The sequence below is a fragment of the Miniopterus natalensis genome, chromosome 19 (assembly GCF_054644295.1).
Source record: "Miniopterus natalensis isolate mMinNat1 chromosome 19, mMinNat1.hap1, whole genome shotgun sequence".
Classification (NCBI taxonomy): domain Eukaryota; kingdom Metazoa; phylum Chordata; class Mammalia; order Chiroptera; family Miniopteridae; genus Miniopterus; species Miniopterus natalensis.
In genome coordinates this window covers 5,295,195-5,435,731 of record NC_142099.1, presented here as the reverse complement: position 1 = coordinate 5,435,731, position 140,537 = coordinate 5,295,195, and the positions used below count along the sequence as shown (strand labels likewise).

At 51.9% G+C, this 140,537-nt stretch overlaps 4 protein-coding genes across 7 annotated transcripts in view; 1 reads left to right on the top strand and 3 right to left on the bottom strand.

The window, feature by feature from the left end:
* Positions 1-26,490: 26,490 nt before the first annotated feature.
* Positions 26,491-36,428, top strand: ALX3 (ALX homeobox 3). 2 transcript variants are annotated; one of them, XM_016223278.2, is made up of 4 exons: positions 26,491-26,779; positions 31,720-32,036; positions 34,820-34,948; positions 35,343-36,428. In XM_016223278.2, the coding sequence occupies exons 1-4, from the start codon at positions 26,503-26,505 to the stop codon at positions 35,649-35,651; spliced, it is 1,032 nt and encodes a 343-aa protein (XP_016078764.2). In that variant the 5' UTR covers positions 26,491-26,502; the 3' UTR covers positions 35,652-36,428. The 2 variants fall into 2 exon arrangements, with proteins under 2 accessions (XP_016078764.2, XP_087683874.1); XM_087827748.1 differs by lacking the exon at positions 26,491-26,779 and having other exon boundaries at positions 30,646-32,036.
* A 5,079-nt stretch (positions 36,429-41,507) lies between these two features.
* On the bottom strand, positions 41,508-57,865 carry STRIP1 (striatin interacting protein 1). The gene is made up of 21 exons (XM_087828260.1): positions 57,652-57,865; positions 55,348-55,417; positions 54,581-54,655; positions 53,987-54,121; positions 53,775-53,895; positions 53,479-53,547; positions 52,478-52,584; positions 52,258-52,385; positions 51,110-51,292; positions 50,536-50,753; positions 49,560-49,625; positions 49,372-49,435; positions 48,315-48,386; positions 47,772-47,846; positions 47,472-47,569; positions 46,135-46,261; positions 45,808-45,908; positions 44,994-45,060; positions 44,361-44,465; positions 43,565-43,769; positions 41,508-42,495 (listed from the first exon to the last, which is right to left on the bottom strand). The coding sequence occupies exons 1-21, from the start codon at positions 57,829-57,831 to the stop codon at positions 42,248-42,250; spliced, it is 2,514 nt and encodes an 837-aa protein (XP_087684386.1). The 5' UTR covers positions 57,832-57,865; the 3' UTR covers positions 41,508-42,247.
* Positions 57,866-62,121: 4,256 nt separating this feature from the next.
* Positions 62,122-95,425, bottom strand: AHCYL1 (adenosylhomocysteinase like 1). Of its 2 annotated transcripts, none has more exons than XM_016223391.2 (17): positions 95,272-95,425; positions 74,999-75,110; positions 72,591-72,734; positions 71,482-71,582; positions 70,989-71,091; positions 69,952-70,046; positions 69,286-69,392; positions 68,400-68,516; positions 68,106-68,169; positions 67,239-67,327; positions 66,820-66,890; positions 66,361-66,455; positions 66,176-66,274; positions 65,707-65,775; positions 65,488-65,566; positions 64,671-64,791; positions 62,122-64,162 (listed from the first exon to the last, which is right to left on the bottom strand). In XM_016223391.2, exons 1-17 carry the CDS (start codon positions 95,389-95,391, stop codon positions 64,156-64,158), a joined length of 1,593 nt encoding a protein of 530 aa, XP_016078877.1. In that variant the 5' UTR covers positions 95,392-95,425; the 3' UTR covers positions 62,122-64,155. The 2 variants fall into 2 exon arrangements, with proteins under 2 accessions (XP_016078877.1, XP_087684173.1); XM_087828047.1 differs by having other exon boundaries at positions 74,999-75,107.
* Positions 95,426-123,723: 28,298 nt separating this feature from the next.
* CSF1 (colony stimulating factor 1) overlaps positions 123,724-140,537 on the bottom strand; it is a 17,528-nt gene continuing 714 nt past the window's right edge. Inside the window, exons 2-9 of one of the 2 annotated variants that reach the window (XM_087828048.1) lie at positions 137,673-137,795; positions 136,411-136,473; positions 134,839-135,009; positions 131,717-131,864; positions 129,527-130,554; positions 128,914-128,966; positions 128,527-128,585; positions 123,724-125,207 (exon numbers count right to left, since the gene is read on the bottom strand). In XM_087828048.1, coding sequence (XP_087684174.1) covers positions 128,540-128,585; positions 128,914-128,966; positions 129,527-130,554; positions 131,717-131,864; positions 134,839-135,009; positions 136,411-136,473; positions 137,673-137,795 — 1,632 coding nt within the window. In that variant the 3' untranslated portion in view covers positions 123,724-125,207; positions 128,527-128,539. The remainder of the gene's footprint in view (positions 125,208-128,526; positions 128,586-128,913; positions 128,967-129,526; positions 130,555-131,716; positions 131,865-134,838; positions 135,010-136,410; positions 136,474-137,672; positions 137,796-140,537) is intronic. The other variant, XM_087828049.1, reaches the window with a different exon arrangement.

Below are 140,537 nucleotides of genomic sequence, written 5' to 3'. Positions count from 1 at the left end.
TGGAGCAGCTCAGAAGCTGGACCAAGAGACCACATGGAATTCAGACTCACCTGGAAAACCTCGTGGGGCTGTGTCCTGCTGTGACCACTAGATGTCACTGGTGACCTCCCAGGCCAGCTCTAGCATATAAGGCCAACCAAGCAGCCTGGGGCTCCTTCCCCCTTGGGGCCTGGGACCCAGGACTGGAATAGGCCCAGAGCCTCATTCAGACATGAGCCCCCCTCCAGCAGACTGCCAGTCACCCCCTGCCTGCCCTCATGGCTCATGCTCCTGGCACAGACACCAGTGCCCACCCTGAGCTGGGCGCTGTGCCAGGTGCTGAGGTAGCAAGAGAGAATAGTAAGATGCATCCCTGTTGGGGGTGGGGGACACATACACACAAACCCGGCATCTTAGCCTATGCATAAACTTTACCAAGGAGGGGAAGGGGCTCCTGATCCAGGAGCAGGTGGGGCCAGGTCAGAGAGCCTCCACCACAGAGGGACCGTGAGTGGGTCAAGGAGAAGCTGTCCCACTGAAGGCAAAAGAGCATCGGCTGAGAGCCCAGCATGAGCATGGGAAAGCCTGTGGGGGTTGGGATGGGCGGGGGGCGAGAAACCGGGTGAAACAGGCAGGGGCCAGTCACCTTCAGACAATAGATTTATTCTCATCTAGGCCAGATTAAGTGGGGAAGCAAAGGGGCTCCTGGGTCACCCGGGATGCTTGCAGCTACAGGGGCCCAGCTGAGGGCCAGGGGGACCCTGGAGGGCATGACATTGATGGGTACCCCCGGGGGAACAGCTTTGATGAATGCTCTTCTCCCTCCAGGGGTGACTGTTCCTTTGAAGATCCAAGTCATCAATCAGAGTGGCAAGAACCTTCCACCACACAGCAAAGATCAAACATGATGCATGGAAATGAGGACAGAGGGGGTGCCTCCAGAGCCCCGCCCTGAGCGCCTCCTGCTCTTGCTGGTCCTGCAGGTCCACAGCCAGGTCTGGATGGAGAAGCCCGTGGCCACTCAAAAGATGCTGCCACACGGATTCTGAAGGGGCTCCTGTTGCTCCTGGAGAGATGCCAAGGCTGGTCCTTCAACAGGGCAGCGGTACCATCTTTCCTACCTGGCTGTTGGCCTCAGGGTGCTACGGCCAGTCCTTGGATGAGACCAGGCTGGGTTTTTTGCCAGACAGGAACCAATGGCCCCAAAATGGGGTCTGGCAGGAATTCTGTAGGTTGGCAGATCAGCTCTTCTCTCCAAGCTGCATCCGGAGGCACAAAGTGGTTGGTGCAAGAATCCCCTGAGCTATCCAAAACCACGGTGCACCCTCTCAAGTTCCTTATACCTGACCCCTCCCTGCTCCTTGCAAGGAGGAGGCTGAGGAAACGGGTGAAAGGCGAAACAAGTGCCGAAGGATTTAGGATAATATTTAGGGAGACGTTTCCGATAGGAGGCGGGGATGCTGATTCCTGTAAACTTTTAGCAATAAAGAAAACAAGCCCTGTTTAACTGAACCCATTATCCAGAAACAGGGAGATGGGCAAGATGACCTTGACCAATAGATGACCCTGACAAGCCTTCATGGTGAACTCAGACGGGTTCCCAGATAGAAAGACACCTGTTCTCTTGTCCACCAGGCCTCACACTAACACAAGGGGAAAAAGCCAACTGAGATATAACCACCAAGTTCTGCCCAACAGAAGAGGTGACCAAATGGTCCTGCTGTAGCCTAGCCTGGGGCCCCTGGGGTGTAGAAACATAGCTCAAGAGAGGGGAAAGGGGGGAAAGAGCAAGCCCTGATACCCCATCAAGAAACTAGGGCCCAGAGAAGTAATGTGCTCACCTCAGCCCTCTTTTGGAGGGGTCTCCATGCCCATGGACCCCTGGCGAGAATGCCTGCCAGGAGAGGAGCTGGCACCAAGCCCAAGGAAAGAAGCAAGACAGCCGTGGGAGCTGGGTGTGGGGAGTGGTCCCCAAGGCCCCAGCCAAGTTTCTGGGCCCCAGATGAAGAGTGAATCACTGGTTCCCCCTGGAGGGGACCAGTCAGTCACTCCGTAAAAGTTTATTTTTATTCATGTCTGATCTATTTCACATCCGCTCAGATATTTTGACACACATACAGGAAATGTAACTCTCCCCCATATGGCGGTGTTTGGTTGACCAGACCTGGGGAAACTCAATAGGGTCACAGAGGAGCAGAGGGGAGTTGTGGAGTCAGGAAAGAATGCCAGAGGCCCGAGGCCACGGTGGGCACCTGGGGCCAGCAGGCTGGGGACAGGGATCACGGTGAGGTCAGTGCAGAAATACCCCTGCCTGGGTACAGGTCCCAGGGCCATGCACCTAGGAGCCTGAGGTGGTTCTGTCTGCTGCTCCCCAGGAGGGATGGGCTGAGGGTGAGGCAGGGAGAGGACACTAGAGCAAGGGGCCCAGGGGCCAGACTGTTAGAAAGACAAAGACAAAGGCTGAGCAGCACCAGGTGAGCAGGGGAGCAGGGCCTCCCCGCAGGATACCGGCATCTGGGCACAAAGACGTCGGAGACCTCCAGCTCAGACGAAACAAAAGGACTGGGAAAGATCTCTGCCCCGGCGTGGGCACTGCCCACCCGCACCTTCCCCAGGTCACCGAATCTGTGGGCCTCAATTTTGTCATATACACATTGGGGCTGATGTTCCCTGGCTGGGGGGCTGGGGGGCTGAGGGGCTGGGGGCATTAAAGGAGCGAATGCTCACACTGCTTCTCCAAAGGATCTGACAAAGGCCATGAGCTCGGCAGCTGCAAGTTCTCTCACCCCGGAACTGTAAACTGGGGGCGATGCTGGCATCTCCCTCGCAGCCAGCAGGAGGCTGTGTGTGGATCGCTGGTGGACCGCCTGGCTCCGGGGGTGGCCGGTGCCCTCGGTTCTTTCCTTCAGTTCTGGTCAACAGGCACCGCACCCACAGTCTAGAGAGAGAGAGACCCCAGCGGGTCTTTAAATGATGTGGGCAGACCCTGTGGGGGGTACGCTCAGAATACAGTGAAAGACCAGGGAGGGCCACCTTCCCCCCTACAGGGGTCAGGGAGGGTCCTCCTCAGCTCTCCCAGGGAGAAAAGTAAACTCAGTAACACACTAATGTGGGGGGAGGGGCTTTGGGGCATTTAAATTCACAGGCATCACGTTCTTACAGGTGCCCCGGGGATGGGCCTTCCTAATTCAAGGAGTCGAGATGCCGCAGGTGCCCGGCTCTCTCTCCATCAGCCCCTGGTGTTGGAATCAGACCTGGGGTGTGGGCAAGACTGGCTGAGGAACATTCTCTCCAGATGAAGCCTTTGGGATTGTCCTGGTCCCTACACGTTTAAAAACCACACAGTAGCCCACCCTGGCCAGTGTGGCTCAGTTGTTTGGAGCATCGTCCTATACACCAAAAGGTCACGGGTTCGATTCCCAGTCGGGGCACGTAACCAGGTTGCAGGTTCAATCCCCAGTCAGGGAGCGTACCAGAGGCAACTGATCAATGTTTCCCTCTCACATCAATGTTCTTCTCCCTCTCCCTCTCCCTTCGTCTCTCTCTAAAATCAATTTTAAAAAATAATTAAAAAAAAACACATGGTAGCCCGAGCCCTGCCTCTGTTTCCAGGGGCTCCTCCCTGCTGACTGTGGCACTGTTGGCCTAGAATGTGTCAATGCCTTGGTGGAATGAGAGCAAACTGTCCCTTGGTCACCACTGTCCCAGGGAGCTGGTTCAGCATCTCAACCGACCACGGCAGAGCCTGGCTGTCCCTGCTTAGAAAGTGGACTGCGACAGCCAAGAGGTTGCCAAGCGCCCCCTTCCTCCGCTGGGGGAGTGTCAGTAGGTGGAGGCTGACTTGGCCTCACCTCACCCCGTCCCCCCACCCACCTCCCTGTAAATCCTGGCGACACAACAGGAAGGCCCTTTAACTAGCACATAAAAGTGCTCTGGCCTTTCAAAGGCCCACTCTGCATTTACGGGAGCCTGAGACTTTTATGGGCCATTTCCAGTCCCCTTCCCCATGACCCACGGACGGACACGACTCAGTTTCTAGCTGGGGTGTCGGGAATTGTCACAGCCAAAGCCCAGTGACCATGTGGCCGGGAAAAAGAATGAGAGGCTCCTGGACCTGGGATGCAAGGCTGCCTTGGTGAGGCCAGGCAAGCTGCTGGGTCCCCTGACTGGCCCTCTGTCCCTCAGAGAGGGCACACAGTAAGGTCTCACACAGTTGTTGTTTATCAATGGGCCGATTTGCAGCCACAGTAACTGCAGATCAGTCCTGGAAGGGGCCCGGCAACCCCCTCTGAAAGGCAGTAAGGGTCTGGCCCTAAGAGGGACTCAGCACACTCTGGAGGTGGCCAGGCAGACGAGCTGTCCAGACTGGGATTCAAACGATGGATCTTTACGACCCAGTTTAGCCCGGAAGACTCCTAAGGATTTGGTGGAAAGAACTATTAAGCATCTCCCCAAAGCAGAGCTGGAACTTGCCCAGGCCAGAAGCACCTCTGATCCTAGCTGGTCCAGAGACCCCTCTGGCCCCAAGTGGGCAGGGGGTGGGTGGCCTCCTGGCCTGGGAGCTGCCGGAAGCCAGCTGGAGGGGAGGGCTGGCCAGGACCCGGGCCTGCCACCGCCTTCTCCAGCCCGGGGACCTCAGCCAACGACACATCCTGGCCCCACGGGCTCCCAAGGTAGACACCCAGGCCACTCCTGGGCCCCCTCCCACCCTTCTCCACAGCCCCTGCCTTCCTGACTCTCCGTCTAGCTCTTTTTCTCTGCTTTTTTTTTGTAGTTTTTTCTCTCCCTCCTCTGCCTCCCTCTTCAGATTCTTTCGCCTCGCTCCTGTAACCGTCCTCAGAGTCGCTCCATCTGTCTCCACCCTTCCTCTCTCCTCGTCCCCTTTCTGTCTCATTTGATTGAACTACTTTCTGCCCTCCTCTCCTGACCAAGGCTGTCACTCAAGGTCCCACTTAACAATGAAGTCACCTAATATTTCAGATTCAATAAATGCATGCCCTGCACAGTGTTAGGCCCTTTAGTGTTCATTGTGACAGTTAAACCTCGGCACCATCCTCTGAGCTTGAGTTTGCTCCCATTCCACAGGCACTAAACTGAGGCTCAGGGAGCAGACGTGACTCACTTAGAACCACACAGCTATTAGATGGCAGAGCTAGGATCCCCTCACCTGCCCTCAGTAATAAGAATAAATGACTCCTACAGTGGCGGGATGTAGCATGGGGCCAGTGTATACCAAATAAAATACTCAGCACAGCACACAGCACAGTGCCTGGTACTGCTCTCAGTGTGTGTCCTGAGCGCACACATCCTCACAGCAACGCTATGAAGTAGGAACCCTACTACCCCCATTTCACAGAAGATGAAACTGAGGCACAAAGAGATTAAATAACTTGCCCACACAGCCACAACGTGCGAGTAGCAGAGCAGGACTCAAAGCCAGGCGCTCGGCCTTCAGACCGTGTGCGCTCATTGCTGGGCTCTGCCTCTCGTCCACGCTCGTGACGGGTGGTCCCGCAGTCAGGAAAGTCAGCCTCTGGTTCAGACAGTAACAGAGTTGTCCGGGGCCCAGGAGCCCTGCCTGCAAGTGGAGAAGGCATCACAGTGCGTCTGTGTCCTGAGGAACTCCAAGGCCAAGTGCTGAGGGGAGATGTCACAGGAAGGGGTCTCAGGGAGTCGGCTGAGACAAGAGGATCCTGTCTTGTTTCCAGGCTGGGGAAGAAAGGCCTTTATTGGGAGGCCCTGGCCCGGCTCGGGAGGCCCTGGAGAACGGCCCTGCCTCCTGCCCTGGGAGCAGCAGCTGAGACTTGCTCAGGGAGGGCCCAGCCCCATGGTCAGGCAGCACCCCACTGGCACCTATGGGCTCCCCAGCCCCAGGGAGCTGCTTGGCCTGTACCTGGGCAGGCTCCCCCCCACCCCCCCAGCCAGGAATGTGCCTCTGTCATCCTATCCTCCCTCCCCGACCCCAGCCCAGTGCAGAATTGGATTAAGAACAAAAATATGAGCTATGTTTGTTTTAATCAGCTTCAAGACACGGGGGCTTTCAAGGGAAGGAGAAGGGGCTGGAGCTGGCCCCGGGGCAGGCCAGGCGGCCAGGCGGCATTGCCATCCCGGGGTCAGGAGCACGCTGAGCGGGGAGTGCATCTGCGGGTCAGATCCTGGGACAGATAAGGGCTGAAGGGGGACCTGGGGGGCCTGGGGCTGGGGCAGAGGGGGGACAGGAAGGATGGGAAGGAGGGAGGCAAAGGCACAGGTTTTCCCTGAGAGCGGCCACCATCCCCGCCCTGGAGGGGAAGGGAGCGGAGGGGGGAGCCTGAGGGAGCCCCCCCCCCCAGCCTAGAAAAGCCAGCAGGGAGTCATTTTTCCAGAGGAGGGGCTTCCTCCCGCCTTTCCATTGAGGGACTGACAACCGGAAGGGAGGGTCAGCGGTGGTCTCCACCACCCAACCCCAGGAAGAGCGCGAGCCAAGGTGTCTGGACTTGAGCCGTGTGCCCAAATGTGCCAGCACCAGAGGGGACAGGTGCTAACATTAAGTCAAACATGCGAACCCAGTGGAAAATGAGAGGCGTGAGGGTCTGGTGGAAGGAACAAAGGCCCAATGGAGCAAGAGGCTAGAAGAAAAAAGGACACCCTTGTGCCGGTTTCAAGTTCAGTGGAGACCTGGAGGCTGTGGGATGAGGCAGAGCTCTGAGGTGGGAGCAGGAACCTGGGTGCTCCGGGGTCCTGAAACATTTAGCAGCTTCTAAAAAGAAGCCCCCATGGCCACACAACTGTACATTTGCTATCCGTGGCTATACTCACATTAGCCCCATGAGTCAACAAAAGAGGCCCAGAGAGGTTCAAGGACTGGTCCAAGGTCACACAGCCAATAAGAGAAGAGGCTGGTGCAATTATCTAAGGCTTAGGATATCTGACCCTGTGGGTTGAACACTCGGCTAGTTCTCAGATCAAAGCATCCAGATAGAAACAATGATGTCAGGAGGGCAGAGGTCCCAGTGGCCCTTCCCACAACCCTCCTGTCCCCCAGCCACCAGGCACCAGAAGGGCCTGGATTGGCTCTGGCCACACAGCAATTGCCCTCCAACCCTTTGGGCCACTCTTGGCTGGAGGGGGCTGTGAGGTGATGGTTGGAGGTCAGGGCCAATCTCTGCTTTCCCTTAAGACCCAGGCACAGCTCCTTGGGATGCACCTGGGTCTCCTAATTCAGGTCCACAGAAGGATCTGGGTCCTGGATGATGCTTTTCCAGTCTGAGGTGAGGGGGAAAATCAGCAGTGAATCCTTTATATGGTTACACTGAGTCAGCTTTTAAAATAGAAATATCATCCCTTTTCTAATTTAAAATGCTCTGTCCTTCTTAGCACAAAAGATGCTGAAAGTAGGACTTCTAGAAAGACTATTCTTGGCAAAATTAAAATGATCGAACCTGCCCTGGCCAGTGTGGGTCAGTGGTTAGAGCATCAACCCGAGCACTGAAGGGTCTCAGGTTGGATTCCCAGTCAAGGGCACCTACCTGGGTTGCAGGTTTGATCCCCAGCCCTGGTCAGGGTGGGTGCGGGAGACAACCAACCAATGTGTCTCTCATATGAATGTTTCTCTCTCTTTCTCTCTCTTTTTCTCTCTCTTTTTCTCTCTCTCCCTCCCTTCCACTCTCTCTAAAAAAATCAATGGAAAAAATATCCCCAATGAGGATTAACAACAACAAAAAGGTCAAACCTATGTACATCCCTTCCATGAAAAGCAATTTTTAATGGGTCCGTAAAACCCCAAGGTTGGGCTCAACAGCACTGTTTTATTTGGAGCCATTCAGACCTGCCCGGGGCGCGGCGCAGGGCTCTGATGCTGCAGTCGGGTGACAGAGGCTGGGACGGGAGGCCCGGGCCTGGAACCGAGCACATTGCTGCCTTGTTAGCCCCGGTTCCTCTTCTGCAACGAGGAGGAAACAGGACTATGAGGCAGCCTCCAAGGGGAATCCCAGGGGCAACATTCCACAGCTCGAGGGAGGGGGCTGAGCGCCTGGAGAGCAGAGCCAGCAGCCGTGCCCCAGGAGGGAGACTCAGAGGGGACACAGGGGATGCACGGGCTCAGCGGCCCGTGAGAGAAGTTCTGGAAACAGCAACAAGTCTGCTGGCCAAGAGGCAAGAGCTTCACTGGACATCAGCCAGGACTTAAGCCCACACCAAACAGATGGCCACTTGCCCACTGTGCCCAGCGTCTGGACGCATCTCCCAGCCCTGCAGGCTGGGACCAGCCTCAGAGCCTCCCTTCTACCGTGAGTCATGCCACCTGCCCCGTTGTAGGTCAAGATGACCCTGACCCAATGCAGCAAAACTCGACTTAGCCCCTGCTCTATGCCAAGGGTGGGGACACACCGTCATCCAGGAAGCCGATTGTCTGGTAGTGCCGAGTCCCTTAACTTTAGGATTTATGTATTCATATGTACCCACTGTATCCAAGCCTGTTCGGAGGCAATTAGGCTAAATAAAATAGGACCAGTCTCTGCCCTCAAGGACCAATCCTTGGAAAATAGCTCTACTTATGTGAGGGGAATACAGAGGAGAGGGGGGACCCAGTCTTCCCCGGGGAGCATTCTGGCCAACAGAGAAAGTGCGCGTCGGGCACAGACCCAGGTAAAACCGGGGACAGAGGCGTGGACTACGGGCCAGTGATGGGGCCCAGGATGGAGACACCTCTCTGAATGCTAGAGCTCGGTTAGACTGGGGAGGGAGGGGACCATAGCCATCTGCTCCTCCCCGAGGCAGGGCCCTCACACCACAGGAGGATGGAAGGCTTGTGCCTGTCCAGCAGGGCACTGTGACCCCAGGTGCTGCCTCCAGATGTGGGTGACTTTTTCCAGCCTTTCCTGGAAACCAGAAAAAGGTCTCTTTGCCAGGGCCCTTGGATGCCAGGGGAGTGGGCACAAATGCCTCCATTCAGTGTGGGGGTGGGGCAGTGACAGCCCCCCCGCCCCAGGGTGGCCCAGCTCTGTACAGTCTCAGCCCCAATCCCCAGACACCAAGGGACACCCGCTGCTGACACCACGGCGTTGGGTTTCCCCTGGGCTGGCTCAGGCTACTGTCACCAGGGCTGCCAGGAAATTGCTGCTGACACTCGGGCAAGGGCCCCGGCAGTGGGGAGGCTGGGATTGTGGAGTCGGTGAGTTCTGAGCAGGCGGGAGCAGGCGAGACAGCTGGAAGTCGGAGGGGGATCCTGGCCATGCAGGGTGGAGTCCTGAGTCTCTATCCTGGTCCTGCCCCTCTGGCTTCCCCAGGAGGCCAGGGAATCTTTGAGCTCGTCGCCAGCCTGGCTTCGTCGGGTGAGATGGAGGGGAAGGGACAGCAGTGTCCAGGGGTCACAGGAACCCCCTCTAATCCCCAGCCCCAAGGTTGTACAAATATGCCCCTTAGCATCCATCCAGAAGGAAACTACACCTCCCCCCCCGCCCCCCCCCGGATAAAAGCCCTCAGTCCTGGACTCTGACATCGTCCACAGCTTTGATCCTGGACTGTCCCGCACCCCCCAACCTCAGGCAGGAGGAAGAAGAAGGAAGGCCAGAGGTGAGAGCAGCCCCAGTGTTGGTGTGGGAAGAGGCTGGGCCTGCTGGGAGAAAGCTTTGGGACAGCGGGCCTGGCCACAGGGTGCAGGTGGTGATGGGGGTGGGGCTGTGGAGGTGGTGGGCACCTGTGTGGGAGTCATGAGAGTCCCACCCCGTGGTGATGGTACCAGGCTGGCAGCCTGGGCATTTGAGCTCACCAACCAGCACCTTGGAGCCCCCACCCCGGACAAAGGGAGGTCTCTCTCTTCAAGGGCAGGAATGGATCATCTACACGGAAGACCAATCCACCCACCCACCCACCCATCAGCACGTGTTTTAAATACCTGCCACAGGCCCGACACTGTACCAAACACTCAGAATCTACACATAGGGATACTATTTTCAAACTGCAGAAAATCAAGACAAACAGCAAATCTTGAAAGGCACAGGGCCCGGGTCATGGAAGGAGACTGCATTTGTTCTGGGAGCCATGAGAAGCCACTAGAGGAATCTGAGCTGTGGGGTGATCCAATCAGATTCATGTCTTCAAAACACTTTCGGCTCTGGTGTGTTGAACAGGGGGGAGCGGGGGGAGACACTGTCCCGGCAAGAGATGGCGGGGCATGAACCAGGACGGTAGCAGGAGGGTCAGGGAGGTCACTGGACTCCGCTTTGGGAAGGTGGAGCCAACAGGACGATGGGTGGGTTGGATCTGGGTGTAAAGACAAGAAAGTGGCCAAGTGGGTTATGACTTGAGCAATGGGAGAGTGGCAGTGCCTTTGGCTGAGATGGGGGAGCAGGGAGAGAAGCAGGTTGGGGGGGATCGAGAATTCTGCTCTGTTTGGATATGCTAAGTTTGCAATACCTGCCCGGCCTGCACATGGAGAGGACAGATGGACAGCTGGACGGACATGTCTAGAACTCAGGGATGTGGGCAGAGCTGAAAATATCCTTTGAGGCTCAGCAGCAGGAAGCATCACTCAGACTCCCTGCCTGCGCCCATGCTTGGCCTTTTCCTGTAACCCTAATGGAAAATTCCCTGTAGCTCTGCTAAGGGAAGTGGAAACAGTTTCTCTAGGGTTGTCTCATTAAGGTTGGAATATTCTGGGCAAGATCAGAGGAGGGGGAGACCGCCCTGCCCCCACCCAGCACCTCCATCAGGTCAGTCCTCTGCTCTGGGAGGGTGTGGTCGGGATCAGCTGACAGGGATGCTTCAGGCCAGTGGCCAGGGAGTGGTTCCTCCAGGACCTGGACAGGTTCAGGTGGCACCCTGAAGAGAGAGTGAGAAAGTTGTTCCTCTCCAACTCTCTTTCATATGTGATTACGACGGGCCCTTTCAGTAACAGCTGCGCCTGGTCACTAAAAACACGGCCGCTGGGGCTTTGACACCCTCAAACACTTGCTGACATTCCTGTCGAAGGAAAGTCAGCAAACCTCAGCCTCTGAGCCTTCCATGGGCCACTCCAGCCACAATATAATCATGCGGCTATGATTTTATGTTCTTTATTTTTATGGCTACTCTGTTTAGGACAAGTGCTTCTAGTCTTCCATTTATGGAAAGGATGTATAATTTCCTCTTAAAAGATATCCCTGCGTGTGTGTCTGTATGCTCACGCACGTGCGCTTAGTTAAGTTAAAGAAAAATGTTAATAGTACAAGTGGCACTCAGATGTGGCCAAAATCGTGAAGGTGCTATTCATGTGACTCAAATCTGAAATAAAACATGGCTATAAAAAGATGCAGGGATGGAAATAAGAGCCCTGAGCCTCATATTCATATGCAAAGCTCATAATCACCCCAACCACCCCAAGATCAAGGGCAGGAACACTTCTGTTTCCCTCCCCGGCCCCTGCGGCTGCAGGTGGATAGCCCTTGCCTCTTTTGGTATTTGCAGTAGCTGGATTTCACTAACCGGGAACAGTCTCCGAACGTATAATTCTCAGCACCTCGTGGTCACGAAATTGATGTTGTTGCCAAGGATGTCCCCCCCAAATGCTGCAAATTCATGAAATACCTTCTGAGTCAGCACAGATTACAACGTGCCCTTCAAATGACAGTTGCATCCGATCACACTTCTAACTGGCGGAGAAGGAAGTTCTGGACAATAATGTCCCCAAATGGTGGATCTGGGCATGACTCAGGACCTTGAGCACCACTTGGTCTAGACCAGACCTCAGGTGGTCCATGCACAGCAGATGACTGGCTGTGTGGGGTCCGCAGACCCAGGCAGCTTGGGAGAGAAGACGACAGATGTATTCAGATGCCAGTCCCACTGACCTCTTGGGACCCCCATAGAGGCCACCACACCCTTCCCTGGAGACCTTTTGGCCCAACGATATTATCCCAAGCAGGAAGCATGGGTCCGGTTCTCAGCATGTCCAGCTGCACGGGGCTGAGGGGGGCGCAGCTGTCTCGCCCAGGGCTGTGTCTCTTGCGAAGGAGAAACATCCGGCCAATTCCATCAAGAATGTCAGTCAAAATGCAGGGGAGCACACGGTCAGCTCAGCCATCCTGTCCAGCCGCTCCTGTGTCCTGAGAGCAGGCACTCGGACCATCCTTGGCCAAGACAGGGAGAGGCCAGGGCTGTGGCCTCTCCCAAGGGCTGTGGCCTTTGCAGCTCCCGCATCCCCACAGTCCTCGGGCTGGTGGCCGGCAGCCTGGGGAAGGCACAGGGACTGGCAGGACGTGACCCAGGATGTGGGGACCCGCAGGCTCCATGGAGAGATATGCGGAGGTGAAAGGGCAAACCTGGTTCTAGTCTCCTTATCAGGAATGGCCAAGTGAAAGGGAAGTGGGCAGCCCTGAAGGTCAGGCTGGGGGGTCACGGCGGGGGCAGGGCTAGGCCCAGGAGACCTGAGAGGAGACCCTGCTGGGCAGAAGACAGAGAAAGGGGGTAGGAGGGAGGGGGGCCAGGATGCACCGGCTGCAGGGCCCCTTCCCAAGGGGAGCAGCAGAGAGGGTGGCCAACAGGTTTGCCTGGGACTGAAGGGCATCCTCGGAGACAGGACTTCAGGTTGAAATCCAGGGTGGCAGGTCACCCTAGAAGCACCCCCCGTCCCAGGCTCGGCCCACCATCTTGCGTGCAAACCTCCTTACTTCTCCCATCTACCTCTATTCATTCCACACACAGTAATGCAATGCCTACCAGGTGCCAGGCACTGGGGGCTCAGCAGTGAAATGACAGACATGCCCCCCCAGCCAGAGCTCAAAGCCCCCACTGGAATCCTCGCTGCCTCTGCGCCTGCCAGCCAGCCCATTGCTTGGTGCCTCTGGACGTGTTTCTGGAAAGCTCTTTTTTGTCCGTCCCTCCAATCCCCTCAGGTGGAGTCTGAGCTGGACAGGTGCTTCATACTCCTCTTTGATGGAAGGGCTAAGGAACTGAGGGCAGGCAGGGTGCAGGTGGGGCCATCTCGGCCATCTGTGAATGCCCGAAGCCCCTCACCCACCCCACCCCACAACATACACACTCCTCGAGATAAGAGAGGACAGGAGCAGGCCTGGCTTCCGCTAGCTGAGAGGTCTTAGCCTTGGGCTCCAGGATCCTGTCCTCTTTGGGCATCACCTGCAGGGAGCTCACAATAATGTGTCCCCCTGAGTGTCTGGGGTCACCATAGGAAGGGAGAGCCGAGGCCTAGGCTTCCTTGGCCTTGGCCTTGCAGCTGGAGAATCCGGTGGGGACCCAGAACAGAGGCCAGGCAGCTAGGGCGCAGCAGGGACTGCTGGGAGGGGAGGGGCATTGCTGGAAGAGGCTGGGGTTCCAGTACAGCCCCAGCAGACTCCCCTGCCTACTTAAGGACTAAGGAACTGTACCACTGAAGTCACCGTGAGACTGCAAGCTTCTTGCAGGCAGGGGCCCGTGCACACACCCTTACAGTGGGCTCCCTACACTTCCCATGGGCAACACCAAAATCAAGCCTGGCCCTCAGAGAGCGGAGCCTCGCGACTCCGTCCTGCCCCCTGGTGGTAGTTGGTCATATTGCAACTCACGGGATATTCAAAAATGGGGTGGAATTTCAAAAACCTTTGGAACCTGGTCTTGGGGTATCCTTAGGATAGAGCCCCTGAGTGTTCTGGGAACAGCTGGAACCCAGTCACTCCTAACCAGATGGGGAGGGGGAGAAAAGAGCAGGATGTGGGAAGACAACACCAAAGAACACACCAGCCCGGGACCTGGTGCTCTATCCACAGGCTGCAAACAGGGAAAGCGCAGAGGGACCTCAGGATCTTTTAACATTGAAAGCCCAGGCTCAGAGTTGGATTATTGCCTAATCATAGTCTTTGGTTCCCAACACATTCTCATGCTTACAATTAGTTTTCATTTAGCTGTTTTTCATAGTGCACAAGCCCCTACAAACAGGGGTGGGGTGTCTTTCTTTCTTTTTAAGCAGCAGGGCCCCACCCCTCCCTTTCTTCCAGAGGAAATTTCACAGGGAAGCCAGTACATAAAGAGTGCAACTGCTCCAGCTGCGGGGGGTGGGGGTGGGGGGCTGCTGCCTGCCTGGCGGTCCCGTCCACTGCCCCAGCAGCCCCGAGTAAGCCACACCTTAGAATTCTGTAGAAGATGATCTATACCGGCCATGCCCAGGAGGGCAGGAATCTGTCTCCTCCATTCCCATCGCCTGGCACCTAGCGCATGCCCAGTTCGGTGCCCCTATTCAACAAATGTCAGGGGAAATGAATTGAATGAGAGATGCTTGTTCCATCAACTGCCCAGGTCAAATTTGGGGAGGGGACACCTCTGCCTCCAAAGTCTCCCCCATCAGCCTGCCACAGTGCCTGCCATTCCCCTATGGCCACACAGTCTCACCCTGCGTGTCCTCCAGGACCTCCAGAACAGACGCTACCTCCTCCATGAAGCTTTCCCAGATGTCCCCAACCAGAGTCATCTTGCCGCCTCGGAATGCTGGAGCCACTTTATTACACCTCTCTCTTTCATTTTCACACTCACTCAGCCTTCAGGCCAAGCTATCTGCATACACGATTCATTTCCGCACGGACGCCGAGGCTGCATTCCTCAAGGGTGGGGCGCATGTGATTGACTTTTGCATCCATCTCTGTGCCTTCACCCAGTAACATTCAATAAATTTGTTTGAGAAAGGAGAGTCTCCCGATGCTCCTAAGGACCCCGTGTCTCCAAAAAGGCCTGTTAAAATTCTCCAGGAGAGGCACCTGGAATTAATTTGACCTACTAAGACATTAGTGTGGTTTATCGACTCCACAAACTGTCACCAAGCAGAGAGCACAGAAGAGATTCAGGACAGGGATGTTTTTTGGGGGGGAGGAGAGACATCCAGGGCCCCACTCATGACAGAGCTGCGTGCAGAGGATGCGTCCCTGGCCCTGAGAAGGAACCAGAAAACATGGCCCAGGAAGAGCTGGAGGTAGGAGGAAGGTCCTGGGTCCCGGGTCCCACAGCACTGGAGTTTGCCTCCCCGTGCCTGTCTCCAGTGCCGGGCAGCCCGCGACGACCAAGGGCACTAGTCCCCTTTTCTCCCCAGGACATCTGGGGCTGCATCAGACCTAACAATCTGGTAGAGAAAATTGTTATGGAAATCTGTAACCCTGAGACGTTATCAAAGGCAGCTTTAAAGTCCCTTCTCAACCCCCAGCCGGGCGGAGGGGGAATTGGAAATTGGAAAACTGGGAGACGATTACAGGACCATCAAAGTGGCCGAAATTCAATCCAATCTGCAGGTTTTAGGATGGCTAGCAGACCCCTGCCCCAGCCCAGAAGGCTGCAAACCCACTGTTTAAAAACCAAATCAACGGCATCAGCAGATCCGGGTCTGGAGCAAACAAACGGAGCCCACAAAGGCTTCCCTGGATTTCCCGTGCGTTGGGGGAAATCTGAGAAGCCGGGCCCTGGGGAGGCGCCGAGCCCTGGGAAGGCTCCCGGCTTCCACGGCTCCTCTCTTCCTCTCCCCGGCCCACCCCGCGGCCCGCGGCGGGGCTCGGGCTCTGCCTCTCCATCCCCGGTGACCTCTTTCCGCCACATCTTTTTGTGCTTTCTCCTGCCATCTCTCTTCCTCTCCTTCCACCTCTCTTTACATATTTCTTTTCCTAACAGTGTTCTCTCTTTCCTTTTTCTGTTGCTCTCATGATCTGTCTTTTTTGTGACATTTCCAACCCTTTCTTTCGGCACCGTCTCTCTCTTCACACGTGTCGTCTTCTCTCCCTCTCACAGCTCCCCTCTTCCTTGACCTCTTTAATTTTCCTGCCCTTTTTCTGCTCGTGAATGGCCTGTAATTTCACACTACATATGAGGTGAAATCCTCCTTGGCTGGTTTATTTACCGAGGTGAGTCCTAGGTATTTCCCCCCCAGGTGTCCAAACACAAATGACCCTCCGTGCCCGCCCGTCCAGGGACCCTCTCTCAAGGTCTCACCACGCGCGACCCATCCTGGCGATGTAACGGTGCCAGCAGCACACACAGGCGCTCAAAACAGACATGTGGTTCCACCTAGGCGCCGACTCGCAGGCATGGAAATTTATGTCCTGGGGGGTGGAATGCTACAGCACATAAAACTGATACACGCAGCCAACGTCCGAAATTTACGGTTCCTTTTTATGTGGGGTGAGAGAAAGAGACTATAATTTTGCTACTAATAAAGTTCTCCATATTTATGCTCCAGTTGTGAGGGTTTATGTTCATTCCCGTTCCTCCTGGTTGGGGCTGTGGAGGCTGTTAGGTGGCACTTTGCACGTCTCACTGCAAACCCCGGGGAGGGGTGGGGGGGACTTTCATTCGAACCTGCAAAATCTGTCGAGGAGAGCGAAGGGCAAAAAGACCCAAATCGAGTGGTTCACCTTAGAGGAACCGGGAACGGAAAAGGAAGCCCTCACGCCTGGGGAAGGAAGAATGGGACTGCGAAAACGAAAGCGGATGCCCGCCCGCGCCGCAGGAGCCGGGGAGCGCGCGGGACCCGCCGCCGCCCCGCGCCGCGCGCACAACCGACGGGAGCGGCGACCCGCCGCCGGCCGCTCCCCAGGCCCGTGGCCGGACGAGAGCGGGGCCCAGGCGGCCGCTCCCCGCCGCCTGTCCACCGCCGGCCCCGCGCGACGCCCTCCCCGCTCCCGCGTCTCCTCGGTCGCCGCCTCCCTGCCCGCGCCCCGCGCCCCGCGCCCCGCGCCCCGCCGCGCTCAGCTCCCAGGCCCCCCGCCCGCCGGCCCGGCGCCCGCTCCGCTCCGCTCGCGCGCTCGGGCCCCTGCTGGAGAGAAGACCGCGCCGGCGGCCGCAGCGCACCTCGCGGGGCTCCGCGGTCCCCAGGCACCCGGAGGACCCGGAGACGCGCAGCGCCTGCTCCCTTTGATCTGGTTTTATGGAGACTTGATGTTGACGTTGAACTTCGAATGCGTTTCTCCCCTTCGGTCGCTTCCCCACTTTGGGAGGGGCTCCTGCGCCAGCGCGGCGGCGACCGTCTCGGCGGCCGGGGCGCGGGCTCCAGGCACCCGGGTCGGCCGGCCGGGCGCGCGGCACGAGGGTGCCGGGGCGACGCCGCGCGCAGACCCCCACGCACGCCCACCCGCGACTCCGGCTCGCGGTGCTGGGCCGCGACGCTGCGGGAAGACGCGGGGCGCGGGGCAGAGAGGCCCTGGAAGCCGGCCCCGCAGTCCTCCCGCCGCAGCCCGCGTGCCCACGCGGAGGGACTCAACGCCTGACAATAAATAAACCTCCCGGACAGCGGGCAGGTTCCCAGGGGCCAGACTCGAATCAGCGGACGTGGCGTCCGCAGAGAGAGGGGCTGCCCTGAAATCCCACCCAGCTCGGGCAAGGAGGGCCCGGGAACGGGGCGTCTCTTCCAGGGACGATACTGTCCCCGGCTGGCGCGGTGACCCCCAGAGGCGCGCGGTCTCTGCTGCTGTTTCCCGCACACCGGGTCGGAATCAACCATCAGCCCGCAGGAATCCTGGAGCCCGAGCGGACGGCCCAGTGCAAACAGAAAGCTGTCTCCCCCACCCCCTTCCCTCCTTTGTCTCCATCAACCGTTGCCCAACGTTCTCTTGATCTGAGATTTCCAAACCCGGTTTTGCAACACTCCGGGGGAAACTCCAAGGATCTCGAGGGCTTTGTGAAATGCTCAAAATGAAATAAACGTTAATTAACTTTAATTATTTAACTGCAGGTTAGGACCCCTGGTGGGGCAGGAGGTGTTCACAAATCAAACACACCCTCCCAGGGTGTCACAGCTCCCTGACGGGGAGAATTTTGGAGCTCAGGAAAGGAACGCCCAGTTCCCAGGAGGGCCCAGGCTCACTTTATGACAGTTTGGGGCCAGGGAGGACTCTGACAAGATGGGCCAGGGGCTCTGTCCTGCCCGGTTCCTCCCCCGACCCTCTTGCCAACCATGTCCATCTAAGCCCACCTCCTGCCTCCTCTCTCTACTCCCCTGGGTAAGGTCCTGTCCACAGTGGACAAAGCAAACTGGGTCCTTCCCTGTTTGCTAGGAAATTCAGGCCACAACAGAACTTGTATGTGAATTGTTCCCGCGTTTGGGCTGATGTAAACACACTATCTATCATGGTTCTGCCCTTTTAGAAGAGTTACTCACCCCAAAGTGTCAGAGGGCCCCTCACTCCTTACACCACCAGGTCCAGGAAGATGGGAGCCCCAAGAGGACCAGACGGCCCGTGGTGGAGGGCAACTCGCTGTCACGGCGGTGTCTGACAAGGGCCCACATGTTTCCCTTACAGAGAACAAATCTGCCCCATTAAAGCGTAACTCCGTTGGGGAAAACACTGATGCAATATTGGAAACATGCTGGGCGCACTGAGAGCCGGAAGGAGAGGCAGGTCTTCTCAGAAGGCAGCGCAGGCCAGTGGGCGAAGCTAATCCCACCGTGTCCACTCTCGCTTGGCCCCGAAAATGGAGGGAGGAATTACAGATAAAAACGTCCGCACTAAGTGAGCCTGTGGGGCTGGGAGTGCACTTTTAGAGACAGCATCTGGGGACAGACAGGGGAAGAAGGTGCTGGTAACCTGGGGGCGTCTGGAGGATGGTGACTGGCTGGGCTCAGACCAAACCAGAGAATTCCCTTTCCAGAGCCTGAACTTTATTTATAGCAAATATTTCCATGGTTTGGGCCCCAGCAATACTGCAGATCTAAATAGCTTATTAACAAATGGAAAATATATAAACACATAGTAATTGCCTCTCAGAAAAAAAATTCATTAAAAATCCCCCTATGCTATTTGCAAAAGAAATAGCTGAGACCATATGGGTAAGGAGGAAAGTGGCCGAGTCCTAATTAGCTGTATGCTCTTGGCCAAAGTCCCCCCTCTGGACCTCCATTCCCTCACTCCGAAATGAAGATGACAGCCTAGATTGGTGGTTCTCAAACTGCATCAGTATCACCCGGAAAAATGCTATAAAAACAAAGATTGCTGGGCCCCACCCCCAGAGTTTCTGACTTAACAGGTCTCGGGTAGGGCCAATAACTGGCCTTCCTAACAAGTTTCTTGGTGCTGCTGATGCTGGCCTGTGGACCCTGCTTTGAGAACCTCTGGATAGATTTGGTTTAAACTGCCACCTGGAGCTAAAGTTCTTACGTTAGCTGTGTCCCTGTGTTTCCCCCACACCAAATCTGAGAGGGCTGGGGGTTTCGGAACCAAATAGAAGAAGGCTGATGTTTTTACACTCAAGCTTGTACCCCCTGTCATCAGTCCGGAATAAATCTTCCAGGGGCAGGTCACCCTGCCCACTGAGGGATTCCTGACCCCTCGGTGTGATCATTCCACTTGGAATTAACCCCAGCTGGCTGACTGCAGGCCCAAATCTTCCACAGTGGAGAAGGCTGGTTTTCCTTTGTACCAAGCAGGGCTGGGCCTAATCCGAGCTAAATCCCAAGCAGGCCTGTTGTGGAGAGAGAGGGCTGCCTTCAGAGAAGCTGGCAAGGGCCCAGGGTACATCTCCGGGCCCCTCGATGTGGCCTAGTGTCTGCCAAACACTCGTCCCAATGCACACACATGGACACGCACGCACTTCACCACACACGGAACCCCTGGTCGTCAGGAAAACGTGTTGACTTTGATGTACCCCTCTCTGCACATTTGTCTCAGCCCCTCTCTCGGAGCCATGGCCTTATTTATCTTCTTGGCATGGGTTCTTAGAAAGCTTCCATTCAGGCAGCAGCAAAATCACTCAGCTCCACCGTTTTACGAAGTTTATCAAACAGCAAAATATCCGGTCTCTTTGTCCAATGGATCTGGCGTGAATGTGCCTACAGACGGCTTTTCCCCAGACGCAGTCACGAGTACCCTCCCTGTGCGGACCCCGCAGAATCCAGGGCTGGCCTACCGAGGCCACGAAGGCCCCCAAAGCAGATGCAGGGCTTTGAGGCTTCCGAGTAGGGAGACACAGCCACACATAGTCCACACGTGCGCACACTGTGTTCACACGCCACCAGCAGGGCCTCAGGCTTCCACGGCGGACTAGCCAGCCTCCACCCCCTCTCCAGTACCCGGGCTGCCATAGTGCCCTTGCCCTCAAAGCAGGCGCTGCTTCACTGCCATCTCAACCCCAAAGTTGGGGACCTTTGTGAAGAGAGCCACCTCCCTTGCAGCTGAGGACTTGGGCCCTCCCCACCCACCCATTTAAAGGGACCAAGTAGACTCGAGACAGACACAGGCCTGCTCTTCTCCACTGCTCGCCCCTCCCTCCAAGCATCCTGCTTGCTTCCCAGGAATCATGCCAATCCCAGAGCTGGGCTGTCCACTTCCAACCCCTCCTGAGGCTGTTCAGCCAGCGCTGGGGGTTGGCCAAGACTCTCAAGGGACCAGAGCCAGCAGCCCGGCCACTCTCACTCAGCACCTGGTGCGCTCAGTGCTGTCACCAGGATGGCACCAATTGCAGGGTTCCCAGAGCCTGGCAAGTCCACTTGGAGCCCTCCTTCCTCTGTCCCCAAGTCCAGAGAGGAGCCGGGACTTTGCAGATGCCCTGACTTTGCAGGTGACAATGTATACTGAGCGAAGGACCCCTTTCTGGAAGGAAATCTGTGTCAGAGATTCAAATGTCCCCTGAAGACATATCCCTGTGCCCTGTCTCTGCAGCACCCTTCCTTGGGTTGATGACCATCCATCACCCCCACCTAACCCATATGCCAATAAGTCTGGTCACTTCCTCCTATGAAATGCCTTTTCCCTCCAGCCATCCCTCTTCAGTCCCTCGGCCACACACCCCTTCAGGCCTTCATCCCCTCATGCCACCTGGACCTCTCTCTCACACACGGACCGCGTCCCCTTCTCCTATGTCCCCTGGCTGCCTTGGGCAAGCTACTTATTCTCTCTGTGCCCTGGTTTTCTCATCGGTAAAATGGAGATAATAGTACCTCCCTCCTAAGGAAGTTAGAATTAAATAAGATAATGTACCTAAAGGTGGCCTGTAGTAAGTGCTCAATAAATGTTAGGTATTATCATCGCTGTTACTCTGCTCAAGCTACCAAAAGTATCTTCCCAAAGCAGAGCTCTTATTTTCCTGCTAGACAACAACAGTAATAATACTAATGCCTATGGAACACTTCTGACAGACCAAGCCCTGCTCCAGTGCTTCTCAACACTCTCCATCTCCTAAAGAAAGTGGGCTCCTGATTCCCTGGCCCACAGCCACTGACTTAGTCTGAGGCCACTAAGTTTCTGGGTGCACAGCATTAGATAACTAATACCCAGACTGATCTCAGCTACTTCTTTTGTGAAAGGGAACATTACTACGGACTTGATAACACTGGAAAGATAGAGCAAGACGGTACTGGCCTGGCATGCCATAAGGGTTCTGTTGCGGGTGGGTATTATCATTATTATCCGCCATCCCACCTCCTCGCCTTCAACGGAGACTCCAGAGGAGGCTGAGCAGAGGCCTCCCACCCTCTTCACTTGCTTTCTTCCATTTGGCCCAGTCTTGACTGTCTCTCTTCCTCCGAGGGAGGGGACACTGGACTGGAGTGGACGTGTCTGTGACTTGGTGGGGAGCCCCTCCAGAACTCTGGGGTGGGTCCCACTCCCATTCTCAGGGTGTTCAGTGGTGTGTGCTTGTGTTTCCTTAGAAGGGCCCCAAATGTGATAATTACATACTTGTTAGCCCTGTAAAATAACAAATCTGGAATCTGCACTCTGGAACCAATGGATTTCCTGCTGGAATGAGTTCACCGGGTGCCGGGGCCAGCTTTCCCGCCAGAGCCAAAGCTGGGCTCCGGAAGGCCTCCCATAGTCCCCACCGGCCTGCGTCACAGGCTCCTAGGCCCCTCACTCCACTCTCCCCTTCACAGCGCCATCGCACAGATGCGCTGCTGTTGTTGTTGATGTTATTTTCATGCCTTCTTAATATCTGCTTGCTCGGCGTGGTCCTGGGTTCCCCCTTAGAGTAGGGGGACTTCTAGGGCCTGGGGCTTCCTCCTTCCTGTCTCCCACTAGTGAATCCAAAGCTGGGCTGGGCAAACGCTGACGGATGCCCATGGAGCCACCTGCCCTCCCCCTGGAGTTTATCTTGATTCCTGTGGACACCGTTGTCTCTCTTCCTCCCAGCCCAACCCCAACTCTCTTCCTGCCCAGACTCCAGGAATGCTCAACGAGTCCAGGTTCCCCAAACCTGGCTGCTTCTCTCGCACCTCTGGGCTGTTCTCTCTGGAATGCCCTCTCTCCCAGCCCTTACGGACACCTTCCCCTGATTAACTCCACCCCCAACTTGGAAGCTTTGCGTGGATTCAATCGGAAGCATTCCATGGCCAACGCTGGGACAGGTGCCCGTCTCCCAGCCCCCACGATGCCCATGCTCTCTGGCTAGTCTGTGTCCATGGGGCAGATATCAGGGAAAAGCCACCCTCTCAGGACACTGCCAATCCCAGGCACAGCTCCACCGCTCAGCCCTAGGGAGGTGGGCAGAGAAACAGGGGTTCAGGGTGGAGTCAGACTCAAGAAATGTCTGAATAAACACTGTCTGGTTCGTTCCAATAAAGCTGAACTACAAAGTCAGGGTAAGTGCCTCTCCCTGTGAAACAGATCAAATCAGCAGAAGAGAAGAAATAGCTTCCTAACTCCCCAGAAATCTTCCTCCAAAGCACAGACTTCGGTATCCACAGATTCTGGGTATCCACAGCCCGAGCCTTCCCACCCCCCTTCCTTCTTTCTTTTAAATATCACGGGCGAGAAGGAAGCACCGGATTTGAACGTTTATTTACCATTCCTGGGCCTGACCTTCCAGGAAGAGTGTCACTAATGAGAAACAATCTACTTGGGCTCCCAAACCCAGGATTTTCATAGGGATCCATTTAGGATTTCAGAGTCTAAGCAGGGCCAGGGTAATGCCGACTGCCCTCCCTTAGAAGGGAAAAAAAAAAAGGCAACCGAGTTTTTCCTGTCTGGAAGGAAGTTTTGTTTATGTCAAACAAATGTCAGACACGAGGTTACATCTCTCCGCGGTCCCCACCCCTCCTGGAGGGAAGGAGGGTGTTCACCTTCCCGCGGTGCGGGCTGAGGGACAGTGAAAATAAGGCCAAGCGCTGGTAGGGACTGAAGTTCCCGATTCAGGGACTGACCTTGCAGCGGAGCCTAGAAGCCGGGAGCTCCGCTCTCGAGGCCGGATTCCATTCTCGCTCACATCCGAGCTGTGATTGTTTTCATATGGGGGAGACCCTGCCACCACAGCAGAATGCACGCTCCATGAAGACAGGGGTCCGTCTGTACGCGCTCCCTGCCGTATCCCAGCGCCAGCAAATGCCCTCACAGAGCAGGTCCTCCTATTAAACGGATGAATTAAACAATTAGCCGGCGTGAAACAGTTGCATAGAAACAGCCAGTGGGTCTCATTTCCATTTTAAAAGTAATTTTTCTCAGCGGGTGCAGAGATTTTTATTTTTTTTATTTTTACGACAGGACTTAGAATTTTCTGGATCATCTGGTCCGTTAATCTTGTTTGGTCCATGGACAATACATCAGTGACAAGCGCTATTGTAATCCAACTGGTTATTAAACAGTGTGAACGTTGAACTTACAAATTCTCTTTAAACTCTGCCTCACATCTGGCTGTGTCGGTGGGTCGTAAAAGCTCTCAGGTGTTAGACGCTCGGTTTCATTTAGTCTTGGCTTAGCAGCAACTGCTCTCCACCTACTGCGGGGCGGCCACAGCTGGGCGCCGCTAGAGTCTCAATGAACTGCCACTTGGTGATCAGGAAGGCAGCCGGGTAACTCCATCCAGGACCAGCTCTGTCCCCCACCACCCTGGCCTCGGCTTCTTCCCTCTCAGAAAGAAGCCCTGACCGTCCCTCCTCTGGGAAATGGGGGGTGTGCCTTGGATGACGTCAGATAAAAAAGCCTGGGAGACACTCAGTGTCCTGTGGGAGACCGTGGATTTGAACACAAATTCTGGTGCAGCCACTAAGTGGCTGTGTCTACCCTGGACAGCTGGCCCCCTTCTGTGGCCTCAGTCTCTTTCTTTGTAAAATGGGAATAATTGTGCCTACTTCGTGAGGATGTTATGAGATTTACATAAATCAGTGTATACAGACTACATGAGACAGTGCCTGGCACATTGGAAGGGCTGTGTGTTAGCGAGTGGTTTTGTCTGTACAGTGAGGGCCCCTGTGGTTCTCCAGGACCTCTCCACCCTCCTAAGAAGGAAAACTCAGTAAATGAGGTGCCATTTTTTTTTTTGCATTTTCTATGCACCTGCTCCATCTAACTCTTCCCAGACTATCTATGGATCAAGACAAGAGTTTACACTAGTGATTTAAAAGGGGAAGAACAAAGGCTCCTCTAGGTACCCTGTCCTGCATGGTTCTAGGATGAAACCCTCCCAGAGGGGCCACTCCAGCTCCCCATTCAACCTGAATGTAAATCTGAGGCTCCCTGCCACCTCAGTTCAATTGGCAAAACCATCTCAATATGGGATTGGTCTGTTCAGAGTGGGAGGATGGCAGGAGGAACTTTGGGGCTTGGGAAGGGGTGCAGGTCCCTAGGTCTCTCTGCTCAGCCCTAGCCTCTGGCCTGTTCAGTCTGGGGTCAGGAGCCTTCCATCAATTCGGTGATATAACCCAGAAATCCAGACTGCTGCTTCTGAATATTGTCATGATAATAATCATCTCTTAAATTAACACAGTTCATCACATCCATTGAAACATACGTGCTTTTCAAATATCTCTCATCCATGTGCATGGCCCATCTTTATGACAAAAAAAACTAAGGCTTAGTTTATCACTGGAGGCAAAACACTTGGCATTTAAGCCAGGCTGCCTCGTTTAAACTGTTGGTGGGGACACTCTTCCTATGTCATACTTGCACCTTCCACAGTAAGCTACTTGATTCCTTTGTTGAATAGATGAGGGTGTCCTGAATGGACACCAACAACCTCCTGAAAGGAAAACAGTATCCACAGCGCAACCTAGTAACTGTTGAAAAACATTATGAATGGCCAAAAATGATCATACAAAGTTGTTTGCCCAGAGCTGGCATCTACTAGGTCACAAAGAACAGATTCCCATGGTGAGGCCAGAGAGGAGCTTAATTCTGAGCTGAGCCTTCCTCCTGGCTGGAAATCCCAGCCCCAGGTGCTCTCCTCTCACTGCCCGTCTGCAGTCTGTGATTAGGGGCCCTAATGGCCATAATGCCTCCAATGTGGTGTTTAAACCAATAAGGCTTCAGAGAAGTTACGGTATGTTTAATAATGGCTTAATGACTACTTTCGAGATGCAGGGCTTCTGGTTCCTGTTTGGCCTTGATTTATAGCCCGACTCCGGCTGAGGACAGCCAAGAAACCCCTTCTAAGCCCCCAGCGGAAGAGGGAGGTGTTCACACCAGGCTTCTTGGATTCCTTTAAAAATTGAGAATTCAAATGAAATACAAATGACGTTTGACTCCCCACCCTTCTCACTGGTCTCTTGAGGCACCGGAATAAAGAAACTGTATGACCCACACTTAGGGACTCCTCAGTCCACAGAAGTGAGCAAGGGCCCTCTGGTGTTTCATACCCGATCTTAGCTGGGGCGGGGGTGGATTCTCTTTTCAGAAATTCTAAGCTACTGTGCTAGTCCTATGCTCCCTTTTGGCTGGAGAGTCCCAACTCTTAGATGTGATTCTCCCCTCCCCTCCCTGCAAAATGGCAGGCCAGGGGCCCTGGGGTCTGAGCTGCAGGCAGCCTCTCTATAGCGGGGTCCCGGGCACATCCAGATCATTTGCCCACTGAAAGGCACTCAACGCCATGCCTGCTGTTCAAACTCAAAACCCACCAAGTGCTCCACCACCTGCTCCAAAGGCAGCCTCTCTTCAGCCCTGAGTTGCCCTGCAAGTCCCCCTGTCTGCCCCAGCCCTGCCACTGCTCCAGACCGGCCAGGAATAAATAAGGACTCTGAAGATGGACTCGTCTAACCTCCAGTTAGACGACGACACCAGCCACTGGTACAAGGTCACGAGCGCCCAGCCCCCAGCGCCCCACCCCTACTCCCACATCAGAGCTGTTTTCCAAACTCCCAAAGACTCCTAGCCAGGGAAGATGCAAGAGATCTCTAAGGGAGGCGTTTTCTGCTGGAGGCAACGTTTTCCAGCTCCCAGCCAAGTCCCAGCCCTTACCTGCCTCGGTCTTATCCCAGGCTGTCAGGAGACCAGGCCTACAAGTTCGTTTTGGGGGGATGGGGGGAGGACTCGGTCCCGAACTGCCTCACCCCTCCTGCGACAAGAGCCGCTGGACGGGACGTAAGGACCAAGGGTACCGCTCTGAGCTAGGGACTCACCAAGATGCGCAGACAAAAGGGTCCAAATGCCTCCGATACGCGCGCTGGGGTGAATCAGGGGGCTCCCGGGCTCGGAGGGGTTAACCCGCGCGGGGCCGCACGTGACGTGGATGGTTCCAGGGAAGGCGCTGCCCCCTCCCCTGCCCCCCGCCCCCCCGCGGCGCACGCCTCTCCCGCGGGCTCCGCGCCCCCGCGCCCAGGTCCCTCCCCCTTGGCGGGCGCTCACAGGCCGCGCGGGCAGCGCGAGCCCCGGAGCCCCGGCGGCCTGTGCGCCCCGAGCCGGCATGGACCCCGAGCGCTGCGCGTCCTTCGGCGTGGGGCCGCGGCCCGACCCCTATGCGGCCGCGGGGGACGAGCCTCCAGGCACCCAGGGGACCCCCGCTGCAGGGTCTCACCTGCAACGCGCGCCGCCCCGCGGCCCGCGACTGACCCGCTTTCCGGCCTGCGGGCCCCTGGAGCCCTACCTCCCAGAGCCGGCCAAGCCGCCCGCCAAGTACCTGCAGGACCTCGGGCCCGGCCCTGCGCTCAACGGCGGCCACTTCTATGAGGGCCCGGCGGAAGGTAACGCGCGGCGCGGGTGTAGCGCGCAGCCCGCCCCGCTCCCCTTCCCTCCCCGGCCCGCCCGGCCTCCCTGCTCCCTCCCCGGCTCGCCTGTTGCACAGCTTTGGGACCCTCTCGCACCGCGCCGCGGCTCCCTCGGAAGCGGGGCCCGCGCTGGTCCAAGCAGGGCAAAAGCCGGCGCCTTGCGGGAGGCAGAGCCACGCGTGCCCTCGGCGGGAATGGGAGGCGGGAGGTCGAGACTATGCGGATCGGCTAAGGCTCTGGGCCCAGTCGGGCCCCAGGGCGGTCAGAGCCGGGAAGGAGAAGCGCATGCTTGGCCGGAGTGGGGCTGGAACTGTCACCTACCCAGAAGCCCGGCCCGGGCCGAGGGCCCGGGTGCCACACTGAGCCCTGGGCCCTGATGCGGGGAGAGAAGCGCGGCTTTTCCTATCTCCTGTTGCAGCCCCGAGGCTGGGCCCCGACCCCGAATGGCCAAGCCGGCCCCGCCGAGGGCTGCGGCCTGGCTTCGGCCGGCCTCTCCTCCCCAGGGCCAGCCTCCGCGGGGAAGGCGCTCGCAGGGTGGCGGCGGCTGGTCCCGCAGTGCCGGGGCCCTGCTCGCTACGGAACAACCGCTTTTATTTCTCAGACTAACCTGGCCTCCCCGTCGTTATGCGCGGCGATGGCCACCCTTCTCGCAGTCTTGACTTCCTCGCGCTTGATCGTCGCGGCTGGGCCGTCGGGAGCAGCCCGGGCCGGCCTGACCCCCGGGCGCCTCGGGGTCCTGTGCGCTAAGGTCACTTGGACCGCATCACTTCCCGAGATCGCGCCCGAACGCCGGGGCCTGGCAGGCCGGCCCGCAGCCCGCCAGCGCCCACCGCACGCGTGGACCTGTAGGAAACGTGGGGCCCGCGCCCGCCGCATCTGCGCTGCCACATCCCGCAGCTTAGGCCCGGAGCTGGCTCCTCGGAGGTCGGCCCCACCCGCCTCCGCCCTCCTGGCGCCTCGCGGGCCTCCGCGGAGTGGACAGGCAGCTCCGGCCCTCGCCCAGCCGGCGGTGGGAATGTGCAGAGGAGGGCGGGAGGCGTGTGGGGGTCAGCGGAGGAAATGAGCGAGGCCGCGGAGCTTCGTGTCTGTGCCCTTTGAAAGAGGCTCTCCTGATAAAAACCACAGTTGGGCCTTAATGAGAAGCAGTTGGCCTGGCTCCTCTGATCCCAGCCAGAGGCGGCGGTCGCGCAGCGCCGACCGCACCGCCGGGGACAGGTACCCAGCCTGGCCGGGCGCGCGGCGTCGGGCAGGACCCACCCCGCGGGCCGCGTCCCCGCTGGGCGCGCCGGCTCGGGCGCGGGCGCCGCGCAGACCGCGGAGAGCGCAGGAGCCGGAGGAGCGGCCCGAGGCCCCGGCGACGGCGGGAAGGTCAGCAACGAAATGCGCGGGCAGAAGACCGAAGGGCGTAAACAACCAAAACGAGGGAAAAGGAAATGGAACAAAGTATCGGAGGAGAGGGGCGATGGCGGAAGGGAGAGGCGGTTGGCGAGCTGCGCCGAAGGGAAAGTAACAAATGAACGAACAGGAAAGGAAGAAGCGAGCGGAGATCGAACGAAGCGGGTAAACGGGGGAGGGAAACACGAAGGGAGTAGGAGACAAAACGGAAGAAAAGGGGACACCTGAAAGAGCAGGAAACGGCAAAACGAGCGCAAGGGCGAGAAAAGGAGCGATTCAAGCTGAGCGCAGGACGCGCCGAACGAAAGGAGGCGCGGCGGGTGCGAGCGGGGCCTGGGAAGAGCCCTCGGCTGCCGGGCGCTGCGGCTGGAACTCGGGGGGCGGGCGGGCGCGCGGCCTGCGGCCCTGCGGCGGAGCCGGGCCGCTGGGGAGAGGCGGCCCCCGAGTTCGGGCGCGCAGTCTTCGTGTGTGTGTGTGACGTGGCGGGCAAAGGGGGGAACCCGCCTTATTTCCCGGCTTTTAAAATAACGGGCACGGATGTTTCCAGTTCAGACCAGTGAGCGCGCAGCTGCTCCCCATCTGCGGCGCGATCTTGGCCGTGGCTGGGCAGTTGCGCGCCCCAGAGCCTGGCGCAGGCGGAGAGCGCCCAGCCCTGCTCTGGACTCCGCCGTGTCCAGGCGGTGCCGGTCACTCTCGTGCCCTCTGCGTGTGGCTGCCCAGAGCGCCGGGGAGGTGCCCGGCGGGTCCTTCCTGCTCTGCCCGGGGCCTCGCAGTCTGTCCCCTCGCTTGGCGCCCTGACCTCGGAACTCGCCCGCTGGGCGGAGGTCCTGAGCTGGGTAACCGCAGGGGCCGCGCGCTCCGGGAGGACCGTGCCTCGAGGAGAGTTTCAGGTCATCAGCCCCCGCAGAGGCCTCTAGGCCCGAAGACTGGGAAACTCTATGGAGAGCACCAGGCCCCACTGGGGTCCACATGCGGCGTTTGTGAATGTCTACGTGGGCCTTGGGTCTTCCGCCAGAGCTGCGGGAGCCCGGGCCCCCGCTGGCTCTGAGGGTCGCTTGGGAAACGGCGCGGGCGCGGAGCAAGCTGCCTGGAAAGTTGAAAGCCTGGTGGTTGTTCCTGCGGCCTCAAAAGACGCCATCCTGAGGGCAGTAGGGCTCCGGGTTGGCGGCGGCTCGGAGGCTGGCGCTAGTAGGGTCCTTGTCCTGGCTCCTGCCTTTCGGCTTGACCGAGGGCTGCTGTGGGGCTGCGGTTAGGCAGGCCCCAGACACCCAGGCTTCGAGCCCCAGCCTCCCAGCCTCCAAAATGGGCACTCCCCCTTTACCGTCCAATGTCCCCACGAGGTGCAAGGGACTGCTACTCCTAGCCTGTGCGCCCTGGGCCTTAGAGCACACCCTCCCCCTTAGGAGCTTAAATTCACACTGCTGGCCCGCTGGACTGCTCTGCCTCCCACCTCCACCTCTTTTCTGGGCACCCATCCTCAGGAGGCTGCTGAGTGTTCTTTGAGATGAGTCTCTATTCCCCGAAGAAGGGGGTGCTGCCCTCCCCTGGAGTCCTCCAGGCAGATGGGGAAGGTCTCTGGGGCAATTCGAGGAGGGAGGGAGTTCTCTGGTCCCCCAAGAGGGCTGTAGAATGGGCAGGCATGAGAGGCCACCCAAGGTCAGCAGGCTGGACCCGTTTTGGGGTGGCCATCTAGAGAAGTCCTGGTGTACATTCACCCCTGGCCCTGGGTGGCTGGCAGTCAGTAAGGCAAGTCCCGCAGCCCCAGATCCGGTTGCTTCCTCTGGGCAGATCCCTTTGGAACAGATACTGAGGTCCGAAGAGGCAGAAAAGCAAGCCCCAGAGCTTTGGGGTGATGTCACTGCCCTCTGCGGTGATGCCAGCAGCCCCCTGGCTCCCATCCCTGAGCCACACTCATCCTTTACTCCCAGAGTCCAGCAGGACCTCCCTCTGAGCCCCAGACACCAAGACCCCTCTGTCTCTGGCCTGCTCTGTGTGGGGTGTCCCCTTGTCTTCCTGACCATTTCAGCTATTTAGTTCAACTGGCGTAAATCTTTCTTCCTAAGCTCCTACCACACGTTGTTGCCCCTAGGACAACACCAAAAAACTGTGGCCCAGAATGGAAGCCAAGAGCTGGAGCATTTTCTCTGCTGTCTGCTCCACCTGAGCTGTGAAGCAAACCTGGTGCCTGGCCTGTCATTTGTGCACAGCCCAAGGGCAGGCCCTACCTGACTCCCAGTCCTCCAGGACACACAACAGGGAGCTTATTTCACCTCCTGGGTGGTGCTGGGTGGTCCCTGACCACCTTGCAGTTGAGGGGCATCTTGTACAACTTATCTTCCACCATGCAGACAGGGAGTCTTCAGACCCAGCACCTCAGAAGCCCATCTCCCTGTCCCAAGTCCCACCTCCCCGATGCCAGCTATGATCCTGACACCAAGTCCTGGGGAAGAAGCTGCCTCCTGGTGCGAGCTTGCTGGGCCTCCTGGGGGCCAGGCCCTGCTGGGTGGGCCCAGGGCTAGGAGAGGGGCCCTGTGAATCAGTGGGGCGTCTTTGTGGTGCCGCTCCTGACATCCCAGCAGCTCCTGAGCGGAGATTTCATGGTGATGCTGCTGGGGGCCCTCGCCAGCGGAGGAGAGCAGGGCTGTCGGGGTGACCTAATTCTCATTATGCCCTGGTGGTGTCAGGACTCCGTCAAGCTTCTGGGGTGAAGGTTAGCGCACTGGAGTGGGGCTGCTGGGGACTGTTCCCAGTCTGCAGTCAGGTCCCCCCTGCTTGTCAGAAGCTCTTGAGGAGGGAGGGGACAGGCTATGATGAGAATGATGGGGTTGGGAGCTGTGCCCTGTTTTGACACTGGTCACCCAACTCCCTTTCTCTGAACACGGCCTATCTCCTGCTGGACCTTATGTCCTTACCAAACATCACAATTTTGGGAGGAATGAGACAATCCCTCTGGAAGCTTCTTTGCCCCATCTTGCTCTTCTTACCCCAGGGCTGGGGCACTTGACAGCCTTGGGACTTGGGGTCCAGAGAATGAGGCACAGCCAGACTAGCTAAAGGTTATCTGAGCATCCCTGTCAGCGTGGGGACATGGGAACCACGGCCTGCGGAGTCATGGACAAGGAGGCCCTTTCTGGCAGGGGCACCGAGATAGATGTCAACCGCCATCCTCACCCCCTCCTCCCGCCCCTGTGCCAGGCCCTGCCATGGCGCCAATCCTGGCACTTCCACAGCATGTGGGATGTGCCACCACAGAGCACTTCCCCGAAATGAACCCCCCTCCGGCCCCAGCAGATCCGCCCAGACCACAGACGGCATGGTTCCCCTGGGCCCCCTCCCCAGCTGGAGGCTCAGCAGGAAGGCCTCCCAATGCCAGGCTCCCATGGAGGGTGGCTGCTGGAGGAAGGGAAGGAAAAGGAAGGGGGAGGCGGGGACTGAGGCGTCAACGGCCTTCCCCTCCCTCCATCCCACCCACAAAACCCCCTGGTTCGGTTTCCAGCCTCCTTTTCGTGTTTCCATTGCAGCTGAGGAGAAGGCCTCCAAAGCTGCCAACTTCCCCCAGCTGCCCTTGGACTGCCGAGGGGCCCCCAGAGACCGGCCCTCTGCCCTGCAAGGCTCCCCAGGCCCTTGCCTGACCGGCCTGCGCGTCCCTCTGTCCCCGGGCCTCCCTGACTCCATGGAGTTGGCCAAGAACAAGAGCAAGAAGCGCCGGAACCGTACGACCTTCAGCACGTTCCAGCTGGAGGAGCTGGAGAAGGTCTTCCAGAAAACCCACTACCCCGACGTGTACGCTCGGGAGCAGCTGGCTCTGCGCACGGACCTCACCGAGGCCCGGGTACAGGTGAGGGCGCCCGGGGCTCTCTGGCTGCCTCGGCCACCCAGAAAGTAAGGGCCCAGCCATGGAAGGGCTGGGAGAGGTGGGCCCTAGCGCCACACAGCCGCCTTCCCCAGGTGCCTGCGCCCAGCCTGCCCTCCTGGGCTTGCCCTTCATGCTCAACTCCGCTGGGGCCACTGGCTGGCAGCCCAAGTTAAGGCTTATGCCTGGGTGTGGGAGTGATGGCCTCTGGGAGTCAAAGACCTGTGTGGCAGTCCCATCGCCACCATGTACTGGCTGACCAGGTGATTTGGGGCAGGCACTTGAATGTCCCGGTTTGGTTTCCCGGTTCAGGAAGAGAGAAGATAGCACCACCCACTCAGGGAGTAGCCTGGAGGAGCACAGAGGGGGCAGTGTTATGGAAGTAGTCAAATGCTGAACACTTATCAGGGCTGCTCCAGAGGTGTCTGCCGGGAGTGGGAGGGTCTCCTCTGGGGGGTCTCGGGCTCAGTGATACCCAGAGCCATCCTGAGCCAGTGACCATCAGTCCCACCAACACTCAGACCCTGGCCAGGAGCCCCGCTCCACCCAGCAAACTCCCAACAGGGATTGGGCCCCAGACTTCTGGATGGGGCTGTGACTGGCTTCACAAAGGGTGGAGCTCAGTCTGTGGGAACGCGGGTGGGGATCGAGGGGTCCTGGGAACAGGGGTGAAGGAAAAAAATCCATGTCTAAGGCATTTTGGAAGTGAAGAACTGGAAGGTGGCAAGCAGGGGGTGGGGACAGGATGGGAGGCTCAGTAAGTCTTGTCTGATGGGAAGGTGGTTGCTGTAGCCTTGTTGTGACCTGGCCTGACACACAGCAGTTCCCTGACCTGCTGAGTAGGGGGGCCTAAGAGGGGGTGGTGTGGGCTTCTGGGGAAAGGCAAGGAGGCCACATCTAGACAGGAGACTTCGTAGGGGCAGAGTTCATGCTGTCGCCCCCTGCATGGGGCCTCTCTAGAGTCTATGAAGTCACTGGGGCAGGGCAGCTCTGGCAAAATACGGGGACTATCAGGCCAGCTGCCGTCTAGCAGAGAAGTCCCTACAGCTGGATTCCACAGCAGGCCAGAGGGGCTTGGCTGTCTCCCCTTCTCTGCTGGGTCCTCCTGCTTTCATATTCCTCCCAAAACAGATTTCTGGAACTGTCCACCACACTCCCCAGGGCCTGGGGCCATCAGAAGAAGATGGCCAGCAGTCACGACAACCCCAGATTACATAAGCCTCAGAAGTCAGAACATCAGGTCCCCCTCCAGGGGTCTCCCCAAGCCCTTGGGTGGGGTCTGACTAGCACCCCTATGGAAGTGCTTTGGAACATGGATCTCTCTTCTCCTTGGCCTTCTCAACCCTGGAAGGGTGAAGGCGTAGCCATAAGGCCCCAGACCTAGTGCTAGAGTAGGTCCCTGATGACTAAGGTGCTAGAGTAGGGACATCTTCTCTGACAGGATGTGACAGCTACCCACAGGCCCCACGGTGGAGAGGAGTAATAAGATCACACATAGGACAATACGGAGGCCGAGTCCAGCGTGCTGATGGTGGCCTGCAGTGGGGACTAGGGGAGCGGGTGGTGACAGGGAAAAATTCCCAGGAAAGTGATCAGCTTCACTGGCTCCAGGCATCATCTGCCTTCACGGGAGGGAGAGTAGAGAAAGGAAGGCTGGGAGCTGCTGGGCAGCTGGGCCGAGAGCTGGGCAGGCGGGTGGCCCTTCCCTGAGCTTGCCTATCAGGTGGGGAGTCTGCAACTCAAGGTTAGGGGAAGGGGTGTACCGTTTCTCAGCTCAGGGAAGACCATGGAGGAGTATGAGGGACTGGGGTGGGGTTACTTTGACAAGTGTGCACACACATATACACACAGCTTCTCTGTTGCAGCCCTAGCTTGATCCCTAGAAAGCAGGAGAATGGTTTTGGTTTGGCTCAGTTTTGATATTGCCAACATCTAGGCCAGAGGCCGGCACAGAAATGTTCATGAAATGTTCATGAAAGGTCAATGCTGACATTCCTGGGGCACACTCCCAGTGACAAATCCATCACAGAGACGCACACAGATGTGCATAGCACATGACATGCCCCCCCCCAGCTGCCAGGAGCTCACAAATGAATGGGGGAGACCGACTCCCAAACGGACAGTGGTAAGGGGATGTGGTCCGAGAGAGATGCCGGGGTACCCAGAGTCCAGCGCACAGTGCCAGCTCAGACGCATGGGGGGCGGGTAGTGCAGACAGGGAAACCTGGGCAAAGGCAGGGGGAGCAAGGGGCGGGGCGTCTCAGTGGCCAGCTGGGTGCAGGCAGCTAGGAAGGACCGCGTGCTGCCAGGCAGGAGGCGAGGCTGGGGAGGGGCAGGGCCTGGTTGAAAAGCTGGGCTCTGGGCTGAGATTTCCAGGAAGCCACTGAGGGTTAAAGTAGGACCAGGACCTGAACAGAAATACCTTTAAGATTCCTCAGATGCCGTGAGGTAGGAAGACTGGGAACGAGATGAGGCAGGGGGCTAGAAACCCAACACATCTGCACTGGTACACCTGGGAACCCCTGAGGCCACAGAGCCCCATGGCACCCTTACCCGACACAGCCACGCTGGAGAACCAGAGAGTGGTTCAGCCCGGGAAGTCAGTGTGTGGGGGGTCTCTCTCGGGCCCCATCCCAGGCTCTGAGGTCCTCCGGCCCAGAGCCAGGCCCCCACCCTGCGGGGCACAACCATTGGCTCTCCCCCCAGCCTGCCCCACTCCTTGGGGCCGCTTTCTCACTGCCCCCCACACCTCCCCTGTCTGTCCCCAGGTCTGGTTCCAGAACCGCAGAGCCAAGTGGCGGAAGCGGGAGCGTTATGGGAAGATCCAGGAGGGGCGGAACCCCTTCACGTCTGCTTATGATATCTCTGTTCTTCCCCGAACAGACAGCCACCCCCAGGTGAGACCCTCCCCCTCGTGCCCCGAGTCTCAGCTTGACCGTCTCCCACGGGGTAGCCAGCAAGAGGTGAGCTCTGGCCCTGGGGAGACCTGGAGTGGCATCGGGTACTGTGTGACTGTGGGCAAGTCATGCCTTCCTCTGCCCAGCGGGGCCTTAGCCCCCTCAGTGACGCATACAGAGCAGCGGGCACAGAAACCACTGAGGAAAACCCATTTTGAGAAGCAGTGGCAGGGGCCTCCTGAGATGCCTCCGTGAGTGTTGGGGGGTAAGAGGGCAGCAGATTCTAGACCTGGGCCAGGTGGGGGCTTCTCGGAAAGTGTCTGGAGCCCTAAGTGTCTGGTTAGGGAGGCAGCCCCTGGGGCTCCTGAGTCATGGGCTTGCTTTCTCTTTGCAGCTGCAGAACTCCCTGTGGCCCAGTCCAGGGTCTGGGAGCCCGGCCGGCCCCTGCCTCATGTCTCCGGAGGGCATTCCCTCCCCATGCATGTCTCCGTACTCCCACTCGCACGGGAATGTGGCTGGCTTCATGGGGGTGCCAGCCTCCCCTGGAGCCCACCCTGGCATCTACTCCCTCCACAGCTTCTCCCCTGCCCTGGGGGACCACAGCTTCGAGCCCTCCCCGGATGCCGACTATAAGTCTCCAAGCTTGGCCTCGCTCAGGGTGAAGCCCAAGGAGCCACCCAGCCTGCTGAACTGGACCACGTGATCAGATGTGGGGACACGCAGACTGAGCTGCCACCCCCTTCCTGTTCCCGGCGGCTCCCACCCCACCCTGGCCTGGCTGCCAGAGAGGACTCACCTTTGCCTCCAAGCCCAGACAGAGCGGCTGGGACCCTCAGCCTCCCGCTGAGTCTTTTCTCTTAGAATAAGGCGGGGCTGCCTGGGAGAAAGGGGCTTCGAAGCCGGTAGGACTCTTCCTACCACACACTGGGTCCCCTCACCCAAACGCTGGGCTGGAGAGAGACACTCTCCGGCTTCCCCCAGACGTCGTCCCTCCAGCTGAAATGGCGTCACTGGCTCCTCATTGGGGAAATGCAGAAAATGGGAGGAGGGCACAGGCTGAACCAGAAGTTCTTGTGTCTTCAGGGAAACCAGGACCTTGTATGACCACCTAGGGCGGCCTCACTCCCCCTCCCCACCACCAGGGGGCGCACACCCGCACCTGGTGTTGACAGGGCCGGGACTCTGGAGATGCAGGGTCCCCCTGCTCCAGCCATTCCTTCCTTCTCCCTACACCCCCTCCCCAGCGTGCCGTGAGCCCTCCCCCTCTTCCAAGGGGGCAGAAATTCGACCAGAAACCGCCAAATGTTTGGATTCTCCTCCATGGATTCGGGCTAGAGTAGACTGCCTTGGTTTACTCATTGGGCATTGATAAGACTCTGAGCCTGAGATCCCAACCTACACTTTTGTAAAGATGCTTTTGTAAAAAAAAAAATTCAAAAATGTGCTGCCCAGCATAATAAAGGTGGCAGTATTTTTTGGACCTGGTGATTGCCTATTTCAGGGTTTGGCACTGGATTCCTCCAGCACTGGTCTGTGCTCAGGGCCCAGGCTGGGCCAGGCCCTCCGGAGGAGCCAGCAGGGACCCCCGAGTCTGGGGAGGGTGAGCCTGCAGCAGAGCCCCCAAGGCTGAGGCATGCCATGCCTGGCCCTGTCACCTGTAGCTTTGGCTGGTGTGGGAGGCAGGGAGAAGAGCCCAGCTCTCAGCTGCTGGGCTCATTAGGAAGGGAAGATTGGGGGTGGGAAGGCGAGTGAGAAAGCAGAATAAGCTTGTGGCTAAGCTGACAATGGAAGGGGAGTGGAATGGAAGAGCAGGGAGCCCACTGAGAGCTCTGAGCTCCCCCGGGCCAGAACCCCAGAGCCATGGGGGTGGGGCAGCTGCCTTCTCCCAGACGCCCCAGGAGCATGTCTGAGCTGTGGGGCAGAGACGAAAGCCAGGACTCTTTCTTGTGGTTTCAGAGTATTACCCATTCTATCCTTCATCCCCACTTTCTGCCTTATCTCTGCAGCCCGGAAGGCAGGAAAAAAGCAGTGCTGGCCCTCCCACCCTCCCAGTAAATACCAGCACATTGCTCAGAGCTCAGCCTCCGCTAGCAGCCCCGCCACCCCCAGGCGCCTCCCTCCCGGGCACAGAGAAAGCCAACCACACAGACACCGGTACCAGTCTTATTCCCAAAGGGGAGCAAGTCCCCCATCAGATGGATCTTCCGGCCAAGACAGGCACTGGGACTAGGCGCGAGTGTCCCTCAGAGGAAACCAGTGTCTTCCTCCCCTTTCCTTCCCTTCCCTTCATTCAGGGCCTGGCTTCTGGCGATTTCTTAGCGCTGACACCAGCTCTGAGCTCCAGGTGAGCCCTGTGTCCATCAGGAAGGGAAGAGTCTGAGCGGAAGGGAGAGGCACCCAGCCACCTCCACCTGGCTGGTCAGTGACAGCCTGGGGCACAAACCCACCTCTCTAAGTCCAAGGCTAAGCCCACCGCACCTGAAGTTTCCTCACATGAGGAGAGGCCCGCAAAGTGATGGGCTTTTGTCCCACCAGGTCAGAGAGATACAGAGAGTAGTTTGTTCTAATGTTGACTGAGGGCCCACTCTGTGCCAGGCACTGTGCTGGGTGCCAGAGGTAGAGCAGTGGTCAAGCACAGCTTAGAAAAAGATGGAAGAGGAAGGACCTGGGAAAGCAGAGGAAGCAGAAGTGGGAACGAGACAGACAAGAGAAGAAAGTAAGGCTGAGCCAGAGATCACTGCCGCTGGAGTGGGAGGCGGGCAGAGGCCAGGAGGGGCCGGCAGGGGAGGGCACAGGGAGGCCGGAGACCAGCTACTGGCTCCCATCCAGGGGCATCTGCCCACAGCTCATATTTTTCTGTCCAGTGACAGCTAAATGAAGGGAAAGCTAACTTTACAACCGCCAGCTTCACACATAATGAATATGAATGGGTATCCCGGAGCCTGCTCCCCTGGATTATCTGTGTGCTGACGGGTTCTCCCACTGACTGGGCCATCTCAGCCAGCCTGTCCCCTAGCTAGGACACAGGCAGCCCTTCCACCTGCTTCCCATTAGCCATCCTCCCATCCCCCTCCTCTACACTCTAGGCATCTCACCACGAAGGCACAGCCCCCAGATCTCCAGATGCCCATGACCCAGCCTCGCTCCGGAGGTGAACTCGGCCCTCGGCTTAAGCCCCATGCTTCCCCGAGGCCAGGCTGGGACTCTGGTCGCCCTTCTGGTAAAGGAAAGGGGAAGTGGCCCCCTCCTGGAATCCCAACTTTAAGAGAGCTGCTAGCCTTTGCTAAGGCTCCTCTCTGTTCAGTGAGGCCCACCCAGAGAAGCCCTAAGTCTTGGTCCTGGTGGGGGCACAGACACCAGGCCCTCGGGCCAGGCTTCTCATCTCAGTCCTGCATCGGGAAACGCTTCTCATTAGAGGCATTCCACCTTCCTTCCCACCTCCCAGTCATTTACACATCAACCTGAATTACAACCCTAAGTACAGACCCTCTGCAGCCCAGACAGGAACAGAGCCCGGCATCTCCAGGAACCGGGCATTTCCCGGGTCGGGCACAGGGAGTACGCACCTCACCCCCCACCCCCGCATCAGCTACAGGCTCATCCTGGCCATTTGCACGGGGCAGGGGTAGGGGGATGAGCACAAAGCCTCTGCTCTAGGGCCCTTGTTCCTGAGGCTGGGGTCCCTCCCTTCCCACTCACCAACTGCAGGCTCCCCTGCCAGTCTCTTCTCCAGCTGGGGGGCCCTGGCTGGGGCCCGCAGGACCTGTGTGGCCCTGCAGATGTGTCTCCACCACACTATTGCTCTCACTTGCTTTTATGGCCTTCTATCAACCGTGAGCCTATCAAGGAAAGGGAGTGTGGTGTTCTATCCCCCTGGACACGCAGGGATCTAGAGCAGGGCCTGGCCCAGGGCAGGCCCTCAAGGCACAATGGCAGGGTGGCTAGAACAGGGGCTGACTCTTTTGGGAGTCTGTATTCAGAGCAGGGAGCTAAGGGTTAGGGATGTAAGAAGGCCTGAGACATGGTCCTTGAAGGGGGTTCCTGTTTTCCAGGGGACACAGGAAATGAATGCAAATTCACAGAAGGTTAGAGTTGGAAGGGCCATTAGCAATACTAAGAATAGCGGCCATTCATTCACTCTGTGTTTCTTCTTGCCAGCCGGGTGTGCAGATCTGTTGTCCATGACTTACTTAGGCCTCACCACCTTGCTGTTTTTAAACCAACTTTTACAAAGGCATCAACTGAGGCTGAGCTTGATGAGCTCAAGGTCGCTCAGTGACTTAAACATCAGAGCCTGGATTGAACGTCAGGGCTGTCCGACTCCTGAAGGGTGCCGTTTCACAGCAGGCAGCCTGAGGCCAGCTGCGCCAAGTGCCAAAGGAACCGCACAGCTACTGCTGCTCTCCGAAGCCAGTTCATCAGAGGGCAGACAGGGAGCCAGCCTCCTGGAGATAAACCTGACAGGTATGGCACAGGCGGTCTCTGGCACCTGGGAGAGAAAGACAGGCTCTGACAGAGGCAGCAGCGGTAACGCCCAAGTTACCTTGATGGGGCACATTTGGGGCATACCAAAGGCCAGGCCAAGCCTGGGTGGCTAGTTAGGGCCTAGATCAACTGCCATTTGCCAAGAATCTTTCCAGGGCCCACGCTTGAGCAAGTACTAAGTACTGACTAAGGTGAATGAATGAGCAAAGGAATGCTCTGTTGGTAAGTGCCGGGAGTACAATGATTAATAGGGAAACGGTGTGGGGAGTGGAGCGCACATTGCACAGAGGCCTGGGTGTGCGTCCAGGCTCTGGCTCTCGTTATTCTGTGACCTTGGGCAAGTTCTCCACCCTTTCTGTGCCAGTTTCTCATCTGTAGAATAGGCATTGTAATAATGCTACCATTCAGGGCCACTGTAAACAATAATTTACATACATAAAGTGCTCAGAGCAGTGGCTGGCACATAGCAAGCTCTCAACAGCTGCTGATTGCTGGCTCCTGTGTGGAAACGGGCTTTCAGGAAGTGTCAGTATTGGCCCTGGTGCCTGTCTGGCACCCAGGAAGCAGTAACTCTTGATTGACAAGTCAAGTTGCCATCCTCAAAGCGATACTGCCACGGGGTGATCCATCCCTCAGTGGACTGAAGGAGTGCTGGGCCCTGAGCATGGTTAGCAATAACCAACCTTTTATGTATCTCGGCCATTTACAAAGGACCTTCACGGACCCTGCCCATCTCGTGACCCAGCCGAGGTATAAAGCCACAGAGATCAGGTGGTCACTGACTCCAAAGATATTTCTGTACAAAGACTGGGTTCATATGGCCAATCTGCCATGAGCACACCTGGCTCTGACAAGGCTTGTCCCCTCCCGGGTGGCCCTTGCAGCTTTGACAGTCTGTGTCTTGTTAACACAGCTTTATACAGATATATTTAGACCACTGCAGACCAAGAGGGAAAATAGCACCTCTGCTTAGGGGAAGCTTCAGAGGAGGGATTGGGAAAATGAAAGAAGAAAGCCTCAGGCAGGCAGACTGAAAAGGCCAGGCTGCCTGGGGGAGAAAGAATGGGCCAATCCATCTTCCCCAAACTGAAACCTCACAGTACGCACTTCCTACAGGTCCTGGCGAGAAACAGCAGGAAATCCATCAAGCACACACGAGCTGTGTCACATTCCCTTGTCCTGTGCAACTCACTTTGGGCCAAAATGCCAATCAGTCCCAGGGGCATCCCGTCTCAGAGGCTGTGTGACTTAAGTGCACTGCTGGCCACCACCCTTGCTGTTCCTTGCCACGCTGGCACATCAAGGCCTGTTCCGGAACTCAGCTTGGGGCTTGGACAGGGGCTGAGCAGGACCCAGGCAGGACTGGCACTGAAAGGAAACCCAACACGGGAGGTTCCCCCAGAACATGTTTCCTTTATAAGTCAAGACCTCCTGGAGACTGAAGCTCATGGCCTAAAGTAAGCTAAGGGAACTTCAAGTAGTTCTGAGAAGGGGGTACTCTTTTTACCAGCATCAGAGTGCGAAGCTCCCCAGAAGCAGAGTCTCAAGCTGAGTGAAGAGGAGGCAGCCACATGCAGAGCTCTGAAGGCCAGGAGCAGGCTCCAGGCCTCAAACTCACAAAAGATTTTCCTTGCTTCTCCCTCGGCCTGGCTCCTCTGACACTCTCTTCCACTGAGAGGCTGACTCCTGATGGTCTGCTCCCCAGGCTCAGGGCACATACGTTTCCTCTCTGTCCCAACCATCTGCCCCAGTAAGGGCCCCAAGCACCGACCCCTCTCTGACCAGCCCCTCCCTCCCTAGTACTGAAATGGGTTTGGCTGAGGCCAGCTCAAGAGTGTGATCCAGAGAAACCTGGGGCTCCTACTGCAATGACATTCAACCCAGGGATGCAGGGCGTGTTGCTCAGCAACCCAGAGCCCTGGAGCTGGGCTGTGCAACTCCAGACTGATGTGGGGAGAAAGAACACCTTGGAGAAGTGCCACCGTCCACCCCCACCCCAGATGGGAAAGGCAGGCAGCCTGGCAGAAGACAACTGGGTGACCTATCAATGCTAGCAAGAAAACCCACTCTCTAGACCTGCAGGAGATATTTAGGGGCCATATTTTCTGCAGTCAAGGCCACTGGGATTATTTTTGCTTCCTTTTAATGTAAACAGAATACACAAACACATTAGAACCCCCAACATGACACAAGAGAATACACACAGATTTATATATAGATATTTACAGACCCCTGCAAACCAAGAGGAAAAACGGTGCCTCTGGTTAAGGGAAGCTTCTCTTCTCGCCCTAACCCTATCCAAAACCCGAGTGCTGAGGGAGCGGCAAGAGCCTCTGCAATGCTTCTGGAAGAAACTTAGCAGGAGGCTGGAATGACATCAGAAACCCCCAAAGCAAAGCCAGGACTCTGACTTTCTGGCCTGGCCCCAATCCTAAGCCTTGCTCCTTGGCAAGCTGGCCTGCCAGGGATTTACATGTCTCAAGAAGAGTCAGCGTGAGCCCCGAAATTCAGATGTGGTGGGTTCCCAGCCTGTCCCAGCTTTTCCCAGCCTTGGGCTGAATGAGAAATGAGCTGCAACGAACCATGTCCAAGAGAGAAGGCTGGGAGGAGTGAAGAGAGAGGATGGTAAGCAGAGATGACTGTTCCCAGGCAGGACACTGGGATCAACCAGAGGCCAAACCCAATGCTATCTGGGGAGGGCACAGTGGGGCTGTGCTGCCACCTGGAGGGCACTGGGCACACTGCAGCAAACCAGGACAGGCCCTGGGGCCCCTCGACATCACCTTCTTTCCCCTTCCAGCCCCTCCAGGAGCCTCACTGCAGCAGCTCTTCCCAGGAAATGGGCTTGGAGAAGACCTCTCTTTCTAACCAGAGGTCATAGTTCATCTGGAAGTCCTCGGGGAGGTCCACCCGCTGGCCCAGGACACTCTGCAGGCAGTTGTCCACAGGCAGGAAGTCGGGGTTGCTGTGGGCCCGGTCGTAGCGTCGGGCATTGAAGCGTTCAATGTTGGCACGGAGGGCACATTCCTCTGCCTGGAAGTCCCAAGGCCGGGCATCCAGATCTTGGACAAAACAGGAGGTATGGTCAGGAGCCAAGCCCTCGGTGCAGCTCCCCCTGACTTCATGCAGGTAAGGGCCTGGCCACCCCACGGGACATGCTGATGTCAACCTCCAAGTCCCACCCTCAGGAACACTGACAGGACTCCTTCCTAGATACAGAGGAAAGTCCAGTGAAAGGAGAACAGCCAGATCTACAGAGGAGGAGGCCACACTGCAGTCTGCGTGGACCCAGCAAGGAGAGCCACCTTCTCCCCGGCTCTCTGGAGACAGAGGAGGGACCTGCAGATCCCCCTATTAGCTCATCCTCTCAATTCCCTGCCCAGATACAAATTCACAGGATGCTGGGAACGCAGTCACTTGGCCATGGCGCGCTGGGCCAGGAACTGTAATGATGTGGCAGTGTGGTCAGGGGGCACGGGAAGAACCCACTCTGCCCGGCAGGCCGAGGTGGCTGCACAGAAGGGAAGAAACAGACAAACAGAGGACAGTTAGGGGGCGTGGGGGGAGGTACCCTGCTGGGAGAACGAACAGAAGTGGGGACAACAGGGTTGTGTGCATGGATGGAGCACTCCATGTGCCCAGAGCCCCCGGTGTGACAGGCTGGGCTGCAGAGAAGCTGTATCCGATTATAGAGGGGAAGAGGGAGGGAGGAGTGTGGGCCTCATATGCCTCACTTGAGTTTGGCTCTAATTCTAAGGGCAATCAGAGGCCAGTGAAGGACATTGCTCAGGGAGGTGCCAGCAGATCCATATTTTGGAAAGATCCCTGGAGCAGAGTTTGAGGTACTGATGGAGGGGAAGCCATCAGGAGATGGAAGAATTTGTAGTCAGAATCAAGGAAGTTGCAGGAGGAAAGAAAAGATGGAAGAGAATCTTGTGATAATTTCTGGAAAAGGAAGGATTTCGAGGGAGGGATAGAGGAACGGGGGATGACCAGACACCAGGTATGGACAGCTTCTCAAGGTCCTTCCTAGTGCCCCCATCCTGATTCCTCAGAAGGCAGCCTAGGGAAGCGAGGGAAAGAAGTCACCACTCCCCGACACCACACTGCACCCCTTGCATGGGGCCTCACCATTGCCGTAGGCCCAGTCATCGTTCAGTCGATGCCGCACCTTCTGGTAAATGGCAGACATGGTCTTCATGTTGCTTTTGCGCCACTGCCGCCCCAGGTACTTGGTCTGCACCTTGAGCAGCTTCAGCACGTAGAGCTGCATCATGGCCTGCTTCACCTTCAGCGCCCGCTTCAGGATGGGGGCGGACTTGAACACCACCAGCATCTGCAAGGGCACAGGGCGGGCCCAGTGGAGGGCACAACTAATACCTGTACCACCACCCTGCTGCTCACCCCTTTTGGGGTCACGGGCAGGGCGATCAACTGTCCCAGTTTTCCCCAGACTGAGGGGTTTGCTGGGACATGGGACTTCCACTGTTAAAACCAGGACTGCTGGCCACCCTAATTATAAGTCAATTTGGAATCTGAGGAAAACTATGAATTCCTTCAGAAATACTGCTGTGTGCACGTTCCTACAATTTCAGAGGATTCAGGGCGCTTTCCACCCCAAAGGCACCCACAGATTCAGAGTTAAGGGAGACTCCCAGGCCCTGGTTAGAGAGAAAGCCCCTCTGTGAGTGTTGATTTGTTCCAGTGCATGACTGAGCTTCTTCCAGACTCCAGTTCAACTGGTTAGGAACCAGGAATCAGCCCTTAAAGGGCAAAGATGTGGCTGCAGAAAAGTTAGGAGGGAAGGATATAGCTGCAGCAACAAGCCCACCCTGGGGACCCCTGCTCCTACGCTCAGGGGAAGGGATGGGGTGTGGCACTCTGCTCTGAGCTCCAAGGTCCACCCCTGCCGACTCCACTGACTCACCATAGTCCTTGAATGCTTCCACTTGGTCAGCTTGTTCAAGATCCGAAGGAGGTTGATGCAAGAAAAGAGGTTCCTCCAGCAAAACTGGTTATTGTCACCGGCTTCCTGCAGGGAAAGCCCAGGAACAACCATGACCCTCAGGACACGGTGCTCAGCAGCTTCCAGGGCCCTCATACATAGGACCTCAGAACTGCAGCTCTCTCTATCCCTGTACTGGGCACCCACTCCTTTCCTCAGCCCCAGGGAAATTCCATCCCAAAAGCTGGCGGGGGGGGGCTCCCTAGAATTTTCCTGCAGGAAACATAAACTGATATTTGGGGCTGTGGCATCAGCCCTCACAACCTGGCTCCCTCAGAGCTGTGGCCCCTCAGAGTTCCAGTGTGGAAAGGGAGAAGCAACTCGACCCCATGAGCTCTGAGTCATCAGCCTCTGATGACCATGCTCCCAACAAACTAATCCCTACATCCAAATCTTTCTGCCCAGCAAGGTCCCTCCCCCACCCATGTATGAAATTACAGTGCTTTAAAAGCCAGGCTCTCATCTATGAAGACACCTAACCCAGTGTGGGGGGAGCCAGGCTCTGCACTGCTGACCCTCATTCCAAAGGGGGCTGGGTAGAGCCTCACCACTCACCAGACTCTCGGCAGTCAGCTCCGGCAGCTCGTGCACCACGCAGTGAGGGTAATCCAGGACAGAGATGCTGCAGAGGGCAAGAGCAGGCAGGCGCCCACCATGAGCAAAGGCTCTTGGCTCTCTTCCCTCACTTGTTGGGATGGAAACAGAAATCTACCTTGTCTGCACTACCCTGGTTTCCCAGCTCTAAGATGAGGAAACACCTGCTCCAAGAAAACTTGTAAGGTTCCTCTGGCCAGAGACCAGCTTGTAATCTTATAAGGGGTGGAGACCCTGCTTTCCCCACAGCAATGAATTTGGGGCTGCAGGGAGACTTCTAAGGCCATGAATTTATGCCAAGCTCCTTCTGGAGACAGCGTCTGGCTGACGGCTCCCCCGGTGATGTACCACACTGATGAGCAGGCACTGTCAAGTACAGCTGGTACCAGGTGAGAGGGGTGGGGCTAAGAGTCAGCAGACAGGGCATGACAGTGCACATGGCTGAGCTCCTTCAGAGAGCAGGCAGCCTGGCTGGCTGTTCTCCTCAAAAAAAAAAAAAAAAAAAAAAGGCGCATGACAGTGAGGGCAGGACTGGAGCCCAGGATAAGACCCTCCCACCCAGGCACAGACCGAGTCACCAGTCACTAGACCAGCTAGACTCAGATTGGACACACTGGCATTCTCACAGGCAGGGACCATGTCTCATTCATCTGTGTCCTGAAGCCTGGCAGAGTGCTGGCTTGTAGGTGCTGAGTGGGCTCAGTGGGATCAGCCAGCTGGGAGCCTTGCCATCTGGCCCCGTACCCACCCCCTCCTGATCCCTGGTCCTTAGCACCTGTTCTTGGCAGTGATGTAGGACATGATGTTTTGATTGAAGAACTTTAGAATCAAAGGGATGCAGTTGGCAAACACCAGGTGCTGGGCCATGTATTCAAACTGAAACCAACAGAAAAAATAAGCATGCCCCTTGGGACATCACCACCTTTCCTCCCGTGATAAAAGGCCTCGGCTGGAAGCCTGGGTCTTAGAATATTCATGCAGAGCTCAGGGGGTATGAAGGCCAAGGACTCTGTTCTTCAGGGCAGGAGGAGCAGCCATGCCCAGGCCCTGGCCCTGGCCCAGTGGACAGGAAGGAAGGAAGGAAGGAAGGCCTTGCAGGTACCTGGTAAACATGGTTCAACTTAAAGTGCTTGAGTAGCAGCAGCAGGACAGCGGAAATGGCCTTGACAATGACCTCTTTGTGGCGGTTCACATCCACCCCCAGCTTCATACTCTGCAACACTGTGGTGCTGGAAACACAATTCCTGGGGTGAGCTAGCAGCTTGTGTAGCATCCTCTTAGGTGCTCATAGAAGAGAGGGGATTCCTGGGCCTTCTCTGGGCAAAGCTCCCACTTCACCCCCCAACCGTGGACATCTCAAGAGGTCAGGCCCAGGGCTCCTCCCACCTGCTTCCCAAGCTCAGCACAAATTTTCTTCCTTGTGATGCCCCAAACACATTCTTAGCCTATTTCCCTGCCTCTCCTCCAATAACGAACTTCTTTTCATGATCTCCCCTAAGCTTCTACCACCATATGAACTGTGTCCTCAAGTGTGCTCCGTGGAATGCCACTACACGGACATATCTCCTGTTATGGGGAAGATGCATTTCAGAGTGAGATAAACTTGGGAAGCCTTGAGTTAAATCAGTTTTTTTTTAAATTTATTTTTCAATTACACTTGACACACAATGTTGTATTTGTTTCAGGTATACAACATAGTCATTAAACATTTAAATAGGTTTCTTAATTCAGGACTTCTCACTGTGGTTCTTTAAAAGAGGTACAATATTCGACTCTGGAACCCCCTTTCCAAGGATCATGACAAGGGCCCAGTGTTCTGTGACACCCCCTTTGGTATTAGCCAAGTCCTGCCTCCTCCCTCAGCCGGCTTTCACCCCAGACTCAAGGAGCCCAGCCACCAGGGAGCTGGGTGGTATTAGTGGGCAGGCAGGAGACCAGGTCAAGGCCAGGTCCCTCTCAAAGTAGGTCTTGGTTTGTACTCTCACATCAAAGAGAGGCGGTCAGTACCTCAGGGAGGAGGAACCCCTGAGGATTTCACTGTCACCCTGAGACATTCACTAACAGCCAGCAGGCCGGTTCACTGGTGAACAGGAAAGAACCCACACCCAGCTGAGCTTCAGCTGCTGGCTGGCAAACTGTCCAGAAGCTGAATCTCCACGTCCTGGGTGTCCCAGCCACACACCTTTGGGGAGAGGGTTTTGGGAAATGTCAAACCTAGCCTGCCTCACTTTGCAGGGGGGGAACTGACTTTCCCAGATCACCTAGGGGCAGAGTCTACACTAAAATCCAGGCCAGCTGGATGGAGCCTTCTCCTTAACCAGCAAATCTAAATATTTAATCCAGTACTTATTTTTCCTTCTGAGACAGGAATACCCTCAACTTAACCTGCAGAGGAATCAAAAAAAGAAAGCAACCATCCACAGAAGTGACGATACTCACGGCATCTCCTCAGGCAGGACATCTGCCAGGATGTTGATCGAGTCAGTTTTGGCCTTGGAGGTGGGAGCTGCAGCCAGCAGGATCTTCAGCAGCGCGATCTGGGGAGGATGGGAGTGCCCAGGCGCAGAACTCAGCCCTGACAGTGGTCCTTCTGGCAGGACTCAGGTGGCAGGAGGGACTGAAGGACACTGGCAGGGCCTCCTCCCAAGGTGGGTGTAGCAGGGAGCATGCACCCATGCAGGTCCCTACCCATGGCCACTGGAGAAGCCGCGGGGCCGGAGCCCGAGGAAGGGCACTCACCATGTACTGAGGCAGGCTGGGCAGCAGGCCCTGGTAGAGGGTTTCTGCGGGCACTTGCTCGACTTCCTCTTCTCCCTTTCACACACGTGAGAAATACAACCCATGCCGACCAGTCTCCTGAGCCAGCTGACTCGCCGGCTAAAGGAGGATCTGTAACTTTGGATGTAAATAATGATGTGATAACCACAGCAGACCCTGAAGGATACAATGTGCCAGGCACTTCACTCGTAGTAGCTCAGTTAACCCTCACCACCCTGTGAAGAAGGTATGGGTACTGCCCCACCTTACAGGTGAGGGACCTGTAGCACAGAGAGATCCAGTCTCCACTAGGTCGTCACCCGCTAAGTGGTGGAGACGATTCAGAGACGGGTGACTGGCTCAGAGTCTGCGCTCTGAACCCTGCCCTAGACATAGGCCATCCCTGCAGGGGGGGCGAGACTGAAAGCTTTGAGGGCAGGAACTGGTGCAGTTTCACAGTCTAGGCCCAGCACTGTGCCCAGGAAGAACTGGGGATCCTGTTGGCTACGGAAGACATCCACTCACCCCCGAGAGAGGAGAGCGAAGGTACTCCTCCTCCATCTGCGCCTGGACCTCTGCAATCGACGTGTACTTGTGCTGGAGAGAAGGGAAGAGGCGCTGGGGAACATCTCCCATCCTCTGGCTAAATGCCCCACGCCCTGGCAAAGACCCTGTGCAACTTTCTTCAAACACAACCTTCTCAAAGAGGGCTGCATCTCCACAAAGATCCCTCACATCCCAATTCCAAAGTATTTTCCTAAGTGAGCACCTGCCCCTTAAAAACAGTGTAGAAAGCAAATTAAGGGAGAGAAAGGGGCTTTCGAAGAGCTACAGTGACAGAAAACTAGTGTGAGCAGAATCAAGTACTCAAGTACTCAGGATCAAGTACTCAAAAAGCCTCGCTGTTAAAAATTTCAGAAATATGTTCTCAAACCAAACATTTACACTCGAGATATGTTGTCAGGGGAGACACCTCTTCCCCACTCTTGATGTACCTTCCCATGTGGAGAGACATGAGTGTGCAAAACACCCCGGTCTCTCCCTGCCCCTCCAACACACCCCTGCCTCACTGGTTGGCGACTACGGGAGGAGGGACAGGACATTTCTAAGAAAAACGAAAGCCTGTGCCCTCTTCTGCTCCTCAAGCAGGCCTAGCGGGGTTCCAGCACTGCCTGGCTCTGGGTGGAAGTCGGGGTTAGGACACCTTTTGTGGCTGTGTCCTTCACCTCATCCTCCGATCTGTCAGCCACAGAGCTGGTGTTTCCATCTCCATCTGCCTACTCCTCTATCTCAGTCGCCTTAGAATGTGAGCAAGGAAAGGAGGTGCTACTTAATGGGCCCCTTAAAACTCCAACAACTATCATATAATATAATCTTTAATGAGCTGCCAGTAAGTCCCCAACAATTGCTCAGCTAGAATAAGTAACATGAAGAACTGCTGAAAGGTACCGCACAGTCCACCCACCCCTCCAGCCCAGGCTACTTCAGGCTGACAACCGTCTAAATGGCTTCTCCACATAGGCCGGTCTCACCTTACTCACTTGGGACCAAACTAGGCCAAAAGCTCACCATAGCCGCCTACCTGTTTCAGAGTCTTGATGCTTTCGTGGATTGGCCTGGGCAGCCCCACCACTGTGTTCGTGTCGCTGGAGAATAAAGAAGGCCCTGTGTTAAGCCCAGACATCGATCCACCTGGGTCCCCAAACACCAAAGGCCAAGAGAGTGAATTTCTCGTTACCTTTCTTCAAAGGGGACTCAGATCACACTCACCTGCCCAGAGTGTAACCTATGAATTTGCTGCGGCTGGACTCGAGGAACATCTCAATGTCTTTCTCTCTGCCAAAAAGAGGGAACAAGGTTTTTACTGTTATCTGAAGGTGTCATAGTTAATAAAATACAGAACATCCAGAAATTGTGAAGCCAGAAGAAAAAGTCTCCAACAATTGTTTTTCTTTATGGAAAAAACAAAGAAAAAAACCTGAAACCTTCAGACTATTTTAATGTCCTTCATAATGTTGTTGAATCAATAACCTGAAATTATATTATATATAACTAGTTTACTTGTAAAACTAAAGTGGTACATCAAATTAAAAGCATACTTTATTCAGATATTAACAACTTTGTCAATAGAACTCAAATATTTAAAGTTTTTACAATGAGAGCTTTAAGCTACTAGTTTTGTCACGAGTCACATTTTCATCAAACAATTAGCATATCTCACGTTTTCTGATGACCCATGTGTATTCCCATCAGATTACTGAAAATTGGGGCTTTGCCTGGACCAAGAAAATGACTTCTATATCCTCTTGCATGCCACCTAGTTCTTTAGCTGGTGTCTTTTCAAACAGACACCATTTCTATATATCCAGGTGCCTTCCCACCCACTGATTCTTGCACATACATCTGAAGTACCTTAATCATGGTTCTAAAGGAGCTCCTCCTTAATCCACAGTTTTTCTGTTAACCATCTACAACCCCAGGGTGTGTGGACATGGGGTCACTTGAATGCCCCTGTTTTCACTTTCCCATCCACCCTCACCAGTTACTATGTCTGAGAGCTAGCCCCTATTACCCACACAAGAGCCATACAAGGGCCTCTTTGTGCAAGGCCAGCATGCCCAGGCCCCAAGACCCCTGGGCCAGCCTGTCCCAGCAGAGACCCCCTGTGACTCAGGCCATGCCAAGCCTGTGGGTGTGAGGGCTCTCGTTTCAGGAGCCAAGAGCGTTCCGAAGGGCTGAGACTCACCTGACCTTGGGCGCCCATGGGAGTCCCTTGGGGCAGGTAAGCCTGTCGGCCTGGGGGTGCTGCAGCGGAGGAGGCATGACTTCGTCCCGTTCCAGGGGGAACGCCTCCCCCTCCAGGCTGCTGTCTTCGTCGTTCTCTTCTTCCTCTTCTCGAGGGTCATCAGCCTTGTAGGGATCCCGCTCGTTGAAGGCATCCAGGTTGTCCTGCTTTATCAGAGCCTGGGGACAGGTGTGGGGACAGCAGACAAGAGCCAACTGAGGAACCAGAAATGGGCAAGGTTGCTACAGAGGCTGCAACACAGAAAGGTGGTAGGTGGAGAGCCAAGGGCAGTGGAGATCCAGACAGGGAGTCCAGGTCGGGCCCAGATGGTGAGCCATTCCTTGCCCTAGTCCCTCAAAAATGCCATGTCCTGAGTACCCACTGTAAGCTGGGACCCTGGACTGGGCACACAGTATCCCCACCTAGAGGCCTTCATCTAACAGCCATTCAGAGACAATTCCCACCTGTGCTCTGCATGCCACTGCATGCGTGCACCCTGAGCATCTAGGGAATGGCAGGCGCCTGTCACCCTTACCTTGTGCTCCCGCCGGCCCCGTTTCTGCTGTTGCTCTATCAGGTCAGAGGCAGATGCTGGTGGCGAGGCGGCCCTCATGTTGCGGATCACCTTGATGCTGTCTTCAGGCAGCGGGGGGAGGCCCAGGATGGTGCGCTTCTCGGCCTTCATACTCTGTAGCTCCTCAAAGCCACCCAGCGTGCACTGTGTCAGATGGGCAGCAGGCCAGGGTCAATGGCCACAGGCTGTGCCAGGCTCGATAGCACCCGTGACCCACATCTTTACAGAGACCCTCATATCTACCCTCAGGAGAGTTCAGTGCTATTGGGAAGGGAGAGGAGAAACGGGGCCTGATTGAGCCTAGTGCACAGATACACTTAGCTCTCTATATGTATTACGTGCTTGTCACATAAAAAACAAACATAGACTACAGAACCTAACCCTTCAAACTCCTAGAAAAGCAGGTGAGGCTCATTTGCTTCAGAAGATGTACCTGCCAGACTTCCAAAGTCAAACTGGAAATACAGCTGACCCTTATGCAGGGGCTGGGGCGCTGACCCCACGCACCTCAGAACCCATGTGTAACTCAAGGTGGCTGTCTACCTACAGAGATTTGAAACTGCGAATTGAAAATACAGTTGGCTCTTAAACAGCATGGTTTCAACTGCGAGATTTAAAAAATCCCGCATATAAGTGGACCCACACAGTTTAAATGCATGCTGTTCAACAGTCAACTCTATACTGTAGGATGTTCAAATTAAAAAAAAAAAAAAAAGGCTGCCCTGGCCGGGGAGCTCAGTTGGTTAGAGCATCATCCAGATATGCCAAGGTTGCAGGTTCAATTCTCAATCAGGGCACATACAAGAATCGATGAATGCATAAATAAGTGAAACAACGAATCGATGTTTCTTTTTCTCTCCTTTTCCCCCTTCCCTAAAAATTAACTATAAAAGAAAAACCTTCATCTATACATTGCCCTAGAAGCGAGTAATGTGTGGCCAAGGTCAAATGTGTAGACCACTCTAAAGAGGCCACAGCGTCCCTGGGCTCTGGCTCCACAGGGTTAGCCCATTCTGAAAGGGAGGGTGAGCCCCAAGGGAAACAGGAGTCCAAGTCCCTCTCCTGCCCTGTCCCCTAGCACCTGGGATCCCCTTCAAGGAGGTGCTCACCAGGACTGTCTTCCAAAGCAGCAAGAGAACCTTCTTCATGGGGAAGTGAGGGGCATGGCCACTGCAAAATTTGGTCACCATCCCAAACAGCATGATGGCGAATGGCTCGTTGTTGTACAGCGGGGAACCTGGAGGTGAAACCCGGCATCAGGAGCACAGGCAGACACAGGACCCTCCCAGAGCCCACCAACCTCAGCAACCAGGGACCGCAGGGTCCTACCCAGCTCAGCCCTGAAGGTCTGTCGCATCGTCCTCCACTCGGCCTTATCACCCTCACACTCCTGGTGAACGGTCTCCACAATCAGGTACATGATGTTGAGCAGGACCCTGGGGATGAGATAACAGGGCAGAATGGGGATCAAGGGGGTGCCCTGGCTTCCTCACCCCACTGACATGAGAAAAGCCTGGCACAAAGGCTAGCAGGTGGGGCAGGGCTGTAACCTATAGAAAACTGAGTCTCACAGAGCACTTGGGACTTCCTTCTCTGTCCCATGATGCTAAGGTGGGACCAGATCTGTTCTGTAGCTCCGGTGTCTAGCTAAGTGCTTACTCAAAGCAGGTGCTTGGTAAATGGATGCTGAATGGATTGATAGAAACAAGAATGGCCAAACGACACAGCGGTGGGAGTGAGCTGTGAAAGTGGGGGTTGGATCCACCAAAGAAGAGCAGGGTGGAAGTGAGAAAGGGACGTGTTTCCCACAGTGAGTGCAAATCAGGAGCAAGCAGGGTGATGCCCAGGGACCCTAACTACAGTGAGGACACGACCAACAGGCAGTCTGAAAACTTCCAAATGCAGAGATAGATTCTATCCTCACAGATGGGGGAAGGTGATCTGGCTCTTGAGCAGTTGCGATTACTTTCTGGGCAGCCACGAAACATCATGAACTGTCAGGACTAACCCTACATATATGGGGATCAAGCTGTGCACCAGAAGATAGGAGCCCAAGGAGTCGCATCACGTGTGCCGTCTGACACAAAATGCTATACCGAGTTCTCAGCAGCACTGTGGTTCAATTACAGGTGACTTCACCCTGGATGTCCTCTGGGAGACTCAACTCAGAGGCCCCCCTAGGGAGAGCCCTCAGCAGGGCTGACTAATCCCACACTGAACCCATCATACCTGCAGGTTAGTGTGTGAGAAGGAACACGCACATAGCACACAGAGAAAAAACCCAAGGACGCACCCCCCGCCCTGCTCTGACCTTGCTCTAACAGCCTCACCTCAGATCTGTGCTGTCAGCCAGGGAGATGGCCGGCTTCCTCACCGCGCTGCTGCAGGCGGCACTGTTGCTGTGGGAGAGACTAGACTCAGTGCCGCCCCAGAGGGAAGAGAAGGGGTTCCCCTGACAAGGGCTGCTCAAATGGGGAATAAAACACGACACGTGCTTAGATGGCACAAGACACCACAGGCCCCGGTAAGAACTCAGACCCCAGATGAGGTGCTTGAGATTAGCCGTGCTGTAAACTCCGTCCCCCACCCCAACGTCTCCCTACTCAAGCCCCTCAGGAGAACTCACTCTATCTCCATGTTCAGAAGCTCCACCAAAGCATGGAACGTGCCCGCCTCCAGAAGTAGGAAGATGTTGTAGCGCATCCAGGATTGCACTTCCACCTCCGAGCTGCACTCCCCGAAGGTGCCTGCGGACACAGGGCACAGCTCACTGAACCCCTCCCTGACTAGCCCACATCACTGAAGAGGGGCCTGGGGCCCTGGGGGTCCATTCAGTACCTTGGGCAACGTAGAGGATCGCACGAGCCACCTTGAGTCTCTTCTCCCTGGCAGTGACTTCCAGGCCATCCAGGAGCCTCATGGCATGGGTGCGGTGCTGGTTGGTATCCAGCTCGGTCCACTTCTTATCTGTCACTGAAGGGCAAGAGACCAGTCCCACCTGAGCCCAGAAAAACCTCACAAAGGACTGGGTATGTTAACCCACCAAATCCAGGACTGCCACGGGACCAGATTGCTCAGAAAGACCAGTTATTCTCTCCATAAGGTCTAAAGCCTGCCCTGCTGCTCTATGAATCTGAAATTTCAGACTGAAATAATGCTACTTTTGGTGCAATTTTAAACACATAAAATTTCTTTTTTTCCTAATACGCACATTCTGAAAATGGAAAACGCAGCTGCCTCTAGAGGACACCACTGTCTCCAGAGGACTTGCAAGCCCACCCTGACTGTCACATCTGACCTGGGACAACCATGGGTCGGTGGGCTTTGTAGGCCATGCCAGGATGACTGAGGTCATTCAGATGACTAAGAGAAGCCCTGCAGATCTCATGATATGGGGTGAAAGAGACCAAGAAGTGGAGAGAAGCATCTCACCATGGATCCGGAAGTCCTCTTCAAAGCATTTTCGATTCATCAGGAATTCTGGCCCTTCTGTGTAGCTGTAAAGCTCTGTCAAGAACAAGTCTCATCAGCTCCGTGTCCACATCCCACACCAGGCCTCACATGTAGCAGAGAAGGTAAGGCATTTGCTTCCAGGCGCAACTGAGTCGAAGTCACTCCTGGACTATGTTGTGTAATTATTAAGGGAGTCTTAGTGTTCTGATGAACAGGACAGAGAGAATGCTGACTTCCCTTATCTGGGCTACATCCATCCCAGCATGCCCTGCTAGCGGCTGACTGCCATCACAAATGCGTGTCTCTCAAGTGGCCACTACCTCCTGAAGTGGACTGTGCCATTGAGGATCCAGGAGCATGCTAGGCTAACCTTACATTACACAGGAGCAGCAATGGCAGTGACAGATGTGTGCAGATGTAGGCACACCTGCTTGTATTCTATATGATCCTCTGCTCTAGGAGAGTCCACTGTCAGGGATAGCATATGGCCAAGGAGCATCTCTGTCCACCCTGGGATTGGGCCACAGCCAACTGAGCTGGCCACATAGAGATGCTTCATAAAAGTAAAGGACAAGCCAAAGTTATGAGATACACAGGCTTGAACCCAATAATTAACATGTTTTATATACACCATTACTAAGACTAACTGGGGGGGGAGGTGAACTCCAAAAGAGCATTCACTCTGAATTTGATTAAAGACCAAAAAGGAAAAACACCCCCAAATAACATGAAGGTCCATGCTTTACCCGAGAGCTCTGCAGCCCACTTGTCTGTGTCAGCATACTCGAACTCCAGGTCTGGAGACTCGGAATAGCCCTGTGATAACAGGAGAGAGATGATATAACAGATCGCTGTGTTTTCCAAGCAAAGAAACATACACGCTCCCCGAGACACAGTTAAGGATACCGATGCCTCCACTTTTCTGATGTTTATCACAATGTTGTGTCTCCTGGGTTAGCCCAAGTATCTCAGACAACCCCACAGTTTCCCCTCAGGGCACTTACCATGCCTATAATGATACACTCGCGTGTGTATTTGTTAAGTGTGGGCCTCTCCGTGAGACTGCAGTTCTTTGAGAGGAGGAACTCTATTTTGCTCACCAGTGATTTCACAACACCCAGCCCACAACTTTCCACGAGTGAATGAATGAATGGTTTATACTCAAATAAATATCTGAATGAATGAACACAAAGCTTCTGTGCATTCTATGCAGTGAATGACCATTCAGTCCATATGGTACTAAGGTTCCGGAAGCCCCAATTCTTTCTGGCTAGCAGGCTATCAACAGCTCAGGACAGAGTGAATACTGACACCCTCTGTCTTCCCACCCTTCTCTCAAACTTCAGTGAGAACTGACACACAGAGAAGGCAGCAGCTGAACAGAATGGCTTCCCTCCCACACACAGAGAAAATGTGTCCCCCTTTATTGCTGGGGACAGGTGATGACTGAGAACACATCATCTTAGAAGCCTTATTATGGGACGAGAGAAGTGAAAAAATAGGCAAAGTCCTCAGGCTTAATTACGAGCTACTTGGAAAGACAAAAATCTACCTGGAAGTTTTTTAAGCACTAATCAAAATCAGGTTGCACACAGTGGGCTTTCACCGCGTCAGCCCTGTCCTCCAGGCGCTGCTCAGGTTCCCAGCCTACTGATGGCAGCTCTGACTTGCCAATGAGCCAAGACAGCATCAGTATCTCTAAGAAGACGAATTTAGACAGGTCTCTCAGCTTAGATGTGCTCACTGACTGCCCTTTTTTGTGTTGAGCCCAAATGGAAATTAAAGGGTAGACAGAGAAATTTAAATGTATCCAAGGGTATTTATTTGACCATTTACGGCTACTTAAGAAAATGTAAAACTCTTTCCAAACTACAACTCCCCTCAGGATGAAGGCAGGTTCACCCCCGCCAATTTCACAATCCTCACACTTGAAAAATCATTAGGCAACCAATGATGTCCCCTCGCCCCACCAAGCAAGGGCTCCTAAGAGGTCGGTTTCTTTGCTTTTTCAAAAAAAATTAACTTAGCGCTCAGGGAATGTCTGCTTTGGACTTGACAAGTTTTGACACGTTTGACCAGAGGTCTGCACTTGCCAACGGAAACCGAAGCTTGACTCCACATGCCTAAAGATAGCACCGCCACTCCGACAGGACCTGTGCATTCGGCCTGGACAGCGAGGGATTGATTCCCTCTCATGCCTAAGTGCCTGACTGGTGAGCCTCGCAACTGTCTCGGTGAAGGAGACCTCAGCGTGAGTGCTCTGGGAACATGCCGATTAAGCAGCCCTGACACGCTGCGACGGGAGCGTCTTCATTCATGAATTCTACGATGGAGGCAGTGGGAGGAATTCTTTAACGCGCGGGGCGAGGTGACTAGTCAGCTCCAGACTGTACGGTGTCTCCGGAAGGGGAGGGACAGCCCACTAGCAAGAGACGAGGGAACGCTGAGCCCCCACTCGGGTTTAAAATGTGCATTTCTGATCTCTTACAGTTCCGCATCGGGCGCACCGGGCGCACCGACCACCGGGCACTGTGGCACCGGGGCCTGAACCCGCCCCGGCTCGGGCCAGGCGGCACGGGCCCCCTCCCGGTCTGGCAGCCTCCGGCGCCGTAGTACTATTAGTAGTAACGAGCTCCGCCGGGCTCCGGGGCCCCGTCCCTGCCCGCGCACGCCGGCCACCGCGCGCCGCCACACCCGCGGGGCCAGGGGCAGAGGCCGTCAGGGTCGGGGGTCCGCCGCCCGGCCCCCGGAGCGCACGCGGGCCACCAGCTCTGCACCCCCGAGCCGGAGCGGGGCGGGGGGGGCTTCCCAGAGGCTGGGCTCCGAGGGCGCGTCCACAGCTCCGGCCGCCGAGGAGCGAACGAGGGTTCCCCTGGGCGGCGGAGCTCGGGGCGCGGACCCCGGCTTCACGCCCCCGGCCCCGGGGTGCCCGCCTCACGTCCCGCTCCTTTCCCTGTACAATGACAACCCCCCAGCCAGGCCCGGCCGAGCCCCCCGGGGACCCCGCTTGGACCCCACAGCCACAGCCGCCGCCCCCCGGCGCTCCTGACCTCCGAGTCTTTGCGCTGGTTGCGGTTGAACTCTCGGGCTTTGCCCCCGGGCAGGAGAGCCCCGCCGGCCCGCGGTGCCCCGGGGGGCGGCTGCGCGGCTGCGGGCGGCGGAGGTGGCGGCGGCTGAGGCTGCTTGTTGTTCATGATCAGCGGGCCCGGGCCGCCGGCTGCCGGCTCCATCTTGGCTGTTCCACACCCCCAGCTCAACTCCCGGGCGGAGTCTGGCCGCCACTCTCGCGAGATTTCTTCCAGGAACGCTCTGCGGCCGCCATATTAGGTGTGGCGGCTAGTGCGGAAGCCATCTTGGCCGCCCAACGCTTCGCGAGATGCCCTCGGCTGGAAATCTTTACCTTTTTTGGGCCTTCTAGCTTCCACTTCATTTCTGTCCCAGCTTAGATGTCCTTTTATCAGTGAGGCCTCCCGTAGTTCCCTCAGTCATTTTAGTTTTCCCTCGACTTCCTTTAACAGGGTTTGCATTTGTCATTTTTATAGTCCTGTTCAACGCTTGGGGGGGCGCCGTGAACAATATGGACACGTTCGCGTGGGGGAGGTATGCTAAGCAAATGGGTAAGTCGATAAAACAGTTACAGTTGTGACAAGCATTCACTCATCATTCACTTAACGAACACTTAGAATGTCTGCCCTGCCTGTGGGGGAGAAAAGGAGCACGCAGATAGAGTTAGAGAAGTGCAGGGGAGAAGCAAAAGGCAGTGGGGATGGGGCAGCAGGGCCATGTCCGGGAGGCCCCGGGTGTGATCTTGAAGGAGTTCTGCGAGGAGAGGCAGAGGCCTGCGGAAGACCCCTGGAGGCCACAGCTCCCCGCAGAGGCCGCAGAGGCCGCAGAGCGAGCCAGGAGTCTCCTCGAGGGAGACAAAGGCCAGGCCCTGGTGGGCCAGGGAAATGCTGGGCCTTGAGGCCATGGAAAGGAGTTTGACATTTATTCCAAGTGAAATGGAAAGCCCCTGGAGGTGTTGGCCAGGGAAGTGTTAGGGTCTGATGTTTGAAAGACCAAGCTGGCTGCTTTTGGAGAAGAGACTTGAGTTGCAAGAGTGGATGAAGGTTGACAGGGTAGGAGATTATACAGGTGGAAATGATGGTGGATTCTGCCAGGGTGGAGCATTGGGTTGATACAGTTTTATATTGTGTAGGTCGATTTGACGAATTTGCTGAAAGGCTGGAGAGAAGAATAAAGAACGAGTCCTAGATTTTTGACTTGAGAAACTGGGTGTGTGGTTGTATTGCTTATAAAAATAGGGGGATCTGGGAGAAAGAAAAACTGATTTATGGGGAAGATCAAGATTGCTGTTTTGGACATGTCAAGTTTGAGATGCCCATTTGACACCTTAAAGGTGATGTGTAATAATTGCTTTACTATGCTGTGAAGTCCTTAAAGGCATTTTTATCCACCTGGGTCTCTCCAGAACCACATCTTGCTTGGCTGCTCCGCACCCCCAGCTCAATTCTCGGACAGTCTCTGTGGTGCAACTTTTGCATGATTTCTGCCGGGGTCCCTCCTAGTAGGTGCTTTAATGTAAATGAGCATTTCATGCAAGCTGAAATGGATCAAGTTCATAGGAAAAAGTAAGGAATTTGCAGGAAAAGGACCAATGCTGAGAGGCCTCTTAGTAAATTCCACATAATCCACACACAACTGACATCTAGTTTTTGTGACTGTAGTTTGGTCAAGTTCTAAGACTGACCTACCACAAGCTCTGTTACCTAGGATCCAGGAGATTGAAGTTCGATTCCAGTCAGGGCACATGCCAGGGTTGGGGGCTCAATCCCCAGCAAGGGGTGTGCAGTGGACCTCTGATCAATACTCTCATCATTGATGTTTCTCTCTCTCTCTCTCTCCCCTTCTCTCTCTGAACTCAAACATATAAAAAAAGAAGAAAAAAAAAGAGAATCTTTGCTGAGAAATGGCATCTGTGGGGAAACTGTTTGGAAGTACCCTGGGGGAGTCTCAAGGTGACAGGAGAAGGGCTATAGGGAGCCGGGAAGACTTGGGGTCAAATCCTAGCTCTACCTATCAACCACACTGTGACTCTGGAGTGATATTTTAACTTCTTCATGGCTCTGGGAGTTTGTTTAAATATGTCTAGGACAGGATCTAGGAATCTGTATTTTTAACCAACCCCACACGTGACTCCAATACTAGAACCCTGGCTTGGGGCTGTTTCCTAGAAGCAGTATTGTCCAGTGTTAAGCATGGATCTTGGAGCCAGACTGACCAGGTTGATTCTCGTTCCACCAACTTAGGAGTTGTGTACCCTTGGGCAAGTTACTTCACCCCCCTGTCTCAATTTTCCCATCTATAAAATGGGGTAACAGTAGTACCTACACCTCATGGGACCATTGTGAGGATCAAGTATGCTAACTGTGTAAAGCTTGTAGAATGGAGACAGTAACATAACCCTACATAAGTGTTATGCAAATTATTCTAGAGCTACAAGCCTTTATCCACAACTCCAAAACTGAAAAAAATTCTAAAAATCAACACACTTTTTCAAGTTTTGAAAAAATTAATTTGGCAGCAAAACCTGATCTGAACTGATGGGAGGTTATTAGTTACTTATCCCTTATTCTGTGAATATTAATAAATTCAATTAAAGAAATATTAACACATTTGATGTGGAATGCCACTCCGCATCCTCCTAATAGGTATTACCTAAATACTGTATATTTGTGTATTTCCTAAAAATTTTAAATATTCTAAATTTCAAAACACATCGGGTGCCGAAAGGGATTGTAGACTTATATTTTATTATCCTTTGTTGGCCAGAGACCCGGTGTGACCGCCAGACAATGTGGGAAAGTGCGCCATCTGGTGGTTGAAGTGGAGAACCATGGCTACCGGGCGGCAGGATGAGGGGCACGGCCAGAGGATCGCAGGCAAGTACTTACCCACCCTCTGGCCCACAATCCAGAACAATTCTTTTTAGAGGACATTTAAAAATGTCTTCAAGGGCTACGGTGTGGGTAGAGAAGAAATTTTGGTTAAAAAATAACATGCAACTTATTAAAGCACTAAATTAAAAACATTACTTACGCATCTAAAAGTCCAGTTTATAGCCGAGTGGCTTGGAGCATCCTCCTGTACACCAAAAGGTGGCAGGTTAGGTCGGGTGCATATGGGAGGCAACCGATCACATTGATGTTTCTCTCTCTCTCCTTTCCTCTCTAAAAAAGTCAATAAAAACATCCTCTGGTGAGGACGAAAAAAAAGTTCAGTTTATAGATCTTAATGTATTTATAAATATAGCAAATGTTACTTTTTAGGGAACTTTGAATATCCAATTTATAAACTTAAACTCCTTCAAACATTTCCAAATGTATTTATACATTTAATATATTTGATTTCCTTTTCTAAGCACTTTCTGAACAAAATGCACACAAAAATAAAAACAAAATACTATTATTAAAAGTTCCAACAGTGTATAGTGTCCAATAATACGTGTGTGTATATATATGTATATAATTGATTGCAACTTAAAATTGATTACAAAGCCTAAATTTATTACTCAATTACACATTCTAAATTGGAATCATAAATCCCTTCCTGAGTAATTTTTAAGTTGCTTTATCAGTTTGCTGAGATTTCCTAACCCCAGAGTGAATCCTGGCCAGGACACTGATGGATATAGCATTTGTTACCTAGACTAGAATTCTGTTTGGTGTCCCTTACTTTGTAATGCTTTCATTCTCTCAGTTTTTGTCTCACAGAGACTCCCTTTTCTTTCCTATTCCCTTTTCTTTCCAAATGCCTCCCAACATGTTTTTCCCTTTATCCCTAACACAACCTTCACGCCTGGGTCAGCAACCTTTTCTGTAAAGGGCTAGAGAGAAAATATGCTGGACTCTGGGCCATTTGGTTGCAGCTACTCAGCTCTGCCAGTGCAGCATGAGAGTAGCCACACACATTACATCACGAATGAGCAAGGCTGGGTTTAAAACTTCTGAAATTTGTATATATGTGCATGGATAAAGTCGTACAGAATGCAAAACACTCATTTTGCCAGCCTGCACAGAAATCAGCGACATTGTTTGGGACGAATTGACAAAATAGGAAAGGTATTACTTTCAAACAATATTAACAGATATATACACTGTCACATTGGAAGACAAGGCAACAATGTTCAAGGTGGGACAGGAACTTCAACTTACATAACTCTGGAGATTCTTTATGGAAAAGTTAGGTACAGGATCCTAGAGGGGGACCATGCAGGTGAGGAGTCCTGACACCCAAGCAGCAGGCCTGCTTCTGGAAGGAAATGAGAGTGGAAGTGCCCCAGCACAGAGCAGGCACACAACACTTAAGCTACTGCCGAGGAACTCTGGTTCCAGCCTGTTCCTCCACGTATTAGGTCCTCGACAAACCTCTATGAGACTGCTGACCGACTCGTGACTTGTCCCAGGTTCTAATGAAGTTTTGCTGTTCGACCAAGAATGACACAGACTTCGAATAAGGTCTTATCATTTTAACTGACTTTAATGATTATTGCTCATCTGCAAGGATTAATATTGCATTCATTAAAAATCATTCAATACAAAATAAACTTGTTCCTCCCAAGTTGCTCTCCACATGCTCCCTCTGATGCCAGACGTATTCCCACCGTGTCCTTGTTACATGGCTTGACAGAGACGGAGCCCTTACCTATTATTCCTATGGACACAGTAATATATATGGGAACAGGGGCAGGCCAGAGGGCAGCAGCACCCGGGCCCCTTCCCTCCAGCAGAGCTGACACCATGGATACCCCTGTTGGCCAGGTTACTTCCCCTAAAGGATGTGGTGTTCTGATTGGCTGGTTACATGCCCTGGGAAAAAGGGCTTGAACCATTAGCATCTACAGAGAAGCAAGCATGGTCACACTGGCAAGAAGTGGGAAGGGGCTGGGTGGGGAGAAACAGGAGAGGAAGAGGAGAAAAGTTTGGCAAGACCATTGTCCCCTGGTAGGAAGTGGCAGGGTGAATGCTTTCCTTTCTTATATTCCTGTTTTAATGTCTGTCTCTCTGATCAATGGCAAGAGAGACATGGAAATTCCTAGTACCTAGCAGTACACTAATGCCAGACCCAGTTTTGAAGGATCACAAGCTAGAACAAGTTGAGCATATAGGATCCTGGGTAATATATACTTAAAGCTCGTGAGCATAAAGCTCACGTGACCATGCAGAAATGCTGGTGAGCAGGTGCATGGCACAGGGATACATCACTGATAGTGCGAGAGCCTCTCTGGGGAATTCTTTCAGAGCGTGAGCCAGGACATACTGATCACTTTCTCACCACACAAACTGCCCTTTAAGATCTTAGTTCAGAAAGTTTTTGTGACGTGTCAATCAAGAGTGGTACCACTTCTGCAAAACTAACGTCATACGGAGCCTAAAGTTCAGCAAGTTATCCGGAGCTAGCTTTCCCTCCTCATGGCCCAATGAAGAGGTATCCTTCCTCCTCCCCCATCTACCTCCCTTTAAATATTTTAGGTTGCAGAAGCATAGCTGGCCAGAGACTGGCTCTTGAGGGATAAATCTAAAGACAGAGCTCGGTGCTTTATACTGAGTAAGGGCTCAAGAAATTCGCCTTCAGCACAAGCTGTATGGGGCAGAGATGATGGAATTGGCTGTTGTGGCCCCAGTTCACTGAAGTTATAAACTGTGGGCTAGAAACAGGGATTTATCAGAGTTTGAGACCCACATTGCTCTAGACTCAACTCTGTCCTCTTGACTCAAAAACTTTAAAAGAGAAACTGATACCAACTAGCCACCCAAGCAGTTTCTCGACCTTAACACTAAACATGTGTCTTATGGGTTTTTTTGGTACAACACAAATAAATGCTAGGGGACAAAATTAAACTTAACAGAGTGCAGTCTGGTTAAAAATCTGAAAAATGAGAAGGCTGGTGAGAGTGGCGGAAGGGCTGTACTGATCCACGTGAGCTACTGGATTTAACAAGCAACACTCACTAGTGCACATCTCTGAACCAGACACACCACCTTCACACAGGAAACAGGGCTTGGAACATCTAGGGGGAATTAACATGCACCACCTACGACTAACCTACCTGGCTAGTAGGTACCATCCCTGCTCCTCTGAAGAAGTCCAAGAGCACTGATTTCAGCAGCTAAGAAATGGGCTCTTTTAAGGCAATTTAGACATTGCAGATTGTTCCACCTAGAAGGTACCTTACATTTCCTGTTAATAAGGTACCCAATTAAGACTAGAGTCCCCAGAAATGGTCAAGAAAGAATCACTTTCTGGGCTGGGAGAATAAACTCCTCCTTTAGTGACTAGGGTGAGAACCCTAGAACCTCGGTTTCATCTAAAGAGCCATGAAGCAAGTTCCCATGTAGTCTGCAGAACTCGGAGAATGAGATGGAAAAACAAGAATGAAATTATAGAAAGAAAAACCAAGAGGAAAGGAGTAAGAAGAAAATAAAAGTTATTTTTAAAAGATTTCTTTTAGAGTTGTGTGGTTCACGTGGGCTGGTCCTTGGTAATGTGGTCCATTAGTATCTGTAAAGAAAGAGATGGGCTGCTTAGCACCGTGTCTCCCACGTGGGAGTCCCAGAGAAGTCAGAACCAGGCGCACTGCCCAGGGTCCCTCCCCGGCCCAGGCTGGGGCCTCCGTACCCACTCCCCAGGGATCACGTGTCCCTATGCTTCCACGGGGTTTCTGACATCTCTGGTTTCATCTCCTGCTCCCTGATAAGAGGAGTCAGTGGCTTTCAACTATGACTGTACATTAGAATTACCTGGGGAGCTTTTAAAAATAAGCCTGGACCCCACCCCAGACCAACTGCATAGAATCTCTAGGGGTGAGGCCTAAGCTCCAAACTTACAGAAAACCTTTACTTCTTTCTATCTGCTAAGAGATATACAACTTCTCTGTCCTGTGAGTCTGAGGCAGAGTTCCTGAACTCTTTCAGATCAGGTATAATGTGAGTTTTATTTAAGAAAGCTTTCTAGTTGGTGTGGTTTAATATCAGGGAGAAGAGCTTTTCACTTGCTTTCCCTGAGGTACCTGTAATAATTGGGTTTGAATGGCCCATTTTTGTTGAGTCCCAGATATTTTGCTTGGTCATCTGTCAGCTCTGTCAGGTGGGCATCAAATGATGGCAGGTGCAAGCTGGCAACATACTCATCTAGGAAGAACAGGTGACAGGGGAGCAGACCCCATTTCAAACATGCCTCGTGTGGTAAGAGTGCCCCCTATTTTCATCTGAAGCTTTTTGAGAACGGACAGGGGATAGAATGAATACTTTTGGAAGAATCTACAACTTGGAAATTTGCTTACAGCCCTCGATATTGCCTTTCTAAGCAGGGTGTTCCCTCAGTATAGCTGGAGTGCTTCTAGAAAGCCACCTGCCAGGGTGACATCACGGGGTGAACACGTACCTCCCCATCCTTCTCTGGCAAAGCTCTTGGATTCTCCTCAGGGGCCAGCATGCCATGAACTACTCTTGTTCCTGCAGCAACTTCCCTAATTGGACTATAGTTAACTTATGAATCAAAGTGGACACAGGGACACTCAAAAGGGCCTTGTGTCATTAACATTTATTTAGGATAAGAGCATCTACCCAGACCCTTCGTGCTGAGCACTTTTACTCATTAGCTGTAATTCTTACTACAACTCTGCAATATATGTAGCATTAGTCTCACTTTACTGATAAAAGAACTGAGGCTCATGGAAATCAGAACTTGTCCTGAGGCCCAAAACCCTCAGTACTGGAACAAAGATTAGAACTCTGACTCTAACCCCCATGCTTTTCAAGATACTCATTTGACCACATGATGCAGCAGTCCAGGATCACCAGTGGTTTCTCCTATGTCTCACTCACCCATTTTCTTGGGAAGCAGGTATACATCCTGTTTATAGCGTCCCTCCGGTGCATTATAGAGCTCTATCAGGGCCAAAGCCTAAGTTGGGAAAAGAGGGTCAGAAAACCCCAAAACACCTCTTAGACAGTGACACAGCAGGGTCCACTGTCCCTGGGCTGCTGATCCGGGCCCAGTTCCACTCATCTCAGTGCAGGACAAGCAGGCACGATGTCACATACCTGTGTGGTGGCCGTGATAGACAGAACAAAGGTGGGGACTGTGGAGCAGCTCAGATTGAGCAGACGACCCTAGAAAGGGAAAAGGGAGCCCTAGGGTGAGGTGTGCTGTCCCTCTCCTCACATTCCAGTCATACCAGTCCATCAAATGCAGGGGCAGCCTTCACTTTCCTCAGACTCAGCTGGCAGAGGAAGAGTTCCAGTTCTGACCAGGCTTCATCCTATTCTCTGCAAGTCCCCTGAGCCTGACAAGCTGAAGACTCAGTTGCAGTCAGGAAACAGTAAGTTACTTAGTAAAAAGTGGGTATTTTTGTGAGCCATTCTATTTTGGGGACCAGACCATTTGAGAAATTCACTGCTATCCAAAGACAGGTCAGGGAAACAGAGGTCCAGTATTTTTTCCTGGCCTCCCCTCTCCCCCAGAATCTAACTCCATGCCTGTGCGGCTCCAGCGAAGCCCTGCTGTGTGTACCTCTGCCAGGAGGACGACGCGCTTGCCATCTGGCCAAATGACATGGTCCACCTGAGAACGGACTCGCTCCCACGTCAGCTCCGGAGTGCGGAGGCTGGTCTGAAAGGCAGACACACAGGTGACTGACTGGCTCGGGTGGGAGAAAGAGGGCAAAAGCCTAGCAGGAAATGTGGGAGGAGCCTCACCACGTCGATTTCTGTGTTAGAGTGGCCCATGTTGCACACAATACAGCTGTTTTTCATGCGGTCCAGATGCTCCCGTGTCACTACATTCTTATTTCCTAGAAGAAAAGAATGGCAGCTGAAGAGAGATGCCAGGACCAAAGGCACTGGGGCGCTTTCAGTTAGAACGTGGAGAAGAGGTTTGCTGGTACCAGAGGGCACGCATGCACTGTCAGAAAAGAATGTGCACTGCATCACAGATCTCTAGGCTATGTTATTTGGTGTTAAGACTGAGCAGTTTAAAAAGGCATCAGGGAAAGAGGCTCTTTGTCTGGAGAACATGCTAAGGTTCTGACAGCTTCCTCTAGTTCAGAGACTCTTACACTGAGTACAGGTCTCACTTTAATGAAAGTCAGTCTGACCACTTTGAAGACTTAGCTGACGTGAGCACTCCTCCCTGCAGGACAAAGCACTGACACTCACCTGTGCAGGTGATCACCACATCGACTTGCCGGATGACTTCATTCAGCTTCACCACCCTGAACCCATCCATGCTGGAAGGAAAGGAAGGACACAGTGAGCAAAGCAAGGGGGCAGGTGGACAGAAGCTGGTCACTGAATGAGACTAGTAAATTTCTTTCTAAAGTCAGATCCAGTGCCATCCCTCAGGGACAGTAAGTGACAAGCTATGCTAAACTACGCACCCTGGCCTCTTCAGACTCCCCAAGATTCCCTCCAGGAAAGGAAGGACCAGGACTCTAGGAGAGCCCTGAGATTACCATGGAGGGAAGAGCAACCCCAGCCTCCTCCTCTGAGAGCTCTGCACAGAGTGGTTCATGTGCTCACTCATGACCTCTCAAAAATATCAAGTACCTGGAGTGAATCGAACACTCTGTTCTTACCAGGCCTGCAGAGCACAGATGGGGTCGATTTCCGTGATGTAGACAATGGCTCCGAGGGCCTTGAGAGCAGCACAGCAGCCCTTTCCCACCTACAGAGCATAGAAGTCAGGTTGTCAGGCCCAACAAGGCCTGGGCACCAGGCAGGGAGGCTCTTTGGGGGAGGGGGGCACGATTAAACTCCCTGAAATCACCAAACATCTAGCAAGCCCTTGGGGGGAAGGCTCCAACCCAGGTAGATCAGAGACAGATCCAGATTATGCTGTGACCTTAGACATTCCATATATCATAGCAAGGGCTGGGGCTTGGGACAGTAAAGAGATCAAGGGAATAAAAGTGGTACCATTAGGGTAACAAGGTCAAGAAGAGCAACTATAACCTCTAGTTTCTTGGTCCAGAAAGACCTGGTCACTCTCATTTGAGGCATATCGAACTCAGGGACAGCCTAGCAGCTCAGGAACTTCTGTGGGCCATCGCTGATGATGATGGAGTCTCCTTCACCTTCCCTAGTTTAGAGATAGTCAACTATATGCCACTTGGATTCTACCCTTCACTCCACTGCCAGTCACTTGTGGGGCTAAAATGTGACATATTCACTTGAATTATGTCTCAGAAAAGATTGTGCTTATAAATGGGGGGGAAAGATGCCAACATTCATTCCACAGGACAAAGTGCTGAAATCTGAAAATTCAATTCATTCACGTCTTTATTCATAAATCTGAATAAAGGACATTTGCTATTACTTGGAGATACATCATCTAAAAGAATCTTTTAAACCTGCATCAGTGACTCCACCCTGACAGCACAAGTCTTCACTGGGAATTGCTGGTAAGTCCATGAAAAGACAGGCGCTGTGGCCTAGCTAGTTACCTCACCATAGCCACACACCACCACTTGTTTCCCACCAAACATCACGTCTGTGGTCCTCTTCAGGCTGTGGAAACAGACAGGGCTCAACTCAAACGCTATTAGCTCAAGCACAGTCCCTCCGCACAAAATTTTAAGTGTGGGGCAAGTCACACAAGAACTCCAACCAGAAGTTGGCTGGGCTTGGTATAAAACGGAACCCTTGAAGCCAAAGAAAAACCAGGGGACAAAACTGGACTGCTACAGAGTAACACCGCAACCCAACCCTAAGCCAAGCATCTGTACTCTTCTACCTACCCATCCAAAATGGATTCTCGGCAGCAGTACAAGTTATCAAACTTCTGTTTGGTAACAGAATCGTTGACGTTCATGGCAGGAACACAGAGCTTCCCAGCTTTGGAGAGCTGATACAGCCTAAAGGGAGAAGAGCCACAAAAAGAGAAAGTTAGCTGGCAAAACACAGTATGTGGCACAACCTGCCTAATTCTCACCAAGCTCCATGCTGCCCTCCCCCAGCCTCCTTCATGCCCAAGGATATTAGTAAGAGGATTTCCTTGTCATCCCTCCTCACTTCATTTTCCCTATCCTCCCTTTTTTTGGAAGGAAAAACATTCTTTCAATTGAAGAACTTTACTTCTCTTCCGTAAAAGGGGATGTATTTCCTTAGATCAGCATTTTCTCAATCTTTAAAAACCCCATGCCTGCTTCTGATAAACAAAGGCGATCAACGACTCTGATACAGTTCCCTTTGTGTGTGAGAGCAACGTGCCACGAGCCCCCACCTGACGCTTTTGCAGATATCTTTTAGGTACTCTGACAAGCCAAGAATATTCTGCCCAGTTTTACTTTCTGTAGCATATCTGACATACAGTTTTACAACAGAACTTTTCCTATTTCAAATATAAAATATAATACAATATAAATAGAGTTTCTCAAGACATACTCCTTACCTCCCAACACTGGCTGAGAATCGCAGTGGAGTAAGTGGGAGGGAAAAATGTGTAAACTAGGACCTGAAAGAACTTCCTTTTAGGGTCTCCTCGATTTTTCAAAGTAAAAACTCAAAACGTTTTACCTATTACAAACACAGAGTGCCTACGGGTCTGAAACGCCTACTGCCTGAGAGAGCCCAGAGGAACTTGCTGAGGCAAGGACGCAGGGGGGCTACTCCAGAGTCTGTTACCTGTGCACACCAGTCACGCTCTCTTCCACAATGCCTCGGATCTTCTTAAACACGTTTGGATACTTCTTATAAACCCAGTGGGTTAAGTCTCCCCCATCATCCAGGATCTACAGAACAGCCAGAAGACTTCTATGGGCATTCAGGCTGCTAGAGCTGGGGGGAACTTTGAACCCACTTTCTGTGCTAGTAAGAGAGCCCTGTATGTTTCGGAAGAGCTCTCCTCAGAGCTCCTGAGAGCAGGTTGGGACAGTGTGAACAGTCTCACTTGTGGTGGAAAGTGGTTAGAAGGGTTTGTTTGTTCTAGACTCTAGTGGAGAGTGTTAGGCTAATCACACACTCATCTTCGGTCGAGTCTTGAAATACACAGGCCCTTTGAGTGCGAAAGGAGGGGAGCGGGAGGAAGAATGAGAACCCTGCTCCGGAGGCACCATGTCACTCCTGCGGCCTCACTCTGCTGTGCTGGAGCCACACGTGTTCAGTTACTCTCACCCTGCCCCCACCTGTCCATTCAGCACTCAGACCCATCTGCACAGGTATCAAGCTAAACGCTCTGGCAATAAAGAAAGTGCGTCAGACCAAACATCCAAAACATATTCAGGGAGCCATGTTTTGAGGGAAAAAGGAAATGACTGTCTTGTCAAGTGTAGGATGAACAGGTATGATTACCATGTTGGCCTGCCACCCGTCCATGTTCACACAGCGGTCAATACACCACCAGAAGTCATCTTCCGACTCGCCCTTCCACGCAAACACTGCGACTCCTGCAGAGATAACACAGATCAGCAGGTTCCTCTTTTGGGGAGTGTCCTATACCAATAGCACTTTCTGGAAAGGGCTACAGAAACTATGCTGGGAAGGAAACAACTTAGGAAACAACGAAAGTCAAAACAGCACCTATGAAGTAAAATCACGTGTCCACATGACTGAGCACGACAAACGACGCTGTCAAAGTTTTCAGTGACATGGAAAACTACTTCTGATAGTGTTAAACTTAGGTTATAAAATTGTATACATACTGAGATTTAGTTCATCTCTGTAAAAAGTGAACAGGAAATGAAAAAATCTGTCAAATATTACTATCTCTGTGTAGCAGGATTATGTGTTTTGTTTTGGAACCTCCTAAATTTTTTGCCATAAATACCAGAAAAGAATAAATAAGCAAAACAAAAGTGTTACAAAGTTCCTTTCTGAGGACCCGAGGGAGATGCAAGATCCTTAAAGAAACTTCATGGTGGTTTTCTCCTGAACATTTTAACAATGAAAATCGTTTTATGTTTAACTGAATTCACAAGTGACCCATATATTTTCATAGTACCATTGAACACCAACTTATCTAATGTGCTGAATATAGAAGGCATTCTCATGTTCCCTCAGAAGGGATGAGACTTCTGGTGAAAGGAGACCCACTGAGCTCATACTATATATAGCTCATAGATTTTAACATTCTTCCGTGTTCATTTAAAATGAGACCTGGGCATTCCTCCATGTACTTAGATTCTTTTCAAAGATCATTGTTAATGACTATATAATACTCCATTGTGGACAGGAGCCTTAATTCTCTATCCATTTTCTTTCTATTGGTATTTTTAGTGTCTTTCCAATTTTACAGCCCCTAGACAGACATGATGCTGTAAAGACAACTGTGCACATCAGCTTATATTTGGAAGCAAAGTTGGGACTAACAGCAACAAAGCTGAACTTACCAGCCTCAGCCAGTGCTGCAGCCACTTCGTTCTGAGTAGAGTAGATGTTGCAGGCAGACCAGCGGCACTGAGCCCCCAGGGCACAGAGAGTCTCAATCAACACCTACACGGATGCACAGGAAGACGGGGTGAGCAGTGCACGTGAGAACCATACCCAGCAACTCAACTCCACAGCAACAGGCGCTACACCAGAAGTTACAAGCGGGTGGAATCCAGCCAGGCAGCACACTGTATCTAACTTTACCCAAAGGGTATGTTCCTGAAAGTCTTAATAACATTTTTATAACAATCCTATTTTTGCAAACCTAGATCTTCCTAAATCAGGTTTGTTAAAAGTAGGTCACACCCATACAAAGTAGAAAGCCCCATTGTTGTGTAACAGGGAGGACCCGCCTAACAGCATATAGCATGTGGAGGCTGGATAGGGAAGAAAAAGTTAAAGAAAAGTTGTTTTTCCCTCATCAAAGTCCCTGTTTTCTCCCAACAAACTCACCGCAGTCTGGGCTGTGATGTGCGTACAGCCCACTATTTTAGCACCAGCCAAGGGCTTCTCCCCCTGAGCACGTTTCCTGAGTGAAATCAGAGCAGACATGTCTGTGAAAGAACAGAGGAGTTGAGCTAGGTCTGCACTAGCAGTATCTCCAATTCCTGCCCAGCAGCAGAGGGCGGGTCTGGATCTGCTGAGATACGGGTGAGATAAGTTAGAAAAACTCTAAGCATATTTCTGATCTGATAACTGGCAGCTTCAACAGCAAAACAACAGTGGGGGAGGGTTGTCCTCCAATCATTTGGAATTTCTCTTCCCCCATGATTTCAGCCTTATCGGCAGAGGACTGAACAGAGAATGAAGTCAATTCTCCAAACGGACCAAATGGAGGGTGAGTGTCAACATTCACTTGGGAGGAGAGGGACGTCCTCATGGGCTAATGGGCTCCTACATATAGCCCTGGCACCAGGAACAAAGCTTTCCTGTCCGCAGAAGCCACTTGCTTCTGCTTTCTATGCTGTCTAGCCCCATTCTCTCCGTCTCCTTGGTTTCTGCACTCCCTCCCAGTACAGAACATGCCTTCAATGGAAAAGCAACACCAAGATAAGGAGCTCTTACTGGGTGTGGGATGAGAAACTGATTTAACTAACTGTCAGTCACTTTTACTCTTGCTCCAGCAGAGGGTGCTCAGGACCAAAGACCAAATGAGACCCTAGGTCACCACATCCTGCTGAAAACCCTCCCACATCTGCTGCTTCTGGGAAATCTGGGCCTTGGAGATTGGCTGCTGTGCAGGATCCCGCAAAACTAACCACCTTGTCGCACTGATCCCAGACTTGCTGACTCTGCATCTGGATCTCTGGATGTGGTGCCATGGGGGTGGGGCGGAGTGGGGGAACAGAAACAGCTCTATTACCACATGCTGAGAATAGGAAGCAGGGAGGACAAGACCAAGAACCCTGAGGCTCAAGCTCCAGACAGAGATCCGACTGTACAAAGGCCAGGGTCCTGCCTTTTCCTGGAGACATTCAAGTTAGCTTTCAAGCCTTGAGTTGTCTGTGGATCCCGATGACCAGCAGTGGTTGCTCTGGCCCCTACCCGCTCCCTTCCTTTACCTTGCTCTGCAATCTCAATTTCCCGCCGTCCAAACTCTGCCTGCTTGATGTTCTTCACGCAGAAATTGCTGCTGCCCTTGGAGTTGGTTTGCTGCTTATCTCGGGGGGACACCTCATCATCAGAGCTGTCTGTGTAGGACGCAGCTAGACGTGGGAAAGAGAAAAGACAGAAAAACCTTGATGGCCCCAACCCCACAGAATGCGGCCCCAAGGGACTCTCAGTTAAGTGAAGCCAAGACCTTTCATTGCAGCTACCATGATGGCACCCCCAGTTCTGCTCCTCTAGGGTCTACTAAGTGGCAGGAATGAAACTGCTGTGGACCTTCAGGGCTGTGGCCCTTTCACCCACCCCGATGACACCCTGCCATTAAAGCCTGTGATAAGGAGCTACTGATCCCAAATTGGTACCAGGTCTAACGAATCCCAGATAACTGGGTACTTGGTCCCCACCTGAATTGGAACCAGACAAGGCAAACTGGAATAATAATTTAGGACACATAAGAAATGCTATTTTCAGATTACTGGTCTCAAACTTAAGCACCTAAAGCATCTACCAGAATCACGTGGAAGGTTTGTTAAAACACAGTTGGCCAGGCCCCACCACCAGAAACACCCTTCGGAAGGTCTCAGGTGGGACCCAAGAACTGGCATTTCTAACAAGTTCCCAGGTGCTGCTGCTGCTGCTCAGAGGACCATACTTCATACTCAGAGAACCACGAATATGGACGAAAGTGTAAGACAGTCTTACAAGGACTTTCACACTAGGCTGTGCTCAAGGAACATAGCAATGGAAAGAAATGGCCCAAAAGGTCAAAAGCACTGGTTTTACAAAGCAGCTTCACATCAAAATGAGAACATCCTTTCAGACAGACATGCAGGAGGGTGTACAACAACCATTCCTAACCTCAGGTCATTCTTTCCCACCTGAATCAAGTACCTCCCTCCTCACTGTCTCTGCCAGTGCACTGGTCTCTCCCACTGACTTCCAGGTCCTACCAGTAACACAAATACTTCTCTCTAAAAGAATTTTAGACACAAATAACACAAATACTACCTTTAGTAGTGTCTGTTAGCTACTAACAACCGAAACAACCTGACTATCATTAAGCTTTTAAAAATGCTCTGGCAGGTTCCTGTAACCATGGCCATCAGGATGTTGGAAGACTGTTAAAGCCTTCTTTATTCACTCCATCTTTGTTCCTCTTATAACTCAATCCTTCACAACTATTTCTTTCTCAGCTATGAGAAGGCTGCTTGTCACCCACCACCTTTTGTACCTGTCACTCCAAGACCCCTTTTCATTTATGGAAGCCATTATATTTGGGACTCCTCTTGCACACACACGGGCCCATGGTGAATCTGTATATTCATTTATTTCAGTACTTAACCTGTGTAGCACCATCTGCCCTTGTCTGCCCATCCTGTCTATACTGGGTTATCAGTGGCACAGGGTGGAGAGTAAGTTTTTTAAAAATACGTTTACGTGTTTGTTTTTTTACATTCCTTGTACCTCAAGCCCAGTCCTTAATGTTGGTAAGAGTGCAAACAATATTCTGGCAAAAGACAGTAAATGGCTTTGGTACAAATCTCTTTGTTGACGTTAATCACAACCTCTGACCGTGGGCAAGCCTCTCAATCTTTTAGCAGGGCTTCCTCACTTGAACCTGGGGGTGGGGGTGGATGAGGGCCCCTGTGCCATGTCCAGTGCTGTGTCCCTCCAGCACACAAGCCGTCAGCTTCTCTGTCCTTTCCAAGTTAACCTAGTGCCCACTCTAAAGTGAGAAAGACACAAAAGATCCCCTCTGTGGGGCTAAGACAGGAGATTAGAACAAGGAGGAACCCGAGCTGGAGCCACAGGAGAGCAGTTTGAATCCTTCCCGCTCCAGAGGTTAAGGGGAGGACACTTCAAAGGAAAGGACGACCTAGTAAATGAAAGGAACCAAATCCCAATTTTTACTGGTACAATCAAGCAGTCTGGGAGATAACAAAGAAAAAGAGGCAGGCTATATCTTACACAAACAAATTAGAAATCACGCTTTCAAAGTGCACCTCTTCTCAAGGCCAGTTCTATCAGCCAAAGTACCATTGATTTTCTCCACTGGAAATGTGGGCAGATGAGCAGAATAATGTGGGAGTGGGAACCCACCCAGAACTACCAACCGGGCCCTGGCCACAGACCACACACGGAGATAGTCAGCAGAAGAAGGCCTCAAGGTGACAAATGCGTCCCCGGTGACCAGGCTGGCTGGGAACATTCCCATGACCCAACCACTAATTATCTATCAGCTTTCAGCACAAAGACGGACAGTCCTGACGGGAGGCATGTTCAGATTGCAGATAAGAGCCCTGGGAGGGAACCTGCTTCGCCGCCACCGGGAGGAGAGCCGAGCCCAGGAGGGCACGCCTACCTGAGCTGTAGCTGTCCGTGGAGGACTGAGAGATGGACCGGGACAAAGAGCGGCGGCCTGTCTTGGTGGGGAATTTGGTGAACTCCTGCATGTCATCAGCAAACTGGATCTGCTACAAGACAAAGACAAAAAGGTGCCAGCTTACAAGGATTCTAAGAAATGCTCCACTTTTAAGGCCATACGTCGTCTTCCCTAAAAGCTGCGATCATGCAGCTCCTACTGCTAAGCCAGCGACTCTCCCACCAGAAATGAGGACAGGCAGAGGCTACCTCTGACTCTTCCCCAAATGCACTGCAATTATTGCCTCTGCCCAATTATTTCAGCATAAATAATTCTGGGGGGAGCCTAAGACCCAACATCTTTTGGCTTCTGTCCAATTTCACAAATTTTCCTCCCCATATTCCATAAAGTTTTCTTTCCTCTTATAACCTTGATACATTAAACTCTTGACCCTTCCTCCCAACTCAATAAAAAACCAGGCATAATCTCCTAGTGCTTCTGCTTGTCTCTTTCCCCCGAATATTCTCTTGTAGCACATTCTTATCCTGAAGTTGGCAATGGTCTTCTTTTTGGAAGGAATTATGAAGAGATGCCTTGATAGTGATAAGCATTGGGGTCAGAGCCAACCACACACCTATACTTCACAAAGCCAATGTAGTATCCCAGAGCCTTCCATAGCCAGTAAAATACTAGAATATTCTAATGAAAGAGAAATTAACCCCCCCCCCCAGTAAATTCCAACTAATTAGGACTAATTTGAAGGAAAGGGAAAATAATGACTTGGTAAACTCTGCATTAAAAACTTCCTTAAATGAAATAAACCAGAACTCGGTGTTTAAAGATACTTGGAAAACTGGCTTTAATAAACAGCAAATAGCTTATAATTAACATTATTTATAGTCAATTAATGGATATTTCTTAAGTGTATATAAACACTTTCTTCTACAAATGGTTTAAACTTTCCTCCTGAATTCATAAACACTGATAAACCCTTTCTTCAAACTTCAGCCTCCTGAAAAACAATGGGTTGCGAATCTGAACTGAGATTTTCCTCACAGTCTGACTAAACCTGAAAACGTTCCCCATGGATAATCCATTAAGCTAAGTCATCGGCAAACAGCTCTGGAAACGTGAGCTCCCGCAGGTTAAAATCTCCTCTCCAGAATGCTAGCAATATGGTAAGAGCCATCGTGAAGCCATAACAGTCAGCTGCCCACTATTTACAGCTCCAAAAGGTCCCCGTCCTCTGTTACATGTACACTCCAGCCAGGGCAGCGTCAGCAGCAGTATGAGAATCAGGCCCAAGCATGCAGCCTCGGCGTGGGCAGCTAATGTGAACAAGCTGGTAGCGAATCAGGAGGACTCCACAGGCAATGAAGCCATAGTGGGGAACACAGATTTGGGCTTGCACGCCGAGAGTGAAAGCATCACCACACAGTAACAGCCACAGGTACTACTTTTCGGCAGCAGGCCTGAGAAAAACCTGAGTGTACTTCTGCTTAAATCCAACTTTGGCTCAACATCCAACTGGGCAAGTTTCTTCTTCAGGCTACTCTGTGAAATAAGAAGGGAGAGTCCACAGCCTGTTTCATTGTCTAAGGACGGATCCCATAGGCATGGAAGGGAAAGAGCTACGCATCCTGGCACATAGCCCAGGGCCTGGCACATAGAAAGTGTTCAATAATTATCTACAGAATAAGTGAACCTTGCAAATGAGTTTTTTTCTGTAAGATCAAATCAATAAAATTTCAAAAATAAATAATGACTTAAGCTAAGCAACATATACTGCACCAGAATTTCTGGAGCTTCTTTTTCATTTTAGGTGCTAAAACTTTAAATAGCTTCAATGTCAAAAGCATAACTGCCTTGCAAAAAAAAAACAAACAAAAAAACCCCACAAAAATCCCCGCTCATTGAAGTGAGCTCAGCATGTGCCCTTCTAGGTAGGATTTCCCACTGCATGTTCATAACACTTCTGTCGTCAGCAAAGCTAGTTCTACTGAGACTAACCCAGGACCAAGGTAATGACTTTCACCCCAATACAATTATTTTGGTGGCAGAAAACATACACAGTCAAGTGACCACTGATGTCTTTGAACGCTCTCCAGAGGCGGCCCTTCCTCCCTCAGCCTCCTCACTCCTCACATGGCAGCCTATTCTGAAGCTGCTCTTTTCCTGGCTGTCACTTAAGGCTTCCTCCCGTTCATCTGTTTTCAAATGGTACCTGGTATATTCCCAGACACCCCCTACCAGGGGTGGGGGAGGGAACTGCAGTAACATTTGTAGTTTTTTAAATAAAAAATAGAGGGGCAGCTGTGGCAAGAAGTGTTTCTTCAGCACCCTAAGAACTGAACAGTCATAATCCACCCTGCAGTAATACAGCTCATCATTGGTTAACGCTTAGCAAGTCTTTCCCATCTAAAAATATTAGGCTGTGTTGCAAGCAGCTTACGCATCAGTGCAGAGCCCCACCTCGTGATAAATATGGCCCGTACTTGAAGTGGGCAGAATGTCAACTCAAGCCCTGATCCGGATGGATGGCTGTCTATTCTAGCAGCTCTCCGATATTTTCACTGCTTATAAAGATGCATGATGACCTCAGCTCCTCTCCCACCCCTAAACCTCCACACTGAAGAGGACCCATATCACAGATATGGCTGCACAGCTAGGGGCTCTGTCTTCCTCTTGTTGAAGTACCTCCTGGAGTGTTGTTCACCTTTACAGCGTAAACAAAAACACTGTTGCCAAAAGCCATTCTGGGATGGGTTTTCTCTCTAGTGAAACCAGATCTCGGTAACAGTTTCTAACTGGGTTGGCCTCCCTGCATTGAAGCCAAAGATAACTGCAAAGCTGTTCTGTTTACATTACTTCCCATTTCCACGATTCCTTCCAATCATTATTTACTCTTAACTGGTGTCCTTTAGTGTTTCTTCAAATCCAGATCTATAGGGAAATGCTAGGACTAGATATGATGTAGGATGGGGCAGTGGGAGAGGAGAAAGGAGACAGGTAATTGAAGTCCAGAAAGTATCTGAAAGTCAAAAGGTCCTGCTAAAGAACTGTTTAGTGTTTGGATACTTACCACCCCATAAACAGCCTTGCCCACAACACACACACAAGCCTTCCATTCTTGAACTACTACCACATCTGAGACGGGTTAGAAGGTCTTATTGACCCACTCTCCAAATACAGGTGTCTACTTGCTGTGCCTTCAAAACCCAATTAAGTATCAGGCCAATTTACTGTGCTATTTAGAGCACATCTTCAAAGAGCTTAGTGGGTACAACAGTTGACTCTCTTCCATGTGTTAGAGAATGGTGAAGGAAAGCACTACAGAAGCAGCACTGTGGGCTATGGGACATCCACCACCTAGCGGTAAGTCTGGTGACGCATGAGCTGAAAGAATTGCTGTAGAGAACTCACCAAGGAAAAGGGATGGCAGGCAACCCCAAACCGCTGCGCGCCTCCAGGGAAAAGTGGCTGCATGCCACTCATGCAGTTGATGCTAACTGGTAATTTTTTACCATTAGAAGCTGAGAGGTTTACTTCCACAAACACAGGGTCTATCTACTCAGAGGTTAAATAGCTTAGATATACTTACTTCCCAGGTCTCACCCAATTTTGCCTTCTATAACTCCTAAATCAGGGGGAATTAGAAACCACCAGAATTCACTATGACACACTGGCCAAGGGGTGGTGATCAGGGTAATACTCATGGAGGATATTCTTTCAGTCAACACATTTGGTAGGCAGGCACCAACTAAGTACCTGGTGCGATTCCAAGAAAGATCTGTGGAAGGAAATATGGTCCTTCCAATCTGTAGACGTATCTGACCCATAGTGTAATTAATGTTAACACAAATGGTTTTGTCATAGAATTTTACTGCTTCTTTAGGAATATGTAGTCTTCACAGCCTTATCTGGATGCTTCTTTAACTTGGGCCTCCAAAAATCAGAGGTGAGGCCAGACATCTTATTAAACCTATCATTTCACATGCCTATCTAAAGCTTCAGGTTCCTCAGAAAGGTTTTCTCCTAAGGGCAAATACTGGACTCAAGGTAAACGGCAATGACTAGGAAAGCAAATCATTGAGAAAACATGGCTTAGAAGTGAGTCGAGGGACATAGGTCTTTCTCACTGCTCAGGATTATCTGAAAGGGCCAGTATCCCTCTTCCGGCTGACTTTCTGAGACATCCCAAATTTATACAATCTGTTCCACAGTCTCCTCTAGCACAAGTGAGTGCAGATTTTTCTGTTTAAAAATTATGGTCAGCATATTTCTTAGCTAACACTTAACAACTAAGCAAAAAAGTGATTATAAGAAACTAGAAATGTGAACAGTCAATTACTAAGTAGGGTGCTATACCACCTCCCAGGATTCCCACCACATCCTCTGTAAGCCCCTTCACACATCCTCCAGCCAATGTACTCTTTCTCTACAGATTCTACAGGTTCTTCTCTCACCGGCCCTTTTTTCAGAGGGAAGGAAAAGGGTATGGCTGTCAGCCTACACAGGGGTAAGACCTTTTCTTGATACTTACCACTGACCAGTCTGATTCCCATTTCAGATGAAGCCAAAGAAACAGTTATCAACAAATGCCAACCTCTTGGTACAAGAACTGTGTAGGTCCAAACATCTTTCAGACTTTCAATTAGTAAAAGAAATATCCCCAAGAAGAAAGGCATCCCATTCCCAACAAGTTTCAGGTATAGCCCCAGAAAACAATTCATCTCAAGGCAATCCCACTCAGGCCACAGAGTAGAATCTACAGCCCCCGCAGTCACTTCTTCCATTCCCAGGACAGAAACCAGTATTCCAAGAAACCAGGTCCTCCCTCCCAGTCTCAAGTTTCTTAAGTACTCAGTTTCCCCAGATGGGGCCTGAATTTCTGGGGGGCAGGTAATGAGCAAGCTAATCATAGCATGCATGTCTCTCCCACTCCACCCATCTCCGTGTCTCAACAGGAATAGGACATAACGTACACTGCTAGAATCCAGTTCCAGTCAGAACACTCCTTTCAAAATGGGATACAACTTGATGTTTCATCAGTGTCGGGGGGGGGGGGGGGGAGGCAACACCAGGGCCCACACTGCTGAGTCACTTAGTGGTGAGGAACATAAAGCTTGAAAAACTCTGCCAAAGAGCAGTTTTACCCTTATCAACAACTCCATTTTCTTCACATGAGACAACACACTTCACTGGCTTCTATTATCTCCTAAAGTGATCTAGTAAAAATGAGTGATCTGGGCTGCCAGCTGCCAACTAGAGGTAAAATAAAGAGGTTAATGGCTACAAGTAGGGCAGGGAAGAGCTTCCTAATCTTTTGAAAACCACAATTTACAACAGAGCATAGCACACATCCGGATTATGTTTCAATGTCTATTCAGCTATCGACCTGTCCATACTTCCCTCATCCTCAAGCCACTACCAATATTATATGAAAACATGTCATTCTTCTTTGTGCCTGACACTGAATTGTCATCAACTCTACATTAAAAAAAATTTTTTGTACAGGTACTGATGAAATCCAGGTTCCTGGAACATACCCATGACTTCCGCGACACACCAAAGGCTCCCCCCACCCCAATCTCACCCCCCACCACCGCTGTTGCTTTCTATTTATTTTTCTAAGTTGATTATGATTCTTTTCAACATACAAAGATTTTTTTAAAATAGTATAATGAAACCTGCATGCTCTTCCATTTTTCATATTAGGTTTCTCTCTCTGTATATATAGACATACAAATGCATACTTTCAAACGGTCCTGCAAAAAAAGGTGGCAAACATGAAGATTCACCAATGAATTCTTCAGCAAACATCTTCTAAGAACAAGGATATTCTCCTACAGAATCACAATAACATTATACTTAAGAATATTAGCAATAATCCTCCATCATCAAATATCCAGTCTGCATTCAAACTTCTGTTATCTCAAGAATGTCTTTCATAATTATAGACCCAACAGCCTCCCCAGCTCTTCCAACCCAGGATGGAATCCAGATTCACTAAAGGCATTTGACTATTAGGCTCCTTTAGTTTCTGCTAATCTAAAATATCCTCTTGCCTCCTCCTCCCCCACCCCCCCCACCCCGCCTTGTGATACTGACTTTTCTTGAAGAGTCCGGGTCAGTTGCCTTAGAGAATCTCCCATGTTCTGAAATTTTCATATTGCTTCCTTCCTGTAAACTGCAAGTTCAGTTTTGAGGTTTGATTACAAAGAGGTCAAAATTTTGGCAGGAATATTTCACAGATTGTGTTGTATACTTCAGTTTGCATCATATCAGGTGACGAAGAGCATTGGGCTGTTTCACGATTAGTGACACCTGACTGAGCCCTTGGTTAAAATGAGACCGTCAATGTTTGAAAGGTGTATTTTCTCCCCTGCAAGTAAAGGTTAATCTGCGGAGTGATGCTTGGCAGCCTGTGAATATCCTGTTCCCTAGTGACTTTACCATCTGTTCATAATCCTTGCCTGAACCGGTTATACTGGGGAAGGGGGGTGGCTTACAGAATCATGGTTGTTTTCCTATCATTCCTTCCAAATACATTAGCTGGCATTCTTTGATAAAGAAAAGCTTTTCTTCTCTCTCACTATTGTTTTCTTTTTTACTTGTCATTCATATTTTTACTTATTCGATGTTAGAGTCAATTACACAATGAGTACAACTGTCCCAAATTAGACCAGTGGGCGCCTCCTTCAAACTGACTCTTCTGCTCTTCTGCCATGATCCCACTTGAGCGCTTCCTTCCTTTTGGACATAAGCTATAGCAGGCTCACCTTGTTCTTTCTCTGCTTCAGACCTGGAATCAGCCATTTCTCAAGGAGCCCCAACTTCCTCCAGCAGGGAATGGCATTTAGAAACTGACACCTGGGTGGGAGGTGTGCCCACTGCCAGCAGACGTGTCTGTCTGTGCTTCCAGGTTCTCTCCGTGGACAGAAATCAATCTTTTTGTTTTACTCATGAGTTCATATGGATATTTCCATTTCAAATTTAACATGTCAATTTTTTAACTTTTAATTTTCCTATTTGTATCTCTTTTCTCAGGTTGACAGTCTTCGTCTCTAACAGAGAAGTTAAACTGGCAAGGTAGGTGGGTATATTCTTTAAGATTAAAACTTGTCGCCTTGGCTGGAGTGGCTCAGTGGGTTGGGCATCATCCGGGCACTGAAAGGTCGCTGGTTCAATTCCTGGTCAGGGCACATGCTAGGGTTGCGGGTTTGATCCCCAGTAGGGGGCATGCAGGAGGCAAACAACCAATGTTTCTCTCTTTCTAAAATCAATAAAAACATTTTTTTAAAAAAGATTAAAACTTGTCAACTGCTTACAAACAGGTAAATCTATATTCTTCAAATGAATTTTTATCAGAAAAAACAGTTAATTTCAAAAGCAGCCATCAGTGGGCAGGTCCAGAAGGAAGATGGAGTCTCTCTGGCATGTTGGAAGGTGGCCACACAGACCCAGTAAATGCCGTATCTTTAATGTCTTAGCCTACTAAAAAGAAATGAGTGGAGACATGTAAGAATAACTCTTTTCCCCTTGATCTGGAAGTCTAGCTTAGTGTAGCTGAAAGCCAATTACATCTTACAAATTCAAACCCCCTTCACATATTTGCCTGAGTGAGTGAACCCCACCTGTGATCAGCTCAGCACCTGGGAAGGCCATATCTGAGGTGAACGACCTGCAAGTCCCTGCCAAACAGCATATGGCAGAAGAACTGCAAGTGGCTCCCAATAAGAGGCCACCGAGCCCAAGCAGGTCGCTTTCTGAGCTCTAGACTAACACTCAATAATGTTAATGAGATGGAAACCACATCAGTTTTTCTTTCTTTTTTTTTAATCCTCACCTGAGGATATTTTTTCTATTGGTTTTCAGAGAGAATGGAAGGGAGGGAGAGGGGAGAGGGGAGAGGGGAGAGGGGAGAGGGGAGAGGGGAGAGGGGAGAGGGGAGAGGGGAGAGGGGAGAGGGGAGAGGGGAGAGGGGAGAGGGGAGAGGGGAGAGGGGAGAGGGGAGAGGGGAGAGGGGAGAGGGGAGAGGGGAGAGGGGAGAGGGGAGAGGGGAGAGGGGAGAGGGAGGGAGAAACGGTGATATGACAGAGACACATCAATTGGTTGCCTCTGGGAATCCCCCTGACCAGGCATTGAGCCTGCAACTGAGGTACATGCCCTTGGCCGGAATCGAACCCGGGACTCTTCAGGCCACAGGTTGATGCTCTAACCACTGAGCAAGACTGGCCAGGGCCACATCAGTTTTTCAGTCAGCATCCACCATGTCCCATAAAGCAGAGGCTCAGGGGAGGAAAAAGCCATCAAAACTCAACACTAATAATCTGACTTTAAAGACAATGTTAAATAGTAACTATGTGAGTGGAATGGACGACCTTTCAGAATCCATTCTGTAGTGAGATGGGATATTTTCAAGTCCAAAGGGCAAGGTGAAATTACTTTAAAGATCAGCTGGCTGCAGTTGGCTTTAGTTTCCACAGCTCTTAAAAACAAAACAAAAAAGCCTCTAGAAGGAAAGACTACAGACACAATACATGGACAAGAATCTATCAAAGATAGTTAGTCATGTCAAAAACATAACTGTATTTTTCATTCTAGAGAGGCAATATTTGCCATCCTTCTTGACTTCTAACTTGAGATGCATATGTTCAATTTTACATAAAAGTCTCAATATAAAGATAAGTGGGTATGACTGTTTCCCCCTAGATTAGGTACCTTTGGCTTTAATGCACCACTGAGCAAACAATGAGGTGCCCTTATAGTAATAGTAGGTTGGACGGTTCCATAGCAGAGCAGCTTTTCCACATGCTGGAGAGCGGTTTCTGGAGCCTCCTGGCTCCTCTGGGGAGGACTGTGGGCTCTGCTCTCTAATGGGCTCTGAGTTTACAGGAGTTTGGCCCGAAGGCCCCTAGTACATCACTTATTCCACAATCCCTCACTGCAAGTCTCGGGTCTAGACAGCTCCCCTTAGACCTCAGGCAGGGAGACAAGAATAGCTCTGTGAAGACTACCTGGGTACTAAAGATCTGATTCCTGGGAGGCAAAGGAAGAACTGTCACAGGACTCCGCATGCCTGCTGGGCTCCAACCTCTAAAGCTGGCCGTGCTTTTTCTACAGAATTCTTTCTCACAGTGCCCCAAACGGAATTTCATTCATGCTTCTGCAGTACATGTCACACACTGTCCCGACCCTGAGGCACAGTTTGCTCATTCATTCAAGTCAAACACCAACTTTTCCAGGAAGAGAGAAATTAAGGTTGGTATATAGAAAGCCCTCCCCTTTTTATCCTGAGTTCTACTTGATAATAAAGCAACAGTGACAGACCTCTTCAGGACTAAAAAGGAATTTTGTGGGGGTGGGTGGGTGGGTCCCAAATCCACTCACTCTGGTTTGGAAGGAAGCTGCTCTCCTGGCCACCTGGCCTAGCAGCTCAGTGCACTGTCCTGAGCTCTGCCTCCTTGTTTCCTATCTTCCTTCTCCAAGCCTTACTCTATTTCCTCAGCCCCACAATCAACTCCTTCTGTGACTTTCTCAGTTTTGAAGCCAGAATTTCACTAAAATGCCCTCTAATGATCTTTATAATTTTACTATCACTATTAGTCCAGGAATTTATAACATAAATTATCATGTTACGGAAATCCTCATATTCTGACCTAATATATTTTTTTGTTAACCCTCACCCAAGGATATTTTCCCATTGATTTTTAGAGAGTGGAATGGAGGGAATGAAGGAGGGAGGGAGAGAAACATCGATGAGAGACAGAAACATCGATTGGTTGCCTCCTGCACGTGCCCCAGTGGGGCCCAGTGGTCGAACCTGCACCCCAGGTATGTGTACTTGAACGGGAATCGAACCCGAGACCCTTCAGGGCACGGGCTGACACTCTAACCACTGACTCACGCTGGCCAGGGCTCTGCTTTTTAATCCACTGAGTCCAAAAACCTCAGCCACCCAGAAACTAGAGGCGGGAAGGGACAAGGAGTCAAATCATCCTCAGGATTTCAGGGAGAACAGGCTCAAGGACTGCTAGGGCTTAGTGGAGACTAGCCGGTCCTCATACGTACTTTTCCTAGAGACACCCTCAGGGTCTTTGCAAACTGCCTGGCTGTACAGACGAAGAAACTACAACCTGGTCTGGTGGGAAGATGATAGTCCCAAACACCCAATTCATGGCCTGGCTTTAACCCAATCGCCACATTCTCAATTCCAGGCAAGCATTCTAGGTTTTAGCCTGGGGTCCATGGGTAGGCTTCAGGCTGCCAACTCCCCCTGCTATGCAAATTGTTATATATATGTACATATTTCTGGAAGATGAACAGCTCTGATAGAGCTCCAAACCCCAAATGATTAACAACTGCTACCCTAGACTTCCATGAGCCAAATAGTAACCTCAGAGGAATGCAAGCTGCACAGGATATGAATCACTGTCCTGTTCACTGATGTACTCTAAGTGCCCACCACAGGCTGAGACACAGAGTAGCATCATTTCTGGTCACAGCTCACTCTGAACACCTTGAAAAGAAGATTAAGTATAGATTATTTTCAGGACCCCTCATAGGGGACACAAGATTTTTGCTCAAGGCCAAAGCCATTCAAGATAGGTGGTAGCTGCATCACCATCCCAATGTCAGATTTCATAACAATGTTGGCCAGCCTTGCTAGACAATCTAAGAGTGGTTCTAAACCTGGGTTCAAGCTCGAGCTGTTTTAAAATGCACATGCCATCACCTTCTCTACCTGCCCCTTATCCTCAATCCCTCCCCGTTCTGATTAAGTAGGTCTGGGTTAGGGCCCTGGTAACAATTATTTTGAAAAAGTTTTCTAGATGACTGATACCTTCCCTTCCTTCCCACTCCATGAGAAGTACTGATATGGGACAATCTCAGCGGGATCTGAAAAAGCAAGCTTAGGCATACTGAGTTTACCAGGCTCTTGAGAAAGAGACTCAAGGAATGAAGGGACCAAATGGGTTAGCTACATCTTGTTCAGAGATAAAATAAAAAAGGCAAAGGAAGTAGAAAATCTGCCTCTGATAACACCTCTACCTGTCAGGTACGGACAAGCCATCAAATGGATCCACAGGGTTCAAGAGAACATGACAGAGCTTGTCTGAGGAAGATACTATTTTCACAATGGCTTAGCCCGAATTCAGTAAAAACTGGCAAGGTGCTCTCATTCCACACATGCCCAGCACTCAGTTAATCCCCTCCCTGTGGAGTCAGGAAAGAATGTGCAGAATTCTGAGCCCGATACTCCCCAGATAGGAGGGGTTCCTTCCCCTGAATACAAGAGTTGGAACTAATCTCATCAACCCCCCACTCCCAATTACAAGCTAGGTAGAGAGCTGAGGTGCCTCCCAACACGGGTGCTCCCCTCCTAACCTCTAGGGTTCGGAAACAGCTTTTACTCCATCTCAGTGAAAGCCAAGCCTCTGCCAACCCCGATTCATCCTCAACTGGCAAATAAGAACAGAAGCACCCTGAGTAATGCTCCCCTCTGGGAAATTCTGGGGAAGGGGTCAGTCCCTCAAGCACGCGTTTTCCTTGGACTCACAATACAGTTTATTATACTCAGAACACACTGTTCCCAACCAGCTCCGTCTCTTCTCTGTTACAAACGTGAAGTAAACAGATTCTACAGCAGCTACAAGTCTGTTACCAAGGCCACAGTATTGATCAGTACAATTAACATTCACAAGTCATCTAATCCAGCACGACAAGCCAGCTGGGCTGCTCTCCATAAGAATAGAACATTGGGAACCATCGTGTCTTGCTTGCTAAGAAGTCCACTGCTCTCAAGCTGGGCACTAAACATTCGAGCCCTGAATTAGAAGCTGGAGACCACCTGGCCACCTGCAGAAAACTGAATTAGTTACCAGAACAAATCTTCCACCTCTATGAAGCGCCTATTTCTATTTCCATAGCTGCAAAACTCCAAAGGGCTCCCTTTCCCCTGAATCCTGCAGAGGTCACATACTTTCGGGAAACATCAGACGCAAAACCTTCAGTGCCAACTAGAGTCTGAGTTCCTGGTTAGGACAAGTGCTGGCCCAGTTCCCAGCCCACCGGAGCTCTAAAGAAGGTGTATTTCAAAGACAAGGGCATATATTGCTTTTGAACACCCAGCCCAGCCTTCGGTTCAGAAGGGCAGCCGGGGTTGCAGAATGGGAAGAATCGTAAGTTTGCTCAGCACCACTGGGCAGAGCTGTTGTTGATTACTTTCAGGACTCACACACTCCAAAATGAAACTGTCAACTCACCACTGGTCCCCAAACCTCAAACACCCTAAGAGTAAGTCTCTATTCTTTAAATCAATTGCAGGTGAAAATCAGACTACCAGTTTCAACTCTGGGCAGTGTCCCTAATGCTAAGGATTTAAAATGTGATGGGAAATTCAAGTTACCTTTTCCATTATGTCTAAGGATAGCCCTAAGTTTCCAGCCTCCTGCCCAGTGGTTCTCATGCTACTGAGCTAAGAAGCTGGGGGCCACATATTCTCAAGTCTCTTACCTTACCTTTTTCTGGCAGTATACAGGGATCTACTAGGATGCTGACAATTCTCATCAGTTGCTCATCTGCAGCTCTTCGTTCTCCACTATCACCCATGTGGGAGAGGTCTGAGTGAGAAAAACAAGCCGGGCGAACTGAAGGGGAAAGTGAGCCAAAGCCACCAAGTGAGTCCAACTCACTTTCTCCTCAGGACAATCAGCCCACAGTATTTGACTAAATAAACAAGCTCTGACAGTATTATGTGCAGACACTGCGTACTATACATATATGTGAGGCATGGTCCCTGCCCTTGATGTGTTTGGTCTAGAGAAATCAAATGAAAAATAAGATGGAGATATCAGCCAGTCCAGAAAATTGTTTTAGCACAAAATCCCCAAAGTTGCTGGTTTCAGTGTGCGTAAATTCCTGAGGTGAGCCCTCAAGGCCCTGATAATGAGTCTCTGGGGAAGCTGAGGAGCATCCCAAAGAGGAGTGACAAAGAACACCAACAACTTCAGCTTTGTTCCAAAAACAAACTACAGGCTGGAAACTTAATCTCAGCAGTTTCTGGATCTGTAAAGGAAAGAGAAACCATGGCTTAGAGGCCTGCCCTTCTAAATCAGGGGTTTTAACCCAAGGTCCACAGAAGAGTTTCAGGGAGTACCATAAATCCACTGAAAGTCTATGCAAAGTTTTGTGCTCCTGAATTTTCCTGAGGAAAGACCAATGATTTTCATAAGATTCTTAAAAGGATCTGACTCAAAGATTAAGAACCACTGTTCTAGAGTCTCTAGTCCAGCGAACATCTCAGGAGCAATCCCTGAAACTGGCAAAAGAGACACCTATTTAAGTTCTCCACCTTCCACAGGGATCTATTTACCTCTCTTCTGAAATTAGAAACAGAGATGGGTGTGCACTTTGAAAATTCAAGGCAAAGAGCTCCTTTCTATAACTCCAAAATAAAGCTAACTGTCATGAGCACCCAAAGAGGTTTTCCTTAAAGCTTCTGAAGAAGGACATGGGATGGAGGTGGTCAGAGGGCAGAGCAGAATCTCTGTCCTATTAACTTCCCTGAAAGGCCCCTCTGTGATTTCAGGATCCTGAGATCATTCAGGGGAACAGGTCACAGTCCAAAAACTTTAACTTGAGGTCAAGCCAGTTCTATGGGAAAAGGGTAAAGTACTTCCCAGTAAGCCCATGGAAACCTGTGCCCCACAGGTTCACCTTAGTACAATTAAAGTACTAGAAGAGAGTTGGAGACATTTATTAAAAACTTTCCAAATCCTGACATTACTCAAAGCATAGTGATGTGAACAGCTTCATTCAGGAAGCCCAAAAGGAATGAAATATGGTTACACTCATCTCCTCCAGGCCCAGAACCCATTTTTTCTGCCTCTCACCAATCCACCATCCAGCTCACAGAGCTGTGCACCACGCAGATCAGCACGTGAGCCTTGTCCTTGGCACCTGGAGCACACAGGCTCAGTGGGATTCCACTGACGCCACTGCGCACACACAGGTTCAGGACAGAAGAGAAAACTATATCAACAACAGGGCTTGCTCTGGCTGGGCAGTTCTTCAGGTTGTAAAAAACTAAGCATGCGACAGGTCCAAGCTGAACAGCATGGAAGTGAGCAGTCCCCAGCCCCTCCTGTTCAAGCCTCATCCTAGCACACAGCTGAGTACAGGGTGTCCCTTTGAGAAGAAGTGAACTGGTAGAGGAGCACATGTTAAGCCCATTCAGCCCTACAGGTTGAATACAAAGGCACATTAGCTGGGGATCTCATGGCGAGAAAGACAAATAGCATATGATTTCACTTATATCTGGAATCTAAAAAAGAAAACAAATAAAACAGAAACAGACTCATAGATACAGAGAATGAACTGCTGGTTGCCAGAGGAGAGGGAAGGGGGGAGACGGGCGAAAAAGGTACAGGGGACTGAGAGGTACAGTTATAAAATAAATAAGTCACAGGATGTCATGTACAACATAGAGAAAATAGTAAAAAAATGTCCTAACTTTGTACAGTGACAGATGGTTACTAGACTTATCGTGATCACTGTGTAAGGTATATAAATGCCAAATCACTGTGTTGTACACCTGAAACTAATAAAATATTGTATGTCAACTATACTTTAATTTTTAAAAAAATAAAAGAAAACAGGAACATGCTTGGATAGTCCTAGATTTGTGGGTCTGTCAAAGTCCTTTCCACTCTCTACCCCAGCACTCCTAATACTACCTTTACCAGTTCATTAAGCTTTTTTACTCTGTGTCCTATTTGGGCAGTAAACGATTAAGCTCCATTGTATATTGTTAAGCAGTGCCAATCATTATATACATTCTGAGATTTAGGCACTGGACTGAATCTTCTAGAAAAAAATGAACAGAACAAAATGAAACCAGTCTGAGTGTCAACAAAGGCCTGGGTGTCCCACCCTAGTTCTGTAATTGCTGTGGAGCAAAGGCCACACATTTCTGCAGGAGAAAAATCAGTTATACATAATTAGGAGCAGGCTGTTCGGAGCAAGGAGAAACAGTGCCTGGAGGAGGATGTTGCAGAACAGAGATGTGATCTTAAGGTGACTACATAAGTAGATAAAGTTACAGCTCAGAGGAGTCTTTGGAATGGTTTCATGTAATTCCAGGGTTCTAGTTTGGGAAGACTTCCAAACTACTGCAGACTGATGAAATAAACTCCTGGACTCAGCGAACCCAGTGTCTGACAGACACCCACATTCTATGCACTGTGTGGTAGTAGGGACGGGATGGCAGAGTAGCTGGCTAGAGCAGGTCCCATTTCCATCACAAACTCTAAGTTCTCCTATTGTCTGCACCTCCTGGAAATCAACAACTACTTAAGTGTTCAGTAGGCATAAGCTCTACATAAAATAACATTTTTGTCGGGAAAATAACATTTCTTCCTGTTGAAAAGCCGTTCAATAGAAACATCTTTGTTTTAGCTCTTTAAGAATATTTTAAATAAAACAGGGTAATTTTCACAGTAAGAAGGCACTCATTGAACCGCATGCTGGGATAAGAGGTATAAACCAGAACTGTACCAGGCAAACCAGGATATATGGACACCCCAGTTATAAAGGAGTAAATACACTAAGTAGTACTATTAAATGCTAATACCCTTGACAATCCTGTAGTGCTATCACTATTCCTCATTTTACCGAGAGGAAAATGGAGGCTCAAAGTCCATGCCCTTGACCATGGTCATATGTAGTCACGAAAAACTTAAAAGCAATATATATATATATATATATATATATATATATATATATATATATATATATATATATATATAAAGGAACAGATCACCTGCAAAGAAATAATTAGAAAGACAACTTTTATTTAGTGATAATTAAGGGCAGGAGGTAATGGAAACATACCTTCAAAGTGTTGAGGAAAATAACTGTCAACCTAAACTTATGTGCCCAGCAAAACTATCTCTCAAGAATGAGCATGAAATAAAGTCATTTACAGATAATGAAAGAAATAAGAAAAAACAACAGAAAGAAAGAAAGACAATGAAGCTCAGACAGGCTAAATCACCTGTCCAAAGTTAAAAGTCTCTTAGATGGTAGAGACTGAAGGTAAACCTGACTCCAAAAAATCAAGTGCTTGACTTACATTGTATGCTACTCAGTTTTAGGAACAAAAAGGGAAAGTTAAACACATTTCATATAACAGCCAAACAACAGTGGGATAGCAAGAGAACTCCCTGAATGAGTCAAAGGAAATATGGAATCAGAAGAGAAAAGGTGACCATAATTTTATATGAATTTTTAACTGCTTACCATATGCAAGGTACTGATAGTGTTGACAAGAGTCAGAAGGAAAACTTGTAGTAAGAATTTGTCCTTGAGTTTGGATTTTCAGATTTCAGGTTGGAAAAATTCTGGTCAATGCAACTGTGCTGTTCTTCATACATGATGGGGATGCTTCTGATCCACCTCACTATGATGTGTTCTGAATTATTAAACCCAGGATAATGAGGGTGGCCCTTCTTTATAAAATTTTAACATTCAGATTCCAAAACTTGAGAAACAGATAGGTATAAATGTTTCTCCTTTACTGGCCAGTTCCTTTACAGAAAAGCCCCAAAAAAGCATTAAAATGCTTGCTTACAGATCATAACTACATGAGGTAGAGGTGACAAAGTAAACTTACTAGGAGTCATAGGCAACTAAAGATTTACAACGTATGTATCAAAATACATTAAAAACTTTGTAAACAAGTTTACAAGAATAATACATTGGGTAACACACACTGGATCCAAACAATACCCTCTTGATAAAACAAATGGTCCACATTTGTAATCTTGTTGGCAAGGGACCTAAACAATGAACAGATTGCTCTCTGATATAAACTAAAAGTTTAATGAACTTAGAACAAAGTGATATGGAAACTAGCGTCAAACTACACAGAATCAAATAAAAAGAGAGGTGATCCCTATCTGTGGAGAAATCTAAACAAGATAGACTCTTCTTACACATCTGACTCCTGTTCAAAGACTGCCAGAAAACAGTAGCCGCTATTAAGACAATCAAGAGGTACTAATAATGATGTCTGGAGAAGATAGGAGATGTCAACCTATTAAATCTCTTCTCAGTGACTCTAAGTACTGGTGTAATTGCTACAAAACTGCACTAGGATTCCACCAAACAGATTAATATCTAAGCAGTAGGCACTGAGGTTCTACCTGGTATGCTTTCTAAGTTCAGCTGACCCCTTTGATATATATGCTTTATTCAAATAAAGAATATCCTACGAGCAAAAGTAACTTCTTTTGTGTTCTTTCTCTCCTTGCCCTTTTACTGGTCATAAAAGTCTAAGTGCATAAGTCCTAGGGCAAATGCCTAATGTATCACTCTGAAGAGCCCCTCCAAATGTTCAGAAGTGCAGAGAGGAGCAAATGCCCCGATAGAGAAACGTGTCTGCTTTAGTAAGTTTCATCAACAAGCTGGAGATTTGGGTTTACCCTATTGAAAAAAAAATCAACTTGATACTATGTCAATCTCTAAAGGCCCGAGAACTGCTATTACCTCCACAACACAAAGTAGCAGAAAGAGCGGGGTAAATACCCGGTGATTATGGGGAACCTGCTCACTTGGTTTGACTGATAACTGCCAACATTAAACAAGGGTCCTCTTTAGCTGTGATAGTTGTGATTATAGTTGCAGAATCTCAATATCTATGCTTTTCATCAACGGACATCCACTATTCCCCAAAGTGACTAAAACTTCACCAGTTACACTGGAATCTGATCTGAGGACCATCAAGGTCACCCTGAGGTAACCTACAGCCTGACTGGCATCAGAAATGTCCTCATTTCCTGAGGGGCCTCAGGGCTTGGAATGACCCAAGAATTACTTGGTCTGGAGCCATGCCGGAGTCCTCACAGGTGAAGGACAGCACCATTTGAAGAGGCCTTTTTCTCATACCATTTGGTACCCACCAAACTACATTTTTCTTACTTTTCTCATGCTATCTCACATTATTAACACATGGCAGAGGTACAAAAGTGCCTTAGGTCATAATGTCCAATTCAGCTGAAGTTCTGAAAAAATGATCACCTAGGACTTGCTGCTACGTGACCTTGACCAGTCCTCAACCAACTCATTAACTAAATAAATGCCTTCTATCATCACTAGGAGAAGGGTAATTAGTTATCATAAAGCACTTTAATATAGTGCTGTGTAAATGCTAAACAATAAAGCTGAGAGAGAGCCAGATTAATAAGAAAGAAACATGGGATACATTTCCCAGCAACTGGAAATTTACACAGGGTCTTCCCCCCTTCCTAGCCCAGGCTGCTTCTGTCAGCTAATGGAATATGAGTCTTTAAAGTCATTAGCACTTGGCCTGACGGTAATACACATTAGCAATATTCCTCCAGGGAAGAAAAGAAGAGAAGGGATATTTATTCCTGGTAGGCAGCCATACTGACATCTGGATTACTGGTTAGCCAGGTGGGCAATTAATATTTGAGTACCTATTATATGCTAGGGACGGAGCCACGCACAGTGCATACAATGGTACACTAGAGTCCCTGCCTTTATGGAGTTTACAATCTACAATACAAACTTTGTCTTATTAATAGTGGCACTTGCAAGACTGAAGGCTTAGTAAAATAAAAGCAAGTGGGAATAAAGGCACTTAATCCCTGAAGCAAGCAGACAAAAGATAGGCTAACTGGGAAAGGAGGAGCTCAGGGAGTTAGGGTACCAGGGCTTCCCCAGTCTTTCCCCTAACTCACCAAAGGCACCACCCTTAAGCACTCTGCTTACAAAGGCTGGGACGGTCTCTAAACAGCGCAGATCACAAGGGGTTACTGCCCCAACGAAGCAGCCAGGGGAGCTGAGCGCACTAAAAAGGTGAATCAGGTTCCTTAGGATCAAGGGATGGTCCACAACCTTTTTAAAGGCATTCTATTGGCAAGATCTTGACGTCGTGGGAAAAACGGAGCTAAAGCGCCCAACAGTGACCTGTCTTCAATCCTGCGTTTGATTTCTGGAGTGTTACCTTAATTTCCCCTTTTTTAAAAAGAGTCTCTCTCCCACTTATGACAGCTTAACTAGTTCAGGTGTAGGAGCCCCAAGGGCTGTCACTACTCCCGCAAGCCCGGCTCTGTTCCGCTGATACAAGCGCGGCTCCCCTCCAACACTGCGGGCAGGGAGAGGCGGCCTTGAAACACGGCTTCCACCCCGATGGGAAGGATTTATCCAGCTTCCCCGCTGCTCGGCAAAGGCTCTCTGGTCTGCGGGCAACCGGGTGCCAGGTATGCGCGGAAAAGTCAAGACGTGGGCGGCAGCAGACGCTCCGAAAGCACCAGGGACCCCAGTCCCGCGGTTCTGAGGGCTGGTCGGACTGAAAGCTCCAAAGGCTGCCACTGAGCGACAGACGCAGAAGGACATCCTTTGAGCTCGACCCACCGCGCGCCACCGACGGACGAAACTTGCTCGGCCTCGGCGAGAGGCGCCCGGGGGAGCGACCGCGCTTCCCGCCCGCCCGCGCACGTCCCGGCCCCCTTCTCCCTTCTCGCTCCTCCAGGGCAGCCCGCGTGATCTGTTCGCGCGACCACACGGCCCGCTCGCGCCCGTGACAGTGCCCGCTGTCACCCAACCTCCAGATGTTAATTTCTTGCACGTGTGGAAGACCTGGACGGGCGCAGAAGGTGAAATTCAACCGTAGTTTCCTGTTCAGTCTCACGCCGCCCCCTCTGCTCTCGCCCGCACACAAGACCGAGCTAGCTCCACGCATTTTTTTTTTTTTTTTTGTCTCCCGCCTCCACGCGAGCACGCAGTCGGCTGTTTGGATAAAACCGGGCACGGCTCCCAAAGAAGCTCTACCTGCCCTGCCCACTCACCTGAGGGGAGATTTCCTGGACACCTCCCCCCCTGCCCCCGTCCCCCGGGGCTGGTCACTGGGGTCCACTGAGTTGGTCCGCCCCCTCCCACTCCCATCGCCGAGGCCCTTCATCCAGGAAAAGCCAGGGGCGAGTTTAAGGCCCGGCCCTGTCGGGTTTCAGAAAGATCCCCGAGGACTGGGGCCCAGGGACAAAGGAAAGTGAGGTCAGGGGCGGCCTCTGCAGCTCGGGGTGGGCCCGGGGCGGCTCGCCCGCCACCCCGCCACCCTCTCGGCCGTCACGATCCCCTCAGACCTCGGCCCTGAAGTCGCCCACTTGGCTGGAGCGCGGGGCTCGCTCGCGCCCCTCCCGGGAGGCCCCAGCCCGGGCCCCTGCCGCCTCCCGGAGCCCCCGCACCTTCTTGGGCGCCTTGGTGACGGTGGCCATGAAGGAGTACTTCTCGGCGTCCTCGATCTCCTTGGCCTGCTTCAGCTCCTCCCCGACCCCGGGCAGCGGCATCGCGTCAGGCATCGACATTCCCCGGCCGGCCGGGCCCGCTGCTGACCCGCCGCCCCCGCCGCTCTCGCTCCGGAGCGCTCGGCCGCCCGCCCGCGCGGCGCCCTCCGCCCCGCGCTCGCCCACCCTCCCGCCGGGCCCCGCGCCGAGCCGCGTCCGCCGCCGAGGTGCTGGGGCGGGCGCCTCGTCCGCTCGGCGGTCCAAGGCAGCCGGACAGCGACCGCGGCGACAGGAGCCCCAGAAACAGCAGCGCCGAGCTCCGACCGGCCCGCGCCGCCACCTCCGCCGCACGCACACACGCACGCACAGTAAGGGTAGAGGGCGGTGACGCCACGTCGGGTACTGGCAGCTCCGGGGCGGGGCAAGGGCGGGGGGAAAAGACGCTCGCTCGTGACGTCACCACGCTGGACCGGGCTGCCGAAGCCGCCCCCTTGGCTTCCCGGCTCGCAGGGTTGAATTGGACCCTTGGCGCCGCCAGGTGGCGCCATCAGCCCTGCGAGCGGCGCGTGTTTCTTGCAGGGAAGCCGCAGAATGGAGGGGATCTTTGGGGTTCCGGGCAAGGCCTCAGGACGGCGTAAGGGGGATGCTTAGGAGCAAAGACCAGAGCCCCACGCGACACATCCTGCAACCAGTCCTAGGAAACATTCTGCGGCCCAAGACAGTGCACTCCCTCCATGCCCCCGCCCCAGGACCTCTGGATCAGAAGCCCGACCTAAGCAAGGGGCTGTGTTTTCTCCCTTGACTCTGGCCGCCTGGTTTCTGCACAGCCTTTGCGACCCCCTCCACCACCGGCTCCCCTGGGCCTTGCCTGTTCACAGATCTGTAGGCCGCAGAGCTGTTGCTCTCTGGCCATGGGATAGGGCTCAGGGGCCAGAGGATGCAGGTCGGGGAGAAGTCTCCAGGCTGAATGACTTTCCTGCTTCAGGCCCCACTCGCATGGGCCCTACTATGTGCTGTCCCAGTGCTCTGCCCCGAATGATACATTCCGTGTTTTGCAAGGCCTAGTCCCGCTGGAGAGGCAAAGCCTATTTGTAACCTAATGTCAGCTGAAGCAGCGCGTCCTTTGAGATTCAAATGACCTTGGCTCGACCTCCCGTGCCCTGTGGTGGGAAGTCCAGTGCCCTCCCCAGGATTTCTGTGAATTACTGGGGGGACTTCGAGTTCGTGGTCACCTCGGGCTCTCGTCCTCTGCTGCCTTGGAGTTTTATTCAGTGCTCTGGTCTTGTGGCTGTTTCTTCAGTCTCTGCTGTCAATCCATGTAGGGACGTAGTCCCTGTTCCTTCCAACTCCCACCCCCAGTTCCAAAACAACCACAAAAATAATGCTGTAACATGTAGCAGAACTTTTAATGAAAATTTGTTGGCCACAGGGGAGAGATTACATCACACAGCAAACAATTTAAAGTCACATTTCTGAGATGTTCTGAAAAGTTATTTTGGCTCTCTGGTCACCTGGGATTTCTCACTGGCCACAGCACGCCACGAAGCTCCCTGGCCCTTGCGTCCGATCTAGCTTCCCCCGTTACACCCTTTCCACCCTCCAGCTCATCTCTCATCTTTGATGAGCTCTGGGCAGCCAGATCCCTCTCCACTGCACTGAGAATCCATCTTTCCAGTGTTTTTTTCCTAAATTCCACAACCCCCTCAAGGCCACCTTTTTACGTTCAGAATCCCATTAGGTCTCTCAACTCTTTCAAGAAAGCTGTGGTTTGAAGTGACCCTTTCCCCACTGGTTTACGTTCACGGTTGGGGAGAGTGTGAAATACTCGCCTCTGGGGCCCCAGAAGTCTTAGTCAGAGAAGCCTTTGTTCCCACCACCCAGCCCCAGGAGGCCGTGTGTTTGAAGCGGCCTGTGGACGCCTCGCCTGGGAAGATGCGCGCTTTCTGCAGATCCTGATCTTGAACTGCTAGGATTCTCTCATCGGCCCACTCTTTCAAGCCCTCTCAGGGGTATTCCAGTAGCAAAAGGGACAGAGAGATGGGGGAGCAGAGTACCAGATTCGTGCAGAGGTGCCAGACTGGCACCTTTCTCCTTACCTCCCATCTGGGGCCAGGAGCCACACCTGCCCGCCCGGGACACTGGCGTAGGGCCTGAAGTAGCCTTCGTTCTATGGCTTTGCCCGGACTGTCGTCAGAGCTGCCTGCTCCGACAGCAGAAGCCGAGCCAGCTGGAACAGAGGTGAAACTCCACATCCTTTGAATGGGAAATCATGTGGTTTGAGTTAGCTTACTTTTAAAAAATAAAGAAAAGCATAGGTGTGCCTGCTCTTTGGATTTGATTTTTAAAATTCCCACTGTCAGAGAGGTTAGCGTTCAGACAATGAGATTCAGCCTTTCTTTCACCCCTGAATCAAAGTTCTGGGTTTTCCCTAAGCCCAGGCTCACAGAGGGGCTGTTGCTGAGGATGGGAAAGATGGGCCAGGCCCAGAGGAAGCAGGGCCTTCACAGTTTGAGCCAAGAAGGAGACCAACAGGTTCGACTCTACTTTCCTGAGTGACTGGCCCATGGGAAGCTAGGGAGGCTGACCTAAGGGCACCGGGAGTGCTCCGACTGGAAGGCCGAAGGGGCAGCAGGCCAGGGCCAAGGGCATTCCTGGAAACCAGCCTGCTGCGGGGGACATGGGTGGCTGCCATGCCCCTACCTTATGTGGGCTGGAGATCAAAGAGCTTACCCAGCCAGAGAGCGTGATGACATAACATGGGTGAGGACCATGTCACGCCAGCCCCGTGACTCCCAGCTGACCCCACGTGGCCCCGAGAAGGGGGTGATGCTCGTGGGTGACAACATTGACTTGTCTTCAGCCCACCCTTCCACCTCCCTGACTCAGCACCTATGCCCTGAATCAGGTGGGTGAGTCAGGGCTCACTCCCCTGAGAAGCACAACACTCACTCTTGTCAGAGACTGGGGGCCAGTTTTTGAGAAAAACAAGGACCTGAGGATCAGTGCACCTGCTGTGTGTGGCGGTGGGTGGGGGAGGCCTCCAAAGGGCCTCGAGACCAGAGGGGACCCTGCATTAGAAAGGAGTAGCCTGGCCTGGCTGGCGTGGCTCAGCAGTTGAGCCTTGACCCAGGAGATCTCGGTTTGATTCCCAGTCAGGGCACATGCCCAGGTTGTGGACTCGATCCCCAGTCAGGGGGCGTGTAGGAGACAGCCCATCAATGACTCTCTCATCACTGATGTTTCTCTCTCTCTCTCCCTCTCCCTTCCTCTCTCTGAAATCAATAAAAACATATTTTAAAAAAGAAAAAGGAGTAGCCTGGGGGTAGAGATGACCTGGGAAATGTCACCAGAAATGTGGCAGCCCTGGGGTGCAAGCTGTGGGCTTGGTCTGGTGAATCAAATTCACTCTTTTGTCTCCTCCCAAATTGCCCTAAACATTCTTCTTCTTTTTTTTTTTTTTTTTTTACTTCATAAAATACGCATCAAGCGCTGAAGCTATGCTAGGAGCAGTGCTAGGTATGGGACTTCAGGGACGAATGCGGTAGCACTGTCTGTCTACCTGGGGACAGAGGGTCGGGGGGGTGGGGGGGATGAGGCATGAGCAGAAGGGCTTCATAGAGGGCGACGCTGCCCAAGCTGACCCTTGACAGATAAGCAGCTGGACAGGTGAAGAAGGGATCCTTGGCTGAAGGGATAGCATGGGAAAAGGCAGGGCAGCAAAGCAGCTTGGCATATTACGGGTGGGGCACAGGGTGGGGCACAGCGTGCGAATAGGGCGGAGTGATAGCTGAAGCCAGGGCTGGGTTCTCAGAACCTGGTAAGCCGTGGTGGCTGGTGGTGCCAGCCACCAGGACAGGGAACACAGGAAGAGGAATGGGCCAGAGTGGGGGGACTGCTGAGACAAGGAGTCAGCTGAAGACGTGTTGGGTGTGATCTGCCTGTGAAGTGCACTGTCCTGGGTCCCAGGGGAACGTAGGTTGGTGTCTTTCACACCCGCCTGCTCCCCGCAGACCCCCAGAGCAAGGCTATGCTCGCTCTGTCAGCCCTTTCCAGAAGATGGGCAGTCCCCTGCGGTCTGAGAAAGACTCCTACGTCTCTGCTTATTATGATCATATTTCTTTACTGTTTATTATTGTCTTGAGAATAATCTTTATAGGGAAAAAAAGCCCCGTGAAGATAAAAATCTCTTTACAGCGACGTCCACTTCTGGTTCTTATCAGTTTGCAGACGCTCACTCTGACACACCTGTGATGAGCATGTCATTTTGTGTTCAGCCTCCATCAAATCACAGTATTTCAAAACATTCTCTCACACAGAGACCATTTGCATGCTTGCTGTCAGCCCATCCCGAGTGTCCCCTCATATTGCAATAGGAGTTTGCCTAACCGTTCTCTTTTGTTGGGCATTTGAGGTGTTTCCAGGAATCAGAGGGAGGATGGCTTTCAGGAAAAGAGACAAGATTGGGTCACAGTACCAGGTCCTGCCCGAGAGAGGGAGCAAAAATGTAAATAGTGGGGCCAATCCTGGCTATACGCAGGGCCCGGGAGGTGCAGTGCCCAGAACTCGTGACAGCTGACTCATGGGGAGACTGCATGCTGTGGAGGGAAGTGGGGTGTCTGGGCAGGCTCGGAGATGTGGCCTCGAGTCTCCACTCTGCTACCAACTTGGCCGCTGGAAGCAGGGACCTTTGGGGAGCCTGTGTTTCCACGTGCAGAACAGGGTGACAGCTCTCCCTCTGGGGCCTGTGATGATCCCAGTCCAACGAAACAATGAATAGAGAAGAGCTTTGAACGAGTTACAAGTATTGTGCAAGTGTAAGTTTCCTGAGATGTGGCTCCAGGCTAAAAATCTAGAGGGGAAAGGGGTCCTTGTCATGAATCTGGAATCTTCTCTGGACCCTACTTCCCAGGACAAGAGGCAGCGGAGCCCTGCTCGCTGCAGGAGAGGCCTGTCCTTGCCGGTGCTGAGCTTGATCATGCCAGGTTGGGGTTGCATTGCCTTGAAAAGGGGGCTGCAGTTGCCCAGCCAGGAGCAACTGGCCGGGCCTGGCCTCAGGGCCGGCTGCCGTGTGTCCAGCAGCCCTCAGAGTGGCCTCACATGCTGTTTCCTGGGGGGTCCTTGCACCAGGAATCCTGACGTATCTTTCTTCAGCTCCCAAAACTGCAGCCCGTAAAAATTAAGGCTGAGAAGCATCCAGAAATTGTAAACAACATTCAAGGAAATATTCCCGTGATGAGTCTTTGTGCTACTTTGTGCATTTTCCCGTGCCTGTGAGTGTGTGTTGAGTTTACCCCAAAAGCAGACTGCAGCAGTTGTGAAACTGACCTTGGCCTTTGGCCCGCCGGGTCCCTGCTGGTCACTTACTTAATGAGCACAGGCTTTGTGTCGAGATCTGTGCTGGGCGCCAGGGAGTCTGCAGTCAACAAGAGAGACCCAGTTCCTGTCCTCATGGGGCTTAGAGTCAATAGCAGGACTTTGGCACAAAATCTGGGCCCCCTAATACCTCCTTAGAGAGGGACTCTCTCCTCACTCTCCCCTGTGCCCCACCCTGCAAAGTCCTTCTCAGAAGTAAATGGCATACTCCCGCTGCCCCTGAGACTATGTGGGACCCGAAGGTGGGGACACCAGTCCATCTCTAGTTCAGATCAACCTACCTACCCTTGGAACTGCCCTGAGTCATTTAGAAGTTTCTGGAATACTGTGATCCTGGCAGATACCCTGTCTCAAGACAATAGAGAGTGGGCTGGTCAGGTGGAAGTGCCAGTTTGCCGGGATCAGGTGCTGCATTGCCTGTCAGGGCTTCTCACAGGCACGGCTTCTCCACCCCCTGCCTGCCACCTGCCCCCAGGACTGGAACGAGTTCTGGGGTTGGCCTCCCTGATGAGACACCCTGTCGAGAGCTAGCGGAAGGGTTTGCCTTGACTGGAAAGCCACCAGGGCTGGATGGGGTGGGATAGGCAGAAATGGCAACTTCCCAAATCTCGGGTGGCCAGGGTCTTGCCCACTTTACCCCAAAGGCCCTGCCCTGCAGCTGGTTTGTGGGCGCTGGAGGTGAGCGGGCCGCTGTCAGTTGTGTGGAGGCTGCTGCTGGGTGGGAGCCGCCTTCCTCACCCTCTCTGGTGTGCAGGGCGGGTCCCATTGCATCAGCCCCAGAGCCTCTGTTCCTGGCTCTGCAGCCAGCTGGGCCCCTGGAGGAGGGACTCTCCTTGTTTTCAACAACCCATTAACCATTTCACTCTCCCAGTTCTCCCCATTGTCAACCTGGGTTCCCAGGGCTGTCCCTCACGTCCGTCTGTCCCTCATGGCCTCTCTCCCGATCGTGGAAACCTCCCTCTGCTCCACGACTCGGAGGGTTTCTGCCCGGGCAGCTTGGGGGAGCTCAAGGCTCAGAGCACCTGACCCAGTGCCAGCCTGGCCTCCTCCCCAGGAAAAGAGTTAACCTCCCTCATCCCCACCCTCAGTGTGTGTCCCATTCTGCAAGGAGGAGGAAAGACAGCCCGCAGCGTGAGCTCACGCCCCTCCGCACTGCAAACAGCCCAAAGGGCCAGCACATTGCAGACCAAGAACCAGTGTGGGGCCCAAGTCAGAGGCCAGGAGCTTGGATGCTGGCCTCTCCCCACAGCCCCTCTAACCATGTCCTGCGGACCCTCTTGGGCCTCTGCCCTCTTTGGAGGGACCCAGGGACGGAGTGGGTGGAGCTAGGGTCCTAAGGGGCCCGAGTCTGATGGAAGAGAGTCCCAAGTACACAGTGTTTCCTGCTCCTGGAGGAGCTGGGTGAGGAAGAGAGGCCAGGCCAGGAGGGCGCAGCAAGGTCACTAAAGCCTCATTCCTGGTGTCCTTTCATCTCCCAGCCCCAGCACTCCCTTCACCACCCCTCCCACTGCAGGGCCTGAAATAGCCAGAGGCTCCATCCAAGCTGAGGCCCAGGGGCCACTTTTAGTTCTGAAAACATTTAGCTGCACCAGAACTTGCGGAATCCTGGGCCGGGTCCCATGGGGGACACAGAGATGAATGAGGCCCAGTCTGCGCCTTCGGGGAGCTTGCAAAGTGTCCCCTAAGGAGAGAGAAGGCTTCCTGGGGAAAGGATTGGGCAGCCTCATGAGGAGAGTGGTTCTTGTTGAACCTTAAAGGATCATTAGGGTGTCAACAGGCGGAAATAAGGATACTCATTGTAGGGGAACAGCGAGAGCAAATCCGTGGAGGTGCAAGTATGTTCTGAACATTGCCTGCAGTCTGGTTTGACTGGCGCACCTGGGAAAATATTGACCTGCTGACAGTTTCCGTGGATGTGTCACTGAATTTGCCAGTGAGTTTGTCTAGACTTCTGATAGGCAGAGGGCTCCCAAGGGGCAAAGCCCTGTTGGTTCATAGGCCTGTACAGACCAGAGAATGGAGGCACAGAGAGCTGAAGAAACTCGCTGTGAACCATAAAGGACATGAGTGATTCAAGCGAGTGATTAGTGTTTAGTGACTAAGGACCAGACTAGGGTCCCCACCCTTATCTGTCTTGGCCCAGGTCAGGTCCCTTAATCCACGGACCTGACTGATCCAGTAGAGCTTGTCACCCTTGAAAGGCATAGAAGATGTTTGAAATGCACAGCCAGGGATCCAGGAGGGACACAGAGATTTAGCCGCACAAATGTTCCTGGTGGTTTGCACATAAGGAAGGAAGAAGTAGCTCCATGACACTCGATGGAAAAGAAATGCCAATAGTCTCTATTTTTCCGATCTGGTGAGAAGTTTAATATCATCATTAGGGCTTGCTCCCTTGGTTCATTGAATTTTACAAAAAAAACAACAACAGCCCAGCCAGGTGTGTGGCTCAGCGGTTGAGCATCGACCTAGGATCCAGGCGATCGGGGTTTGACTGCCGGTCAGGGCACATGCCCGGGTTGCAGGCTCGATCCCCAGTCGGGGGCATGCAGGAGGCTGCCGATCAATGACTCTCTCATCATTGATGTTTCTGTCTCTCTCCCTCTCCTTTCCTCTCTCTGAAATCAATGAAGATATATTTTAAAAAACAAACAAAAAGCAACAACAACAGCAGAAATGCCCAAACAAGCAAACAAAGGGCTGGCTCTGGGGCAGCTGGCCCGTCATCAGTGGAGGTGGCCACAGCTTCGGCTGCTCCTTGTGCTGCGTGTTCAGTGCTGGTCCTTCCTGCGTGTGGGCACCGCTTCCCAGGCAGGCTGCTGAGCTGCCCACTCACACTGGCCTCTCCCAGAAGCAGGCCACCTACTGGGGCTTTTTCCAGCCTCCTGCATCCCAGCTTTTGGCATCCTGCAAGGTGGGCGGATGTTTGTGTTCCGGTGGGATCTCAGCTCCTGCCTCTTGTGAGGCACCCTCTGCTGGGCACTGCAGGCCGCAGCCCCACAGGTGAGGCCACTGCAGTCGCCAGCTGGAAACCAGGTCTATCTCCTTGGACCTCCAGGGCTGGAAGCTCTGGCAGCCCTCCTGGGAGGATGTGGGAAAAATACTTCACATTCTTTCCTGAGGAATTCACAGCCAAGAAAGCCATGAAGGGCTGATTTATCAATCAGACGATTCTACCACATGCAGTGTTTAAAGAATCACCCTGTTCCACTTCCAATAACCAAAGGAACCTTCAGCAGGAGGCAACCCAAAACGTGGTAAAAAGCAATACTGTGCAACCGGGTGGAAGAATGTATAGTGACGTGGCCGTGATGAAATTAAATTACTAGCTGAAAAAGCAGCTTTTAAACCAGAATTATTACAGTGTGAACCAGTTTTTTCATAAACTTCAAATTATATATTTAGACAAAGATAAAAGAACTGCAAAGATAAACCCCAAAATGCTTATGTCTTCTGTGTGGCGAGGTTACTGGTCATTTTCTTTGCTCACCTATCTGCCTTCTTAGGGGTTTTGTCCCAATTAACTGAGTTAATACATGCGAAGTGCTTAGAGCAGTGCCTGGCATACAAGAAGCATACACGAATTTTAACTCTTTGAATGTATTTATTATTTCATTCCCCATTCTACTTCATGAACGTCCCTTTCTATTAGGACTATATCAACTGAATACTTAGAAAAATATTTAAATCATTTTTTGGAAATGAAATAAAACAAATGAAGAACTGACTGCTCATCTATTCCTCCCCACAGTTGGAGAGGGGCTGCTTGGTGGAAAATTCCCCCCTTTGCCTACTTCCACACTGATGACCTGGGCTGGCCCTTACCACGGGCCTCAGATGGTGGGCTACCTATTCAGCTAATATCTGACTGCAGTCATCCCCCCTTGTCTGCAGGGAATACATTCCAAGACCCCCAGGGGATGCCTGAAGCTGTGGGTAGCACTGAGGCCCATATATATACCATGTTTTTTTCCTATACATACTTAACCTTTTCACTTAAAGGAAGCACTTTATGGCTTCTCTTTGGCAATTCCCATTCCGATTTTAATTGGGGATATTCTGAGCCAGCACTGCTATTCTTACACTTTGGGGCCATTCTTAAGTGCAATAAGGGTACCTTGAAAAGAAGCCCAGCAATACTGTGACAATCGATCTGATAACCGAGACAGCTTGCTCAGTGACTAACGGCCGGTGGCACACAGCACAGAAACGCTGGACAAAGGATGAATCATGCGCTAGGCAGACGGAGCCGCAGGGGCGAGATTTCATCGCCTCGCTCAGAGTGGCACGCAATTTAAAATGTATGGATTGTTTCTTTCTGGAATTTTCCATTTAATATTTTTGAACCACAGCTGACCGCAGGTGACTGAAACCACAGGAAGTGAAGCCACCGATGGGGGGGGCTACTATGTTTACACCTTTCTGGAGGATGAAGGAAGCAGAAATGCCCTAAGTGCCCTAGACATCGGCATAATTCTGAACTGCACAGAAGCCTAACACCCGGTTGGTAGATTTTGTCTTGTTCTAGGTGTGGCTGCAAAACAGAGGAAGAAAAGAGACCGGGTTGACAGTGCAGCTATAGGAAAATATAAATATTTGTTGCATCAATCACTGAAAATGTTCCAGCAGATAAGGCCAGTTCTAATAATTGGCAATAAGATAGTGATATTACAAAACTTGCTTTTCACTGCAGTCAACATCACTACCATCTGTATTTTGGATTCAGGAGCAAAGCATAAATGAATTGAACCAGCGACCTCTTGACACATGGGATGGTGCTCAACCAACTGAGCCACACCGACCAGGGCTATTTATGATTTTAAAAAGAAATAAAAGGCAGTTTGAACATGATTTGCTTAGGTGTGGGCTTGGGGGCATTAGCCCTCCTTGGTGCTCTCTGAGCTTTCTGGATCTGTCGTTTGGTATCTGACGTTGATTTGGGGGAAGTTCTCAGTCAAATATTCCTTCTGTTCTCTCTTCTTTTGGTATCCCATACATCGTGCAAATGGAACCCTTTTTATAGTTGTCCCACAGTTCTTGCGTATTCTGTTCATTTTTTTTCCAGTCTTTTCTCTCTTTCATTTTTCATTTTGGAAGTTTCTATGGACATAGTCTCAATCTCAGAGACTTTTCCTCAGCGATGTCCAGCCTACTAATAAACCTATCAAGCACACTCTTCATTTCTGTTAGTGTGTATCTGAGCTGCAGCATTTAAGGAATTCTTTCTTAGGCTTTCCATCTCTTTGTTTACATTACCCATCTGTTCTTGCCTGTTGTCTACTTTATCCATTAGCGCCCTCAGCATATTAATCACAGTTGTTTTAAATTGCTCGTCAGATAATTCCAACTTCCCCGGCCATAGACGAGTCTGGTTCTCACGCTTGTTCTGTCTCTTCAAACTGTAACTTTTGCCTTTGGTCTGCCTTGTAATTTTTGTTGTTGTTGTTGAAACCAGATGTGGTATATTGGGGAAAAGGAACTCTGGTGAATAGGCCTTTATTGGCGTGGTGATGAGGGGTGGGGGAAGGGAAGTGTTCTAGAGCCCTACGATTAGGTCTTAGCCTTTTAGAGAGTCTGTGTCCCTGAGCTGTGAGCTTTGCAAGTGCTTCTCAGTTTTCTCTCCCCTTAGGTGGGACGAGATGGCTAGAGTGGGCTGGAGTTGGGTGTTTCCCTTCTCCAAGTTGCTTAAGCTCTGCTAAAACCTCAGCAGGTTAGGCTCTGGTAAAACAGTTTCTCCTGAACGCAGGCCTTGTGAAGAAAACAGAATGCTCTGGAATATTTTAACATGGTCACTTTTGCCCTCCCCCTGCTGGAAGCACGAGGGCATTTTCTCTGTGAGAACCCTGTAGGCATTCTGGAGCTAAAATTCAACAAAAGCCTGGGGGTTCCCCCTGTGACTGACCCTCCCTGGGGTTTTTCACTGAGACTCGTGCTCACGGAGGCCCAGCAACCTGCCGATTAGAGCTGAGCTTTTCCTTCTCTGCTGCTCGGTCCCCGGTAAGTTGTGATTCTCTGTGTCTGTCTGTCTGTTTCTCCAGTTTTGAGGGCAGCGGTTTGCCCTGCGACCTCACTTCTCTGCTAAATCTCAGAAGACTGGTTGAATTTTCAGTTTGTTCAGCTTTTTCTTGTTGCTAAAATAGGGTGATGATTTCCAAGCTCCTTACATATGCTGGATCGGAAACCAGAAGTCAACTTTATGCTAATTAAAAAAAATAAAAGACTCTTAAAAATGGTCAAAAGGCCAATTTTATGTTATGCATATTTTACCATAATAAAAAATTTTTTAAGTAACTTTAAAAAAGAAAAGAATGAGAAATTATCAATGGGGCACAGGGTGTAAGGAAGATGATTTTTCCAAATGCTTGCAAGGCAGCGGCTCTGCTTGACAATGCCATCAACACATCCAATGCGACATATTTGGAATCCCTTTAACTCACTCACTTTGCCTCCTGTGTTTTGGTTTTTTTCTCCAATCACATGTAATTGCTTTTCATCACGCCACCTTTCTGCGGGTCACCATGCCCTAACCCTTGCGGCCTTGGTCCACGCTCCCCCAGCCCGTCTCTCCGCTGCCCCGCCATTTCTCATCGCTAATCACGGGGCTTTAGCAATTGCTTCCTAACATCTCCCTCCCTTAAGAGTCAACTTTGGAGGCAGACCAATCTGAATTTAAATCCTGGCTCTGCCACTTGCCGCCATTTGACTTTGAGCATTTAATATTTAATCCCTTTAAACCTAGGGCATTATTTGTAAAATTGAGGTAATAATAATAATACTCAACTCTCAGGATGATTGTGAGGATTGGAAAACACTGTGTGCCAGGCACTTAGTCTTAAGTGCACTATCTGTTACTCTTATTGAATGAGGCTGTATATAAAGGGCTTGGCATGGCACTGGGTGCCTGGTAGGTACTCAATCATTGCTGGCTGTTTATATGATTATTCTTCCTCTCTATTGTAGGCACTGCTGTCAAATTCATTTTCCTAATGAGCTGTTTTGATTGCCTAGCTCATGCTCAAAATCTTTCTTTGACTCACTCTTGCCCAAACTCCTTTGCCAAGAACCCATCGACTTCTTGATGGGTTTCCTGTTATCTTCCAGATTTCATCTACTGAATTCCACTACTCACTGGCCCCGGTGCATATATATGGTTTTCCTTCCTCTTTAGCTTTGTTTAAACTGTTCTCTTTCCCTGGAATGCCCTTCCTCCTCCCCCCTCCCCTTTTGCTCAGTAAATATTTGCTGAGTCAAGAGATGTCCTTCGGGAAAGCTCCCCAGAGAAGCCAGTTCTTACTCCCACCCGATGCCTGTCCTGTGGTGGAGACACGCGGGGCAGGTTATGTGTGTTTTGAGCAGGGCTCTCGGTGGGGGAGACATATATACAAATGGAGAGGTTGTAAAGAAATCACCCCAACTCCACAAGCCCCTCAGCCCCTCCCGAATACTGATGACACACAATACTGATGCCAGGAGGTGAGATTGCTCAGCGCCTCCTGCTCCGTGAGCCTCTCTGTTCAGGGGATACAGTATTTACCGAGCACCTGCCAAGCGCTCCGCCACCTCCTGGGGACTGTGAGAGTCCCAGCACATGTAAGACCACCCGGCTGGTGGAGAGAAGGCTTGCATGACAATGGCAAACGGGAGCGAAAATCCACAATCGGGTTCTAAGTTCTGTGATGCCGGAGAGAAGTCATTGACCAGGGTGAGCCTGTGCTATCCCGACAAGGGGTCAAGGGCCTGCGGCAGACGCAGCTCTGTGACAGCGCGCCTGGGGTGAGTCTCCAAGTCCTGAGTGCTCTGAGAATGCATGGCATGCTAAGGCAAACATCTGATGTGCGCTGGGGAAACGCAAACCCGCGAAATCCTCTGTTCATGTCCTGAGCCAGGAAGCTTTCCAAAAACCACTGGTAACAGCTCCCCACACCCGCTGTAGTCCATTTGGTCCCACGCAGGTTCGGTTGTTTAAAATGCTAAGACATTTTCAATGATGGAGCAATAAGCACAAGTCGATTAAAAAAAAAAAGGGCATGTGTAGCCTTGGACCCAACTCACTGTCTAGCTTCTTGACAGGTCTTGGAACTAGGATTTATGCCCAGAAGATTCTCAGATCCTGGTTTATTTAGACAGGTTAAGAGTTAAGCCTGGAGCACAAGCTTTGAAATCAGATGGATTTGGGTTGAACCCAGCTCGACCACTGACTAGCTCCCCGACCTTGAAACTTAGAGAAGTGCTCTGAGGTTCAGTCTCCCCATTTTGACAATTGCGGTGATACCACTGATACTAACGTTTGTTGTAAGGATTTCATGAACTGATGTGTGTGGAGGTCTGGACAGAGTAGGTGTTCGATATTTGAAGGTTATTATCACCATAGCAATTACTGGAGGTTCCTCCCTCCCCCCCCCCACCTCCTAATAACAATAATAATAAATAAAAATAATAGTAATGGCAAGAGGACAGCTATTATAGAGGGCCTACTACATGCCATGCCCTGTGGTGGGACTTCCTCAACTTTATATACATAAAATTTTCTCTAGAATTGCTAGGATCTACCTGCCCTCCAGAACCTCAGCTGCTTGCTCAGTGGAGCTCCCAGGCCACTGCCCAAGCTGCTTTGTCCCCAATAACCCCGCCTAGCTTGTCCTCCACCAGGATGAAGCCCGGGCTAGGGCCATGGTTGCACTGTTGCCAGATCTGGAAGGTGTGACTCTCCCCTCTTCTGGGCTCAGATGAAACTCGGTGCCGCAGGACGTGGGGCCTGGCTTCCCCACCAGCTTGCTGGGTGATGCAGCCCAGGAGTCCAGGGAAGTTAATGTCCTGTGGGGCAAGTGCTGACCTACGGAGGGAATTGACAGATAAAATCCTCCCTCCCCATTCCCACCTCCCCCGCCCCTGGAATGACATAACTGAGCGATGTCTTGGCTTCCTCCTGAAGCTGTGGCCAGCTCCGTAACATACCACCTTGCATTTGCTTTCCCTTCTTTTGGGTCCCCTCCGTGTCCCCCTTCACTCTTGCTGCCCTGAGATTGCCCTCCCCCAGTAAAGCACAAGCACGGGAGCTATGTCTCAGCCTCCGGGTCCTGGGGAATCCAAGCCGAGCCCATGTATGAAGAACCATTAGAAGATAATAGAAAAAAGACCAGCAACCTACTGAAAAGTAGGCAGATAGGAATAAAGTGTTCACAAAGAAGTAGCTACACCAGCAACTATCGATAACCCTTTACAAATGTGAAAAGATGATCGATCGATCTCATAGTAAGAGAAATACTAAATAAAATTACAATGATATATACTTTCTCACCCATCAAATTGAATAATCTGATAATAGACTGTCAGCAAGGGTGTGAAAAAAATAGGCACTGTCACTACTGGTGGAAATGTGTATTGATATAGCCTCTGTAGAGGGTAATTTAGCAATGTCTTTAAAAATAAAAAGAGCCTGGCTGGTGTGGTTCAGCGGTTGAACGTCAACCCAGAAACTGAGAGACCACGGTTTGCTTCCCAGTCAAGGCCATGCCGGGGTTGAGGGCTTGGTCCCCGGTAGGGAGCACGTAGAAGACAGCCGATCGAGGATGTTTCTCGCTCATCGATGTTTCTATCTCTCCCTTTCCCCTCGTCTCTCTCTCTCAAAAAAGAAAAAAAGATGCACATACTCCTTAGTCTAGCAATTTAAGCTCCTTGTTTTGTTTGGGAAAAATTTAGAAATAATCTAATGTCCATCAATTTGAGACTAGTAAATTACAGTACAGCCATTAGGGATAATTGTGCAGCTATTAAAAATAAGAGGAGGTTTAAAAAAATGTACTGATATGTAAAGATCTTCTATTTATGTTAAGTAAAAATATCTCTAGAAAGGTACACAGGAAATTAGCTGATAACAGTGGTTGTCTCTGGGGTGAGTCAGGCTTACTTTGTGCCTTTTGTATTTTTCAAAATTTGTACCACGTGAATCTATTTTTTCTTCATCAACTTTGTTGAGGAATAATTTATGTAGAGTTAAACCACATCCACTTAAAATGCACAATGCGATGAGTTTTGAAAATTGTATAAACTTGTGAAACCACCACCACAATCAAGAAACGGAACATTTACATCACCGCCCCCATAAGAAAAATAATGAAAATCAAAAGAATTTTTTTAAAAAAATATATCTTTATTGATTTCAGAGAGAGGAAGGGAGAGAGAGAGAGAAAAAACATCCATGATGAGAGAGTCATTGACCGGCTGCCTCCTGCGCGCCCCCTGCTGGGGGTCGAGCCCGCAACCCAGGCATGTGCCCTGACCGGGAATCGAACCCCGATCTCCTGGATCCTAGGTCGATGCTCAACCACTGAGCAACACCGGCCGGGCTCAAAAGACTGTTAAAAGTCTAAAATGATGGGACTATTCTAAATTCTCTCATGAGTGTGTAGAAAACATGATGTCAAATAAAGTAGATTTTATAGTTACAAATATTAAGGGTGATAGTACACCTTGAACAATTCTCAACTTTGAGGCTCTAAATAGTGTAATAAAGACACAGCAGAAGCTGGTACAAATGAAAAGGAAAACAAAAGTACAATTGCATTTGGACTCCTTAGCATGTCATTAACTGGTTCACTTTTAAAAGAGAAAAAGAAATCATGAGTGAATAAAAAGAGCAATTGTAAAGCATATAATCATATTTTTAATAGTTGTGGAGATGACAGTCTATAAAGTTTAATATTTATTTCCTCTTAAAGCTTTGAAATAAAATGTCAAGATTATTATTTTTTTGGTGGAAAGAGCCATGTGCTCATTAAGGAGGGCCAATGTCGCGCTTACTGAAGACGTAAGAATTCCTCACCTTGAAAGCAGGACCAGAAGGCTCACCCAACACGACTTTTTTCAACATGGCATTCGAAATGCTGGCAAAAGCTATTTGGGGATAACATAAAAATATAGGGATAAAAAATTACTACTTTTTGTAGCTGACATGATTACATACCTGAAAGTTCCAAGAAAAGCAGCCCCGAAATTACTAGAAATAATAAATGAATTCAGCAAAGATGTAGCCAAAAGAAACCCACATAGAACAATTGCATTTCTATCTGTCAATGACTAGAGCTGCATGTTAATAGAAACATAAAATAAAAATAGAGAAAGATTCCATTTATAACCGCAGACCAAAAATAAATTTACTTGAGGATTTTCTGAGTCACGAGATTGATTCCAAAAATATTATTAAACCATAACAACAAAGTAAAGGAGGGTGTGAACAAATGGAGAGATATACCAGATCGTTACTGAAAAAACGAAGTCTAATCAGTGTGATAGGGCTTTCAAAGTTACTAGCTGTAATGCAATACTAGTTTAGGGCCTTACAGGATCATTACAAAAGCTGAACAATTTATATCAATTTTATAGAATAATAGGAAAAAATAAGGACTCTCGCACAGGATTTTAAATGCCTTACAGAAAGCATGTTTATCAAAACTATAGGTCCACAAGCAGGAGAAAAAAAAAAATCAGTGGAACCTCTTCATTCAGTATAGCATCTTAAGCTTAAAACAGGCCCAATTCTGAATTGCAAACCATGCCTCCTACAGTCTGGTGCATCTCAATAAATGGTAAATCCACCCTTCCAGTGGTCTGGCCAAAATATGTGGAGGCATCCTAAGGTCAAAAATAGACCCAGGATAGACCACTTCTTACCACCTCACCTCCACGCCTGCTCACAGCCCCCTGGCCTCTCGCCTGTACCACTGCGGGTCCACCGCCTTCCTCGGGGCTTTCTCAGCGCCGAGCCGATCGCTCTTCTCTCCACTGGAACCTTCTTCCCCCCAGGTATGTGCATGCTCGTGCCCTCCCTTCCTCCAGGTCTTTGCTCAAATGCCATCTCCTTACAATCCCCATTGAAAATGTCAACTTTTTGGCCCCCACGCCAGGCTCCATATCATTCTTTCTACCTTACCTGTTATTTAGTTATCCGTCTATCATCCATTCTTAACATCTGTCTCCCTTCTTCCATTCCTCCAACAGGATGTTTGTTTTGTTCACAGCTGTATCCTTAGCACTCACAACAGTGCCTGGCACATAGTAGGTGCTCAATAAATACTTGTTGCGTGAATGAAACAAAACAGAAATTCCTGTGGCTCAGATGTCCTACTTTGTACACTTAATTTACAACAAAGAAGAAACCATACGATGCAGAGAGATTTCATTGCTAACTAATTGTTTGGGTAATGGGGTAATAGCAAGGCAGTTAATTACTGTAGAGTAATGCATAGCATCATATGAAATAGTAAATTGTAGATGGATTAGAGTAAAGCATACACTAGTATTTTTAAGAATGGGAAAAAATAACGTGGCTATCTCATGTTTGCTGGGGTGATAGATGCCTGACTATTGAAGAAATGAAAAATATTGTTAAGGAAGATATGAATATATAAAGATTATCCTAAAATTTACTATAGATACATATAGAACAAGGCTATAAAAATAAAAGCTATATGAAAATAGAACTATTAGAAGTTTATTTTAAAATACAAAAAAAGTCGATACAAATATATAGTTCATGTCTAGATTCCAAAGGAGATGAATAATTTATTCCCAAATAAAAAGAAAGAACAAATATCACATAGAAAAATATACAGCCTTAAAAGCAATAAAGAAAAATATATCTAAAGAACTTTAAGATGTCATTCTAGATAGAAAACAGACCGACAGCTGTCAGAGGGGAGGGGTTTGCAGGGCTGGGTGAAAATATAAAGGGGGCCCTGGCTGGTGTGGCTCAATTGGTTGCGCCCAAAAGGCTGTGGGTCCCATTCCCGGTGAGGACGCAGGCCGGGCTGCGGGCTCTGTCCCCTGGGGGGTTGTGCAGGAGGCAGCCCATTGATATTTCACTCTCACATCTATGTTTCTCTCTCTCTTCCCCTCCCCTTCCTCTCTCTCTAAGAAAATCAATAAAAAATCTTAAACAAAAAAGAAGGGGAAGAGATTAAGCAAAGCAAAACAAAACAAAACAAGACACACCCAAAAACACAACTCACGGACACAGATAACCACAGATAACAGTATGGTGACTGCCAGAGGGAACGGGGGTAGGGCAGGTGGAAGAGGGTGGGGGGGATAAATAGTGACGGGGAGACTTGACTTGGGGAGGTGAACACAGTACAATATACAGATGGTGTATTATAGAATCGTACACCTGAAACCTATATAATTTTATTAACCAATGTCACCTCAATAAATTCAATAACAAAGAAAAAATATATCATTCTAGAACAGTTAAACTAATTAAAGCAAAGAAAAATGATAAACTCCACGTTCACAGAAATGTGGGGAAATATATCTCTGGTGATAATATGACTTTGTATAATTCCTTAAATAAACAATCTAATTATGTGTATCACAAGCTATAAAAATGTTCCTGCCTTCTGGACTATTAATTCTACCGTAGGAAACTTATCTACAAGGGAGTAAATAAAAAATTAAGCAAACAAAGAGCAATCTATTTTATACCGCGTGGTATGAAAAATTGGAAATGACCCAAGTGCCAAACAATAGAGGAATTTCCAAGCAGATTTTCTTTTACTAACACAGCGGACAATTAAAATGGACAATGTGGGGAATTTCCTAACGTGCGAATATTAAATGGGAATGTCATCCAAGTATAATTGTTCTATAACCTAGCCGAGGTCGCCTTTGGGAAGAGAAATCTGATCCCAATACACCAAAGGTTGGACTGATTGGACCGGGTGAAGCTTGCCCAGGGTTATGCCACCTCTTCAGACTGGAAAGTCTAAGAAGCTTCCTGGAGAAGCTTGTGGCTGGAAGTTGGGATTTAACTCAGCTTCTAGGTGCTACGAACTTGGCTTCACGGACACACTGTCCTGCAGTAAGTGGAAGGGAGAAGCGTGGCTGGAAGGGAGGACTGGAAGGCTCGGAGGCTGAGCCAGCCTCACATGTGAACCCAGAGCCCTCTGCCCAGAGGCAGGATGCCTGAAAGCCCGACAGGACACATAGCAAGGTGGAGTCCAAGTCACAATCCAGGTAATTAGGAAGGTGAGGTATTTGGCCTAACTGTGCGCCAGACCGCACGGATGCGAATTCTGACTCCACCGCTTTTCAGCTGAGTGGCCTTGGGCAAGTCGCTTAAACTCTCTGTGGGGAGCTTCCCCCTGGGGAAAATGTGGAGACAAGAATACCTACGTTGCAACTCTTATTGTTATATGCGCAGGGTGGCTTGCACGCACAGCCCAGTGCCTACGAGCACAGCCTGGGCAATCAGAAAGGGCCGGATCATGTCAGAGCATCGAGAATTTATAGCAGAGAGTTACTGAACCAAGTGAGATTTCTCCCAGACTCATATTTTTTGGTTGATGACGTTAATCTGGGAGGAGGAAGGCCGGCCTTCAAGGAGATGCTGGGCTGGCTTGGGGAGGTTGGACGTTCCCGGGAACTTCGGGCTGCCAGGTGGGCTGCCGGGCAGGTTCCGCCCTCGCCAGAGGCCTCCTCAGAGTCAGCCTCACGCAGTCCCCCTCCCACTGCTTCTTGCGACAGAGGGCTGGCCCTAAGCATGCTCCAAATAGGACCACTGGGGACTAGCGGATGCCTCACAGACCCTGCTGTGGCAGACGGATCCAGGAACACACCCAAGAATTTAGGAAGTGGATAGCGTGGAGTTTTTCCCCCATTAGTGATAGCCTGCTGATTGGTGGAGAGCGGGTAGTGTCAAAATTAAATCCCGATGCTTGTGCGTTTCCCTGGGAACAATTACAAATTTGGCTGCCGGGGGCAAGTGCCTGGGCAGGCGAGTGGAGAGGCTGAGTGGAGGGGCCTGGAGGAGCGGGAGCAATGTCTCCAGGGTACTTTTAGGAAGCTTTGCTATCCAGTGCGCTGCGTAACTTTCTTCTCTAGGTCTCCAAGAGGATTTTGCTAAAGACTGACTCATCCTTTCAGGCTTTTTTGAAATTAGATTTTGATTCCTTTGGAATGTTGGACTGTGATGGTCCTTAAGGCAGAAGCAATCCAGAGACGTGAGATTATTTATTCATATAATTATTTATTAAGCATCTACTGTATGTGAGGCACCATATTAGGAGCTGAAATACAGAGGTAAATAAGGTATAGTCCTTGCTCTCAAGTTGCTGAGAGTGTGCTAGAGAGGCAGGGAGACCCACAAGTAAAAGGTAAATTGGAAGTGTCATAACTGGTAGACTGACAAAAGCCTCCTAAAGATGACCAGATCCTCATCCCTGTGAATGTTACCTTCAGCAGGTGGGCCTGGAATCCCAGTGTCCTTAGAAGAGAGAGGCAGAGGGAGAGCTGACTAGAGAAGAAAAGAAGGGGATGGGAGGATGGAAGCAGAGCTTGGAGTGATGCACTTAGAAGATGGAGGAAGGGGCCACAAGCCAAGGCATGTAGGCAGCCTCTAGAAGCTGAAAGAGTCAATGACAGGAACTCTCCCCTAGAGCCTCCAGAAGGAAGCAGCCCTGTTGGCACCTTAACTTTAGCCCAGTGAACCTTATTTCTGACTTCTGCCCTCCAGAACTTTAAGCGAATAATTTCCTATTGTTCTAAGCCACTGTGTGTGCACTAATCTGGCATAGCAGCAATAGGAAATGAGTGCCATCTGTTAAGTGAAATAAGAGGACAGATTACTTTCCTGTTGGCACAGTGCATACAGGCGTCAGAAGGGAATTCGCAGAGAGGTTGCCACTGACTCTTCCAAGCTGGGATGGGCTGCTAAGCCGCCTTACCTAGCGCTCTGAGGTGTGGAGAGTGGACCTGCACACTCCGCTCCAAGTGTAGGCCCAAGGTCCTGCATTCACTCACTAAGCAAACACTTTTGGGGTGTCTGCTCTGAGTGGCGTCCTGTGTTGAGTTTGACGGGGATCTGAAGATGAATTTGGCAACATTCCTCTCCTCAAGGAGCTTAGGCCCAGCAAGGAAGAACTTGGCCTAAAAGCCCTGGGTTGTCATTGCATCAGACCCATGACTTAACCCCTTTGGGTTCAGTTCCTTTTGTGTAAGTCATCAAAAGAGCTACTTACAGATCAAGTGCTAAAATATATGCAAAACTGAAAGACTGGCTGAGCCCTAGTCTTTCTTCTTAATTTGCAGCTTTCCCGGGCTGCCCCGTGTCTACCACCAGCGCCTTTGAGAGGCTCCTGGCTCCTCACCGAGTGGAACCCAGGCTGTGCGACTCCAACCAGGACTCATCTTACCATCAGTGCTACCTCAACAGTAGGCATGTCTTTATTGGTCTTTTTTTTCTTTAAAAATAATGCTGCTCAAGTAAAAAAAAAAAATATTTTTTTTAATGGAAAAGTCACTCCTCATCAAATCATGCAAAAAATGAAAAGCATAGTTTCTGGGCAAGATGATCTATGGTGGTGAGCCAGAAGGTCAAGCGCTGTTCAAGCATGTTCTATTTGGATCTCTGCTGATATCCCCGCATCAGGTTACTGAGTGCGAAAAAACTGAGGAATGTTTGCACAAAGTCCCAGCTCAGGCTTCGGTTCCTGGGTAAAATTAGGAGGGAAATCACTGGTCAAGAAGTTCCAGTTGTCTTCTCTTTCCGCCTTGTTCCCTTCAGCCCCACAGACGGGAGCTGAGGGCCACCTCTGACCAGCCATGTGCCGAGAGGTGGGCAGGCTCTCTCCCTCCGTACTGAACTTTTAAATCAAAGGATTGTGATTTTTAAGGAAGACTCCAAAGCCCATTTCAAATCTTTCCTCCTGTGTTTTCTTCCCTGGTCATTAGCTAGAACGACTCTATCTCTCTGTGTCTCTTTCTCTCTCTGCCTCTTTTTATGTCCCTTTGTCTCTCTTTCTCCCTTCCCCACCCCTGTCTTTATTCTGTGTCTCCCAGGACAGTTCAGATTTCAAATAGTTTGCACCACGATCCCTACATTAGAATGTACTAGAGATGCAAATATTTTGATAACCAAGCAACAGCTTCTGAAATACTTTAGTATCCCCCCAAGTAATAAAAGAGCAAACACTTGCATAGTGCTATTTTCTAGGACTGTTTGGAGACATGTCCGGTTTACAGCAGAGGAAACGGAGGCACAGAGAAATTAAGTGACTTGCCCAAGGTCATCTTGGTCACATCTTGTGGACCAGTTTTCAGCTCAGAAAATAATGGTCCCCGTGGTCACCCATCCTGTCTCTCTGCTCCTCCCTGGCCTGGTCTGAAAGCTTTGCATGTCTGTGTTTCTCTTCTCATCACCGATGGAAACATTACAGTCACATGCCTCTGAATGCTTCACAGGAGCTGCATACACGTACCGGAAGCCCAGGAAATAATAGTGGATTGCTTAATCAGCTCCGAAAAGCACAGCAGAGAGAATAAGCTGATAGCTACGCAGAATTGTAATGATGTGGGAAAGGGCTCCTGATTATGCGAGCAAGTATAAAGTTGATAGCAAACTGTATATACAATGTGATATCAACTATATGAAAATATAAATATACTGTTCAAATACCGGAAGGAAATAAAACAAATGTTGGCAGTGGTTATTGCGGAATGATGTGGCTAAGGTAGTGATTTTTATTTATTTATGCTTTTTTTTTTTTTTTCCCACTTCCGTATAATCAGCTTGTGCTAACTTGATAAACAGAAAAATAAAAGTTTAAAAATATATCATCCACTTAAAGGGACCCAAGAACAACATGGAAGAGACTGGTTGACGGGAGGGTATCCCTAGTGATTTGTGGTCTCCCTGGGAGTGGAACTGCATGAGTGGAATTTGGGTTGTGGTGTGGTTGTCACAAGCTGTGTGTGTGTGTGTGTGTGTGTGTGTGTAGCATCTGTGCCACAGTGTGATGGTATATATGTGAGGACAAAGTTTAAATGATCACTTACAAATGAGGAAACAAAAAAAATGTCTCTCTCTCTCTTTACTATAGTTCAAATGGCCCAGGAACATTGAACCCAGTCCCAGAAAGGATTAGAGTATCAGTTAGAAACAGGCCTTTGGGATCTTTAAACCTAATCCTTTCATGTAGATCAATATCTGATGACTGCTTTAGGGGCATTGATCTGGGTTAACTGGATCGGGAAGCAGAAGGTTGAAGTCATAAATGGAATTCTCACTTCTTTCTTTGTTGGACTCAAACCTGCAGTCTGGTCCTGAGGAACCCCAGCACGCCTCTGATGGTGGGCTGCTGCCCTGGTCTAGCCCTGCTCGAGGACCTTGGAGTTGTCCCCAGTTGTCTTCACCCCTGGGGGGGTTGTGTTTCAGTGGTTAAATGTGTGAGGACTTGTGATGAGAGATTCGGAGGAGGGCACAGCGCAGTGGCACTGGGCTTTCTGAAGACCGAAGCCCACTGACCAGGCCAGCTAAGCAGATGGTCTTCTCTGCTGACCTTTCTGATAAACAGTCCTCTGCTCCTGCTAGGCCCGTGTCACCTGCAGACTGCTCTTTGTAACCAACATCAGCATCCAGAGACCTCAAACAGCCAGTGACCAACCAGCAACTGACCAGTAATTTGTCCAGTTAGTCACACTGCCTTGTGTGTTTAGATCCTGTCCCGGAAGGTGACACTTTGTGGTCCTGTGGATGACTTTAGGAAAATCACAACATGATGTGCAAAAGTTGTACAAAATATTTGATATTATTTTTTCTGATTAGAAAAGTCATATGAACATATTATTAAAGCTTGAAAACTACAGAAAGAATAAAGAACCCCCCCCCCCCCCATTCTAACCCTTAGTAAAGCCTCTATTAGTGTAATTGTTTTTCTCTGGCAATTAGTGGTTTCTTCTGGCCTTTTTCCTCGGTAAAGCTGTGTGGCATGCCCTATGTGTTTTTTATTCCTGCTTCTTTCCTTAACTTTATGTGATAAGCATTCCCTGTATCACCCAATGTGATTTGAAAATGATGATAATTAATGACTGCATAAAATTCCACTGAAACAATGAACTACCATTATGTAACTTTCCCCTTAGTATGAGACTTTTAAACTGTTCCCAAGTTTTACAGATAAAAATGTCACAAGGACAAAGGAGATGATCGGTCCTATAAAGTCCCTGATCAAAGTACACAACAGCGCCTGCGGGGTGTGCCTGTCAGAACACTGAGCCTGAATCAGGTCAAGTCTTCAGATTTAACTTCCCGCGTATAAGGACAGGACACATTAGTGATACATGACAGAGGACACATTAGTGACACTATGGCCCTGCAATCAGAAAAATCCAGCTTCTAGGAAACTGTACAGCACAAATTAACCTTTTTTTCGGCAGATAAAGTGCTGGGGTTCGGAGGGGGAATCTATAGATGAAAAACACCAATTGCAATGTATGCATAACATTTGGGTCCATAGTCAAACAAACTCTAAAGAAATATTTAAGAGACAGAGAAATTGAAACGCCAACTTAGATATTTGATACTATTAAGGAATTATTGATTTTTCGGAAGTGATAATATTATTTGTGGTTACAAATCCTTACTTCTGTTGTTATTGTCATTAATTCCCACCCAAGGATAGTTTTTCCATTGATTTTTTAGAAAGAGTGGAAGGAGGGAGGGGGAGACAGAGAAACAGCCATGGCGGGGGGTGGGGGGGTGGGGGGCAGGGATGGAACCTGCATCCCAGGTAGGGCCTTGACTAGGAATTGCAGTAGTGGGCCGCCCTCTAACCACGGAGCCACACTGGCCAGGGCTTGTTTTCTTAATGGTTGCCCTGGGGATGACCATCAGCATCTTAGGTTAACAATCAGTTAAATTAACATCAATTTAATTTTGTTGGTCTACAAGCTCTTTCCTGGGCTCTAACTGCGACAGCCCGCTCGGCTGGGCCTAGGTGCCTGCCCGCAGGGACCTCTCCGTGTGGGCTTTCCTGTGGTCCCAGACCCGGGCTGGGCCACCGCAGCCACGGCTCCTGCAAGGCCTGGGAGTGAGCCTCTCTGTGGCCAGTCACTTTCCCATGGGGCTTTCCAGGCTGGCGTGGTCCATCTTGCTCCCTCAGCAGTCCCACCATCCAGGGCAGCAGGGCCTGGTCCTCCCCCCTTCCCAGAAACTGGGGCAGAAAACCAAGGGACAAAAGCGCTGCTCTGGCAGAGGGGACTTCACCGGAGGGGGCAACGTGGGCTCTTTCCCCCGGCTGCCCAGCAGCTGCCCGGGCCTCGGCACTGCCTGCTCACTGCCCACCCTCCAGTGACTTTCCCGCCTCGTTCAAGGGGTCGTCAGACGCCCATCCGGACCCCAGGCCCCCCACCCCTTCCTCACCACGGCTGCATTCTGCGCGAGGTTAACCTCAGCTTCTTCCTGGTCGCCGCTGATTCACTTTCCTTTCTCTGGCCGGATAACGGTCTGGGGTTTGGCTGGGCGCCTCTGCTTGCTTACTCAAAGCCAGAGTTCCTGACCCTGCCTGCTAACAGGCACCCAACCCATCTCAGGACCACGTTCCCCTCCGGTTTCCTACCTGCCTCCTCCCTCCAGCCAGAAATCCCCGCGGGTCCTGAGTCCTTACCCCAGCAGGAGGCGCCCAGCCCTGCCACCTGCCGCTGAGAACAGCCGGCCCTGGCAGCATCCTGGGTCCCCAGTGCCTGCCCGAGGGGGCTGTGTTTGGTCCGGGCTCCGTGAGACCTGCTGGTGGGGCAACACCAGAACACACTTAATTTGGGGACCGCTCTTTGGAGTCCACAGGTGCCTCCGTTCATTTTAACCTCAGACCAGGTGCACCTGGCTTGTGTTCTTAAAGCACTTCTGCAGGTGAGAAACCCGAGGTTCAGAGAGATGGAATTCTTGCTCAAGTTCACAGGGCTAAGCAGGAAGAGATCCAAGCCAGCTACCCAAGTCCTCCTGCTCTGAATCCAAAGGGATTATTGTTCTATAGTGGTGACACTTCTCAAGAAGCCCCTGTGCCTTTGTTTTTAGATACTTCCTGGGGCTTTTGGAAGGGCAGGGTTTATTTGGGTTTTTTGGGGTCGTTTTGTTTGTTTTTGCCAATCCTTGCTTAAAGGCCTCGAAATATGCATTCTATCCACGGCCCAGTGACCAGTCGGGGTTCTAACCTATCGCCATCTCCTTCAGAAGCTGGGAAAGCCTTCTGCTGAAAATACCTTCTCTGCTTGGCTAATAAGTTGTAGTTATTCAATATGCATGCCATTGGCTAATATCAGTAAGGCCGCAGAAAAGGCCACCAATTAAACCTGGTCATAATTTTCATGGATACGTCCCTGTTCATGCATTCAGGACTGTATCAATCTTTTCACACATTTATTGAGCATTTACTGTGTGCCAGATACCCTTAGGCACTGGGAGGAAAGGCGGGATGCAGCGGAGTTCCTGCCCCAGCTCAGCCTGGTGGGACAGACAGACAAACAGGCTCAGGGGCCTGGGTCCAGTCAGGAAGGCCTCTTAGAGGAGGTGACTTTTAAGTTGGGCCTTGAAGGAAAATACATGAGTAAATTTCTTTTCTGAGGGGCTTTTGATAAAAAGGGAAGAGCTAGCTTAAGGGAAATAGTAGGGACAGGGTGGTAATGGGGTCATGGGCACACAGAGGGATGACTGAGACACCTGGGAATTTAGATCCTGGCCAAGTATGCTTGGTACCAGTCCTTGTCCTATAGCTTGTTCCCCTAAGTGCAGGGACCCAATGTTTTGGGCAGCACTGTCCAATAGGAGTTCCTTGATGATGCAGATATTCTGCTTCTGTGCTATTGAACCTGTGAAATGAGGAACTGAACGTTTACTTTTATTTCCTTTTAATTAAACCTAAAAAGCCACCACATAGACAGTGGAGCTCTACCTGCTTCTCACTCCAGACCACATTCAAATCACTCCAGATGTCTTCAAACATTTCTCACTCCTGGAGTCTGAGCCTCGCCAAGAGTCTGATTATGTTCATCCAGGGTGGGGCTCGGGTATCAGTGTGTTTCGAAATAAACCAAGTGATTCTTAGGTGAGCCAGGGTTGAGAAGCAGTGATCCAAAACTTTGTCCAGCACATTCTCAGGCGTGAGGAGAGCCCCCCTTGACACAGCTCCCCCCAGGGGGGTGTTTGGGCTTCCATCGCTCGGCCCCTCCAGCATCCCTGTGCCTCCCCCCACCTCTCAAGGCATCCCTGGTCTACTGTCCACTCTCAGTAGGATCAGGCCCAAAGACTCCACTCACAGCCTGCTGGTTCTCTCCGCCACCCAGCCTCAGCCCAGAGCCGCTCCCCTTTCACAGAACTCTGCCAGGGCCTGGCCAGCTCCCTCTCCCCTGGACAGCGGGGTCAGAGGTCAGGAGCCTGGTCCTTGCAGGCCCCTGCCCTTGGACAGAGCCCAACCAGCCATTTTCCCAGGCTGGGCTGGGTGGGCCGGGGCAGGGGCTGGTGGCCAGGCTGAGGTTTGGCTGGCTTCTGTCGTTTTCTCATTAAATAGAGCCGCAGATGAGGAAGCAGCGATGCGGGAGATTTTGTTAACCTGGAGAGAGCCTTCCTTCCCCATGTATCCTCGAAAAAACTTTCTGAGCGGGATCCCACCAACAGCCGATGCCCACCCACCCCCATTTTTGCCCCCCTCACCCCAAAAACCACTTTCCTGGGACTCACACATGGCAGCTTGTGCACTTCTTTTATTATTAAATATATAAGCAGCTTCCTATTTTTTAAATAGATATTTAAATGACTTTGTATAAAATAATTCATCACTTCCAAGTGTAAAAACAAAATCTCACAGTGTGTGAGCCAATGTTCCCTCTCAGCTTTCTCAGGGAAAAAGGGGTTCCTGTGCAGGCAGCCCTGGGCAGGTGGCCCCGGGAGCCACCCTGAGGTGGCTCTGGGCCGTCCTGTTCCTGAGTCAAGAGAGCAAATCCAGCCATTGCAGAAGCTCTTTGCTTTCTTGACTTTGAAAATACTATAGGTTTAAGGGGGCGGGGGTGGTGGAGGAGGAATGCCTTTTTCTGTTTGTTTTTCCTTCCACTTTTAAATACATACTTTCTAGCATCAAATATAGAGGCTATGACTAGAGGAGGAGCCCCCCAGGGAAAGTTCTCTGCTCCTTCCCTCAGCTGTCAGCAGTGGCAGGAGAGGCAGGGACCTTCACTTTCAAGGGCAGGGAGGGAAGGTGGTGGGCGCCGCCCAGCTGCCAGGTGGGGGTGTGTCTCTCAGTGGAGGGCCCAGGATGGCAGGAGAGGAGGGACACAGCAGCACAAAGGGACCAAGGGCGATTGACAGCCCTGTCACCTGCTGCCCAGCTCTGGAGCAGCAGTCATGGGCTGGCCCAGGAAGCTGAGACCCTCAAGGCAGACTTGGAAAGAGATGCCTGGTCCCTCTCCCACCCTGGGTAGGTGGGTGGGGGTGAGAGCTGGAGGTATCACTGCCTACCAGGCCCCTAACATGGACAGCCCACTCGGCCCCGCGCCCTGAGGCAGCGGCCTTGCAGCTATGGCTGTGGCAGGGGTCCGACACAGGGGTCAGGGGTGCAGACGCCTCCCCCAACCTCAGGGGCATACCCATAATTTCAAAAACCCTCCCTGTGTCTGTGTCTGCCCACCCTACCCTTCCTCCCTCCCACTAGTCACTTCCCTCTTGGGAACATCAAAGTGCAAAATGCAGAAACCTGGGCCAACAACAGCCTAAGACCTGCTCTGGCTGGCGGCCCAGGCAGTTCTCTGTCCACCCCGATCCACCCCAGGGAGTCAGAGGCCGGATCAGCAGAAGGTCAGGGCTCGGGGGCTCCCTCAGTCGACGGGCGAGGCCGGCTCGGGCGCTCAGTGCAGAAGCTGGGGAGAGGCTGGAGGGCGGGCGGACGGACAGATGTGCACAGATGTGCATTCAGGACGGCCAGGCAGGCTGTACAGCAGGCAGCTCCAGTCTTCACAGTGCAATGGCTTCCTTCGTGGGGGGAGCCTCTGCGCGGCCTCTTGGAGGAGCTCTGGCAGGGTTGGAGGGGTGGCGGGGCAGAGGCCAGACTTGGTCTTGGCCTTGGCATCATGAGCCAAGCAGGTCCTGAGGGCAGGGTTGGCCTCCCCCTCCGCCTGGCAACCAGCAGAGGCCACTTTAGTGAGTGGACCCGCGGGCCTTCTCTTCCCGGCTTCTGGGCCACACACCTTTCCAGGAAACCCAGCCGACGCCGTCCCGCCCTGCCAATCTCAGGCATCTCTCTCTGAGACAAGTCCCTGCTCGTTGGGGCAGGGATCCATCCCTTGGCACCAGATAGGTCCTCTGGGCTCGAGGGCTCTTCATTCCTCAGTGCCCACCCGACTCTCCACATCCATGGGCCTCTGGGTCCCTGGCCCAGGTGTTGTCTTGGAGGGGAGCAGGAGAGCACAGCCCCTGGGGGTGCGGAGGGTCCTCAGCCGGGCTTGCCAGCCTCCCTCAAGCAGATGGGAGCCTCCAGGGCCCATGATAAATATCAGCAGCATGGGGGGCATCCTCCGGCCCTCTCTGAGTCAGTCCAGAGTCTGAGGGTCAAGGGTGGAGGGACCCCGGCCTGGCTGCTCCGGTCTAGTCCTGGTAGGCAAGAGCTCTGAGGGTGCGCAGGCCATGTTCCCAGGAGAACGGCGGCGGAGGAGGGGGTGGACGCCCCCGAAGCATCTCCTGCCGTGGAAAGACTGTCCTGAGCGCCCAGCTGTAGGGGAGAGAAGGAAAAGCCATCAGCCGAGTGGGAGTGGATGGAGGGGTCGCCGGGGGCATGTGGGGGAGTTGCAGCGTTCCTGTGGGCTGCTGGTGGTGCTGCAGGAAGGACTTCCTCCCATCCCTTCCTCGTCTTCCCAGCCACCCAGACACCGCAAGGAACCAGGCCGCTTTCTCTGGCAGGAGTTCAAGCCACTGGCCAGACTACCCTCACCTCCTACCTCCTCCTGTGGCACCAGGGACCACAGAGGGAGGTAGCAGGGCCCGGTGGAGGTTTGAGCAGGGCGGCGGGGGGGGGGGGGGGAGCATTGTTCAAGCAGATGGGTCGGCAGGAAGGGAAGGGGGCACTCGAGTGTCCTTAGACCCCTCCTCAGGCAAGACCATCTCACTGGCCTTGGTCCAATGAGCCAAGGGTGAGTCCTGCTAACTCTGTCTAGCAAAAAGAATTCTTGTTCCCACCGCCACACCATTCATCACAGAGGGTCGTCACACACAATATTGGGGACAGCAGAGCAGGGGTAACTGAAGAGGAAGAGCTAGAGGTACTTCCAGGATAAGGAAACTCCCTCCCTACCACTTGGCATGCTCATCCCCAAACATCCTTCCTTCCAATCGCCTCCCTACATCTTCCATGGGAGTCTGGGCCCTGCTCTCTCCCCACCCCACCCCCTGCCTTGTCCCCTTGCCCGGCATCCTCAGAATGCTTTGTTCTCAGATCAGAAATCCCCTGGACTCCGGCCAACACTTTGACTTTGGCCCCTGTGTGGAGCTCCCCTCCCTGGCCGTCCATAGGCCCTACTGGCCAAGCCCGTGATGGGCAAGGGGAAAGATGGGACCACAGCCTCTGGCTCGCAGCCCATTCCCATGCTCCGGAGGGAGAGGACGGGGGAGCCACGCTGGGAACAGCTGGGCCGCAGGCACGGCTGGTGCCAGGAGGAAGAAGGGCCATGTGGGAGAGCTCCAGCCTGCTGCCCGGTCTCCTGGTTCCCTGGACTGGAGGGGCATGTGTCGTGTTTTCTCTACGAGGGTCCCTCTCCTATCTCTCTTGTGAGAGCAGCATCAGTCTGGGGCTGGCCCTGAATCTCCCTGAGACGCGAGTGCCTGGCCCGGAGACCACCCTGCCAGTGTCTGACCCACTCTCTGTACCCACAAGGTGGACCCCAGGATCCCAAATGTGTTGTTTTTGTTATTTTCTGAATAGGCTCCCCTGGTGTGGAACATCTGCCAGATCCCCTATCTCCTGGGAGTGGCTCAGACATGTCACCCTACACCTGGGAAGGCCCTAAGGAACTGGCTTGTGTTTGGCACAGGGTGTGACTGGAAACTTGAATGGGTCGCCCAACTTGTTGGCCAGCAGTAAACCAGGCACTCGGGCTGCTAGTCAGTTAGCCAGTCAGCTCCCCAATCAACAACTAACCAATTTGGCAGTTACTAGCTAGTCAGTCAGAATCCATTAGTTAGCTGGTTAACCGCTGGCCAGAGTCAAAGGGTCTGCCAGCTCTGAAGCCAGCCAGTAGGTCAACGTTTATTGAGTTCTTGGCCAAGTGCAGAGAAGCCCTCTTTGTATTAGAACCCAGGATAGAAAAAGAAATGCAAAAAAAGTGGAAGACACAGTCCCTGCCCTCAAGGGGCTTACAGCCTTCTTAGGGATGTAGAATGTACACATACACATAAAACAAGGATTGAGAATGTATTAAAACAACATCCAAGTTAAGTGCAAATTGACACAGTATTAACCAAATACAAGGGAGCAGAGGGGTGTGAATGAGAGGAACAACCAGAGGGTGGTGGAGTTATCAGGAAGAAAGACTTCCTGTGGCTAATTGTGGGAGGAGAGGAGGGGAGGGGAGGGGAGGGGAGGGGAGGGGAGGGGAGGGGAGGGGAGGGGAGGGGAGGGGAGGGGAGGGGAGGGGAGGGGAGGGGAGGGGAGGGGAGGGGAGGGGAGGGGAGGGGGAGGGCAGGGCTGCACGGCCCGGGAGCCAGGGGCAAGGAGAAATGAGGGTCACATCTTTATCAATGTGGGCAGCAGAAGGCACCCGTCCACGTGAGGAAGACACACTCGGGAGGGCCAGGAAGACAGAATTAGGATGGGAAACCATTTCAGTAGGCTGGGGTGATGGGCGGAAACCAAAGTGGTGGTTTTCACAAGGATGAATATATAAACTCTTGCCCTTTGGTTAAAACAATGAAGCTGTCCAGGTACAGGATCGAGGTCTGGCTTGATGGAGGTTTATGGGAAAGGGAACTAGGGGTTTTAATAGACCACAACCTAAATATAAGACAACACTACGATGCAGTTGTTTAAAAAAAAATCCAAAAAGCTAATGCGATCTTAATGTGTACAAATAGCAGAATACTGTCCAGATCAAGGAAGGTAACAGTCCCACTGTACTCTGAGCTGGTCAGACAACGTCTGGAGCACTGTGTCCAGGGCTGGGCGCCACACTTTCAGAGGGACATTGACAAACGAGTGTGTCCAAAGGAGGGCGACCAGGATGGTGAGGGGTCTGAAAACCATATCATATAAGGAATGTTTGAGGGACTTGGCCACACTTAGCTTAGAGAATTCATAAAGGGGACTTGGATAACTGACTTTAGGTACTGGAGGGCTCTCCCAACAATAGGACGGAGGACCATCATGGGGGGGGAGGCGGCAGAAAAGCCACTTAGACCCCGCACAAGGAAGGGCTTCCTCACGGTGCTACTGGGGGGTGGCAGGGAGCTTGCCTGGCCCTCAGAGTGTATGATCGGAAGCTGGGTGACTCCGGGTCAGGGAGGCAGAGAGGGGAGGCCCCTTCGGGGTGGGACTCTAGGTCAAATGGCCTCTGAGAGCCCTTCCAAGACTAAGGTTCTACGGCTCCCTGAATGGAAAAGCAGAGGGGCAGGAATCATCTCGGCTGGGAAAAGGGCCGGACCAAGGTGCAAGCAGAGAGGAAACTGCGAGAGGTGCGTGGGGCGGCAGCTGCTGGCGGAGCCCGGGAGCGGAGCGGAGAGGGTGGGTTGAAGTGGCTGGCAGTGCGGGTCTGGGGGCTCCGGTGAGGGCGGCTGCAGCGAGACCAGAAGCCCACGGCAGGAAAGACAACCCACCGCAGACGGAGCAGTGCCAGGCCTCAGATGGGCAGAGGGGACGGAGGGGCCTGAGGACCTGGAAAGGACGGGGTCGGCCAGCCCCGGCCATGGATGGAAAGAGGAGGTGGGGGTGCGAGGCAAGTGTGTGGGCCTCGGGGAGCTGGTGGTATCCCCAAGTTAGGGTGACTGGAAAGGGATGCAGCTAATTTTAAGGGGTGGACAGAGATCCAAAACCGGAGGCTTACCTTAGACTTCCCTCTACACTGCCATTTCCACCTGTCTGTCCTGATCCTGGGTCAGGGAGCTGCAGGCAGAGCACAGGGCTGACGTCAGACTCCAGCAGAGCCCGGGGAGTGAGGAAACCCCCCAACTGTGCCCCCCAGCTCCCACACGAGCTCTACCCCTCTCAGGTTTAGGAGACCCAGAACTGCCTGACCTTACGAAGAAATCAGGGGAAAAAACAGTTATCTAGGAAAGAAGAGACACCCTTTCTCCTCTCCACCCACCCCGGTCTGTTCCGAGCTCCACTGCCTCCGAGCAGGTGGGAGAAAGTCTCCCCCAAATCTAGAAGGGAAACAGATGCCAAGACAGGCCTGCGGTGCCTACAGAGCCACCCCAGCCCAAACTCTCACCTGCCCTCTGGTTGTTCCACGGGAGAAGCCACTGTCTGAGGTTCTCGATGGCTCTGGGGACAGAAAAGAGCAGGCTCACTGAGGAGCTGGGGAGGCTGGGGGACCATGGCCCTGTCCCCAGGAAGAGCTGTCCAGGAGTCAATGAAAGAATTACCAAAGTCTCCCCTAACTACCCAGAAGTGGGGGTCAGCCACAGCCCGGGGAGCTTCCTGAGGCCTCCCTGCAGGCGATGCCCCATCTCCTCCACCCATGCAGGCTGTCTCCTATCCCTGGGACCCCCAGCCCTGGCTCTGCAGAGCTCCCAGGGAATGCCCTGCCCTGGCCCACACAGCATCACTTTCCTCTCACCTGCTTCCGGCCCAGGAATATTCTCTCCCCCTCCCTGCTGCCAGGCCCTTCCGGTTGACCTTACATCCTGAGCCCCCCTCTCCAAACTTGAAGACACCCTCCAGGTCAACCTCCCGTCTCTGTGCTCAGCCAGCCTCCTATCTGAGCGTCTGAAGAACCCACACTGGACCCCAGCCAGCCTGCCACCAGCTGGGCCTGCTCCTCCACCCGGCTGTGCCACTGTCCCCCTGAGGTGGCCGCCTCTTGGCCATTGGGCTCTTCTTACCCGCCGCCTCCGCCTGTAGAGCAGCAGGACCCCGACAACCAGCAGGACCAGGATGATGCCGACAACACCGCAGGGCACCAGCAGGCGGAAGACAATGCTGCGGAGCTGGGGGTGCTGGGGGTGCTGGGGGAGCAGGGGCTGCTGCACCTGGCCTGCTGTCAAAGGAACCGAGTTAAACTGGGCCTGGGGCACGGCCACCCCCTCACTTGCTGGTTCTGCTTCCTGCCCTGCGGTGCTCCTCCGCTCCCTGGTGCTCCTCTTGCCCTGCAGCTCCCCGAGGGACAGCACGTTGTCCCAGGTGCGGCTGCTGGGGAGCCTTGGCTGAGCAGTGAGGGTGGGTGAATGGCTGAGGCCTCTGGGGCGCAGTAACAGGGTCCTGGCAGAGCCTGGCTTCTGGCGGTCTCTGGGTGGCACAGAGGGAAGGTCTGTCTTCTCAGGTGTGTGACTCCGGGCCTGGCCAGTGGGTCTCACAGGGTCCACTGTGGGCACGGGGGTGTCAGGTCCATCCGCTTGCTGCTGGCCCTCAGCCGATCCCAGGAACAGAGATGCTGAGACGAGGTCGCTGGGTCTGGTGATCTCTACCCGGACGCGGCCTCCTCTCAGCCTGGAGGAGGGAGGCTCTGGCTCTCGGGGTACAGGACCCTCACTAGCTTCTCCAGAGGCCTCTTCTAGGGCCCAGTTAGTGCTCAACATGGAGTCAAGAACATCCTCCATCCCAGAGACGGGGGCCCCGACAGAGGGGTGGGGCTCAGGTGAACCTCCCTCGACACCCAAGGTCTCTGGTGGCTCAAAGCTCTGGCAGGTGCTCCTGGGTGGTCGCTGCTTGGCACCGCCGAGGTCCACTATGTGAAGGGGCTGCTCCCTGGGTAAGAGGGAGCTGTCCTCTGTCCCCTCGGAGTCAGCCCCGGGCAAGCCAGCCATAGGGGCCATGGAGGGAGCAGGGGGCTGCTGAGGGGAGACAGAGGCCAGGTCACTGCTAGGGGTGGCTTTGGGGTACAGGCAGTTGCAATCAGGCTTGGTCACCACATCTGAAAGAACCACAGAGAGGGAGAAAGAAGGGAGGAGATGGAGTCACCAGCCTCCAGCACAGCATCACCGGAGGGACTTGAGAGGGGGGCTGAGGGTCTGGGAGGTCCCAGCAACCCCTAACTCAGCCCTAGGGCTGAGGGCAGGACAGGACAGGACTGGAGCCGATGGTCATGCCACTGGCGCAGGCAGGGAAGCTGCAAACTGCAGGGTCTTATAGGCAAAGAGCAAAGAGCAGGGTTTAGAGGCAAGCCTGGGGGTCAGGACCAGGGTCAGGGTCAGGGTCAGGGGAGAACAGAGCGCAGCCCTTCCTGGAGTTCCACCGGCCAGACACCAAGCCAGGGGTGAGCAGCGGCCTCAAGGGCTAACACAAGACACCCTCAAGCCCCAAAGATGCTGCACAGGCCAGAAGCAGCAAGGTGGTTTCATGCACGGCAAGGACCACACTGCCAGGCTGGGGCGGACTGTGGCCAGGGCTTGAGGCCTTGGGATTGAAACAAGGAGACTGGACTTGGCCATCGGCAGGTGGCAGGGCTTCAGTCCTTGCCTCGGGGAGCAAGGATATATGAAGGAGGGCACGTGTGACACAGGACGCAGAGACGAGAACACACAGGGTGCATGTGTGCAGCCAGTGCCGGCCCTGGGAGAGTTCGAATGGTGCTCAGACTTCAAATCCAGCCTGTCCCTTGAGGGGACACTCAAGGCATCCTGAGGACTTCCGGAGCCAGGGTATCCTGGTGATTCGCAGAAGGGTTCCCAGGACCAGGGCCCTGACTCCCAGGTGGAGCCTCTGCTCTCTCCACGGAATCCCCCCGCACACTCAGCCAGCCTGCGGAGCCGGAAAGCCTCCATGCCTACAGGGCTCTCTGAGAGGGCCCCGCTTCCACTCCCTAATCTCACAGCCACCAGCATGATCCTTCTCAATGCCTTGACATGCAGACATATGTAGATGTGCATGCACACACATGTCAGAAGAGACATGTGCTGAGGACCACCCAGAGGTACACAAAGCCACATATGTACACAAAACAAGCACATCTACACACACACAGGACACGAGTAGCAGCCAGGCTGCCTCCGGCCCCACCTCCCACCCCCCCAAATCCCAGCTCTGTTCCACACACCCTCCCCCGCCTCACCCTTGCCGGCCCCTTTGGTGCTTACCTGGGACGGAGCATTTCGCAAAGCTGTCGCTGCAATTCGTGCTGAAAATGTTCTGGTTCATTCTAAGGAGATTCTGTGTTTCACTAAAGACATTCTTGATCTTCTCCAGCAACCAGAGGGGCGACTCGGAGAAATTTTGGACACAGGCCTGGAAGGAGAGCAGGTCCACCAGGGAAGGATCAGCATTGGCCTGTCTCTCGCTTGTCTGTCAGGCTCCCTTGACCATTCTCACATCTCCTCCTTTGCTCTTTCAGCCCCCCACCCACCCCGGTTTGCAGCAGAAACCATCCTGAGGCCAGGAGCTATGTCATTTACTCACAGATATGCGTCAGGCATATGGTAATTACCTGGGAATCATACAATGAACAAGAGAGTGGTCCCTGGCCAAGTTGGACATGGAGTCCAGCAAGACACAGGCACCAAAGCCATTGTGACAAGTGCAATGAGTCCTGTGAAGGAGCACGGAATGGTCTGAGAGTGTGTAACAAGGGCTCAGGGGCAACGTCCCTGAGAACCGACTAAAAGATGAGCAAAGTTAACCAGGAAAGGCAAGGAGTTGGAGAGAACTGTCTAGGCAGCGAGAACAGCCCGTGCAAAGGTCCTGAGGCAGGAAAGAGCCTGAACTGTTGCAAGACTCAAAGAAGACTAGAGTGGCTATGGCACTGCCATCCAGGAGGAGAGCAGTGAGAGATGCAACTGAGAGAGGTCAGCAAGGGCCAGTCCCACAGGTCCTTGTTGGCCATATCAAGAACTGTTAACCTTATCCAAAGAGCAGAGAACACATCTGAGGGTTACTGGGGCCCTGGTATGAAGAATGGCCTGGAGCAGGCCATGGGGCTGTGGGTCCTTCTCTGGTGTTGGTCTGTCCTAGAAGGAGGTCCAAGTCTGCCCAGCCCTGTCTATTGAGCTACTCTTTTCTTCTCTGCCTGGGGGACTCAGTCTCCCACATCCACTGGAGCTCTGAGAAAGCTCACATAGAGTCCTGGCTTTCCTTCCCACTCTCGGGCAGCTCCTTCTCCACCTCCTGACCAGGCTCCCCTCCTCTACCCGACTTCTAAATGCTGGCATTCCTCAGGGCTCCATGCTGGACCCGCCTCACACACCAGACAGTGCCATGCACCCCTATGGCATCATCTATGGCTACTTGCCAGTGACTTCCAGATACCAGGCTCTCCCTAAACTGAACTGCACCGGGAAGAGCTTTATTAGGCTGTGAAGCTATAGGTATGACCCATGGCCTATGCATAGTAGGCCCTTAATCAATGTTGGCCAGATAAACGATGGAAGGATATGAGAATGAGAAGACCTGGGCTCAGTCCCATCACTCCCCAGCTAGGTGACACTGGCCAAATAAACTATCCCATTTGGGTCCATTTCCTTATCTGTAAACTCAAAACAGGGATCCCTGCTAGCCTCCCCCAGGGCTGTTGTAAAAAGAGCTACCCTGGGCCCTGGCCAGTTTGGCTCAGTGGTTAGAGCATTGGCCCGCAGATTGAAGGGTCCTGGGTTCGATTCCAGCCAAGGGCACGTACCTCTGTTGCAGGCTCAATCCCCCACCCCCAGCATGCAGGACGAAACCAATCGATGTGTCTCTCTCACATCGATGTTTTTCTCTCTCTTCCTTCCACTACTCTGAAGAGCAATGGCAATTAAAAAAAAAAAAAAAGAGCTATGCTGGCTCTCTTGCCTTTCTTCATGGGAAAACAGGGACCCTCAGACAGAAGGTCCTGGACGCCCCCCCATGTCCACAGAGGTTGCATCTTCTCTCCTTTGGAGCCCCGAATCCCTCCCCAGCCATCCCCACAGGAGACCAGTTCCTCCAGCTTCAAGGCTTCATCCCTCCTAGAGTCTGTCCCATGGGCATTCACAAGTGGGTGACTTGTTGAAATGCAAATTCCTGGGCCGACCCTCAGACCCAGTGAATCAGACTCTCCAGGGGTGCACACTGGAAATCTGTATTTTAAATAAGCTCCCCAGGTGAGTCTTAAGAACCTGAATATTGGAAAACCACAGATCTAATGCCTCTCTTATTAAAAAGGCATCTTCCCTCCATCCCACATTCCTGCAGTGACCTCTCCCTTCGTGTCCTTCGGAGCCAAGCTCCTCCACAGTGTATCTCCACTTCTCCTCTGTTCACCCTGACCTGGCACCAGCCACCGACATTGACCTCCACGTGGCTAAATCCAGTTTCTGGTTGGGACCTGGGCCTCCTGCTGGTCTCCCAGCCTCCAAACCTGTTCCCACAGTCCATCCTCTGACAGCACCCAGAACGGTCTCACAATGCAAGTTAGGTCCGGTCACTGGCCTGTTTGCCACGTCTGCCTCCTGCCTCGCTCTTTAGACCAAATCTCACATCCCTGGGACCCAGGTGATCTGGCTCTGCCTGCTCTCCTCTCCACCCTTCACTTCCATGCCTTGGCCATGCTGCCCAACCTCTGGGTCCCGAATGTGCCTACTCCTGCTCACCCCAGGGTTTCCTGAGTAGCATTCTGGGTTCTGCAATACTCTTGGCAGCCTTATTGCTTTCTGACTTACCCATCATTGGGCCTCAAATGATTACTTTCTTACTCAGACGCCTTCCCTGTCTCTTCCTCCCACCTTGTTTTAAATTAGAGTCCCTTTTCTCCCCCTCTGATGGGGCTCCTTCACTGCTCCCGCCGTCCCCTCCCCTCCCCTCCTTCGGGTCTGCCCTCCCCTGGTTTTCTCTCCTGCAATGCAGCTCCTCCTTACGACACACCATGCGTTTGACCTATATTTTGTGAACTGTCTTGCCACCCCCAAATGTACGCTCCATGGATGTGGGGGGTTTTGCCTGTCTTTGTTTCCTCGTGTCTAGGAAACACAGTAGGCCCTGGTTAGCTATTTGTGGACTAAAGGGAGGGTCCTAGTGGTTCGTAATTCTGTTTGCTTGTATTATTGTTTGTTGAATGGCTGCCAACCTCACTAAACTACAAGCTCCACCAGGTCTGGAACCAGGTAGTTCCTGCCCATGAAGTTATTGTTACAGTCTAGCGCTGTGCCTCCCATAGCGTGAGTCCTCAGCAAAGGCTTGTGGGATGAAGAAATGAACGAGAGACTGAGTGGGCCCTGCCCTGACCCAGGACCCCTTGCCCTGGACCTACCTTGTCATGCTCATCGTAGACCTTGGGGAAGCAGTCATGCAGCCTCACGGACAGTTCCAGGAGCTTCATCAGGGCGATGGCATTGGAGGTGTTATCCTTGAAGCTGATGGTCTCCTCCATGAGGTCTTGCACCAAGAAAAAGGCTTTCTTAATGTAACACACGGGATCTTTCTGAAAAAGGAGAACCTGAAGTTGCTGGTCTGGCTGATGCCACCAGGAACCCCAGTTGTGTACCAGGTACACCCAGTCTAGCAGATGGCGGGCTGCGGCCTGCCCCACCCCTACCCTGGCCATGATGGGAGCAGGAAGGCCACACCACTGTGCTAAGGAGGATGCTGCCCTCAGGTGGCCTTTCATTCTCTCTCTTTGGGATCTGGCACTGCAGGAGGTGGAGTAGAGGGAGGGAAATGTGGATTCTGATTAGAGAGAGCTTCAGATTTCTAGAAGGAGCATAAAGACGTGGGTTCTGGGAAACTTCTCTCTCTGTTTCTCTGTTGGCTTGCTTTCCCATAGTCCTGGAGGCAACTCATGGTCCAAGAAGTAACCTCGGTGCTTTGTCCACGGCAGTTGCCTCAACAGAGCCTCTGCTTTAGCTCTGTATCCCTAGCACCAAATGAATGAAATATGAAGGGTATTCTTTGGACTGGGAGGAGGTCTCCAGATCTAACACACGTGGAGAAACTCAGAGATGGGAACAACTTCTGGGCATCACAGTGACTTTGTATGAGGCACAGAGATGAACAAACTCCGGAATAGGGCTAAGGGGGGAGGAGGTGGCCAAGGTATCACAGGCTTATGCAAAGGCGTGGGGGCAAGAAGGAGCAGGGAATGGGGGTAGTGGGTGGGGCTGCGTGGTGGAGACTGGTGCTTATAAACCCCAGGCTAAGCAACGTAGGCTTTCTTCTGGAGGGGGGCCCCAGACAGGTTTGGGGGAGGGAAAAGGAAGTAGTGGGTTAGGGTTCTGAGAGCTCCCCTTAGTGGTGGGATGAGGGGTGCACTGGCCGCAGCCAGGACATTTGAGAAGCTCTTGAAATTATCTAAGCAACTGATGGGGAGGCCGAACGAGGGGCACTTGGTGTCTGGTTAGGGATGGGGTAGGAGGAAGAGGGAAAGGACTGGACTGCTCCCCTGGCTGCTGGTCTGTCTGCTGGATGGAGGTGACATCCTTAAGCAAGGCATGTGACCCAGAAGTATTGGTTTGCCTTAACCCCTAGAGCCAGCCTGCCGGGGTTCAAATCAGACCTCCACCACTTACTAGCTGCGCTCTCTTAATCTCTCTGGGGACAGTAAACAAGACAAGTGTACCACACCGTGGTCCCATCAAGATTAAATTAGGAAAGTACCTGGCCCATAGTAAGACCTTGACATATGCCAGGCCAGGAGGAGAGAGCAGCAGGGGACTTGAGCCCCTTACCCTGCCCAGCCGTGGACCCTGGCACCCAGACGTGAGCCCCCAGGGATCCCCACACTTCACCCTGCCCAGCTCTAGGATTTCTCCAGCCTTCATGCTCCCACATATACCCACCCTGAGAAGTGCCTACCAACTGGGCCTTGTCCATATCCATAACTCACCAACTGGTCCTGGCTTACAAACACAAAGGAAATTTTGCACGAGGTCTCCATCTGACTGTCAATCTGTAAGAGAGAGTGGGCCAGTGGTGGCAGGGTGTGTGCAGCCCCGCGGAGCTTGCCTGACAGTGGGGACTAGAGTTTCTGGGTGGATCGGGGGTGATCCTCACCCACCTTCCCCCAACCACACTTGGAAGACCTGTGCCTCCCACGTGCCCAAGGGAGGACTGTAGAAGGAAAATAAGTCTCCTCCTTTTCTTCTCACTCCATGGAATCTGGCAGATGCCAGCTTGTTATAAGGAAGAATTGTCTAATAGAAAATACAGGACATAATCTCCCATTGGAAGTAGTGAGCTCCCTGTCATGGCAGGAATTCAAGCAGAGGCTGGACAAGTTCTGGGGATTCAGGATCTGTCGGAGATGGGGTTAAATGCCCTGAAAGCCCCTGTTGCCCACCCCCCAGGGCAGTGGTTCTATGATTCTAAGCCTCAGAGAATGGCTCCTGGTCTCCCGTGGGTTTCTGTGGCAGCTACACGCAGGAGGAAAAGAGTAGGGGTAAGAGAGGCAGGAGGCCCAGCCTACAGGCCCCAAGCTCAGGGCCCTGGAGCTGGCCTTCACCAGTGCGCCCCACCCTGCCTGCCTGGCCAGGGGATGGTAAATTCTCTTCTGAGCAGAACAGCAGCCATGACAGCAACCTGATTGTGCTTGGCTGGACCACGCTCAGAATTGTTGATGACTCTGCTGGCCCAATCAGGAGGCACAGGCTCCTCCATAGTCAGGGTGAGTAGGCCATTCTAGCCCTAGGGCTCGGGCAAGAGCCAGGGCTATGAGGGTGGAGGGCTGGGAGTTAGGCGGGAGCCTTCCCTCCAAATCTGGCTGAGGCTCTGGTGCCAGGCTGGCGTCACAGCTAGGAGTCCAGGAGCTAGAGGCAACATCTGGACACAGCAGGCAGACTGGGCTGGCTCCCCAGAGGAAGCATCCCATTGAGGGACAGGGAGCAGGCTCCACAAGACTTTTCAGAATCCACGACTGACATTCCAGGCAATCTTTCGCCAAGGTGACCAGCTGGAAGCCCACCCTGTCCCCTGCCTGTAGGGGAGTCAGAGGCCCTCACCTTAAGAAGGTCAATGACAGGGCCATCAGGGAGCCATGTCCTTCGGAGCCCTATTTCTCTGCCCGCCAGCCCTCTCTTTGACCCTGCTCCTTGGCTCCTGCCTCAGTTCCCTCAGTGGGGAGAAGATATACAGGCTTGGCCACACACTCACCAGCTGCTGCAGGAGCTGCAGATGTCCATCCCCAATCATGTGGCTACAGTGCTTCGATTCCTCCTCGGTAAAACTCCTGCTCACCAGGAGACAGACCAGCAGTAGCCAGGGGCCCAGCCATGTCTGTGATAGAGAGAGCATCGTTTCTCCTCAGCTCTTACTCTCCCCAGAAACCCCATGCCCTCATTCCTACAAGGCTACAGGCTCTGCCCCTCACCCCAAAATGCAGTGTTCCCCAAATCTAGCTTTCTCGGGATTGCCTAACAGCCACAGCACAACCTTGCTCTCCCTCGATGACAAACCAAATGTCATCTTCTCCAAGAAACTTTCCCAGATTAATCCAGGCCAAGCCTTACTACACATTGAACTAATGAGGACCTGGAAGGTGCGCCTACCAGTCTAAATTCTAGGTGCACGAGAAACTCATTGAGTGCAGGACTTGCTCCTACACATTTGCCTGTTCTTACAACATCAAACAGAGAGCCAGGCATCTTGGGAGCTGCCAGTTCCTCTCAGGTTCATGTTCATGCACCAGCTTCCAGATTTTGAGCCAGACACATTTCCCTTGGGCCTGGCCCTTCCTCCCACCTTGTTCCACACAGGTCTGGCTCTGCTGCTGGAAAAACCAGGGGACCTAACTCAGTTTCACTGGGAACCTATCCCACACTAGACACCTTTGGAGCCCTGGGTGTGTGTGTGTCAAAATTAATCAGAGGAGGCAGCCATGCCAGCTCTAATCCATCCTGGCTGGCACCTGCCTATCAGAGCCCCGTCAGGCTGTGCAGCCAGCCAGCCAGCCAGCTCTCAACATGGCCAGGACGTTTTCTGAGATCTCTTCTCTTTCGGCACCCACCTGGCCTAGTGGCTGCTCACAGCCAGAGTAATGGGCCTGGCTCATGACACTGTCATTCCTCTTCCTTCCTCTCCCCCTCATCCTTACCCCTTAGCCCTCTCCCTGGCCCTAAGTCTCTCCTTCTCCAGCCAGCGGTAGAGAAAAACCCTTAGGCTTTCTTTCCCCAGCTGGAGGTCGCCTCCTGGCAGTGGATGCCCCCAGATTCAGAGAAATGCTGTCAGGGTGGGGTGAGGGCTGGCACCTTCCTGGGCTCTGGGCTTTGCCCCAGTAATCCAGATGATGAGGCAGATAGTGCAAATAAACTGCGCATTGGGAAAACACAAGGAGGCTATGAAACAGCCCACAATGACATGCCAATTTACATATAACTAAAAGCTCCAATGTTTGCGAACTCTTACCAGGGAGAAGAGGCCCTGGCTGGGCTATCAGGGAGGTTGCAGTGAGGCCTGGAAAGATGGGGAGAAACTGATGGCAGAGAGGGAAGGGAGGACCTGAAGAGAAGGCGCAGCATGGCCCAATCCCATTCAGCACAGGGATGTGGTGAGGGTCCTGGCCTGACTTGGGGAGGGAGCATGTGAAAGAGGGAGGAGAGTCATGGAGGGGGCAGACCTCAGGCTCTGCTGGGAGCTGAGGAGGTAGCCCTGGGTGGGAATAACTGTCCAGGGTCTCAGGAACCTCTGGTTCAGGACACACTGGGGGAAACTGGGCTATGCAGAAGGTGTGTCTGTCTCAGAGGAGATGGCCCAGGGGGAGTGGGTTGCTCAGGAGGACATCCCTGTCCCAGGCACTTCAAGATAGTGATGTTCCAGGACAGCAAAGGGAGAGCAATGCCGAACCTCAAGGACTGCCTGACTTTTAGAGCTATTTCAGGCATCAGTGTGAGGAGAGCGCAGCCACCACCACGTGGGAGGCCAACTCTGAAAGTGGCCAAAGGAGGGCAGGCCTGCCCCTGGGGCCCCAATTTTGCCTCAGAGGAGGAGCTGGACGGGCACCTAAGGGTTAACACTCTAGCTGGCCTGCGTGTGGCTGGGCTGCCTCTTCTCCCCCCTCCTTTCTTCCTCTCACCCATCAGCCCTGGCCTGGGGTGGGGTGGGGGGGGTGGCAATCCAGGAAGGAATCTCTGCCCAGGGCTCAGAGAGATGCTGGGACATCTCTGCCCAGCTGTCCATCCTCACCTGCCTCCCGTCCTGTTGCGTCTTCCCCATCTACAAAGTCCCTTGGCATAAGTGGAACCCTTGGGCTGCTCTGTCTAAAACTAGCCCCTTGCCCGGCCGGGTGGCTCAGTTGGCTGGAACAGCATCTCATACACCCAAAGGTTGTGGGTTCAATCCCTGGTGTGTACCAGAGGCAACCGATGGATGTTTCTCTCCTACATCCCTGTTTCTCTCGCTGTCTCCCTCCCCCCCCCCTCTAAAATCAATAAGAACATGTCCTTGGGTGAGGATTTAAATAAATTAATTAATTTAATTTTTTTTTAACGAAACTGGCGCCCTTTATTTCCTCCTCTGTCCCCGGGGCCCCTTATCTTGGTCTTGCCCTCCCCATTTCCTTTCCAGCCCGGGCTCAGCTCAGTTGGGCTCTTCCTTCGCTGTGGAGCTCCTCTGCCCTCACCCCACCTGCAACCTCTCCCCTCACCCCCTAAACGTTTCTGGGCTCCTCTTCTCCCAGGCTTCCCCTCCCATTCTCCCCCAGGGCTCTTCAGAAGAAAACCCACTGGGAGATTTACTATTCCTCGACAGGGCCATCCTGCACTTTCTAGGCGCTGGGGCAGCTACTACCCTGGGTGGGGGCAGGGCCATTCCCAGGCCGTCCTGAGCAGCCCCCAGCCCCTGTCCACAGCTCCCAACACCAAACCCTCCTCCCTCCTTCCTCTACAACCGCCAAGCCCAAGATCTCCCCAACCGACTGCACCTGAGTTTGCAAGAAAAAGATTGGAGACTAGCCTCAGCCAATTCTGGAGTCTGGTCCCCCCAAAACAGACTTGATCCAGCCACCCAAGTCCCCAACTGCTC

Excerpts from the sequence above, each read along its gene's own strand:
- ALX3 (XM_087827748.1), top strand. The coding sequence starts at position 31,350 with ATGTCAACCGCCATCCTCACCCCCTCCTCCCGCCCCTGTGCCAGGCCC. Across the intron at positions 32,037-34,819 it reads TCACCGAGGCCCGGGTACAG|GTCTGGTTCCAGAACCGCAG; the intron begins GTGAGGGCGCCC and ends GTCTGTCCCCAG. Across the intron at positions 34,949-35,342 it reads GAACAGACAGCCACCCCCAG|CTGCAGAACTCCCTGTGGCC; the intron begins GTGAGACCCTCC and ends TTCTCTTTGCAG.
- STRIP1 (XM_087828260.1), bottom strand. The coding sequence starts at position 57,831 with ATGGAGCCGGCAGCCGGCGGCCCGGGCCCGCTGATCATGAACAACAAG. Across the intron at positions 55,418-57,651 it reads ACCAGCGCAAAGACTCGGAG|GGCTATTCCGAGTCTCCAGA; the intron begins GTCAGGAGCGCC and ends CTGTTATCACAG. Across the intron at positions 51,293-52,257 it reads TGCTTTGGAAGACAGTCCTG|TGCACGCTGGGTGGCTTTGA; the intron begins GTGAGCACCTCC and ends CATCTGACACAG.
- AHCYL1 (XM_016223391.2), bottom strand. The coding sequence starts at position 95,391 with ATGTCGATGCCTGACGCGATGCCGCTGCCCGGGGTCGGGGAGGAGCTG. Across the intron at positions 66,456-66,819 it reads TGTGGTGATCACCTGCACAG|GAAATAAGAATGTAGTGACA; the intron begins GTGAGTGTCAGT and ends CTTTTCTTCTAG. Across the intron at positions 64,792-65,487 it reads CCTGCTTCCCAAGAAAATGG|ATGAGTATGTTGCCAGCTTG; the intron begins GTGAGTGAGACA and ends TGTTCTTCCTAG.